General features: G+C 47.6%; 1 protein-coding gene, 1 long non-coding RNA gene and 1 pseudogene across 2 annotated transcripts; 2 read left to right on the top strand and 1 right to left on the bottom strand.

Moving 5' to 3' along the window:
• The first annotated feature begins 37,365 nt into the window (after positions 1-37,365).
• LOC118544656 (uncharacterized) lies at positions 37,366-56,024 on the top strand. Its single transcript, XR_013448610.1, has 3 exons — positions 37,366-37,427; positions 48,524-48,656; positions 55,889-56,024. It is a non-coding gene; the product is annotated as an uncharacterized LOC118544656 (long non-coding RNA).
• Positions 56,025-60,121: 4,097 nt separating this feature from the next.
• Positions 60,122-60,672, bottom strand: LOC118544652 (histone deacetylase complex subunit SAP18 pseudogene; annotated as a pseudogene).
• A 5,834-nt stretch (positions 60,673-66,506) lies between these two features.
• NUAK1 (NUAK family kinase 1) lies at positions 66,507-138,831 on the top strand. The gene is made up of 7 exons (XM_036106544.2): positions 66,507-67,458; positions 100,099-100,219; positions 117,310-117,461; positions 120,087-120,152; positions 129,104-129,223; positions 131,216-131,348; positions 134,155-138,831. Exons 1-7 carry the CDS (start codon positions 67,195-67,197, stop codon positions 135,306-135,308), a joined length of 2,010 nt encoding a protein of 669 aa, XP_035962437.2. The 5' UTR covers positions 66,507-67,194; the 3' UTR covers positions 135,309-138,831.
• Positions 138,832-143,351: the final 4,520 nt, after the last annotated feature.

The following is a 143,351-nucleotide window of genomic DNA, read 5'->3' as shown; positions in this document are numbered from 1 at the left end:
CGGGGCAGATCCCTTGGGGGGCAGGGACGATTTCTGTCTTAACCAAGGTTGTATTCCTAGCTCCCATCAGTGTCTGGCGCATGCAGGATGCTCAAACCTTTTCTTTCTTATTGGGGTGGGGCAAGCGATTTGTTAGATTTGTTACTGGGGAGAGTTGCCAGGCTGCGCTGACATCTCGTATAACCTCATATGAAAGTTTGCATACTCTTGGGAGATGCCTGGATGCACCAGCAAGGAATCGGAAGTAGTTCTTAAACTCTTGAACTTTCACCGGGGGAGTAGCCCCAAGTCAGTTCTGGCGGGTGTGGGAACCAGACATGCCACTTGAAGCGAGAATTTGGCACCATCTGGTGTCTGAGTTGTGAATCACAGGACCTAGTTTTTTGTTTTGTTTTGTTTTTTTTTTTTTGTAGCTATTGTGTTTCGCATAAACCCAGTTGCGCCTTTGAAATATACCAAGAAAATCCACTATTTTTTTAAGTAGGCTCCATGCCCCATGTGCGGCTCGAACTCACGACCCCGAGATCAAGAGTTTCATCCTCTACCGACTGAGCCAGCCAGGTGCCCTGAAAATCCACTATTTATTTATTTATTTATTTATTTTAAATTTTATTTTATTATGTTATGTTAATCACCATACATTACATCATTAGTTTTTGATGTAGTGTTCCATGATTCATTGTTTGTGCATAACACCCAGTACTTCATGCAGAATGTGCCCTATTTAATACCCATCACCAGGCTAACCCATCCTCCCACCCCCCTCCCCTCTAGAACCCTCAGTTTGTTTCTCAGAGTCCATAGTCTCTCGTGGTTCGTCTTCCCCTCCGATTTCTCCCCCTTCATTCTTCCCTTCCTACTATCTTCTTCTTCTTCTTCTTCTTTTTTTAACATATGTTATTTGTTTCAGAGGTACAGGTCTGTGATTCATCAATCTTAACACAATTCAAAGTGCTCACCAAGCACATACCCTCCCCAATGTCTATCACCCAGCCACCCCATCCCTCCCACCCCCTACAACTCCAGCAATCCTCAGTTTGTTTCCTGAGATTAAGAATTCCTCATATCAGTGAGGTCATATGATACGTGTCTTTCTCTGATTGACTTATTTCGCTTAGCATAATACCCTCTAGTTCCAACCACGTCATTGCAAATGGCAAGATTTTGGGGTTTTTTGATGGCTGCATAATATTCCATTGTGTATATATACCACATCTTCTTTATCCATTCATCTGTTGTTGGACATCTTGGCTCTTTCCATAGTTTGGCTATTGTGGACATTGCTGCTATAAACATCAGGGTGCACGTAGCCCTTCAGATCCCTACATTTGTATCTTTGGGGTAAATACCCAGTAGTGCAATTGCTGGGTTGTAGGGTAGCTCTATTTTCAACTTTTTGAGGAACCTCCATACTGTTTTCCAGAGTGGCTGCAGCAGCTTGCATTCCCACCAACAGTGTAGGAGGGTTCCCCTTTCTCTGCATCCTCGCCAACATCTGTCGTTTCCTGACTTGTTAAGAAAATCCACTATTTAAAAGACCAATGAGGGGCGCCTGGGTGGCTCAGTTGTTAAGCGTCTGCCTTTGGGTCAGGCCCTGATCCCAGGGTCCTGAGATTGAGCCCCGCATCGGGCTCTGAGCCTGCTTCTCCCTCTCCCACTCCCCCTGCTTATGGTCCCTCTCTGGCTGTGTCTCTCTCTGTCAAATAAATAATTAAAATCTTTTTTAAAAAAATAAAAGACCAGTGGGTATATTATTAGGTGACATAAACACCTTTGTAATATGAATCCTCTCCCTCTGATTAGCTCCCCCTGAAAACTTAGACAATGATAAAAGGTTTTGTTAAATGGAATCTTTTGTTACTAGAAGCTTAGAGAGTCCTAAGGCCCTTTATCCTTCCCATGTTCAGCTGGTTTGAGAGGCAGGCACTGACCCTGGGAGCTCAGTCCAGTGCGGCATGCTCAGTGGTGCCCATGAGCTGCAACCACCCATAACTGTGTATCTGTGTTTTATATCATGAGGCAGGGTAGACACATATTATCTCACTTTACCCTGGCAATTATTTTAGGGAGTAAGAATGGCCATCTCTGATTTGCAGGTCAGTCACTGCAGCTAAGAAAGCCTCATTAACTTGCCCTGGGGTCACACAGGCAGTAGGACCAGGATTCAGACTCACATTTGTTTATCTCGAATGGCTGTTCTCTGTCCGCTAGAAGTCACGCTCCCTTTCCTATAGAGATAAAATCAGCACCCCATAATATCCAAGGAGACAACTCTGTATACTTCTACTGTGCATATAATACTGGAGGTGAAGAAATTGGGTTCTGGAGCCAGACTGAGTCCAAATCCCAGCCATCCCACGTTCGATCTGACATAGGGAAAGCTACTGAAGCGCCCGTGACTCAGTTTCCCTTTATAAATGGGGATGATGCTAATGATAATACCTACCTCCTAGAGTTGGCAGAGGCCCGACTAGTTACTACACACAAGGTGCTTAGAACAGTGCCTGCCACATAAGAAGGTGCTCGGTAAATAGGACTTCAACACTGACCACAAGGCAGGCAGTTGAATGTAGGAGGCTGATGAAGTGAGCCTGCCTATCGCTGGCCAGCAAAATGCACGGTTAGGATTTGAGTCTGAGCACCCTCGGGCGGACCTGCGTCCTCTGGAGTCTCACAGTTCCCGCCGTGCACGTACTGCTGCTTCTGCCTCCATTCAGGACAGCTGTCTGGCTCTCAAAGGCATTTGGAGTTTTGACCCTGGCAGTGAATGAGATGAGTTAATAGGAATCGTGACCCTGAGAAATGGACATTGTGGGCTCTTTGTGAGTCTCTTTTAAGGCCTGCCACGTCACAGTTTCTTATCAGAGGAGATCTTTGGGTTCTGTCATGGTGCAGTATGGTTTCTCCTGCCAAGAACGGGAGCTCTTCCAGCCAAGAACCAAGGCCCAGGGTAGCCCGTCTCATCAGCCCAGCTCCAGCTCCACGGAGCTTCGTGGTGCTTCCTTACCTCCTTGCATGGATGTCTACCTTCCTCCCATCCTTCCCTGGGGAGAACTGGGCTCCCTGAGGTAAGGAGGGCTTGCAAGGGAGAGTGAGCGAGATTTGCAAAGAGAGGCACAACCTAGAGCCTCAGGCTCTGGAGTCACTCTGCAGAGAAAACCTGCCCTGAGGAGGTGGGTCAGAGCCTCAGGACAGCCTGGAAAATGAGACACAGACCAAAGGCAATTTCCCTCTACTGCCAGAAGAGGGCAGTGTAGTGCAGAGGACAGAGGAGGGACTGGCCCCGGGAGCTGGGGGTTCTAGTCTAGACTCTGCTTGGAAGTAGCTGTGATCTGCGGAGTAAGGTTGGCCCGGTTTTTCCTGACGGCCTCTTCTAGCTCCAAGGTTCTGCGATCTTGTCAGGAGAGAATTGGAGTGAATTAGCCAAGAACTCAAATAGGTTTATGTAAGGAAGAAGCCAGAAGTGGGAGAGGGAGGTTGGGGAGGGGGGGAAGAGAAGGGAATGAGGGGATGGGAGGGTGGTGTGTGCAGCTGGGGATTTTCTTTCGTAGGGGCTCAAATCTCTCTTAGTGAATCCAGCAGGGTGTTGGCGGGGGGTGGCGAGCCTTTAAGCATCTCTCTTAGGGTCACGAGCTCCGGATGGGCAATATGTCAAACCATCCCAAGTAGTTCGGAATCCAGCATTATAATCTGCTCCTGCCCTTGTGGGGGCGAATGCCTAATCCCAAAGGAGCAACTGAAGTCACAAACACCACACACTGGTGGTTTGCCCGTCTCTGCATTTTGTAATAGGAGAGTCTATTTGTTTCTTGATGGAAATTCCTTCCAGAAACGGCTTGCTGCAGAGCCTGTGGTGGCTTCAGGGCACTCCTTGGCAGAGATACAAGGTGAAGTCTGCAGGCAAAACCCTTTCTGGCTCAGCCCAGCTCCGCTGAACCTGCCTTAGAAACCCCATCAGAGTCCTGGCATCCCCACTAGCTTTGGGCAGGGTCTTTCTCTATTGGAGCCATTTGCGTGGGTGTCCTGGAAGTCAGGGACAGTGAGATGAAGGGAACACTAGGGGTCTAGCTTGTCAGTAAGAGATGAATGGGTATTTTGGGTGCTTGGGCCTTTATCTAGCTCCAGTGGCCTCTAATGCTGCCAACCTCACCCAAAGCCAGCCATGAGAAGTACAAATCTGGCTAGGGGAGCCTTGTTCAGGAGCCTCCTACCATGCCTCCAATTTTTCCAGCCTATTCCTGCATCTGTTGGCTGTGGATGTCTCACCCCACTCTCTGTTACTACCCTGGGACTTCCTGGAGCTAGTGGGGGAAGGAGCTGGGCAGTGGCTAGGCGCATGGGCTCCGGAGCGCTCGACTGTCTGGGCATGTGACTTGGGGCAAGTTACCTCTTGTGGCCTCGGTTCCTCACCTGTAAAACGGGGGTGATTATAATAGGACCTACCTCACAGAGCATTTGGGAGGATTAAAGTGCTTAGCACATTATAAGTAGGCACCTGATAAAGATTTGTTAAAAATATGCATTTGTGCCTATGTTACGGAGACTGATGTATCCAGAAGGGGGAAAAAAAATCCCAGAAGGAAAGTACCCCCTTCCTTGGTATCCACGTTTCTCCACACTTCTGGCCACTGCCTCTTGGGCTCTATGCTGTCTTCTCTTCCTTGACCAGACCCAAGGGTTTGGTCATGAGCAGTCCTCTCCCCTTGCTCTATCCTCTCTCCCGGGGTGATGCCATCTATCGCCAAGGGTTTGTCTCCAGCCCAGACTTCTCTCCTGAGTTCTGGACCAACTCTGGTTAAAGGTGTACTTGACATTTCTACCTGTTGTCCAGATACCTCACAGCTGACTCCCCATCATTGGAATACCCGTTCTATTTGGGGGAAGGGGCATAGGTAGTCTCTCTTCTATTCTCAGCCAGTCGTAAACTTTGTGTTTAGTGCTGTGAGTCTTGAGGTGCAGAGATAATCAGAGGTTATTTACAATGATGCTGAAGAAAATTGAGTGTCCAGGGTTGAGGTGATGAGTGTCCCACGGTGGTGATGCCCTGGCAGCATCCACCACTGGATGTTTTCACATGAATTTTGCTTCTCTCTTGTCGGAATATTTTCAGTGACTGGGTCTCGGGTCTTTCTGATGAACTGGTAAGCCACCTGATATCCTCCCAAGCCAGGGTTTTGTGTTGATTGCAGCCAAGACCCACGGGAAGGTACAAGCTTATTAAATTCATTGTGCCTCAAATAAGCTCATTATTTACTCCTGTGAAACCTTCTCCTCCAGTGTACCGTATCAGAGTGTGTGGCTTCTCCATCCATGCAGTTTCTCACGTCGGAAACATGAATTCTCACACCATTTCCCCCCTTACGGTCCACATCCAGTCACCAAGTCTGATTGATGCATCTTACTTAATATTTCTCAAGAACTCTTCCTGCGTTCCACTGCCATGGCTAGGGTCCAAACCGCCATCTTCTCGCTCCAGACCCTTGGAATTGCCTCCTGACTGGTGTCTTTGCTTCTCCCAGTCCGTCCTGCACCTGGAAGCCACAGTGATGTCTTAACAAGACACATCTAATCACTCCTTTGCTTAAAACTTACAGTGCCTTGTGTTGTTCTGAGGGTCAAGTCCAAAATCCCACTGGAGTCCCTAAATTCACACTAGAAGCACATTGGCCTTTCACTTCCCTACCGGTGTTTTTCTTTTTGAGTGGTACGTAAAATAATGGTGCCACTTACGAGCAACGCCATCTTAGATCTGAGGAACCGTGGTCATTACGTAATTATCTGTTGCTCTGGTGTATCTCCTAGAATGTCAGCCATGTCTGTCTGGGTGAGCACCGTATCCTCAACGCTCGTGCAGTGCGTGGCACCTGCTATGCCCCGGGTAGAGATTTATTGAATATATACATACACGCCTATATTACAAAGGCTAAGGTATGTAAAGAAAAAAAAATCCCACCTGGGAGACTGTGGGAAGTTAAAGATGTATGTTAAGAACCCTAGAGCATCTGAGAATATGGCGACACAAAGAGTTATATTATAGCTAATAAGCCCGAAGAGAAGATACAATGTGAAGGGATGGAAGGGGGTGGGGGTTGGGACAGGGTAGGACAAAACTTTGTGGGGTGACAAATATGATCATTGCATGATTGTGGTGGTGGTTTCATGGGTGTAGATGTCCGGAATCTACTAAATAGTACATTTTATTTTTTAAAAAAGATTTTATTTATTTTAGAGAGAGAGAGCATGCGTGAGCAGGGGGATGGGGGCAGAGGGAGAGGGGAAGAATCTCAAGCAGCCTCTGTGCCCAGCATGGAGACTGACACGGGGCTCAATCTCATGACCCTGAGGTCATGACCTGAGCCAAAACCAAGAGTCAGATGCTTACCTGACTGAGCCACCCAGGTGCCCTGCAAATACTGCATTTTAAGCATGCCCTTTATGTGTGTCAATTATACTCAGTAAAGTTGTTTTAAAAGATAGCTCTTGATGGCAGGATTATGGATCACTTTTATCTTGTTCATTATCCTGTTCTGTGTTTTCCAGAATGAAAATGGGATCGATAAAGCTGAGAGATCTGTTTTTATAATGGCTCTATATCTAGCCCTTCCTTTGGTCATCCCTTTCTTCTCCTTATGGAACATCACAAAATTCTCCTGTTCTCCACACTTTCCTTTTTGCCTTTTCTGTAATCCACCCAGCTAAGAATCACCAGTTTCATTACTTTCAAATGTTTCTTTCAAGCCTCTCTCCCCAGCGACTCCCCAGCTACCAACTAGCTGAGTCCCAAATCCTCCACCGGCCATTTAACACCTTCAACCGACCTAGCAGCTTGCTCTGTGGGGTCTCGTCAGCCTATTCCAGAAGGTAGGCATATTTTAGTAGTGAGAGGCAGAGGGCTGGGGAGCAGCTTCAAGGGGTCTCCCACCCGAGCTTGGCGTCTGCAATAAAGGGTGAGCTTGGAAGGGGACTGATTGCCCCTGCCCCAGTATCCTAGGGAAGAGAAGACCTTAAGCTACACAGATCTCTGAATCTCTCAGAATATGTCAGAGTTTGGGGGTGGGGGTGAGTCTTTTTCCCAGCCATAAATTCTGAAAAATAATATGTATCATCCCTACATTAATGGTTTCTCTCTCCCCCCTCCCTCCCTTCCTCCCTTCCTTCTGCTGTCTCTCTCTCCCATTCCTCTTTTCCCTTTTTCACCCACTTCCACCAACCCGCCCTCCCTTGTCCTCACACTAGACTCTTCTCTTTTTTATTAGCACTTTCTTGGTCCGTGTTTCTAAAGCACCTGGTCTTCCAGAAGTGTCCGGCTGACTGGAGGGCTCCCTCGCAAGGCTATTGCCAACAGGTGTCCCCTTAAGCCTGGTGGGGGGGGGCCAGCCCCAGCCCCCAGCTCTCATTTCCGCCCTGCCCACCTGCCAGGGCCCACCCCGCTTCCCTCGCCATGCAAGCTTCTGCTGAGCACTAGAGGGGGCTGCCTTCAGCAGGGGTGCCCCCGGCCACCCGTCCAGCGGCCAAAGACAACGCTCCCTGTGCCAGGTGAGAGCCCTCTACGTGGCAGAATGTCGATGGAATGTTTCCGCAGAAAAACCTGGAGCCCAGCAATGTTAAACCATGAGGAGACATCCCAAAAAACAACCTTTTTTTTTTTTGCCCTTTCTCCAAGGGACTTTCTCAAAATTACACTGTTTATGGAGAAAAAAAAGAAAAACACAGGAACCCAACAATAACACAGGATAATTGCAGAGGATGAGAACAACTCTGTCAGTGATGGTTGAAAGGAAGCTGGTTGTTTGTTTGTTTTTTTCTTAGCACTTTCTCACGTTCGATGGGAAATAGCCAGGGCTGTGCTAAATTCCTGCAGATGGTCTCGTTCTCCGTGGGGCTCGGACACAATCTTTTGGTTCTGAGTAAGAGTGGAAAGCATAATGCTTGGTTGTTGGAGAGATCCTAAGTTCCTTGACCTTCTTCGGGCACCGGGCATCCTGGGGAGCTGCAATCCTGAAGCTCCCGGTTCCATTTCGGTGACGTGTGGCTCTGGTCTCCTGAAGGTTCGGTGACCCTTGGCCCCCGGTACAAAAGCCCTGTGTTTATACTTCTCCGCTCTGCTAGAGCTGGGACTACCTGCTGACCTGCCAGGTCACTCGCCTTCAGGGCTAGAGGTAGGAGTGTGAGAGCCGGCAGGCAGAGAAAGGCTTTTAAAGCACCTGCTCAGAGGGGATTTGCATCGGTTTCCTCCGGGGCCTTGGTAACAGATGACCATGACCTTAGCACCCGAGGACAACGCCAACTTACTCTGTTAGGGTTCTGGCAGTCGGATTCTGAAATTGGTGTCACTGGGCAGAAATCATGGTATCGGCAGAGCTGTGCTCCTTCTGGAGGCTCTGGAGGGGAACTGCTTGCTGGGCTTTTCTAGCTTCTAGAGGCCGCTCACATTCCTTGGCTCATGGACCCTTCTTCCCCTTTCAGAGTCAGCAGTGACGCTTCTGCGAACCCACAGAGCATCACGCTGGGACTCTGCTTTCTTCTTTACATCTCTTTTCTCTAACTCTTTTAAGGACCTGTAATCACACTGGACTCAACATAGATAATCTAGAATAATCTCCCCATCGCAGGTCTTTAATGTAATCACATTTGCCAAATCCTTTTTACTGTGGAAGGTGACCTATTCACAGGCTTCAGGGATGAGGATGGGGACATCTTCGGGGGATCACACCTACCACCTGCGGGACCGTGTCCTCCACAGGCCCTTTTGAAAAGCAGTTGCCTTCAGTCACAGGCGAGACCCAAAGGACAGAGGGAACTTGCTGTTAAGTGGGAGAGCTGGTCACTGAGATGGGACTCCGTTCCTAGTTCTGGGCCCCCCTCCGTCTTTCCACTGCACCAGAATTTGTGGGTGGCTGGGGATCCTTGTGGTGCAAACTTTAGCCTCGTTACAGGGGAAGCAGTGAGATGGGCCAAGCCCCCACAGGGTCAGGAGGATTGGTTAAAAAAAACTATAGAAACTATAGGTGGAGCTTCACTTTGTGCAAAAGCTATGGTAAGTGATTAAAGACTTCACAAACTCATTCCCCAAACACTATGTGGTAGGGCCAAATATGAGCTGCATTCTACAGCAAAGAAGACCAAGGCTCACAGAGATTAAATAAATTGCTCAAGAAAGCAGTGAATCCAGATGCAACATCAGTTCTGTCTGACTTTCAAAACTCAGATTCTTAATGACTGTGGTACAAAGGAAGGACTCAAAAAACACTTTTCTGGAGAAAAATCTTTTTCTGGAGAAAATTTTTCTGGAGAAAAATTTACTGTTCTTCCTAATTAACCTGCAAAGTTGAGTTAATTCAGTACCACTCAGAGGAGAGAACAGAAATTTATGGAGACATTCTAGGCGTGGAGAGGTTGAATCACTTGTCTAAAGTCACACAGCCAGGTAGAGGTAAGGGCTCGACTGAGCACCTAAAGCAATCGAACCGTTGGGACCTCTGTACCAAGGATTATTTGTACTATGAAAGGGGTGCTAGGAGAAGGGGCCCCTCCTTCCCTCACCTTCTCCAGAGGATAGGGAGGGATGCACAGGGGGGTGTCACCTGAACTGAAGATGGTAGGGAAAAGTCCAGCACCATCCCTAGGGTCCATAATGACGGGGCCCCTGCCTTCCAAACACATCTCTTACCTCTCTCCCTTGGCTTCTGTGCTTCACCACAATGGCCTTCTTTCAGTTATGCCAACACTCCAAATTCCTGCCTACCTCAGGGCCTTTGCACTTGTTACCTTTCCGCCTAGAACACACTGCCCTTGTTCTTACATGGTTGACAACCTCTTGTAGTTCAGACCAGCCACGTCAAATGCCACCTCCTCAAGAGGCCTCCCTGATCACTAAATCAAAATTGTCACAACACTTCCCACTTGGGATCATCACTCTGTGTCGTCTTCTTCTTCTTCTTCTTCTTCTTTTTTGCTTCACTGCATTTACTATTATTTGATTTTCTTATTCATATACTTCTTTTTTTATTATTGGTCTCTACCCCACTTACCCACATAAACTTCATTGTGTATAGGAGGACCCATCTGATTATTTATAGCTTGCTTGGTGCATTGTATGATGTAAATAAAGCATTTGTTGAATGAATAAGAGTTGACCAGGTGAACAGAGTTGGAGGGGAGCTGCGTTAGAACTCTAGGCAGAGGGAACAGCATTTGCAAAGGCATCGGGCTTTGAGGGAACCAGGGCAGTGGGGGATGCTCAGCTGTCTGGTGTGGCTGTGGTACCAAGGTTGAGATGGAGAGTGGAGGAGAGATGAGCTTTCGAGATGGGCAGGGCCAGCTCACACAGGGCCTTGTCTGCCTCCCCAGTGAGCTCCGGGCTTATCCTGACAGAGATGGAAAACCACTGAGGGATTTTGGGCAGGGACGTGGCATTGTCAGCTTCTTGTGTTTTATAGGCCATTTTGGTTGAGTTTGCAGGATGGATTCGACCAGGGTGAGGCTGGAGGCAGGGATAACAGGTAGGAAGGGGTTGCGTCATCCTGATAAGCGAGGAAGAGCCTGGAGAATTTGTTTGGTCTGGGGATGTTGCCTGTGGTTTTGGGGTGGTTCCTATAATCTATCCTTGTGTACATGCATACGCTGGTTCTCCAGCCACACTGGTCTCCTCACTCTTTGTCACATATACTGTTTGTGTCCTGCCCATTGCTCCTGTCACGTCTCATCCCACTTCATGCCTGAGGCACCCCACAGGATGAGCGCCTACGGCTCTGCCTGCTGGCTTGCCCGGGGATTGATGTTTGGGGACCAGCCTCTGCCATTGGCCAATGTTGACAAATAAGCATCTCAGCCTCCACATACCCCAGGGGAATGGCTCTGGGGCGTATTCTGCTCCATCTCTCAGAGGTTCCCAGTGGCACTGAGCCCCAGGGGCAACCTACTCGTGAAAGACCCCTCCCTATAATGGCTTCCTCTCCTTCTCCATCTCACTTCCTCTCTCCTTTCTCGGTGTTTCTGGGATCAACCACCAAATAAATCCCTTACATCCAAATTCTTGTCTCAAAGTTTTGCTTCCAGGGTGATTCCCTCCTGAGACACTGTTCCTCACTCCTCATACACACCCTGGTTTTAGCTTCTTTGAATTTGCTGTCCCCAGCTTGCTCATCCCCCTGCTTCCTGAAGCCTGGCTCCTTTATCTCCTAAGATTCCCTCTGAGAGGTCACCTTCATTATCAGTCAGGATGGGTTCGTTAGGCTGAGGTAACAAACAGGCCCCTGATCGCAGTGGTTTACCCGTTTGCCCAACAAAGATTTATTTGTCCTCACGCTGCCTGCCCACTGGGGGATAGCAAGGTTAGCTCAGGAGTCCCTGGGAGCCCAGGCTGATGGAGGCTCCATGGCAACTCAGACTCCTGGACCCCCACAAGGGCCGTGAGAAGCAACACTCGTCACTTGCACTCCCATCACAGAGGCCAGAGCAAAGCCATGGCTGCATCTGACAGGGGGCAGAGAAGAATAATCTGACCTCATGTCCAGAAGGCAGAGAGCTGGAAATACTTGGTCCACGTCCCCACCGACTCCCACATCTCAGGGAAGTTGGCTCTGATGGCCGGGAGCCCATAGGTGCTGGTTGTGTTCTGTGTCTCGACCTGGATCCTTTTCTATCTATATTCACACCTCATCTTTCCCCGTCACATGTGACACCTAGAAGGTTTTACACCGAAGTTGCCTGGCTGGCCCCGGGTCTCATAAATAAAGGTCTAGAAGCAGTTATTCTTTCAACTCATTATTATTATCGTTTTATTGAAGTAGTGGCTCGAGAATGCTAAGTCTGCTTTTTATGGGTTTGGCTTGCCTCAAGACCAGACCACTGCGTCTGGTTTGGAAAATGGTTGTAGCATGAAGGCCACAGATGACATGTTCAGTTCCTCCTTGGTTTGCTCACTGGACTCCCCAGGATATCAGGGGGTCAGTCTAAGAACTTGGCAGTGTTTGGGTTTGGTTAGGCTTTTCAAAATGATTTTTGGTGGTGATGACCCCAGAAAAGAACAGAGACTTCAGAATCAAGAGTTGTGACAAATCTTGTCTAGGAGAATGATTTCGTTTCTGTAGTCCTGCCCCTCACCCCCTCACCCCCCATCACCGGGCACAGAGCTGAAAAAGAACTTATTCAGTTGGTGAATCAACCAACAAATATTAGTGGTCATGTTCCCATGCTCTAGGGACCAGACCCAGAGCTGAGTACAGCATTACACAAGCAGAGATGATGTGTTTATGCCATCATTCATCCAGTGATTATTTATTGAGTCTACACTGAGGACCAGATCCTGTGTTGGGTGCAGAGAAAACAGAGAATGACATGTCATGATCTCTGCCTTATAACCTAGGGGTGAAGAATGTAAACTGGGGAGTCAGGTGGACATGGGTTCAAATCCCCGATCTGCCCTCCAGTACCTGGTATCCTTGGGCAAGTTGGTCCAGCTCTATGTGTTTTAGTTTCCGTGTCTGGAAAATAGGGATAATGGTACTGCCTTTCTTATAGGGGTGTTATTAAGTGACTTAAACATGAGGTCTTTGGAATAGAATCTAGTAAGTGTTCAGTGAATGGTAACTATTATTATTAATAATTCTATCATGAATCTAGTCAGGGAGACAAAGAGGCCAAATCTCACAATGTGATAAAAATCCATAATGCATGGAGGGTTATGGAAACATAAAGAGGAGAACAATAAACGCTTCTGATGGAATGAGGAAAAGCTTCATAGGAAAAGGATTTTCAGGGGCGTGAGGGGAAGGGGAAGAGGAACTGGGGGAGAACAATCAGCAAAAAGAATACCATGAGCAGCATCACAGGTGTTTGGGAACTCAAGATGTGTTAAGAAAATCCAGAAACCTTGAGAAGGAGCAATAGGATGGGAGACTGGACCAACTTTGCAGAAATAGCATGGACTCTGGAGCCGGGCAGACCTGAGTCTGAATCCTGGTTCTGCCACTTACACTTCAATTTCTTAAGTCATGGACTCTCTTTGAGTCCCTGCCAGATGGTGATCATTTTGCCTATGTCATACAACCCATGTTTTCAAACCATTTTGGGGCACCTGGGTGGCTCAGTTTGTTGAGCGACCAACTCTCGGTTTCAGCTCAGGTCATGATCTCAGGGTCCTAGCACTGAGCCCCATGTCAGGCTCTGCACTCAGTGTGGTCTGCTGGAGATTATCTCCTTCTCCCTCTCCCTCTGCTCCTCCCCTCCTCACTCTCTCTCTCTCGCTCACTCTCAAATAAAAATAAATAGAATATTTTTTAAAAAGCGCCATTTCACCATGGGAGAAAAATGATGTCACCAAATAGTCCCCCCAAAATATCTCTACTCTTTCCCCCTTGTATTTTGTGACACTATAGACTAGTTCACGATTATCCCCAACTATTTCAGAGTAGCCCCATGAAAAATCAAGCCTGTGTTCACAGAATGCTTTCAGGGGTCTGGAGACGTTGACCACATGCTCCTCTTTTCTCTGGCTCTTGTTGACTTGTCTGCTTCTGCTCGAGCTGCCGTACAGTGCCACTTTGGACTGGGTCTCCCTGTTATCTCATTGAAGTAGCTCTTTCGTCCACTTTCAATGCAGCCTCCCTGTTTCTGGGGCTCAGGCTGGAGTCAGAGACAGTTTGGGAATAGAGTCTTATGCCCCGACACATCCTTCTTAATGTAACACTGGCCCATTGCCCTGGGTCCTCGCTTGTGTGTTTCCAATCTTTCGTCCAGCATTCTCACACTGTGTGTGTGTGCGTGTGTACACATTCATGAGCCAGTCATGAACCCGCTTGGCAGTGGGAAAAGCTTATAAATCCCTTCTCAGTGTCTGAGTCATAGAGGCAGCGAATGCTACTATAGTTTGCTGCCTACATTCTAAATAAAAAACGATGCTATATTTGAGGTAGAGGTTGTGTAAGTAAAGATACAAATTTTTTCTTCTCCAAATTTATGGACTCCCTGAATTCTATCCATAGGCACTTTGGGATAAGTGGACCCCAGATGTCCCACATATATCTTACGTTGCGTAAAAAACTACCTCAAAATTTAGTGGCTTAAAACAATGATATTTGATTATATCTCATAAATTTGTGCCCAGGAATTTGGCCAGGGCTCTGCTGGGCGATTCTGCGGCTCATGTGGTATTAACTAGAATCACTAGGTGGCATTTGTCTGAAGGCTGGTCTGATCTGGAGGCTCCAAGAGACCAAAGAGGAAGCGGTGAGTCCTCTTCAAAGGCTAGATCTGGAGTTGGCACAGTCCCTTCCACCACACTCTATTTGTCAAAGCAGCCACAGGCCAATCCAGTTTCAGGGGGAGTGAAATAGATCCCACCTCTCAATGGGTAGAGTATCAAAGGATTTATGGTCGTCTTTACTCGGCTAAACCAGGTTAAGGATTTCTGCTCCCTTAAGGAGGCATAGTTCCTCGGTGTTCCCTGGTCCCTCATGCATGTGGACTTCTGGCAGGCTAGCCCCATCTGTCTGCTGGACAAGCCACACATGGCAAAATTCTAGGTTGAACATGCCTCCCACGCCTAGGTTGCAAGTCCTTTACACCCAGGACTGGGCAAAGATCAGCTGGGATAATGCATGTCAAGTCCCCAGGATAGAGATTCGTGCTCAGATAACAGAAACTCCAACCCCATTCCCTTTCTGTTTTTTTAAAAACAATAATGAATACTCTCAGCATTCAGAGAAAGTAGGGCTCATTTTATATGGGACTTCAGGAAAGCTTTTGAGGAGTTTAACAATCATAACTAATACTTATTTATTCCTTACGCCAGTCCGTGTGCTGACTGCCTTATGGGCACCTTTAATTTAATCTTCTCGAAAGTCTATGAAGCAAGCATCATTGTTTCCTCACTTTTCAGATGAGGAAACTGAGGCTCAGTGACATTGAATTATTTGTTCAAAATCACACAGTCATGATTAATACAGGTGAGATTTGAATGCCACACTGTAAATGCAGGCCCAGGCTTTTTTTTTTTTTTTTTTTTTTAGATTTTATTTATTTAATGGGGCGGGAGGGGAGGGGAAGAGCAGAGGCAGAGGGAGAGGGACGCAAAGACTCCCTGTTGAAGGTGGAGACTGACACGGGGCTCAATATCATGACCCTAAGATCATGACCTGAGCCGAAACCAAGAGTTGGACGCTTAATCAACTGAGCCACCCAGGCGCCCCAGGCCCAGGCTTTTAACCATCATAATATGTTGGTTATCTATTGCTGTGCCACAAATTTCCCTAAAACCTATCAGCTTAAAACAACAACTAGCATTTATTATTTCACACAGTATCTCTGAGTAAGGACTTGAGGAATTGCTTAACTTGGGCACTAAAGGTCTCTCCTTCTGGCCCAGGACCTCTCATGAGGTTATAGTCCAGGTGTCAGCAGGGACCACAGTCCTGTGAAGGCTTCACTGAAGCTGGAGGATCCAGTTCTCAGACGGCTCACACACATGGCTGGGGACCAGTGTGGCTGTGGCAAGAGGCCTCAGTTCTTCACCACATGGACTCCTCCGGAAGGCTGCCTGAGTGCCCTCACAACATGGCGGCTGGCTGTCTAGTGAATGAGTGTTCAAAGAGATAGCTAGTTGGAAATTGCAGGTTTGGTTTTTCTTTTTTAAATGACCCAGCCTCAGATGTCACACACAATCACTTCCACAATATTCTTTTGGTAACATAGGTCAGCCCTATTCAGGAAGGAAAGGGACCACACAAAGATGTGAATACCAGAGGTGAAGATCACTGGGGACTATCTTGGAGTCTGGCTACTACAATATGTTCCTTAACACACAGAAAGTATTTGATAAAATATTTCACATCTTTGGAATGGTATTGATGGAAGTTGGACCTAGAAGGCTGGACAGTATATTTATAGTTAGAAAAGATAGGACATATGAGCCAATCATTTCTCTTTGCTCCCTCACCCCTAATCATTATCATTATTGTTAACTGACATCATCACTGTCATTGGCAACATCATTGTTATCATCATCCTCATCATTCTAGAGATGTCCTAGACTACCTTCGTGGGAGTTTACAATCTATGATTTTTTAATAAATTAAAATTTTTTTTGCTTTTAAGAATTTTCTACTGAAATTCTTTTTTTTTATTTTAAATTCAATTAGCCAACTTATAATAGTACATCATTAGTTTCAGATGTAGAGTTCAATAATTCATCATTTGTGTATAGCACCCACTGCTCATCACATCATGTACCCTCCTTAATGCCCGTCACCCATTTACCCCATCCCCCCACCCACCTCCCCTCCAGCAACCGTCAGCTTGTTTCCTATAGTTAGAGTCTCTCATGGTTTGTCTCTCTCTCTGATGACTTCCTATTCTGTTTTCCCTCCCTTCCCCTACGGTCCTCTGCTCTGTTTCTTATATTCCACGTATGAGTGAAACAATATGATAATTGTCTCTCTCTAATTGACTTATTTTGCTCAACATAATACCCTCCAGTTCCATCCACATCGATGTAAATGGTAAGTAGTCATCATTTCTGATGGTTGAGTAATATTCTATTGTGTATATATATATATAAACCACATCTTCTTTATCCATTCATCTGTTGATGGACATCTCAGCTCTCTCCACAGTTTGGCTGTTGTAGACATTGCAGCTATGAACATTGGGGTACAATCTATGATTTTAAAGATAGGGACAGAAGTACATAGAGTCCACACATGTCTAGTTAAATATATACTGTAGTATGCAAAGCTGCTGCTGTTTGGCTGGGGTGAGATGGGTGAATTGTGAGCTACAGCAAAGAGCTACTCATTTGCTCTCTGGAAAGGCTCTAGAAAAGCAGGGACTTGGTGCTTTACCTTGGGACTGGGTAAAGTGGGCTGGTCCCACATGCCTTTGCTATTATGTTCCCTTTGTACCCTGAATTTGTAATTTCTTGTGTAACAGGTTGTTAAATTTGACTTTTGGTGTTTTGGCAAAGTACCTAAAGGTTGAGACCATCTGTGCAGTTCACGCTAAGAGATTGTGAAATCAGTTTTTCTTGAAAAAAATTCTTAGCTCATCACCCACCTGGAGGATGTACCATAGGGTGGGGTGGGGAGGATTAATTGAGAGATGGAGAGTACACAGAGTGAGGGAAAGGAGGGGTGTGCTTCTCTCCCCTTCCTCCAAGCTAGATGAGGAGGACTTCCAAGAATCATTTGGAAAAAATCCCTGGCATTGAAGTCACCTGACACAGTGACTGGTGCACAACTCATGCCTGGAGGGTCTAGAGAGAAGGGCCGACTAGAGCTGCCTCGCTGAGAAAGATAGGAAGATGGACTACACACTGGTATGAATGGTCCTCCCAATGGCAACGGGGTCCAGGATATGGTCCCAAGAAGGAGACCCAGACTTGAGTGATTTTGAAAGGGGTCCCCATTCAAGAGATCCCTTGTGAGGCACAAGGTGAGCCCCAACAGAGAATGTGTGAATAGGATAGAGAGCTGGTAGCCAGGGCTTGAGAGGTCAGCTGAGGGAGGCATGGTCCACATTAGGGAATTGCAAGAGGCCAATTCCATCATTGGCAGAAGGGAGTGGGGAGGAAGTCCTCGGGGTGAGAAATAACCACTGTTTGGACCTCGGCATTAATGAGGACATTTGACTAGTAGAGATGACCCTGGCTCCAAAAGACCTCGCCTCTTTACCTCTCCCATCTCTGCTTACTGATTCCCAGCCCCTTGCCCCTGCCCTAGAGGTGCCTAAAAGAGCACAGCGAGCTAGGGAGAAAGGCAAGAACCAGCAAAGGAGCATGCACAATCCCCTTCTCCCCTGCAGCTTCTGAGCCTGAGCCAGTCCCAAGTCCACAGTGGGGAGAAATTTTTAACTGGGTGAGAGGTTGGAGTTTTGTCATTAGACCAAATGGGACTTTACAAATTACCTGACATTGAGGCTGTCCTTTAATACCGAAGAGTGACTGGAATAGCTATAGAATCCATCTACGATGACTAAGATTTCCAAGGAATAGGAAGTCAGAGCAGGTTTGAAGGGACAATGATGAGAAAATAAAACTGCTTTTGGCTGATTCCAGTTTATTCAGTAAGTTGTTACATTTTTAAAGATGTTCTTTCTGTAAGCTCTATGAGGGCTTGTTACGAGTCTTGTTCATCATGGGATTCCTAGCACCAATACTGTGTGTAGCTCATTGTAGGTGCTCAGCAAAGCTTTGTTTAATTGCATTGAGTTCAGTTGAAGGGTGTAGGCAAGAGTGGGGTGAAAGCAATGTTAAGTGTAGTGATTTGGTGGGAGAGAAAGAAACTACCTTCTCCCCATGTAGGATTCCAGTGAGGAACATATAATATGTTGGCAAGAGTGCCATATTACAAACTCTGGGTTCTAGGCCTGACTCTCCTGCCAGCTGGCTGCTTATATTGGGCACATCTCTAGAACACCCTGGGCTCCAACTTTCTAGTCTGGAAAACAAAGAAGTCAGTTGGCTTGGTAAGTGGATTCCAGAGCAGGCTGTACGTGAGACTCATTTGGGGTGCTCCGTAAACACAGATTCCTGGACCCACTCCTATCCGCATGCTGACTGGGGTGGTGGTGTCTAGAATAGGTCCCCAGATGCTCTAGGGTTTCCTAGGTCATTCCGATGCACAAGTCAGCTTAGCAACCGCTGGTTAAGATCATTGCTAAGATCTGCTCAAGCTTTAAAGGGTGTGAATCAATTTCCTTATCTAAAAAATGGGAATAATCTGAGTGTCTGCTCCCACAGAGTTGGTGTGAGGATGAGATGGAATGATACATGCACAAGGCTGACAGCAGTTCCTGGCACATGCTAGCTACTCAGTAAATACTATCTCATAAAACATAGAAGCAGATATTTGCCAGTAGAGTAGAACTGTCAACTTTGAAATTGGTTTTAAACCCACAAATATAATGCCAAATCTTTTCTTGTTTTCATTTTCCTTTCCTGCACATTTCCAGCCTGGGCCATGCCCTTTCTCCCTCTCATGTGTTTGTAATTATTTTCTCCTTAAAATGTTTTCTTATCCCATCCCACCCACATCCCACACTTGAAGTTGTGTTTCCCCTTATACTGAAATCATGGACATTTCTCACTTATTTTCTAGTTCTCAGGGCAAACTTCCACAAGTACCTCTGCCCCAGTGTCCCTGAAATGAAATGTTTTAGAAAGTCCCTGGCGTTGCAAGGCAAGTTTTCTGTAAGTTGCAGAGCAAGCTGAACAAGGACTTAGGGCAGTGGGTAACTTAGCATCATGGTCAAGGCCTGATGGACAGAGGGATTGCTGTTGTCCTGGTGAATGTTGATCTTGGTCATGCTCAGCTTCCCGGCGGGTTTTCATTGCATCCTGATTTGGCCAAAGCCAAACGTTTTGTGCTGGGCCAGCAGTTGTGAAATCTACAGCAGATCCAGTGGTATTGTGTGTCTATTTTTAGATGCCGTGTCCTGGGGACCATAGAGAATGGGGGTTCTGTGGTATTTCGCTGCTTCTCCCGGGCCTCGCTGTCAGGGGCTGACCTCATTTTTCACTCACCATCAGTAACTGACTGCAGAGCCAGCTCTGGACTGCTCCAGAACCATCTCAGGCTTTCTCCCGGCACCCTCTCATTACTGAGCTGCAAGTCTACAGCCTGGCTTCTTGCACAGAAATTGACTCTGGCTTAAGGCACTGCTCCAATACATTTCTTTCCAGCTGTGAAGAATAGGCCAAAGGCCAGTATATCCTAAATGCCTGCAGGTCCCTGCTTTTGATGAGCTATTAAGTAAGGAGATAATTAGATTCAGTGAGAGTGGGGTTGGGTAGGCTTATTCCAAGGTTTGTCAAACCCAGTACAAGACAAGTAGTAGAAACTGTGTCTCTCACTCATTCTCTGTTCTCCCCTACCCCTTATTCACCAGTCCTGTAGCACTTAGCAAATCACGCTGTTAGTTGCATGTGAATTTTTCTGCATTTACTAGTAGATTATATAAACTACTACGGCCCAGGCGCATGGCGGGGGTTCTGACAATATTTGTTGAGTGAGTTTTGAATAAGCTACATGAGGGTTTGGTCTTATCCACCACTTATTTCCAGTCTCATATAGGACCTGGACATGGTAGGTGCCCTATTGTATCTGGGAATGAATGAATTGCAGCATCTGTGGCTTTGGAGTCTGGCAGATGTGGTTCAAATGCTGGCTCGGACGAGATCGGGCGCGTTCAGGGTGGTATGGCCCTAGACTATGGACTCAGAAACAAACAGGGTGTTAGAGGGGTGGGGGGAAGGGGGATGGGTTAGCCCGGTGATGGGTATTAAGGAGGGCACGTACTGCATGGAGCACTGGGTGTTATATGAAAACAATGGATCGTGGATCACCACATCAAAAACTAATGATGTATTGTATGGTGACTAACATAACATAATAAAATTAAACAAACAAACAAAACAAAACAAAAACAAACAAATGCTGGCTTGGCAACCATATGGCTGAAATGGATCATTTTCCTTTCTGAGAGTCACTTTCCTCATCTGCATAATGAAGATAATAACATCTGTCACACAGAGTTTATCTTGAGGGTTGGATAAGCTAATGCGCTAGTTAATGAGGAAATTGGGTGAAGAGAGGCCCTCGAAGAATCAATGGAGTGTCTGGGAGAAAGGAATACAGAGACAGTAAAGTCACGGGGGCAAGGGCAGGAAGAGGAAGGTAGGGGAGAGGGTTTGGTGAGGGCCAGTAAAGGGTATAGAATTCATCCATTTCCTCAGTGGTAATAGTAACTATTCCTGGCAACCTAGTCCACCCTCTCTTTCTGGATCAGAGACTTAGAGGTCCAGCTAGGGAGCCTGGAGAAGCCGAGCACAAACCCAAATGCCCTGCCCAGATCTGGAAGCTCAGTCCCGGTTGCACTGAGGTGAATGGGTTTTCCAGACTGCGACTTCTCCAAAATTTTTGGCATCTGTAATCAGTTTATACACTTAGTGTTTGAAAAATATTTTATAGAATATTTGGCTGATCAAATATTGGTAGTGGTAACAGGGCTTCTTTCATATTTTGTGTATTCTCAGGAGTGTTATAAAAAGGGGATAGAAAGGGAAGAGAAGCATGTCACTTGAGAAATATTTTTTAAAAATTCCAAGTGACCAGAGAGATTATAATGTAAGAAAGGTTACATGTATATCAGATCTATCAGCGTCTGATACCTTCTAGATATTCAGTTCACCATTATTTTTTCTTTTCTGTGGGATCAGAAGCTGCTAAACATCAGAATAAAAGGAAGGAACCCCAAATCCCCAATTCCAAATCTAAATCCATAAGTCCTTAAATGTTGCAGAATCATAATTTCTTGAATTTGCTTCCACGGTTCTGTTTGATCACCCTGAACCAGCTTTCTGTTCTTGCTGGATGCCAGGGAGAAACAAACTCAAATTAAGATTCTGGAGAATTTTCCCTTTTGCCCTGCCTGTCATCCAGCTCCCTGTGCTGGGAAACGTAGCGTGTGAGGGAATGGAGGCAGACAAACAGTGGACTGTGGACAATCTCTCCTCACTTGCCAAAGTGGAACTTCAGGGGAGCAGCTGGGGCCCAGGGGACAGCTCTAGTCTGGGAGCCAGGTCCTCATCCCTGCTTGGCCACTGGCAAACCAAGTGACTGTGAACGAGTTACTTAACTAACCCAGGCCTCAGTGTCCTCTCTGCGAAATGAGGTGCTTGAACCAAATCACCCCAAAGTCTTGGCAGTGGATCCTACTATTATTGTTCCAATTAGTCACTGCCTTTCTCGTAAGAGGATTATACATCCCCGCCCATTGCCACCCAGATTCCAGCTCTTCTTCCACTGATGTTGGAATTGGCCATAAACTCGCTTTGGCCAGTGGAGTCTGGGCAGACTTGACAGACATGACACACTGGGCAGCCGTGTTAAGAGCCCCTGTGTGGTTCAGTTACTGTTCTGTCCCTTTCTGCCATGAAACGACATTAGGAGCTGCTCCCCGGCCTGGATCCTGGAATGGGGAAGACCTCTGGAGTGCAGCCACAGAGCCAGAGTCAGCCTGCAGCCAACGAACAATGTGAGTGAGAAGTAAGTTGTTGTTGTAGGCCACTGGAGGTGGGGCTACCTGTTAGTGCAGCCTTCCCCAGGGAAAGTGGAGTCGTAGTCTCCCACTGTGAAGTTCTGCGTCCTCTGGCCTCCAAGGCAGGGTCACCTTGATCACTACTCTCCCAGCCGATGGCATGCCCATTCTAAAATCAGATCTGCTTGGATCTGTTCGGGCTCTTTTTGGTTGCAGTGTCCAGAAAACCCAACTCCACAGGCATAAGACCAAAACAAAGAAAAAAACAAACAAACAAACAAAAAAGGAGCCTATCAGTTTATTGAACTGAAAAGTCCAGAAAGGATGTGGCCTGGCTTTATCCAGAGGTGCAGTGTTATCATCAGCATCCTACCTCTCTCCATCTCCGACTCTGCTCTTCCACCTTTGGCTTCGTTCTCAGGCTTTATATGGCAATAAGATAACTACTCTAGGCTTAAACCTTCCTAGGCCAAATGCAGCCAAATAAAGACACTCTTTTACCAGTGGTGCTTATACAAATCCCAAGATTTACTCCAATTGGACCATCTTGGGTAAGTATCCATCCCTGAAACAATCCCTATAAGGTCAGAGGGATGAAATTATTGTGATAGGCTTACATCTAAATCAATCACTGTGGCTTGGGGGATTCTGTGACCTGATTGGCCTGTTCTGGGTCACATGCACTGCTCCCTACCTCTAAGAGTCATAGAGGGGTGGTTCTCCAAAAGAAATCTGAGCTACCATTGCAAGGCGAAAGGGGATGGGCGTTGGCAGGGAAGTCAGCAAATGAGCAGTATACTGGTTATGTCACTCGAATGACATTAACAAGACAAAAATAAACAGAAACTTCAAAAAAAAAATATCCGTAATTTTCAGGCTCAAATCCCAACTCTTTGATCCGGCCCTTGCTCACCTTGCTGACCTCATCTTCTTACCCACCTCCAGTAAATCCTTCCCTCTTGGCCAACTTCATTCCCTCAGAGGTTAAGAGAGGTGCCTCGAAGAAAAATGAAGACATGTCAAAATAAGATTAGGAAAATTGTGGTATATTTTAGATGTTTTTGGTTAATTAACACTTTCAACACATGCATGAAAAGTTCAATAGTCATACAATCTCATTGGATGATTAGGTTCAGGAGCCTGAATTGGGGGCCCTCTGTGATGTTGAGGCCCAAGCCAAAGGGCCTTCTGGTCACACTGTCAACCTCCTGATCCCGCAACTCTCCCCGCCAAACAGATACAGTGTCTGAACAGCATGTGCTTTTCTGAATGCTATTCCCTAGCCCCAGATGCCTTTCCCCGCCCCCGTCCTTTGCCTGCCCTTAAAATTCATGCCCTTTCAATTCAAAGTAGCCGGGACTTCACAAGACACACCTGCATCCTCTAGTTGAGGGCTATTAATCTTTTTATGCCTTGGAACCTATTGAAGAAAATGAATTAGTGATATAGTCATATATACGTGCTTCTTTATTAATGCATTGCATAACAAGATCCTGCAGCAACTTTTGATGGAATGATGCACATAGATGTCTTCCAAGGTTTCTGCCGCAAATGAAATGTGATATGAGAATATCTGTGATTACAATTTGGGGCAAGGGCACGGGTACTGCTAATACCGCTGTGGTTTGTTGCCTACACGCAAATAGAAAGGCATGCTTCATTTCAGTTAGAGGTTAGTGAAAATCAAGGTAAGTTTTTTTTTCTCGTCCAAGTTCAAGGAGCCCCTTAATTTGATCTATAGACCACAGGTTAGTCACTCTGCCCTAATCTGATTTAGATGCCCCTCTCCTCATATCTGGACCCTTTCTCCTCTTCTGTTCTCAAAGCTGGACTGGGACATACGGGTCCTATAAGGCAGCCCATCACCGGCCCTTCCGGCATCTACAGGATTCGTGGTGGCAAAGGGGGAGATGGGAAGGAGGCTGGCAGCCCTCAGCCTCAGCTCCAATCTCCAGCTTGATTCAGTGCCAGCCCAAACAGGCATACTTCACCCTATAAAATTCCCACCCTTCGTAAATAGCAACCCAGTGTTTCTACGTTGTTTCCCTGGCTTGACCCTTGGAGGAAGTGCTAGAAGCTTCTTTCTTCAGAGACAGTTTCTACTTTCCCGGTGTTCATGAAGTGTTCCCTGAGGAACCTAATGCCCATCTTTCTTTCCTCACTGAGGGATTGCACGGGGAGGGAGGGACTTAATTCGAAGCTAAAGACATTCAAATTTTTCTTTATTCTCTTTGTTTTTACCATTTAGTATACGTGCTTAGCTGGGTCTCTCCCTTTATCTGGAAGAATGGAATCACCAACTGGTTGACTGGAAGGTATCCGAGCACAAGGCCAGGGCTGTGTATCCCACTTCCTAGTATACATTAGATATTCAATATTTTTGGAGGAAAAACTTCCACTGAAAAGCAATGGTTAAGGAGGGTTAAGATCTCCAGAATGAGAACCTAAAATACCCGATTCTTGCTCAGGCCTAAGGCTTTCATTCGAATTTTTATTCATCCCACCAGTCTTTCCTCTCTTTCTCCCACCCAACGCCATGTCCTGATTAAGTGGTTTGGTTTTATAACCAGGCACCAGGAAATGACAGGAACTGCAGACCTCCCAAATGAACACCTGCTCCCTATATTTTTTGAATGGAAGGGCGAATGACCTCAATGCAGAGGCTGATCATATATTAATTGGACAACCTCAGCGAGAAGAGAATATTGGCTTTCATATATTTTCTTTCTTTTTTTTTAACCACCAAAAGTTTAAAAAATAAAATAAAAAGTCTGTGCAGCTTGTGCACATTTTTATTGCTGGGCCCTTTTATCCAGGCCCTGAAGGCCTCTAGCCCCATCATGTAGCAATATGGTTCAGATTTCATTTGGCGACTCTTTTGATGTGCCACTCTTGTTCTAGGCAATCACTGATTTCTTTCTGGAGCCAGCTGGCTTGCCAGGTGATGTGGCTTTCATTAGAGACTTTGGCTTATTGAGGTTTGGGGACTTGCGGATTGTGGGTAGACCAGAGGTCCTAGCAGGTGGTTGGTTTGCCCCTCAAGACATTTAAAAATTTGGGAGTAAGGGACCTACTTTTAAAAAAGTTAGGAAATTTTACCTACAAAAATCTGGATTTCCAGCCTCTTTTGGAAAATTGCCAGGCCCGGCAATATCGTCCTGCATTCCCATGCCTGGCTGGTGTTAAGATTCAGATGGGCTGTGATTCTTCACTGCCCACAGTTACCTTCTGCCCTCACTGTTTAAAACCTTTCAGGCTTCCCCTTACTTTTAGGTTACAGACCAACGTTCTTCCCTTGGCCCACTAGGCCTGCACAGCCTGGGTCCTGCCTACCTCTTCCAGCTCATCTTGTGCTGGGAATAATAATGGCACACACACACACACACACACACACACACACACGGTGCTATGCCCGGCTCTTTCAATCCTCAGGACAACCCTTGGGAAGGAGGCACTATTATTTTTCTTGCTTTACAGGTGAGGAAAGTAAGGCACAGAGAAGTCAAGTAACTTGTCCCACGGCACCGAGCTAGGAAGACCTGGGGCTGGCATTCAAACCCAGGCAGCCAGCCCCTTGGAGACTCTGTTCTGAACCATTGCACTCCCTCTCTTTTCATTCTAGTCTCATTGTTCCCCACCCCCCGCTCCCCAGCGTAGGTTTTGGACAGATGCTGTCCCTTTCACCTAGCATGCTTTCCCGCCCTTCCCCCACCTTCTTCAGCAGTGGATTTCCCCTCTTCCTTCTGTTCCAGCTCCGATTCCACTTCCTCGGGGAAGCCTCTCTGTGTCTGAACCCCCAGAGCTCCCAGCGTTGGTCCCTTTCCTCTCACGCAATGCTCTCTGTTAGAGGATCCCATGAGGATGAAAAGCCTCTCTATTTGTCCTGACCAGGATGGTAGCCACTGGCTGTGTTGGTTGTTGGGCACTTGACTCATGTGACTGAAGAACTGAGTTCTTCATTTTGTTTCATCTTAATTAGTTCCAAGTTGAATTTCAGTAGCCACGTGGGGCAAGAAATTCACCTCGGCTGGCTCAGCTTTGGAGCGTTCGTCTCACGTTGGAATTCTACTCCCTCGCTCCTGTTGGTTCGATCTGTTTCCGTTTCAGTCACAGACCCTGTGCTCCACCAGGGTAGACATGATGTCGGTCCCTTCCCACTGTGTCCCTGACCCTGCGGTCAGTGCCCCACGCATAGCAGATCCTGGCTGCACTGGCAGACTTCGCAGCTTGTGTGTGCACCGGAGAGGGATGTGCACGGAGGGACAGTCTGACACCCCAGTGCGGGAGGGATATTGCAACATCACGGACTTTGGGGGAAGAGCTGCATTTGAACCCAGCCTCCAAAGCTTATGAGCTCTGTGAACCTTGGTTTTCTCATTGGGAAGATGGAAATAGTAATTTTATCTAAGAGGATTGTTGTGAGGAATAAATGAGTGTTGATAATAAGTTAAGATTTATTGCCAGCTTACCATTCTTCTAAGAGTTTTCCATGTATCATTTCATTTTATCCTCTCAGTGAATAGAGGCACAGAAGGGCCAGGTGACACGGGGACACGTAGGTGGCACAGGGGTGTGGCTGTGTTTGAGCTCACCTGTTTCTCTCCCCAGTGCTTACGCTTAATCAATTGTGAAGAGTCTGCTCATGGCAGAAATCCTAGCATGTTTAACTGTTGCTTGCCCCCCACCTTTGCCCCTCCTCCCTCTGCCGGCTCCTCCCTGGTCCAGAGGCAGCAAGGAACCCCCCTGTTGCTGTGAGCCCCTCCTGGGGGCAGCTCTGGGCAGCCAGGTGCTGTGGAGTCCTGGTGGCTAAGCCCAGCAGGAAGACTCTGCCCTTGCAATGGGCCCTGAGACCCCAAGGCTTGTAGACAGGCAGGAGCCAGGTGTCCATGAATGGGCTGGTGACCTGTTCAATCTCTCTGGTGACCCTGCTGCTGTCTCTGACCTTGTGTGGCTCAACTGGTTGCTGTGAGCCTGGTCCAACTGTGGGAGGTTGGCCTCTCCATCCTCAGGCAGAGCAGCTTCCATTTAGGCTCCTCTGAGATCCCTCTTGGAGGGATTCAGACTCAGAGTGGGGAGCTGGGGGTGGGGAAGAATGGAGAGGAGGAGGGGGGAGAGAAGGGGAGGAGGGAATGAAACTTTTGGGCAAAAGGTCAGCTCCATCCAGGAACCGGGGCATTTGGGGATTTGTAACCTCTTGGGCATCACTTTGCAACAAGGCTAAAGCTAATAATGATAACATTAATCAAGCACTTCCTTGTGCCAGGCATTGTTCTAATTGTTTCATCCTTCAAATCAGGTTCTATGATCTTAACCCCGTTTGACAGATGAGGAAACTGAGGAACAGAGAGGTTAAGTAGCCTGTCCAAGATCACACAGTAAGGGGTTGAGCCTGAATTCCAATCCAGGCAGTTAGACTTTAGAACCTAAATTTCTATGAAATAAACTTGGATTATCTCATTGCCTAAGTGCTTGTTGGGAATGCCAAAGATGAGCTATCTAGAATACCCTGTTTATTTCATAGCTGGCACATCAGAAGTCTCAAGAGGAGGAGTTTTGAGGATTTGCTCAAGGATGTACAGTACTGGTGACCAGAACTGTTTAAGAACCTGGTCCCTGACTTCGATTTCACTCACACAGTAAAGAAAAATCAAGACTCCACTCCGCTAAAACAACCAGAATTCCACCTCCCCTGTGACTTCCGATGGAAATGCCAATGAAGCATTTCCAGAAGCGTGTCCTATGAGATGCTTTGTGAAAGAAGGGTCTAGAGGCAGATGCGGTCTGGACGGTGTCTTAGAGAGCTCACAGTGTGTATTTGCTCACTAAAGAACTTTCTACATCAGCTTGATCGTGGAGTTTTGGTAAAATGTTTGAGTCAGTGGAATATGCGGAGAGAGAAGAACTAGCTGCAACTCAGTTTGGGGAGAAAAGGGTAGAAATTAGATAAAAATTGGGAGGGCATGTGGTTCTGGGGAAAGGTCATGGGCTGCAGGGTTGGGCAGACTTGGGGACAGGCTGCCTTACTGCCTGTGGATGGTGGGCAACTCCTTAGAGACCACCACCTCATTCGGACAACAACGGCTCTCGAGTATGTGTGAGTGGAGACAACTCTACTCGTAGGCGTCAACTTAACCAGTGATAGCTATTAATACTCTTAAAATAATGAGCACCAGTTCCAAATGTGTGTTAAGAAAATGCAGGCTCTTTGGGAATTATTAGGGATTACTTGTCAAAAGTAAGTTTAGAACATGCTTAGTTAAGCAAGGGATATCGATTTCTTTCTGCAGGACTTCTCAGTGCTTTTAGCTGGACTCTTATCCAACTGCATTTCTGTTCGCATTTCTTAGGATTACTAATTCTGCTTTCTTTTTAAGGGGAAACTTTACTTTTCCATTTATTTTTTGGTAACGATTTCCCCTTTGTGTCCTTAAAGAACCTGGAATCTCTTGTGGTACTTTGAGTGTTAACCAGGAAGTTTTCCCGAGCTAAAGGGGTGATTGATATGTGTGTCACGCAAGCTGTCATGTGGGAGAACACTCGCATTTATTGAATGAGCGCTTACTATGTGTTAGTTATTTTACATGCATAATTTTATTTCTTTCTCACAAAAGTCATGTATAATTTAATTATCCCCATTTTATAGACTGAGAAACAGAGGCTCAGAGAGCTCAAATTTCAGGGCTATCCAGGTAGTTTATGGCCCTGCTGGGTTTAAAACCCAAGTTCAGGCTGACTCTGGAGTTTCTGCCCTTGGGTTGGGGGGTAGAAGTTGGACTTTAAGGATGTCAGAAAACGAAAAGTAAGCAAATAAAGAAATGAGCGGCTCCTTGGCAGAGATGTAAACGGAGGAGCCCCAGGGGGAGCAAGTGAGTTAGCCTGGCCACCTGCTTTCCTCTGGCTGGAGAGCTGGGGATGGGGAGGTAACTGGATAAATGAACAGGGTCAAGTTTCCTAAAGGCTGGCAAGCCAATAAAATGACAGTCTTCATTTAAATTAGGGGATGGAAAATGGGGGTAATTCGAAGAAATTGGCTATTTCGGCCTCCCTTTGGCGGGGCCCTCAACCTTACATGTGTTTAGTTTGGATCGATTGTGTTATTCCTGCCCTCTTCTAGTCTTCGTTTTGTTTTGTTTTTGTTTTTTTTCTAATTTCTGAAAAATGACTTTGGAGCCAGTTTCTGAGAAGTGGCTTTTTCATTTTACTTGGGGTTGCTTTAATAACTTAATATTATTGTCGTTTGCAACAATCCCTTGAATATTGGAAATGAAATCTTTATGGAACAAAGAAAGCTTGCTTTCTCTGCCATGTGGGACTACTGCTTCTCCTTGGGAGAATGAAATGGAACTGGGGAGAATTTGGTGTAGAGAGGGAAAAACAGAAAGTGGGCTTGAAGCCGGGGCATTCAGGTTCTAGTTCTAGCAGAGCTAACACAGACTTGGGCTCATCTGTGTGACCTGGGGCAAGTCCCTTTACTTCCCTGGGTGTCAGTATCTTCGTTCATCAAAGAGAGGGTTGAACTAAGTCATCTCTAAGATGTCTTCTGATTCTAATATTCCACAACCATGAGGTTATCGTGTGTGCACAGGATACATAAACACACGATAAAAACTCAGGACTGCTGGCGAGATCGGGCTTGGGGTGCTGGATCTGGGGATTATTGGGGCTGGGGGTCTCCATGATGGCAACCTCAGAGGATCTGTGCTCCCGGCGGCTCTGGGTCCTCTGCCATACCTTGCAAAGACCATGTGGCACAGTGGTTACAAGAAGGTTTGCATCTCAGCCTGGCCACTTTGCTAAGCTGGGGCTCCCCTGGGGCCTGCCTGTTGGGCTGGCCATTTGGCGGGGCCAATGTTCCAGTTTTCCCAGCAGGCTCCAGTTCCATGTCCTCATTGTCTGAGATGGGAATTCTGGAAGGCAGGTTTTCTTTGAGATAAGACAGTGTTTCTTCTTTATTATAAAAGTGATCCATACTTATAATTGAAACTCTGGAAAATAGGGAAAGAAGAAAAAAAAATGAAATCTTCATTAGTCTGAAACTAAGAAGCCAAGTACAGAGACTGAAGCCCTATGTCATATTTTCCTGCATCCTTTTTGTCTACACAAAATGTGTTTGAATATAATTGGGATCCTAGAATACAAGTACTGTGTATCCTGATTTTTCCTATAACAAGCACTTAAGATATTGTCACAAACTCTTTAAGATTTTATTTATTTATTTATTTATTTATTTATTTATTTATTTATTTATTTATAGAGTGTGCGTGAGCAGGGGAAGGGGCAGAGGGAGAGGGAGAGAGAGAATTCCAAGCAGACTCTGGGGTGATAAGCACGGAGCCGAACGTGGGGCTTGCCATGGGGCTCGAGAACTCTGACATCATGACCTGAACTGAAACCAAGAGTTGGACGCTTAATCGATTGAGCCACCCAGGTGCCCCTATCACAAACTCTTCTTAAGTGCACTTAGTAAAGGGCATTTAATACTCCATCAAGACTGGCAACTCATGATTTAACTATTTTCTTTTTGTTCATCTGAAAGATGGTTGTCGAGGGCCCAGGGTGGGCCAGGCACAATATGAACTGTTAGACACTTAGGTTGTGTCCATTTTTGTAAGTTTACATAGCCCCGGGGTGAACTTTTTTATACGTAATAGAGTTTTTTCCAAGTTTGAGATTATCTTCTTAGGCTAGGTTCCCAGAAGTTAGAGGCAGCTGCTTATGGTTGGTGGGAAAATCATAGGCTTCTTTTTTTTTTTTTTAATTTTTTTATTGTTATGTTAATCCCCATACATTACATCATTAGTTTTAGATATAGTGTTCCATGATTCATTGTTTGTGCATAACACCCAGTGCTCCATGCAGAACGTGCCCTCCTCAATACCCATCACCAGGCTAACCCATCCTCCCAACCCCCTCCCCTCTAGAACCCTCAGTTTGTTTTTCAGGGTCCATCGTCTCTCATGGTTCTTCTCCCCCTCCGATTTCCCCCCCTTCGTTCTTCCCCTCCTGCTACATTCTTCTTCTTCTTCTTTTCTTTCTTAACATATATTGCATTATTTGTTTCAGAAATCATAGGCTTCTGAGTCAGACAGCCAGGGCCTTATCAGCCTGTATCCCAGCTCCATCTGTCAGTCGCTGGGTGACCCTGGGTAAGTCACATACCCTCTCAGAGTTTTGGTTTCTCATCTCTAAAAAATGGGTAAAAAGCGTCCCTGCTAAGAGAATGTAAGGATCCAGTAGTAAGTGCTGAAATGAGGCCTGGTGCCTAGTGTTGAACCACCACCACCACCACAATATATATCCTATTATTGAGTTTGAGTCTATGAACATTTCATACATTCTATAGCTTTTTATCAATAATAGGTCAAGGCCTCCTCTCGATTACTCTTCTCAGCTGTCACTCTTTTCAGCTCACTCTGGGCCTGGGAATGTCTTAATTAGACTCTTCGCTCTCCTCATTTATCCAGGCACACCCCTCTATGAGGCCATAGGGAAGGAAGTGGGCCATGGGGTATAGTCTAAAGAGAACCAGCTTATCTGTCCCCCCGAGCTATCTCCCCGACTGGCCTCTCTTGGTGCCCAGTATCTTCTCCGTTAGGGAGATTCCTCTGGTCTACAGAAGGGCTCTGGCTGGAGGCCTGGGGGCGAGGGCCCTGGACTTATGATCAGGAAGTGCAGTTTGAATTCTGTCTCTGCCCTGACAGATCCTAGAATGCAGCCTCTCTGAATCAAGTCTCCTCTCCCTGGAGGAGCCAAGGTGCCCTTTCTCTCAAAGTTGTGAGAATCCAAAGGGGCATGTGAAGGCCCCAGTGCAGACAGTGTCTACCTGCCTGACTTTCACACCTGTCCCTGAGTTATTGGAGGGGGGGCCACCTGGCCCGACTCATTTTCCTGGAGCCCAGCAGGGGGCCCGGGGCGCAGAGGTGCACGACAGACATCTGGAATGAATTGATGGGTCAGTGAGTGATGATGAGCTCGAACAGGAAGGCGGTATGTTATGATGCAGCACTCACAAATTTAAGGACCAGGCTAGTAAAAACAACATCAAAACTCCTTGAGACTGCCTGCCCTTGAGACCATAGAACAATCACGCGCCAGAACAGTCAGGTTCTCAGGTGTAATGTGAACAATAAGGTTTGTGCCCTTTTATGTGTGTTAAGCAAACTGCCCAACGAAACACGCCCCTGGGGCAGCATGCTACTTTGCCATCCTTGCAGACCCCTAAGTGGAAATGGGTTCTATACTGTGCTCTGTAAAATGTCTATGCCCATGCGTAAAGACAAGACAAGAAAAAACAGCACCAGGATATAAATGACATCAATTGTTAGGGTAGCCAGGATGCTGGTGAAGTTCTCTCTACACTAGAAATTTATTATGGTTATAATGGATAATTTGGCTAGCTGGAAGTGATTTTGATAGTGGAAAATACAGAAAGGTACAAAAAATATTATAACAAACATCTGTGTACCCACCGCCTTGAATTACTACTGTTAACATTTTATCTTATTTGTTTTAAATATTTTTATATGAATGAAATTTTAAAAATTACAGATGAAGTTGAGATTCTCTTTTCCCTTTTTTCTCAGTCCACTTCCCCTTCCTCCTTCTCCCCACCTTTCCCGCCTCATGTGTTACAGTGGAAAATGTGTTACAATGGAAAAACACATGCTATTCAGTTGTGTTTTTAATAGCTACTTTCAGAAACAACACACAGACACTCACATAAATTATTTCTTCTTTGTTAATCATCCCAAATGCCAGTATCGTGTGGGTTAGTGGGTTTCCTCCTCATCTTCCTTTTATATGTGGCAATGTTTTGTTTTTTTTTTTTTAAGATTTTATTTGTTTATTTGAGAGAGAGTGAATGAGAGGGAGAAAGAATCTGAAGCAGACTCTGCTCTGAGCACAGAGCCCGACGCGGGGCTTGATCCCACAACCTTGAGGAGATCATGATCTGAACTGAAACCAAGAGTCTGGACGCTTAACCGACTGAGCCATCCAGGAGCCCCAGTGTTGTTTTGAACAATAAAAACGAGAAAACGAATTTACCTTTCTATACCCAATCCCTGTTCTGTTAGAGACTAGGATGAGAGACCTAAAATCTCAGTTTCGAGGACTAGAATATTCTAGTAAGCGCCACTAGGAAGAGCGTGGTCGTTATACCTAGGAGGTGCTTTGCAGGCCAGTGTTCTTTGTTCACTGGGATTATACACCTTGGGAACCCCTACAGAAATAGCGAAATATTCAGAGTTTACAACATGGTGGGTACTTTAAATATGTAACCTCATTTAATCGTTCCAGAAGCCTGTGAAGAAAGTACTTCATGCCCATTTTACAGACGAGGACACCAAGGCTTCGAGAGGTGATGAGATATACCGGGCAGCAAGCACAGCTGGATTTGAACCCAGGTCTGTCTGACTTCAACGCTCCTGCTGATGAGAGACAGCTGATTGAACCAGGCTGCGAACGGACTCAGACCTGCTAAGCAAGGCTCTTGTTCTCAGTAAACAGGGCTTCTATTTGGTGCTGTTCTCTTTTACTCAGAATTTTTCTGAAAAGCTCTCTCCTTAGGGCAACATTTTCCATCACAAAAGGTGATTTGCTTTGGAGAAGTTTGAGTAAAAACAGCTCTATATTTCTTGCTTTCCAGAGAATGGAAAAACACATGCTATTCAGTTGTGTTTTTAATAGCTACTTTAAGAAACAACACACAGACACTCACATAAATTATTTCTTCTTTGTTAATCACCCCAAATGCCATCCACAGTGTTTCCAAAGAACAGCTGGGAACGTGAGTTAAGACATTGAGTAATTTCTTTTTTTTTTTTTTTTTTTTTTTTTTTTTTTTTTTTTTTTTAGATGTTACTCTTTTTTTTTTTTTTTTAAAGATTTTATTTATTTGACAGAGAGCACAAGCAGAGGGAGAGAGAGGGAGAAGCAGGCTCCCTGCTGAGCAAGGAGCCCGATGTGGGACTCGATCCCAGGACCCTGGGATCATGACCTGGGCCGAAGGCAGCCGCTTAACCGACTGAGCCACCCAGGCGTCCCAAGACATTGAGTAATTTCTTAACATATTTATTTTCCTTATGAAATCTGTATCTTCTGCATTAGGAAAATAAATATGTTTGTTATTTCTCAACTTGGAGTTATTTAACATTTTCCAAGGGCCAGCAGGCTTCCAAGTACTTTGGGGGGGGGCATTCAAGTAGACAAGACTCCTATCTCAAATCTAGTCTAATTAGGCAGGCAAAGATATAGAAAGATCTATGAGTGAATAATGGCTAGGATGTGTACAGTTCTTTGTTGTTTAAAAGTGAATTCACATATGGAATTGCATCTGTAACCCTAGAGGGCAGGGGAGGACACATCGTGATTTCCATTTCGCAAAACAGGCAGGCAGGAGGCTCAGCGACCGGCTGACCGGATTGGGTCAGGTGGCTGGTGAGTGGCAGCACCACTCCTCCATCCAGTCTTCTGACTCCTGGATCCATGCTCATTTCTCAGGGAGACAGACTGATGAAGGTTTGAGTCCTGACTCGGATGCTTACCAGACACGTGCCTTTGACAAGACACTGGAGCTCTCTACATCTCACGTTTTCATCTGCAGAAGGAGGAACCAGGATGCCCATAACCAGAAGGATGGGAGAGGAATCAGTGAGCTGAGGGGAGACAGGAAGGAATGGATGTCTTAGATTGGGCTCAGCAAGTCACTCAAGCACAAAGGGGATTCAGTGGGAGGATCCTAGCGCATCTTGTGAAAAGCAAATATGTGCTCCCTCTCTCCTCCTCCTTTAATTCTCCCCAACTCGCACTCCCCCGGCAATAGCTTCTCGTCTCTGCTTCTCATTCTGCCTCTCTGTTTTCTTCTTTCCCTCCTCCCACAGGCTTTCAGTGCTTCTCTGGACCCAGGACACAGAATGACCTCCTCAGCTCTTACCTGTCATCTTGGTTCAGGCACCGACAGAGAAGAACCAGAATTTCTTGTACGAGTTATACATTTGAGATGGACAAAACCCAATTGGCCCAGCGTGGGTCAGGGTTCTGAGAGAGGGGCCATGGGGGTATGGGCTGAGGGGCCAAAAAGCGTTTAATAGGACTTTAGGTACCAGGCAGTGTGCTTATTGCCAAGACCTGGTTAGTCCAGTGTTTCTGTAAGTGAGGCACTATGCCTTGATCCATGATTTCATTTCGTCCTTACAGCAACCCTTTGAGGGAGGCATTACTACCCCCATTTTTTTTTTTTTAAAGATTTTTATTTATTTATTTGACAGAGAGAGACACAGCGAGAGAGGGAACACAAGCAGGGGAAGTGGGAGAGGGAGAAGCAGGCTCTCCAGAGCAGGGAGCCTGATGCGGGGCTCGATTCCAGGACCCTGGAATCATGACCTGAGCCGAAGGCAGACGCTTAACGACTGAGCCACCCAGGCGCCCCCCCCCCATTTTTTTTTTAACATATGAAGAAACCGAGGCTCAGAAGATTATACCATTTGCCCAAGACACATCGGTAATAAGAGCCAGAGCCAGTGTTCCGACTCAGGTCTATCTGAGTCCAGAGAGGGCACAATGTTACCACTGGGCAGCATTGCCGTGAGGCAGCTGTGGCTCCTCGGGATGTGAAGAAATGAGTGACTCCATCACCATTATTTGAAAGATGCATGAGAACAGGGGAAGGTCATGTTTCCTTCCCAAGCTTCCGTGGAGGCTCCTATGTTCTGACACACAGGTCCTCCCCTGGTCCTAGCTTAAAGTATGTTTTGAGCCTGTCATGGTACTTTGTTGGCTCCCCAACTCCCTCCTACTTCAATCCTGGCCCCAACTCAAGTGACAGCCTGACCCCCTCCCAAAGGTACCCTGACCTCCAGCCTGTGCTGAATTTCCAACTGGTTTCTTTGCACCCCTCAACACAAGGTAACTGACAAAAGAGGACTTTATGCAAACAGAGCTGTGCCTTTGTCAGATCCTTGTAGGATGGGAAGTCTTGGAGGTGAGGAGAGATGTGTGTTTACTGACCACAGTGCAATCTAAATTGACCGTGATGTTCATGGTTTCCATTGAACTATTTCCAGATCCCTTTAATAGAACTTTGCTTGAGGCAGTGGAGGCTACCTGGGTGAAGCAGTAAGTAAAACCCTGGAGAAAAGTGAGAGCTGATATAGGAATTCCATGTAGGGAGAGAACCATTGTGAAAACTTTGATGAAACTGACTGGGGTGGACCCCTTGGAGCGCACACCAAGAGTATTAGGAACTCACCAAAATCCAGGGTGCTTTCCTTATCTAGGCTGGGTACAACTCTGGAATCGTTTAGAATAAACAACAAAGCAGAAGCTTCTGGACACTGGGAGATGTACCAACCACTCAAAGATCATTCTCCTGCCCTTTCATATCACCTTGGACCAACATCTGGCTATTGCCACACCACTGTTGGTCCTCCGCTTGGGACATGAATTCCTTTTTGATCTGACTGAAGAGAACTCCCAGCTTGGGTGGGGACAGACCACACATGGATACCTGCTTTGAAGGAGGAGGTGATATTTTTATAAAGTGCCCTGGGCAAACTATTATTAGAGGGATGATATTAGATCATAACTCCAAAATTTCAATTGAGGTGGCTTTAATGGGTCCCTCTTGGCAATTTAAAATTAATATTAAACAACAAGAATGGCCCAGTTATTGAATGACTATTATTTGTAGTAATTTTCCAAGTACTATATGTTCCAGTTGTGTCAATAACCCAAAATATATTTCTGAGAACATGCACACAGATCTTAGTGTGACTCACTGGAGGCATAGGGAAATAGTCGAATATAATCTTCATTTTCCCCTAAAAATAGAAGCAAAAAAAGTCTTAACATGTATGTTGAGTTTGAAGACACTGGGTCGAGAAATAAAATACACACTAGGTATTTCTAACAGAGGGAATTTAATTCAGGGTATTGTTATAAAGATGTTAGAAGGGCTGGAAAAACAAAAACGAGGAGGAGGAGGGCAGGAAGAACAAACGGGAAGCCGCTCAGGCACCAGAGCTTAGTGCGCCGGACAGGAGCCGCATCCTGTTGGGGGTGTTGTCGCAGTGAGGTCTGGGTCAGTTGAAGGGAGGCCTCTTCAGCCCCCGCTGATGAAGCTGCTTCTGTCAGGGCGGCTGGCATCCAGCATCACCCAACTGCTGTTGTCACTATGGCGAGTCCTTGCAGTTACACCCCCCCCATTCCCCAGGGCCAGAGGTGGAAACTCCTCACTTCCTCCCACCTGCCCGCCCATCTCCCACCAACACCTCCCATTGGTGGAACCAACCAGGAAGCTCCTGGCAAGGGACCCTGGGAAATGTAGTTTGCAGACACCTAGCCCCGGTTGTACAGAACAGAGCACAGAAAGGCAGCTGCAGGGCTGAGCATCCGTAAGTAAATTATGGGCCAGGACTATCAATGGGGGATTTGAACAAGGGGTTCCTGGATCACCAGAGCTTCAAAGAAAGTGGTGGAACTTGAAAGAAAGCTGGGTGAGGAGGGTATTGGGGAGGGACACAGGGAGCTGGGGGTCAGAGTCAGGAAGTGGTCATGCAGGAGAACTGTGACCCTTCCCCACTACTTCTGCCAGCTAAACATTTTACTTACTTATTTAGGAAACAGGTGAAGGGTTTAAATCCAGTGTGATGCCAGAATGGGCCAAGACAGCTTATGAAGGCCCAGGACTCTGGAGGCAGAGATAGGAGACCATGGGTGAATGAGTCCCCGGGAATGTGCCCACAGATCGGACAGGATTCGTGTCCTTGTCTGTGTGTGTGCTTCCTGACAGCAGTCCTATATAGATCTCAAGGATGGGGGCCTCCAATTCACATCTGATTACAAACAGAACCTCTGTTTGGGATTAGAAGACCTAATTTGTGCCTTTGCCCTGCCTCTTACTAGTCCTGTGACCCTTGACAAGAAACCTGTCAAGGTAACTGAATCTCTCTACTTAGCTCAAATTCCTCCTCTGTGGGAGATGGAGATTAGAATGGCTACTTTGCCGGGTTGTCCTGAACACGAAACGAGATCATGGATGTACAGCTCCTTGTGCACTGCCCACTGAATATGCTTTGGGAATGTCTTCTCTGTCCCACAGGGACCAGCTCCAGTGTCACCTCCTCCTGGAAGCTTCCCCAGCTCTCAGGCAGAATGAGACTGAATTTCTTTTCTGCTCTCACTATCCCTATGCTTTCCTGCTTGGAGACGTCTTGGCAGAATACTAAGTGAAGTGTTTTTTTTTTTTAAAGATTTTATTTATTTATTCATGAGAGAGCGAGAGAGAGAGGCAGAGGGAGAAGCAGGCTCCCAAGGAGCAGGGAGCCTGATGTGGGACTCCATCCCAGGACCCCGGGATCATGACCTGAGGCGAAGGCAGACGCTTAACCATCTGAGCCACCCAGGCACCCAGGGTTTTTTTTTTTTTTTTTTTAAAGATTTTATTTATTTATTTGACAGAGAGAGACACAGTGAGAGAGGGAACACAAGCAGGGGGAGTGGGAGAGGGAGAAGCAGGCTTCCCGCCTAGCAGGGAGCCCGATGTGGGGCTCGATCCCAGGACCCTGGGATCATGACCTGAGCCGAAGGCAGACACTTAATGACTGAGCCACCCAGGCGCCCCAGTGAAATGTTTGTTTTTATGTCTATGCCCCCAGTTCACTTGAGCTCCTTGAAGGGATTCACTTCATTTTATTCATGGTCTCATTCCTCTTTAGTAATAGAATTTCTACCTGGTCGCATTGTTGTCCAGAATAAAGACTCCACTTCCCAGCCGCCCTGGCAGCAAATGTGGCCATGTGATCAGGTTGTGTGACCAATGGGACGTGACTGTAGGTGAGGGAGGAGGTCTGTCTGCTTTCCCCTGTTTCTTTCTCCTTTCCCCTGGCTGGAATGCAGACATGGCGGTGAGCCATTTTGGACCACGTGGATGAAAGCCACATCTCCGTGTTAGTTTTCCAGAGGCTGCCATAACGAAGTACCATAGACTTAGTGGCCTGAACAACAGAATTTATTGTCTCACAGTCTGAAGGCCAGAAACCCAGGATCAAGGCGTGGGACAGAAGCTATTCTGTGCCTCCTCCCTAGCTGCTGATAGTTTGCTGGCAATCTCTGTCATTCCTTGGCTTGTGGAAGCATCACCCCAATCTTTGTTCTGCATGGAGTTCTCCCTGTGTGCACTTATGTGTCTAAATTTCCCCTTTGGCACTATGACACCTGTCATATTGGATTAGGGGCCCACCCTATTCCAGTATTACCTCATCTAAACTTAACTAATTACATCTGCAATGACCCTATTTCCAAATAAGTTTACATTCTGAGGTATTGGGGCTTAGGACTTCAACATATGGATTTTTTGGGGGGGCACAGCTCAACACATTACAGCCTCATAGTGGATGCTATGTTGTGCTGCTCAGATTACCTTTCAGGACCGAAGGGCTCGTTCCCACAGCTGCCCGCCTTCGGCCATCAGCCCATGCTGAGAATTGCTGTCAGCTGAAGAGAGTCTTCTGGCCCAAGGTCACACACCTTCCCAAGGGCAGCCAGTATCCAATGACTAGTCTCTGTGTGTGTTTAAAGGCCTGGCTCCCTCAACTCAGTTTGGACAACCCCGCAAGGACATCACAGCCCAACTCCTCCCTCCACTCAGTCCAGCCCCTTTTCCACAAGTGTGGATCCTGCACGCCAACCTCCAGCATGGAGACTGCTTCCCGGGGGGCCCAAACTGCAATACGCCCTAAAAATTCAAGCAGAGGAGTCCTGTGTCCCCAACCCTAAGGAGTGGCCCTATCAGCCCCGGAGTGTTACGTGAGGAAGAAGCTCCTCCTTCATCCAAGCTGTGATTTCAGCTGGTCTCTGTCTCTGTGTCGGAACCTGTGTCCCCAACCCTAAGGAGTGGCCCTATCAGCCCCGGAGTGTTAGGTGAGGAAGAAGCTCCTCCTTCATCCAAGCTGTGATTTCAGCTGGTCTCTGTCTCTGTGTCGGAACCTGTGTCCTCAGCAGTTGTGGACGCTGCAGAGGGAGGATCTGCCCTGAGCAGGTGGTTGCACTCAGTGAGCTTGGCTGGTCCTTCTAGCCTCGCGTTTCCAGGATTCCCAGATTCTGTGCACACGGCATAGTGGGCAGTGGTCCCCAAAGCTGTCTGTGCATCACTAGGAACACTAAAGAATACAGGTTTGGGGTAACATCCAAGACCATCTAACATCATTGCTGGGCAGCCATCTGCAGACTGGGGAGGTACTGGTGTGGGGAAACTCATTGAACATTGCTTAGGGGACTCCGTTCCTGCTCTGAATATCTCTCTTTTCACCTCTGTTACTTCTTGGGCTCCAGTTTCCTCATTTCTAACACAGGACTAAGTTACTTGAAAGTCCCTTGCTTTGCCTACTTCGGAAAGTTTGTATGAGGCCAAATTGAGCCCAGATGAAGGGCTTTGAAGGGCCAGTACCACTGTCTAAATACACAAGATACGATGATCATGATTGGTATTGACACCGAAAGGCTGTTCTGGTCACAGGTTGTGCGAGTGATGCTTGACAGATGGTGTTCCCAGAATGCTCCCGGGGGCCTTGTTACTGGGGGATTTTCCACTGAATGCAGTTCTCTTTCAAAGTTTTGTTTTGAAATTGGAGTCAGTGAGGAGCCTTGGTTAATCCTGGGCACGGGCTGAGCAACTCAACTAGCTGAGCGTGGGGCAGGCCTTTTATCTAGGCCTGGACCTTTGGTTGACCTGGAAAGAGAAGCTCTTTCAGTCCCTAAGACAGTTGGCCACAGTTGGCCAAATGTGGGCTGCAGGCTTATTGCAGTTCCCAGAAGCCTCTGGACTGAGTTGACCCAAACTCTACCTTTGTCTTGGGATGTGTTCTTTGGGACTGGGGTGTGTGTGTGTGTGTGTGTGTGTGTGTGTGTGTGAGGGAGCAGGAGGGGGAGGAAGAGGGAAGGGCAGGGGACATCATAGCATATTGGAGCTGGAGGAGACCCTGGAGCCCCCTAATCCAACTGCTTCGTATTGCTAGCCGTGATACAAGGCTCAGAGAGGTTTAGTATTTTGCCTAAGATCACACAGCAGATTGGGAGCCGGTTAGGTGCAGAACACAGGATGCTTAAACATCTGGGCTTGGGTCTGTTTACCACCCACAGAGGTTGTTGACTACCATCAGGTAGGTTCCGCAGGGCCAAGGAGTAGGGCAGAAGGGCTTAGTATAACCCAATTTCACATCTCAATAACTGGTTCCTCCCTCTGGTGCTGCCAGATCCTTGTTAGATTAGCTTCTCCTCCGAGGCAGCCGTGGGCAGTGACCTGGCTGACCTGTGTTGGTCCTACTTTGAAATGCAGCGCAAAGTTGGTTATGATCTGGTGCAAGGGCAGCGTGACCCCCTCTGTTTCTCAGCAGACTGCCCCAACCACTGCCTGAAATGCCTCCATGAAAGGCCTTCTTGAGGCTTGCCTTCTAGAATTCTTCTATTTAAAATGTTTGTAACCCTGGGAGCGGCAACACGTGTCCATCTGACTTGCTGTTGTTGCCTGAGAGTGTCTTGGATCTCACAGCAGGTCCTGAGAGAGGACTGAACGAAGCCCCCTCCGGGGCATGGGTGGGGTGATGGGGAGACTAAGGGAGTGAGGACCTGGTTCCTGGGACACACATTTTTCTCACTGCACGACTCCCATGAGGGCTTGTGGGCGTTGCAGGCTTGGCCTCTGCCTACATAAGGGCTATTTGCCCTTCTCGTCCTGACTTGTAACTTCATCTGCCTGGGAAGTCCAGGGTCTCTTCCCACAGATGGAAAGCAGGGGGCCGGGGAGGCTCCTGGGGAACAAGGGCCCAGGCAGAGGGCTAGCTGACACTTCTGGTCATCTTGGAGGCATGGAAGGGCTCTTAAGGGCCTTTCCAAAGCTCATGGCCTCAAGGTAGCCTTGGTGAGAAAGCAGAAGTAGTCTCAGAGCTCCGTGATGGCCACAGGAGGGCTTGAGGAGGGGTCTTTGCAAAGGCAGGGGAGGCCCCCCTCCCCAGTGTGATTTCAGGGGAAATAAGAACTCTGCCCCCTAAATATATTCATAACTGCCTGCCCCACTTTTGGCTCTGCTTTCTCACCCATGGACCAGCATTTCTTTGAAAACAGAAAAACACTAAAAAAATTTTGAAGTCATGATTATCATAGAAAATCTCTAATGCATAGAAATGCATTAATAAAAAATCACCTATAATCCTGTTGCCCAGAGAAAACCAGTGTGAGAATTTTGGCTGGCCCAGTATTTAAGGGTGTGTGTGTATGCACACATGTGTATATGTATGTACATGTGCATATGTGTGTGGACGTGTGTTTACGTGTGCACGTGTATGTGTGCACATGTATGTATGCGTGCGTGTGCGCATGCGTGTATATATGTATATATCTGTGCACATGTATGTATGTGTGCATGCGTGTGTGCATGTGTATATGTATATACCCGTGCACATGTATGTATGCGTGTGCGCACGTGTGTATATATGTATATATCTGTGCACATGTATGTATGCGTGTGGGTGTGTGCGCGTGTGTATATATGTATATATCTGTGCACATGTATGTATGCGTGCATGCGTGTGTGCGCATGTGTGTATATATATCTGTGCACGTGTATGTATGCGTGTGTGTGTGCGCATGTGTGTATATATATATCTGTGCACATGTATGTATGCGTGCAGGTGTGTGTGCGCGCATGTGTGTATATATGTATATATCTGTGCACATGTATGTATGCGTGCGTGCGCGTTTGTGTGTGTGCGCATGTGTGTATATATGTATATATCTGTGCACATGTATGTATGCGTGTGCGCATGTGTATATATGTATATACGCGCACATGTATGTATGCGTGTGTGCATATATGTATACATCTGTGCACATGTATGTATGCGTGTGTGCGCGTGCGCACATGTATGTATATATGTATATATCTGTGCACATGTTTGTAGGGGCCAACAAATACAGCAGAGGGATTTGATTTGGAAAAGCTATAGCCTTGGAGGGGGCTATAGAGCAGGATCCATGGCCATAGAAGGATGTAGAAACTGCCAGCAGTAGGGCACCCTCTGGCCCTTGCTGGTCCTTCCATTGCCTGTGCGTTCTGAGAGCCAGAGGTCAAGGGCACCCTGGTGGTATACCCCACAGGGGTCAGCCCCGGGGCTCCCTTTCCCTGAGAAAGAGCACAATGGATTGGTGATGGGAGGTGCAAACAAACAGACAACAGAAACTTCCTTTCCGGGGGAGGGGCTGGCGAGGAGCTGGAGGAGGCTGATTTTGATGGTGTAGCTATCTAGGAGTAAGTAAGAGTCAGGAATGGAGAAAAAGCCTCTCTCCTGCCCTCCCGAACTCCCCTTCTTTCTGTCTGTCTATCTACCTATCTATCATCTATCTATCTGTCTATCTATCTATCTCTCATCTATCCATCCATGTATCTATCATGTATATCTGTCTCTAAATTCTTGTAAGAGAGAACAGTAGGCGAGGTGAAGCTGCTAAGTGCAGGATTGGAGCCAGAGCACGTGAGCTGGAGTGCTGGCTGGACCACTTCACGGTGCCGGGAGGCTGAGCTGGTTATTTCCACCTCTCTGAGGCTCAGTTTCCCTGTCTCTCGATGGGCCCAGTGGTGGTTGGGAGGCTTAGATGAGTGAATCTGTGTAAGGTGTTTAGACAGTGCCAGGCACATCGTAGGTGCTCAGTTTGTAGCTATGCCAACAAGTCATTGTATTAAGAACTAGGGAGTAGTTGGGTCATATCTTCTTGTGGGAAAAGAAAAGAAACCAGTCACAGGGTTATGGGGTGGGGGCTGGAGTCAGCTTGCCCCCCCTTCTCTGGCCGACTCACCCCAGGTTAGATTCCACTTTCCTAGTCAGGTCTCCAGGGGTGACTCTCCAGAGGGTCTTACGGGGCATTTTTCTTCCACTTTATGCCTTTGAAAATGGAAATCCTCCTGGGAAGGGAGCTATTCTCACCGAGGTGCTAAGAATTTATCAGATCTTAGCTGGCAGGCAGGAGACATTTAAGGGCTCCAAATCGGAGAAGAGAGACAGGAGGAAGGAAGGAAGGAAGTGGAGGAGGGAAGTGTGACAAAGAAGCACGTGGAGTGTGTGAGACACAAAGACCAGTGCTCCCAGGGCCAGGTGGGCACTAGCCCCCCTCCCCCCCCCAACCCTCCCACAGGTCTCTCCGCTGCCGGAAGTGCGGAAATACAGCTGTGGCTCAGTGAGGTCAGCCAGGCCTCCTCACAGTGCTCTCTGCCACTTTGTGGGTGGTAGGTCTTAAAGAGAGCCTGTTTCCTCACTTGGAAAATGGGACTAATATTTCCAAATTTGCTTGTGTGAGGTTAAATGCAATACAATAATGCACCTGTGGAGCTTGCTAGACTGCCTGGCACAAAAACATGGTCATGAAAGTAGCATAGAGTCATGAAAAATAAAACCAAGGGCCTCGAATAGACATTTCTCCAAAGAAGATATACAAATGGCCAGTAAGCTCAACATCAATCATCATTGGGAAAATGCAAACCAAAACCACAATGAGCTATCACCTCACACCCAGTTATTAAAAAAAACACCAAACAAACCAAAAAATCAGTGTTGGTGAGGATGTGGAGAAAAGAGAACCCTCGTGCAGTGCTGATGGGAATGTACAATGATGCATTCGCTGTGGCTTCTCAAAAAATTCAACATAGAATTACCATGTGATCCAGCCATTCCATTTCTGGGTACGTGCCCCAAAGAAATGAAAGCAGAAACACATCGAGATGCAGTAGCATTACTCAGTCACCCAAAGTGGGAGCAACAAAGTGTCCACTGATGGATGAATGGATGAACAAGATGTGGTCGATACATACACTGGAATTTTATTCAGCCTTAGAGAGGAATGGAATTCTGACGGGAGCTAGAACATGGATGAAGCGTGAAGACATTCTGCTAAGTGAAATAAGCCAGTCACAAAGGGACAAACTGTTTGGTTCCCCTTATATGAGGTACCTAGAAGAGTCAAATTCACAGAGACAGAAAGCAAAATGGTGGCTGCCAGAGGCTGAGGGGGAGACTGGAACGGGGAATTCGTGTTTGATGGGAACAGAGTTTCAGGTGGCGAAGATGAAAAAGTTCTGGAGAGGGATGGTGGTGATGATTGCATAGCAGTGTGAATGTACTTCATGCCACTGAACAGTACACTTAAAAATCATTAAAATGAGGGGCGCCTGGGTGGCTCAGTTGGTTAAGCATCCGACTTTTGGTTTCATCTCAGGTCATGATCTCAGGGTCCTGGGATGGAGCCCTGGGTTGGCTCTGCGCTCAGTGGGGAGCCTGCTTGGGATCCTCTCTCCCTCTGCCCTTCCCCCTGCTTGTGTGCACTCTCTCTCTCTCAAATAAATAAATAAACAAATCTTCAAAAAATGGTAAAAATGGTAAGTTTTATATTATGTATATTTTGTTATAAAAAAGTAACAAAACAAGACCAAGGAAATTTTAATAATTATTAACAGCAATCACTATGAATTTTTTTTAAGATGGTTCTATTTTATTTATTTATTTGTTTGTTTGCTTATTGGTAACAGCTTTATTGAGATAGAGTTCACATATAAAGTTTGCCTGTTTAAAGTGTTTAATTCAATGGCTTTTAGTATATTTACAGAGTTGTGCAACCATCACTATACTCTAAATTTATGACATTTCATAACTATTAATTTTATTTTATGTCCTCAACACTCTTGTCTTCCTTAGCCAGCACAATGCTGGGCTCTGGATACATGAAAAACTCAAACAAAATAAACCAAAACACTCACTGAAGAGACAAAATCCATGGAAGTTATAAGATCTTCTCTCCCTTTCTGTCTTCCTTCTCCATTTCCTTCTTTTTCTGGAAGGCAGGTCCTACGTCTTTTCATTGGTTTACTCCCAGGGCCTCCCCCCAGTGCCAGCATAAGAGGATTTTTTTTTTTTTTTAAATGAACAAATGACAAAGGCTATTCCTAGGAAAGGCTTGTCTCTGTCCTACTACTTACGCTCCTAGAAATGCATCTTCAGATGACTGGCAGGTTACATAAATGCAGTGGAGCAATGAAGAAGCTAATAAAGAAGACAGCTCCTTTTTCCCTGCGGGGTCAGAGCTATCTGAGTTTATTGAGATAGAGCCCAGTAGGTGAAAAATCAAAAAGCTTTGGGGCAGAGGAGCCAGGACTTTATGAGAGAACAGCAAAGTTCTCATCCTTTTCTACAGACGCCGAGTCCTTCATCACTAACCAGAAAAACAGATAAGTGTCCTCTCCAAGATCCAAGTCACTTCCAGAGGGACTGGCTTCATTCCCTTTGAATTACATAAGAGGCTTTCCTGGCACTTTGGTTTATTCATTGAACATTCCTTTGAGATGTTCTAATTCTGGGGTACACAATAATCGCTTCTTGGTAGAACAGGATTTATCATAGGGTTTGAGAGCTAGTGTGTTAAAATCCTGGGAGCCTGGAATGAAAGACCTGTTGGGCTGTTGGGCTTCTTTTCGCAGAGCATTTGGAACCCCTGTGGTCCTTTCTCATCTTGCAGACCATGTGACTATCTTTGGAGTGAGAGAAAAAGGGAGGAGGCAGAACTGGGGTCTTGGGCCTCATTGACAATGGGTCATTCCCCATTTTATCCTTAATAGGGTCTGTGTGCAGTTACTGCACCTTTCACTACCCATCTTGTGCACACCAGGATTGCCAACTGTCTTAGTGTAACAATGACTCTAAAACTTAGTGGCTAAGAACAACAGCCATTTATTTAGCTCATGAGACTGTATGTGACTGATGGTTTTGCTTCTCTGGGCAGGTGGGACTTAGAGCTGTTGGCTCACGCCTCTGTGGTCAGCTTCAAGATGGCCTGGGGGCTGACTGGTCTAAAATGGCGTCACTTGGGTTGGCTCGTGTCTGCTCCATGTGGCCTCCCATCCTCTAGCAGGCTGGCCCAGCCCAGGCTTGTCCCTGTGGCAGTGGCCCAAGGCCTCAAGAGAATAAAAGTGGACAAGGCCCCTAGAACAAGGTCCAAGCTTGGAACTAGCTGCCAATTGCATTTTATTGGCCAAAGCAAGTCTTAAGGCCAGCCCAGACTCAAGGAAGGGAATGATTGAGGTCTTTTTTTTTTTCCCCCAAACAACTGCCATTCTAACTGTACAAGTTTGCTATCATCTGGGCTATCATGTGAATGGGAGAAATAATGAGATAGCACTCAGCACGGTGCTTGCCATTAGTCATGCTCAGAAAATGTTGAATAAATACATAGAAGCATCTTTAACAGAGAATATAGTAGTAAGAATAAGATATCGTTCTTGCCCTGGAGAATCTCAGAGCCAAGAGGGAAGACAGACTCATAAACAGGTCATTCTAATACAGTGTGGTCAGTGTGGTGATAACAGTTTGTGGAGGGTGTTGCAAACACCAATAAGACAAAGGCTCCCCTCATCCAGCCTGGGAGCGGGGTGGGGTGTAGTGGAGGTGGAGGCAGTAAAGTGGAGTGGTTAAGGTTATGTTTCCAGCCATTTTGCCCAAGTTGAAATCCAGCACTGATCTAGCTGTGTGACCTTGGGTAAGTCACTTGACCACTCTATGCCTCGGTTTCTTCATCTTTAACATGTGGATGTTAGAAGTAGTGCCTACCTCATAGTGTTTGCATGAGTTTTAAATGAACTGATGTTTGAAAAGCACTTATAATGGTGACTAGCACATAATAGACATTATATGAGTGTAAGCTATGATTATTAATTATTTTTTATAATTAGTAGCTGTTAGTCAGATGGGGGCCTGGGAGAAGTCAGAGCATTCTTGGTGTTGGAGGCTTAGTGAGACCCTACCCAATTCTCCCCTTCACATCGTGCACCAACTGAGAAATGAATACAGCAATCAGATAGAGGTGAGATCAGTTTCATACCAGGAAAGCCAAGCTGGAAATCTCAGCTTGGGCTTGAGGCTGGTGTGGTGGTCCTGCTCCTTTGCTTCACTAATAGACTGGCTTCCTCACCCTTTTGCACGGGTTAAGTCCTACTCTGGTGAGTTTATCACAGGGTGGGAGGAGAGGAGAAAATCACCTTGGGTAGTATGCAAGCTAACAGGTTCCCTGGGAGGGACTCCACATGGGCCGGTCCCAATTTTCCTACCTCCCCACTCAGAGAGCTAGGGACTGTGGAGGGAGGAAGTGATGTTTCAATGCTCTTCTTTCCCAGAGGATGAGGGAAAGCCCTCTTGATCACATGAGACATGAGGTGTGGTACTGATTGTATCTTGATCGATCAGATATTCACGGTCCCCCTACTTTTCCAGGGGAGGAGTGCATACCCTCGCCTCATGGATGTTTGCTCCCCAGCGTGACTTGCACCGGCCAACAGAAGGGACCAGAATGATGTGTATCACATCTGGTCCAAGACTTGCAATGTGCTCCTGTTTGGCCTGGCCTCCTGAGCATCTGCCTCTGTCTTGAGGTTAACATACCCCTCGTACTTCTGTTTTAGCCTGGGGCCTGCGATGAAGAGACATGTGGGACAGACTTGCACCTGGCCCGCGGCCTGGGGCTGAGCCCAGCTGGGCCCAGCAGAGCCACAGAAGACAGAGAAGCCCAGACACGAGAAATAAACATGTCTTGTTGTAAGTCCCTGAGATTCTGGGGGGCTGTTTGTGACTGCAGGAAAAGCTGACTAGTAAAAGCGTGTAATTGGCCAACGTCCCTGGATCACGAAATGGGAGGAAGAGCATGAGTAAAGACAAGAAGCCACAAGCAGCTCAGGGATGCTGGAGCCACATGATGGGATTCACGGCTGCAGAGCAGGCAAGGGACAGTCTAAGGAGGACAGGCCTCAGCGGTCAAGGTCTTTGGGGTTAAACTGCAGGAAATGGGAGTTATCGAAGGGTTAGTTAGGACAGTGATGTGAGTAAAATTTGAAATTTCACTCATCTGTCTGAATAATTACAAAAGGTCCTAAAATGCATTGGAGCCTCTGAAAACAAGTAAGAAAGCTGAGACCTAGCTCCTACTTTAAGTAGTGGGGGAACTTAGGGGGGCCAGGTCCAGATTGGAATTTAGGTCCTGAACCCTGTCCTACCTGGATGTGTCCATTGGAAAGGAAAAGGGAGAAGTGAGAGCAGGTTTGCAAGTCAAGCTATGAAATAGGTTTGCTGTGGGAAGACCAGTGGACACGGAATTAGAGAAGGTGAGTCTCTGTTCTGCCACTTGCATAATGTTACTGGTCTCATGGCATTCTTTTTTTTTTTAAGATTTATTTATTTATTAAAAATTTTATTTATTTATTTGATAGAGAGAGGCACAGCGAGAGAGGGAACACAAGCAGGGGGAGTGGGAGAGGGAGAAGCAGGCTTCCCGCCGAGCAGGGAGCCCGAGGTGGGGCTCGATCCCAGGACCCTGGGATCATGACCTGAGCCGAAGGCAGACACTTAACGACTGAGCCACCCAGGTGTCCTATTTATTTATTTTTTAAAAAAGATTTTATTTATTTATTTGACAGAGAGACACAGTGAGAGAGGGAACACAAGCAGGGGGAGTGGGAGAGGGAGAAGCAGGCTTCCCGCTGAGCAGGGAGCCTGATGTGGGGCTTGATCCCAGGACCCTGAGCCGAAGGCAGATGCTTAATGACTGAGCCACCCAGGCGCCCCAGATTTCTTTCTTTCTTTATTTGAGAGAGAGTGCTGGGGGAGGGGCAGAGGGAGAGGGAGAGAAAGAATCCTCAAGCAGACTCCCTGCTGAGTGTAGAGCCCGAGCCGGGGCTCGATCCCAGGGCCCTGAGATCATGACTTGAGCCAAAATCAAGAGTCAGACGTGCTTGACTGCGCCACCCAGGCACCCCAGGTCTCATGGCATTCTTTAGAATAATGTTGGCAAATAATAAAAACCCATTTGAACTATGGAAGCAAAAGGAGGAATTATTGTAAGGATCCAGAGATGCTTTACAGAACTTGAGCAAGTGGTACAGCTGGGCCTTAGGAAGAGACTAGAACCAGGAGTGTGGAATTCATCTAGGACCATACAGCTTGTCTCTGCCCATCTGCTTCATTCTTTTTCTACAGATTGACTTTCTGTGCTTTGGTCCTTATAACTTGCGGAAGATGGATACCCCATAGCTCTTGAGTTTACTTCTTCTCTGTTCAAGTAATCAGTCCAGACTGATCTGGAATCACTTAACATTCATTTCAGATAACTAGAAGAGAGATTTTGATTGGCCCATCTGGGTTTATTGTCCACTCCCATGGCCATGAAGTCAGGGTCATTGAGCATAAATTAAGGAGAGATCATATTTCTGGGTGAAGTGGGAGGTCAAGAACATTGCTATAAGCAGGATAGTTATACCAAAATTCATCTAGGGACTATTTCAGAACACAGATTCACTTGTCTAAGAGACCTCAAATAGCAGTGGCTTAAATAATATAGAAATAGATAAGAAATAGGGCAGAGAGACCACAGCTGCTGTATTAGTTGGCTGGGCTGCTCTTACTTGGTGTCTCCTTTCTGTAGAGTTTTACCCTCCATGTGGTTCATTATGGCTTATCATCAGATTCACTTCCAAGATGATGGAAGGGTTAAGATTCCCTTCCCTCTAAAAGCATGATCCCAAAGCTACCCATATGGCTTTTACTCACATCCCATTCTCAGAACCTACATGGTCCACTGGGCTGCAGAGAAGCCTGGAAAATACAGTCTGTATTCTAGAGTGCCATGTATCCAGTTAAAGGCCATGAGTCCTACCACCACAAATGAAAAGAGTAGAATGGTGTGGAACAACTAAACATCCTCCTACAGCATGATATTTCTTACCTTGACAAATTATTCTGAGGATCAAATGACCTGGGATGTAGGAAAGGTTTGTAAACTGTAAAGCATTATGTAACAGTATGAACCATGATAGGAAAACCTCCTTATGAGTTATCTGTATTCCAGTGTTGAGATGAAAAGGCTTTACTTTTGAGTCAGGAGTTCATCATTTATTATTTGTGTGACTTGGGGTGAGTAATTTAAACTTCCTGGGCCTCTGTTTCGTCGAAGATAAAATGGGTCTAACACTAGTGGCCTCAAGGTCACTCAAGGGTGTTAAGAAGATTAGACAATGTACGCCAAGTACTTAATACTAAGCTGCTCTATAGTGTTCAACAGGTTATTAGTATTTATAGTCCCTCCTTCAAGTTAACCATTTGGTTCCCTGGGTTGAATTTTTTGATGTCTAATGGAAATCAGGTCTCTGAGAACCTTTGTTGGTTGCCTCCCTAGCAGCCATCCCCAACCTCCTTTCTCCTTCTCTGCCTCCTAATATGGAGCCTGAATATGCCAGGTATTTGCTTCCCTAGCCTGCTTTGCAGCTAAGTGTAACTATGGGACCAAGTGTTGGTTGATGTGGCGTGCTGGGAAGTATTTTCATCGCTCATAAAGGGACAGAAAGACATATGAAGGGAGCTTCCCCTTTGCCCTGGCTGACCCCCTCACCCCACCCTTTCTTACTTCCTTTGAAAGCAGTAGTATGAGTATGTGATGTCTGGAACCATGGCAGCCATCTGTGTCCATGAGGTAGGTAATAACCCAAAGAATTTTTAAAAAGCCAATAAGCTAAAAATGGTAGAGAAGAATAGAAATACCCTCTGTTCTTATTTTTTATTTTTAAGTTTTTATTTTAATTCCAGTTAGTTAAAATACAGTGTTATATTAGTTTCAGGTATACAGTGTAGTGATTCAACACTTCCATACATCACCCTGTAAGAGCCTATGTGTGGGGAGGATGGGCTAGATGGGTGATGGGTATTAAGGAAGACACTTGTTGTGATGAGCACTGGGTGTTTTATGTCAGTGATGAACCACTGAATTCTACTCCTGAAACCAATATTGCACTGTATGTTAACTAACTAGAATTTAAATAAAATTTTGAAAAAAGCAAATGAAAGAAAGAAAAGGAGACCCAGATCCTGCCTTCAAAGAGCTCACAGTCTAGGGAGAAGAACAAATTGATAGATAATTCCACAAAATGGGAAGGGCAGTGATGGTATGGAATTACAAAGGAGGGAAGCCAGACACATGGTTGGGGGTAGAGAGAAGGGAGCAAATCAAACCAGGAAAGAGAATACTTATTGAACCCCTACTATGGGGTGTGTAGAGTGTATGAGTATATATGCTTTTAATTGGAAGTCCCAGTTCTGGATTCAACATCAGCACATGAGGGCTGCTTCCTCCCAGCACGGACCAGCATCTTTCCAGCATCAGCATATTAATGTAGCCTAATTTATACATTCATATAAGACAGAGAGATGGGTGGGGAAAGAAGAGCCAGCCTGAGCACTGCTAATCAACATATCTAGGATCAACATATTAGAGTTTGCTTATTTGCATACAGCCAATCAGAATGAGTGTGTGAATAACAACACCCCAGGGAAACCAATCCTCACTACCAGGAACTGAGCTTTCACAGTTAGATGGCATTTGGTGGCCCTGCAGGGGCTGTCTCTGGGCACCTCTGCACCCCTTCCCCACTGTCCTAAGTAACTCTGAAGGTCTGTGGCTAGACGTTCTGGATCATGCCCTGACGAGAACTCTTGTACCAGATCCAACCCACAGTGATGGCTGAGACAGCTGCTGAGGTGTGAGAGAGGACATCCATTCCTACAGGTGAGCAGTTCTGACAGGTACTGTCCTGGATGTTAAGGCACTGATTAGGTCCTTTATCCCAAAGGAACATATGTATGCACCTTCATAGGAAGGTTTAGTCTAGGCAGTTTAGATAACTTTATATTGGAAGATCTTTTAATGTTAAGTAATCCTAATTGTGTGTGTGTGTGTGTGTGTGTGTGTGATCTGAAAAGCAGCCTCTGATGGGTTTCTACTTATGACAAGGCCAGTGACATGAACAAACACAGCTCACTATAGCCTTAGACCCCTGTGGCTCTGACAGGGTGCTTGTAAATGGGGACTATGCTGGATGATTCGGTTAGAGGAATGAGCGTGGATTTTGTGGAGACCACTGTCTCTGCAATTCTGTCATCTGTGGGTTTCACTCAAGAGGCCACAGTCAAGCCTGGACTCTATGAATCCAGGAAAACACCCTCAGAGGACTAGGTCACCCTTGTCCTGGCCATCATTGCCATAGACCACTTATTTGCACAAATAATGGGCAGTTCTCCTTTACCGGCGTGGACACGTCTCAAGCTTATCTAATTCTATAATTAGAGTTTTATCCTTTTGGCTAAGTTGTGTCTTATTAAAGTACATTCCTTGGAGAGTGAACCTTTACGCTTAATAACCACAAAAAGGAAGTTTTCACATTGCCTCCTCTCATTGGATGCCCTTGACAATCCAGTAAGATAGGCTTGACAATTGCACCTGTTTAACTGATGAGGAAACCGAGGCCCCAACAGAAGCCAGCATTTAAAACTGTGGCTTGGATTACAAATGTCTATGGATGATGTAGGCTCTTGGGCCCCACATTTACATCTGTAAATTGGACACAATAATGAGATAGCACAACTCTCCTGGATGTTATCAAGAGAACAGGATAAAGCATACTACTTTTTCCTTGTTAGTCATTCATTCACATTTAGCAAGTGGTTTACTGCATCCTGATCTGAGGGACAAAGGGTTCCCAAGATGCCTGAGGAGAACTTGGGGCCATAACAGTAAAAAATGACAATACTCCCCTTTATTTGAGCCCTTGTTATGTGCCAGACATACTTTAATATAATCCTCTTTAAATTATATTTGTTAGGTATTATTCCAATTTTGTAGATACAGAGGAGACTGAGGCTCAGAGAAGTTAAGCAATTTGCCCAAGGTCACATAGTTAGCAATGGAGGGGCCTGGGACATGACCCATATCTGACTCGGGAGCTTTCATTCTCAATATACATAGCTGCTCCTGCATTGGACTTTCTTTGTGCTTTATTCCCTTTGGCTTTGGCTGGGCCTATTTTGGATAAATGCAGCTGGATGCTAAGGAGCCACACAGTCCAATGGAGACCTGAGCCAGAAGGTGGGCCCATGACCCAAGCAACTTGGTGAGAGCTGCTGGGACGTTTTAGGTAAAGGTCTTGGGGCCCAAACTCTGGACAGTTGCTGTATTCTTGCCCGGGGCCAGGTGTGGACTTAGTGGGCTGGTCACCATCTCCTGCCTCAGCAGCAGATCCTTGCTTCCCTTTCCCAACTCTTCAGGTGGCTGCCATGGTCCTCTCTATCTGTGTCGGGATCTGGTCCCTTGGGCCGGAGTCTCCTCATCCCCCGCATCAGCCTGCTCTGAGCGGCTGGTACTGCAGCTGATGAGAAAGCCTGCTGGTAGTCTGAGGAAGTCCAGGGGTCAGAAGCAGATGCAAGGCTGGATAGGACTGCGGAGTGGAAATACCCCAAGGCCACATTAATCTCCCTCAATGCCCTCCTGGCATAATGAAGGTGCTGAGAACCCAATCAGCTCCTCTTTCAAATGAACACTGAGGTGGCTGCTCTTTTGGAAAGGGCAGGAGGCCAAGCTGAAGCCAGGCTGGGTGTTCTCGTCCTGTCCTTTTCTCCGCTCTTCATTTTGGCTCCCAGTACTCTGATCTAGACGCTGAAAACTCATGGCATTCCATTTCATTATAGACAGGAGGTAGGAGACCCTGCAGCTAACCATATACAAAGTATTTTATGAGTGGCTTTCACAAACATGCTCTTTTTTTTCATTTTGACTCTGTCTATATGACGAAAGGTATCATTATGCCCATTTAATAGATGGGGAAACCAAGGCCCAGAGAGACTATGTGATATGGTGGAAAGTGTACAGGACAAGGAGTTGGAAGGTCGGGACCCTAAACTGGCTCTAATCTCATAAACAACAGTGGACACAAATGTGGAGCATTTTGCAATGCAGAAAGTTTTTGCATCTAGCTTTTTAGCTCATGCATGTAACAAACCCCACAGGGAGTTTTATTATTAACCCCCCTTTTGCAGATCACATAGTCAGTGACAGATCTGGTCCTCTAACTTCATATTCCATATTTTTCGCCCATCATATCACTTCTTTTTTTTTTTTTTAAGATTTTATTTATTTATTTGAGAGAGAGGGAGAGCAAAAGCAAGAGAGAGAGAGAGAGAAAGCGAGCACAAGCGGGGGTGGGGAGGCAGGTAGAGAGAGAAGCAGGCTCCCCACTGAGCAGGAAGCCTGATGCGGGGCTCGATCCCAGGACCCTGGGATCATGACCTGAGCTGAAGGCAGACGCTTAACTGACTGAGCCACCCAGGCACCTCTCCCAGGGTTCCTCAAGTTCTTTGAGTCTCTATCCCAGGAGCTGGTAATTTTTTTATTAAGTGCTGGGTAATAAATATTTTAGGTTTTGACAGTCAGACAGTCTCTGTCAGAACACTCACTTCTGTTCTTATAGCTCGAAAGCAGGCATAGATATACGTAGATACATGGGTGGGGCTGTGTTCCAATAACCCTTTATTTATGGATTGAAATCTGAATTTCACATAATCTTCAGATATCATAAATACTGTTCTTATTTGATTTTTTTCCTGCTCTATCTTTATCCGTAAAACTGGGGAGCAATAATACCTCTGTCTTAGACTTGCAGGGATGAAATAAGACCATACAGGTAATGAGCTTTGCACAGAGTACATCATCGCCCTCATGTCACCCCGTAAGAGCATGAACTTCCCTGGGCCTTAGTTTTCCCATCTATAAAAAGGGAAGGGTTGGCTACTTGCAGCCATAATTTCTGAATTTCTGCCAAATTGCTTCTTGAAGAAGAGCTTTGACTGCTTGCCTTCTTCCTGTTATGAGGGCATCCACGTCTCCTGGATCTCCGCTGAATTTTTCCACCCCTCCTCGGTTTTGCCAACTTCTTTTTCTCGCTCCTGGTTGTTAGATATTTTGTGCCTTGGCTCATCGGAGCAAGCCTCTGTTGGATGGAGTTTTTAATGGGCAGAGACTCAGCTGTGGGAAGATGTGTTTTGCTCGTAAAGCCACCTGGATGTTTCTCCCAGAAGACTCCAGGAATAAAGGTAGGGGCACCAGAAATGGTGCTTCAGGGGGAAGGAGGTGTGGGTCATACCTGTGCATGTGTTTCCAGCATTTGTTCATACCATGTTAATTTGGGCAGTCGGGGTTCTGTGGTCAGAGGTTTCAGGAATCCCGGGCTGGGTGCTTGCCTTGGAGGAGCAAGGGACAGACAGATCTGGTGAGGCTCCTGATCCATCCAAATTCCTGATGTCCCCTTCTATTGTGCTGAGGGAAGGAGCCAGTCTCCCTCGGCCCCTGTATAACATGCAATTTCTCTTTGGAGCTCTTAAAAATACAATTAAATGGCCTTTATCTTTTAGTGAGCTGACTCTTTGTGACTTTTTTTGACAGAGAGAGCGAGAGAGAGAGAGAGAGAGTGTGTGAGCATGAGTAGGGGGAACAGCTGAGGGAGGGGGAGAGGGAGAATCAGACTCTCCGATGAGCAGGGAGCCCAATGTGTGGCTGGATCCCAGGACCCCGGGATCACGACCGGAGCTGAAGGCAGATGCTTCACCGACTGAGCCACCCACATACCCCTTTTTTTGACTTTTATAGAACTGCTGTTTGTGAGATGCGATGTCACTTGGGTACTCCCTGTGCTGTCAGCACAAGACCTGAGTGTGAGTCCTGGCTCCTCCTTTGTGGACTGTGAGACCTTAGGTAATGCGCTCCATCTCTTAGGACATCCAGTGAAATGTGTGTGTTGCCTGGGGAGGAGGGGGATAAAAGCATCTAATCCCAATAAAAAATCAATTTGAGATTTAAGAGAGACCACTCGTGTGAGAGTGTCTTGTATACTGTAAAGCACCACATCAGTGCGAGGTATTAGACGCTTTCCGAGGCAGAGGACCGTCTGATAGTACCCTTTATCCCCAGCCCAGACTCAATGACTGCGTCGTCAGGGACGCTCAAATACCATGTGCTGGCTGGATGAATGAACAGGTGGACGCAGAGCGTCATGAAGGGCGGGGCAGATTGGGGATGTGCCTGTTAAATTAAGGATTTCAGAGGATGAGGCTGGAGAGGGAGCAGGAGAAGCAGGCCGTTGAGAGGAATCTGGGGTTTCTGGCTCCTCTGCCTGGAAGGCGGTTAATGCATCCCTCACCAGCTGGCCGCCTGGGCAGCCTGGCTGCCAGGCCCCGGGCCATCTAAGGCCTGGGTGACTGCCCCAGAGCAGGTGGGCCAAGAGCTTCTGCCGTCATAGGCAGGCTGATGACTTGCGTGGAATGCCCTGCCTCTCGTGCCTGCTTTTCAAGCCTAAGTCCCTGGTGACAGTAAACAGAGTGGCCTGACCTGGAGCTGCCCTGGCTCTTGGCAGGGCAGGGCTGAGGGACCTGTATCCCAGGGTTAGAAATACAAATACAAATACAAACAGGACAGGTAAATATAGGCAATCGTGTAGGAAATCTAGATCCTGAGACTATTTTTTCCTGACCTAGTTTTTTTGTTTGGGACAGAATTACTTGGGGAATTGTGATTGCTTTACACGGTTGGTATAGACCTGAGAGAATGAATCTAATATTATTATTTAAACAGACTAAGAACAGCTACATTTTGCCAGTGCCAATGTAGGTACTATATTAAACGCTTCAGAGCCATCATCTTAGTCCTATAGGATAAGCATTAATCCCTGGAGGATCCCTATCAGACAACTCTGTAAGGTAAATATTACTATACATCCGTTTTACAGATGAAGGAACTGAGGTTTAATCTTTAATTACTTACTGGGATTATAGAACTAGCAGGTGAAACAGCTGGAACTCAAATTATTCATCTATCCGTTTATTCATTCCAGGCATAATTATCGAGCACCTGTTACACGCCAGGTACTCGGGATTTATGAGAGAATCATATAGATGAACATCCCTGCTTTGTCCAGACAAACACAACAAAGAAACAGATTGTGTAATATATTACATGCTGGTGAATGCAATGGTGAAGAAGAAAACAGGTAAAGGTGGGTAAGGAGCCCCAGTGTTGGGATGGAGGAGGAGCGGATGGGCTGCAATTTTAAACAGGATGGTCAGTAAAGACCCCACTTTGCTTTGACATCTAAGCAGAGAGTTGAATATGCTGGGTTGCTGAGCTGCATGGATCAGAGAGTAGAACTTTGATGCCTTTGAACTTTGTCCCATGGCACAAAATGAAAAATTGGAGTCCAAGGAAGATTTCTATGGATTCACCTTTCCCTTAATTTCATTCTCTCTTTCCTGTGCTCTGCATTTCCAGAGTAAGAAATAGGAAGATAAACTAGGGAGGGTGTATAATTAGTAAAATCCATCCATCCATCCATCCATCCATCCATCCATCCATCCTTTCAGTATTTATATATTACAAGCCACATCTGTACTTCTATTAGAATAAAGAATAAGATCTAGATCTACACTGTTGGAAACAGTAGCCACTAGTCACATATGGCTATTGGGTGCTTGAAATGAGGTTCTTTAACTAGGGAGCTAAACATTTAATTTTATACAATTAACCGAAATTTAAGTTAAAAAACTCTGGAGCTGTGTAAAATATTTTTCTGTGAAATACAACTTTATCTTTTCACTAAGGTATATTTCAGTTGAAAATTTAGCTCTGAATTGAGGTTTCCTATAAGTGTAAAATGTGACAATGGATTTCAAAGATTTCGTACAGAAGGAAGAATGTAAACTACCTTATCAATGGGTTTTTATATTGATTTCATTTTGAAATGATTATATTTGGGGCATATTCGGTTAAATAAAATACATTAATAGGATTAATTGCTCTCTCTCTCTTTTTTTTTAAACTTGTTTTTAATGTGGCTGCTAGAAAAGTTAAAATGCCATACGGGGCTCATATTATATTTCTGTTGGACAGTGCTGTTCTCGTGCTGACCATCCTGGAGTTCCCAGGCAACTGGGCAGAGCTGGACACATAGCTGAATAATTGTAATGCCATGAGGTAAGTGCTGTAAGAGACCCAGGGACTGAGTGCCCTGGGGACAGAGAACTGAGCCTTTAGTTCTGTCTAGCACAGTGTCAGAGGGGAGGTGACGTCTTAAGCTAGGTCTCCAAGATGAGTAGCAGTTTGTTATCTGGAGGACAGGAAAGGGGCCATCCCAGGCATTGGGCACAGCATGTGCAAAGGTGGAGCAGCATGAAACAGAGGTGTCCCCAGAAAATATGGTGCTTGGTGGGAGGAGGTGGTGTGGGTAAGGATCAGGAGGGTACCGTTAGGGTTCGACCACTAAAGGGAAGAGGGCAATGAGCATGAGTCAGCAAGAGAAGGGCACAATGGCTGGGCACTAGCCACTCTGCAGATGCTCTCTCCTACGTTATTAGCTCATTCGCTGACTCCACCCATATTTGTTGAGTGCCTACCTACTAGGTGCTAGGCATTGTTCTGGGTGTTGAATATATAGCAAGGAACAAGACAAACGAGAGTCCTAACCCTCATGGAGCTGACACGCAGGTGATAACATCCAGGACAAGGAGGAAAGAGAACAAACTGAGGTCAGAGACCTCTAGCAACTTGGGCACGTCACACAGCTGGTGAGCGCTAAGATCAGGACTCTAATCCGGGTCTTTTTGATGCCAAGGCCAGTGCTCTTGTTACCCTGTGATGCTTTCCCCAGCCAGCGGCAGGCTAAGAGTTTGGACTTGGACCTCAAGGCCACAGGAGATCAGCAGAATCTTAGGGAGACGCAAGAGTCAGATAGATATGTGTTTTAGGAATGACCCACGGTGAGCACAAGGAGGAAGGCACTGAGGAAGGTGAGGTGTTGTATGTAGTTCTTGTAGGCGAGAACTTTCCAGAGCCCCTTAGCCTTTTTCAGAGCCCTGTGCCCCCATCACTTCCCTCCTTCCCCAAGTCCATTTTTAATACAATGGCTGGGGGGAGACTTTTCAAATCCGAGTCTGAGGATGTCACTGTTTTTTTTTTTTTTTTGATTGCACACATGTATTTAACAATACAATTTTACAAAGGATGCTAAGAGCACTTTTCTTCGTATTTTAAAGAAGGACCAGAAACATGGACTTTCTATTAATATCCATACTGTAACACAGACAAATCTAATTCCACAGACACATTACAATTTGTTTAGACTTTGAAGGCTTAATGGAAATGATGAGAGGAAGAAAAAGAATTTATTTTACATAACTGAATGAAAAATAATTCAAGAAATAGTAAATAAAATTTAATATGGTCTCATGCACCCTGAAGGAGGTGGTGCCCGATTTGGAGGTGTGATTGCTATGTCCAGATAGTCTCCTATTTGGAACTTCTGCCACCTTCAGTCCCCTTCCTCCCAGACATGGTGCTGCCAATCTCCTTTACTCGATAGCCAGGCCTTTTAGGATCTGTAAAAACAATTGCAAAATTGAAGTGTGTGCCCTTCTTTCTAGCTTCTCGGTAGACTTCTTTTACTAAACTAGTCAACTCTTTCAAAGTTGCATCCATCCAAGTGTAGATCTGCAGCTCACTGGATGGTACGTGTCCGCGGGAAAACTCGTCCATTCGGTGGTGGCGGCTGTTATTGGTGGTGAAAACACGCAGCAGCAGCGGGCACATTTTCTCCCGATCGATCGGTTTCTCTGGCTCCTTCTTAATTTCCTCCTGGGTAACGCGCGACCCCACCGCTGTCTTCCTCCTACGGCCCGCGAGACGCTCGCTCTGAGGATGTCACTGTTTTAATCAGAATCGACCAATGGCTTCCTGCCTGCCTCAGTATAAAACCCAGAGTTCTTTCATCATTCCACAGAGCTGACAGGATCTGGTCTTCTGGTAACTCTCTGGCTTCAACGCCTACTACTCTCCCCTATTTCACTCTACTTGCTGTTTCATGAACATGCCAAGCATATTCCTGCCTCAGGGCCTTTGCACTTATGAGTCTCTATGCCGGGGAGGCTTTTCCCCCAGATGTGCATATTATCCCTCAGATATCCAGGCTGTACACACACTCGCTTCCTTAGGGCCTTTGCTCACACGTCACCTTGTCATAAAGTCTTCTCCTTATCACTCTCAACATGTTCTGCCTCTTTAACTTGATCTATTCTCACCAGCCCTTACCATTACCTGACAGGTAATAGATTTATTTGTCCGTGGCTCACTGTTTATCTGTAAACCTGATGAAGGCGGGGACTTTGTTTTTGTTCACTTCTGTATCCCAGTACCTAGAATTGTGATGGGCCCATGGTAAGCACTTAGCTAATATGGTTGAGTGCATTCACCCATCCAGGGAGCAACATGAGGAAATGAGCTCTTTACGTCCCCCCACCCCACCTGGAACCCCCCCCCCCCCAATTTAACCTCCACACTCTTCCATTGTAGCCAATTAGAGTTATTCTCTCACATGACCCCAGTGTGTCCCTGCATGGGACATGTTTACTCTCGATTTTCTGGCGGTCACCCTTTCCAGGGGTGGGAAGGTGTCGTTTCCCGCTCTGGAGTCCTGCCGGTGCTTCTCCTGCGGATGGGGAATTGATCACATTTCGGTTTCTTTTCTCCATAAAAGAACCTTCCAATGCCTCCCCACTGTTTTATTCCCTCAGGGAGAAGCTATCTTATTTTTTCAGTATGATGTTTAGGACAGAGAAAACAAAACAAATGGAACTGCTGGAAGTCATCTGCTTGCCCATGCGGGAAAAGAAGGGAGAAGAAGACACGTGCAAGGAGTGTGAAACTGCCATCTCCAAAAGGAATCAGGAATTGTCAGCCCCAAGGGTCATCAGACAGCATCTCGCCTGGTGATGTCATTCCACAGAGAGGTGAAGGCACCTGCCCTGGGTGGCATCCCCTGGGGACAGCAGAGGCTGGAAACCCTGTCTTGTCTTGTTGGTTGTCCCCATACTATGGTGGATGCCCAGACTGATGCTCTTCCTTCCCAGCGGGGTCCTCTGCCCTCTCAGTCATCAAATAGATGAGACCTGTTGCAAATGAAGGCTCAGTTTGGATTATTTTGGTTGAACTCTTGTAAGAGCAACTGATTCTGTTCATGATTCTGTGCCTGGCTTTCCCTTGTACCCTTGCATGCACAAAATAGAATGTAATGTAGAATAGGGAAGGTGGCAAATCATAATAACAGCTGACATTTATGGGGTGTCACCACTACCTCGTGCTGACCTTAGTGCTTTTTATTGCATAAACTCAATCAATCCTTAACAAAAGCCCTTTGAGTGGGGCATTATTAATGTCCCCATCTGCAAGGTGAGACAACAGAGAAACAAAGACCGAGTCACCCAAGATCGCACACCTTGAATGTGGTAGAGCCAGGATTTGAACTGAGCTGGTTTTGATTCTGGAAACTAGGCTCTTAACCACCCTTCTAACTGTTTCTCTAGCTGCTCAGCTGGGGAAGAAACACAGCTTTCTGTTTTGATCTCTGATACATGTAATCCAGGAAAAACTAAAAGAAAAATTCTGGCCCGAAATAATTTGCTTTCTCCTTAAGTCAGCAAGTAGACAGAAAACATACACGTGGCATTTTTGGTTCTAACTCTTCAGATGGTTGTGATCATCTTCCATTTTGCTTTTCCTACGTAAATACAGACTTAGTGTAAGCTGTATGTATTAGGGCAGTATTAGCTGTTGTAACAAATAAACCCTCTAATTTCAGGGACTTCATAGAAGGTTATTTCTCACTCATGGACCAGTCCAATGTCCTGCCCCAAGGGTGGCTTTATTCCTCAATGAGATTCAGGGACACGAGCTTCTTTTATCTAGTGACTCCACCATCCTCTGGTGCCTTGGAGTCCTCGGTTTCCTGCTAGGCAATTTTTAAACACCCCGGCCTAGGAAGAAGTGAACATCATTTGGCTCATATTTCACTGGAGAGAAGTAGTCACGTGGCCAGGCTTGGAGGCAAGGGAGGCTGGGAGATACATCCCCAGCTGAGCAGCTGTCTGTCAGCTCCCCCGTGGAAAGACAAACATGACTATTTGGTGGTTCGCTAGCAGTCTTCTGCCACAGTGAAGAATATGTACCTTCTCAGGTGGTTCTTCAGTGTAAGGTGTCTAGCAAACAATATACTTACGTTAGAAATGACACAATCTGGGGCGTCTCGGTGACTCAGTCAGTTAAGCGTCTCTTAGTTTCGTTCTGCTCAGGTCATGATCTCAGGGTCGTGGGATCGAGCCCCGAATTGGGCTCTGTGCTGGGTGTGGAGCCTGCCTAAGATTCTCTCTCGCTCTCCCTCTGCCCCTCCCCCACCACTCACACGCATGCGTGCATGCTCGCTCTCTCTTAAAAAAAAGTCACGATCTGAGGTAGCTTTCCAAAACCTCATCTAGAAAAATGGAAAATGTCAACCAAAGCACAGGCATTCATTGATATGAACTGGAATGTCGGGCGGCTTAAAATAGGGGTTGGAGCAAAACCTGAGTCAGAGACTTGAGTTCCAATTCTGACTCGGCCAGTTACTTCCTGGTCATAGGCACCTTAACCTCTTTGAGCTCCCTGTTCTTAACAGCCAGATGGGGCTCATAACGTCCACCTTACGGTTTTATGATGGTGATTAGAGGCAATACATATAAAGGTCCTGGCAGACAGTAGATGGTGGATAAAGGACACTGGTATTACTATGTTTTCTGAACAAATGTTTCTTAAGAAAGCAAGCATACTTTCTTTTAAATTGCTTTGAAAATAGAAAAGTGTAATAAAGAACAAGTAATGAGCCTTATGTAAATATGAGCTGTAGGGCAGTGTGGATGTCATGTTTCTAACTTCAGATGTTAGTACCTCTGTCCCGTAATGAGAATGAAGCCAGAAATCAGAGTCTAATCAAGTAAGTAATATGATTAAATGGCTTATAATTGCCTCAATGCCAGTAGGAGTCACGCAAGATAAAGAATAAGTATAATAAAAACAAGTATGATATTAATAGCCATGATTTATTGAGTGCATATATTATATCCCTTAATCCTCACAAGAGCCCTCACGCCTATTATTGTTAGCACCCCTAATACCACCTGCCATTTTGAAGATGAGAGAAGGGGGGCATAGAGAGGGAAAAGAATTGTCCAAGATGGTCAATTACTAGTGGCAGAATAGGGATTTGAACTCAGGCAGTCTGACGCCAGATCTCAAGCTCTTAATCAAGCAGCCTGGGATCTTGTCGGAGGAAATGCTTTATCTATGTGAAAACACTTGAGCACAATGCATGATAATATTGTGCTGAAGTGTGGCTCCAATTATAAATGCTATAGGAATTCAGTCTGGAGAGGAACTCCCAGTGCTTGAGGAGGACTGTGTGCCAGGCATTGTACTGGGTGTTTCCATCCTTCCCATTTAAGGAGATGTGGCATGGCAAGTGTAGAAGAGGAAGAGCATGAGGTTTGGAACTGCACAGGTAGGGTTTAAACCCTGGCCTTGCTATTTATGACTTGTGCGATTTCAGGCAAATTACTTAATTTTTCTGAGATGGTGTCCTTAATTGAAAATAGGGACTATCACAGCCACCTTACAGCAGAGGGTTTATTATTATCATATAGTATCAGATACTATCATAAAATAGTATCAGAATAATATCAGAATAGTATCAGAATGCTATCCATTCAACAAATACTGATTAAGTCCCAAGCATTTAGGAGCAACACTGTTAGCTAGAATAAGCAACATTACGCTGTTGTAACAAACAACCCCCAGATCTCACTGGTTTAACACAACACAAGTCTAAAATCTGCTCACACTACTTTTCTAATGCATGCTAGCTGGGCTTGCTCAGTCATCTTTACAGAGCCCTGCGCTGGCTGGGGGAGGCTCTGTTGCTGCACTTCCATGGTTGACAACATAAGATTGCCAAGATTGAACTTTTGGGATTGCCCATTGGCCCTTAGAAGTTTCTCCCTGAAAGCAATGCATATCCCTTCTGCTCTCATTCCATTGGCCTAAGTGAGTCATATAGGGTAGTGGATTCCTACCACATCCCTCGGGAGGGAAAGAACAAGGAAATATTTGGTGAACAGTTTCAATTCCCACTACAGACACAGTCTTTTCACCTGTAAAACAGATCTGCTATTCCCTATTTTAAGGAGAAGAAACAGGCGCTGAGAGGTTAAGTCATTTGACCAAGGTCACACAGCCTATCCACCTGGGAGCCAGAATCAACCCACACTTTGCTCACCCCGACTCTTCAGTTTACATGCACAATGTCTACAGACTTTATAAACAAAACAAAACAAAACAAAAAAGAATTCACTTTCAGGATGGGGGCAGGGAGGCCCTGCAATTGTGGACAGCATAGGAATTGAATAGACATGGCCTTTGTCTTTGTATTATGCAATAACCAGTGTGCTCTTGGAGAAGGCAGGAAGGGGCAGAGAGAGGTTTATGTCAGCATCCGGAGGAGAGAAGTTAGGACAGATAAGGACAAGAGTGTGGCAGAGGCACAGGTATGGGGGATATGATGATGGCAGCATTTTAGGCCATTTCTCTAGCAGCAGGGAGGGGGCTGACGGGCAGGACAGGCTGTTGCAGGAGTCCAGGATAAGGTGATAAGGGGGAGACAAGAGTGAAGACAGCAGGAATGCAGAAGGGATGGACCTGAGAGCTGCAGAGGAAGGTCGAGAGGGGCGCCCTGGTGAAAAAGTAAAGACCAACCAGGCACCAGACATTCTTCATACCTCACTCTTCCTATCCCAGTCTACTGCACCATTACAAAAAAAAAATTCCCTAAGGCCTCTTTTTCTCTTGCCTTGAAGCTGCCGAGGAGAAGGTGTGTGTGTGGTGGTGGTCGGGGCGGGGGGGGCTGCTTCACCGCTGTCGGACGCCCTTCCTGCCTGACCCTCAACTTGTGGGGTACAGCGCCCTTACCAACTTCGGGATCCGGGCCTTTCAGTTCGAGGAAAACTCCCAAGGCCCAAGGGGGCCAAGAGGCCTGCAAGTCGCCTCTTGCTCAGAAGGCTCCGGGCCCTGCTCCCTCTGAGGTCCCCGGTTCGCCCACCTCCGAAGGCAGCCGTCGCCGGACAGGGTGGGCGCCCCACGTCTTCCACGCCCCCAACTGTTCTCCCTTCCCTGGCGGCCAGAGTCCTGGCTGGTGTCGGAGGGCCGGCAGTCCGGCGGCGGACCCCAGGTTCAGCCTCTGGGCCTCTCTTCCTCCCCGCCTCCGCCTTTCCTCGGCGAGGGCGCGGGGCCGGGGTCGAGGCGCCCCTCTTGGGGTCCTCCGCGGAGCGCAGCCGCCCCAGCCGGAGGAGGGGGCCTCGGAGGCGGGGTGCCAGCCCCGGCTGGGCGGGAGGGGTGCGCACTGCGGCGGAGGGGCCGTGACTCACCGCCTGTAACCCAACACCCGCCCTGCTCCCCTCCCCCAGCCTCTCCTCCGTCTCCGGCCTGGCGGCCGCGGCGACACCTAAAACAAAATGAAGGGGTGCCCAGGCCCGTGGCGCCCCCGGCCGGATCGCGAGCGGGTCCCGGCGGCCTCCGGCTCGGAGCGCTCCTGCTTCTCCCGCCCCGGGGCTCGGCGAGCCGCCGCCGCCGCCGCCGCCGCCCGGGCGCCAGCAGGCGGGGAGGCCGAGCGGCCGGAGCAGGAGACGGCGGCGACGGCGGGCCCGCGGTAGCTGCGGCGGGCGAGCCCGGGGAGGGGGCGCCCCGGCTTGGAAGCCTCCGGTCCGGGTCGCGGCCGAGCGAGGACAAAGCCCCCCCCGCCCCCGGCCGCCGCTGCGGCCTACCCCGCGCGGCACAAAGGGCGAGTCGCGACACGCACCCATCCCCCTCCCAGCTCGGGTGGCCCCGGGCCCCGGGTAGCGGCGGGGAGGTGGGGAAGCCCCGGCCACGCCGCCCCTCGCTCCCCTCCCCCGGGGGCCGGCCGAGCTCGGCGCCCCCGCCCCCGCCCCGTCTGTGCGTCCTCCCGGGGAGGGGTCGGGGGGCGCGGCGCCCCACATAACACTCCCCGCCTGCGCTCGGAGCCACCCCTCTCCCCTCCCTCCTGCAAACACCGCCGCCTCCCCTGCCACCGCCGCCACCTCGCCCGACGCTCCGCAGCTCGCTGCGGCCGGGGGGCGGTGCGCGGACCGTGCGCGCCGGGGGCGCCAGATGTGCAGTCCGCGCCGCCGCCAGTGACCGAGCCGCAGCCCGAGCGGGATCGGGCCGCCTCCCCAATGCTGCGGGGGCGACCTTGAGCGCGCCCCGGCTTCCTCGGCGGGGACCCCGACACCGCGAACGCTGTGCCCAGTCCTGCCCTCTCCAGCCCGGCTCGCCCTGCGTTCCGACATGGAGGGGGCCGCTGCTCCCGCGGCCGGGGACGGCCCCGACTTGCCGCCGGGGGCTCCGGGCTCTCCCCCGGAGGTGGTGGCGGGGGCCACCGCAGCCCCCGCGGCGGCGGCGGCGGCGGCCCCGGAGCCCAGGAAGCCGCACGGGGTGAAGCGGCATCACCACAAGCACAACTTGAAGCACCGCTACGAGCTGCAGGAGACCCTGGGCAAAGGCACCTACGGCAAAGTCAAGAGGGCCACCGAGAGGTTTTCGGGTCGAGTGGTGAGTGGGGGAACCCCTCCCCCCCCCCCGGGGCGAGGGCCAGACGGGGCTGCGGACCGAGGGCGCGCCGGCCGGGGGGCTGGGGCTCTGAGACTCTCTTGTCCGAGAGGGGCTTCCCGGGAACCCCCAGACAGACTCCTCACTCTCTCCCCAGCTCCCCGTGACTCAGGCGTGTCTCTCTCTCGAAACACTTGTTACATCCTGTCTGCGCATATTTTGGGGGTTTTTCTCCCAGCAGCAAAGTAGTGTTTATGATTTGCAAACACTTTGCAACGTTGGGACCGTGGAGGTCTCCCTCGCGGGCACGCATTCAGACCAAGCCCTGGAATGCTTTATTGCTCTAACTCCGAACAGACCCACATCCTCAGCAGGGAGCTGGTCCCCGGAGTCCCGTGTCCTGTACGTGAAGGCGACCCCCACCCTCCCACTCCTACTCCCCATCACCCCGGTGCTGCTGTAGTTGCAAGGGAGGGTGGACTCCTGCCTGTTTTTTAAGAGAGAAGGTTAGGGCGCAAAAGTAAAGACTACTGCATGCCTGAGGGTTGTGACAGTTCACCTCCGCTTCGGGGAGGACTGAAATGCCCAGGGCACGGGTAGCCACACAGATGCTGAATTGCAGCCGACCCCACTGCCTTTCAGGTCCTGGTTGCAGGGCTGCTGAATTGCTTTAGGGGACTGGGCCAGCTGCCCCACTCTTTGTGACAGCTGAAACCCTGCCAGGGTCCCAGCCCCATTTGGAAGCGGTTGGAGTACCTTGGGGTCTCTGCGTGTCCCCAACTTGGCTTGTTGTCCTTTTCCTTTCTGGGGAACAGGCCCTTGAAATCCACACTGCTTGTGGCCAGAGGGTTGGGTTCAAAGTGACTGACTGTTGCAGAAAGATTTTGTGTGGTGTGTGGCAGAAAATTAACATGGTTCTTTGATTTGAAGCGTATCAGATGTATTTTAATCAATTTAGGGCCAAAGTCAGGAACTAATTATGGTATGCCTCGTGTGCACTTTTGGGGTGTTTCGGGGCCCAGGGTTGCTTATAAACTTAACGAATGACCACAGGGTAAAAGCAAAATGAACTGTTGAATGAAGTGGTAGGTAGGTTGATGTTGGTAATTTTCTTTTCAATGTGTACAGGGACCGTTCTATGGAGAAAATGGGGCCCCAATCAGAAGGTTTAGCCCCGAATTATCAAATATTTGGATACCTGGATAACTCCCTCATCCTAAGCTTCACTGTTTGGGTTGATCCAACTGTATTCTATAGCTTAAAAAAGAAGTCTTTCATAGATTAATTGGAAATTTGAGACATTGTACATTGTATTTTTAAAGCTGTCTCCGATAAACAAATCTGATAGCCAGCAAGTAGTTAAGAATTCACTCTGGGCAGGTGCCATTTTTTCGTAGGTTGAGCATTTTAAAGAGGAGATGGTTGTAGAGATGTCCTTTGAGGAACAGACTTTCAGGTCTGCGGAAGAAGAGGCTGAGAAACGTGCACTTCATTCATGCTTTTCTTCTGAGGTGATATTCCCCAGGCTGGATGTTGAAAAAGCAAGAACTAAGCCTAGCTCCTTGCTTGTGTTGTCTTAATAGCTGTTGAAGAATCGCGCTGGGAAGTTGGAAAGCGGAATAATGAAAAACAGACACGGTCGGAGCTGCAGGTTGAGGATGTGAGCTTGAGAGGGGTTGAGTGGCAAGGGTGTGTCTGGGATCTGCCAGGGGACACAGAAGCCTGAATGCTGGGGAGCTGCCGCCAACTGTTTGAAAGAATGAAATCTTGTCTATGGCAGACACCTTTTTGAGTTTCACTGGGGCTTCCTGTCAGGCATTCGTCTCGCTGTCTGATCCACAGACGAGGTTAGAGTGAAAGGGATTGCATCAGTAGACGGGAGCCTGCCTTTCTCTTTTGGTGGGTATCTTTCCCTTTATTTGCAGAAACTCTGAACATTCCGTCGGGATTTAGTCGAACGACCACGAGGGGGCGCCCTGAGAACGGGAGAGGCTCATTTCTCCGCCGGCAAACTCCAGTCCTGCTCTGTTATTGTCCAGCCCTGGTCGTTGCCCATTGTGCTATTAATTTCAGCCAAATCTCTTGTTTTACTAAAAAATTATGTAAAGATTTTGAATCTGGTAGCAGATCCAGGCTCAGAAGCTGGCAATCCTCAAACTGCTTTCTATTCCATAGATAAGCTGAGAACCTTAGCAGAATCATCTGGTGAAAGGCTTGCATTAACCAGATGGGAAAACTGAGGTTTGGTGATGGGAAGCCCTCCTTGGCCTTGAGTCCTCCCCCTGCTGAGCACAGTGCTCACAGATGGTGTAAGAACTTAAGTGAGAAACAGGAATTGTCAGGTGGAAAATTCCCTGTGCCTGGCTGAACAGAAAATAAAACAAACACCCAAAAAAATTGGTCAGCAAGTCGTTCTCGCCTGTACAGCACTTGGTGACTCAGAATCTGTCAAGAGCAGCAAGACGTTATCATCTGAAGTATGAACTTGGGAGTTTTCTTCTGGTTCTAAGGATGCAGTGAATAGCTATCACTTGCTTTCGGGGTGCGGTGGAGGAGAATCGAGAGAGCGCTCTCTCAGGTCTGACTTTTCGGGCTTTGGGTAGAATTCCGAAGTGACGTTTTCATGTCATTTGTCTTCTTCATTGCCATGTCTTTTATGGCACCTCTCAAGAGGAGCAGGGGTTTTAAGCCGCTTTGCCAGCGCTGGTGGCTGGCGTCCCGGGCATGAGATGCTGTGGGATCAGCACTCCCGTTGAAAGCAGCTCAGAGGCAGAGAAGTGTTTAAAAATGAAAATGTTGTGGCTTTTAATTGTACATCTGGAAGGGCCTTCTGAATCAGAGCACCATGCAGCATCATCTTCTGTGTTCTGTGAAAGCCACTTCCGAAGAGAGTTGCAGGATCAGGAGTTGGAGTGGCCCTCGGCCTGGCCTAGTCCAGGCACACTCCTCTCTGAATTCCCAAATGTGGTTTGTGGCCACTGCCGGAGGGTGTCCATGACACAAGGACTCCAAGTGGCTTGTTCCAGAGATTAACACACCCCACAAGGAAGCACTCTTGCAGAAGGGCTAAGAGCCCTGGCGGACATTCAAATCCCAACTTTTCACTAGCTTCGTGAGCTGGTGCTCGCTCTGTAACTTTTTGAAACCTCAGCTTCCTCATCTGTAAAATGGGCTACCGATAGTACCAGTTTCGTGGACTTGTGTAATAATTAAATAAAATAATCGATGGAAAGCCTCAAGAGGTGAAATTAGCTGGTTTAGTTCCTTCTTTTAGCAGAATTTTTTTTCTCACCTCACGTAGACTTTCCCTTAGATTTTTAAGACCATCAGAGAGACATGGTGCATTGGAAAATCAGCATGCTATCACTCAGAGAATGGTGGGGGAAAGAACCCACTTTTTAGGTTAATTAAGGAATGCGAGGTTCGCAGAAAAGTGCACCCATAAGAAGCCAAGACCATCAGCCAGATTCTGATAGGATCTGCATGCATTTCTAAAGCCTTGAATTTGGGCTTTGTTTCTTGCACAACTTTTGTTTTAATACAGTTTTGGGCAGGGCCGTTGTTGAGCGGAGCCCCTGTGGCATAACACGGCATGCATTTTCTTTGAGCCAAACTGCCCGGACCTTCAGGCTGTGCAAACTATTGCCAAAAAACCCAAACCCAAAAACAAACAACATCTTGAGGAGCGGTGTCATGTGATCACCTCCCCGCCAAGGGCCAAGTTCAACTTTCCCTCTGCACCAGGTTATCTCTTGTGAGCAGTGTGCTGTGTGGTATGAGCAGGAGGCGAGGTCTCTGGGCGGGTCTGGCATGGGAGGTGCAGGACCAGTGGGCACAGTGTGCCCCCAGTTTACCATTGGTGTGCCTGGGGGTACCAGAGCTCTAGCTTGGGTGATGGGGCGTCCTCACTCCGCAAAGGAACTGATTTGACCAAAAATGGGTGTTTTAAGCACTGGCCCAAAGTTACTCCTTGCCTGGTGCTGGAAAACTGCAAATGAGGGGTGCTATCATATCGTAAGCTGGCCTCCTAAGCCAGATGGCTGTCATCTGCAGGGCCATGTTGCACTGAAGACCCAAACCCAGTTTCAGGGAGTAAGACGCATTGGCCAACACATGGTACAAACTTCTCATCCCGGAGATGGGAAAAATAAAGCATAGACGCGTTAAGGGACTTCTCTGGGGTTGCCTGAAATGCCCCATATTTCAGTCTTCTGAAACGCAAATCAAGGATCATCTTCAACATCATCTGCCCTCCCTAATCCTCCAGAATGACCCAGTGACTGAGCTGGGTCTAAGCAACCTGATTCTCGGTTTGGTATTTTTTGCATCACTCATTTAATAAATCTTTACTAAAGCAAGACGTGATGCTCACGCTTAAGGAGCTTGTAGTCTAGTAGCCAAGATAAAATGTACTTACAGATATTGAACTAGTTCTGTGTGGCTGCAAGATTTATTACCATCTCCTGTATGCTGCTCTCCACGTTAAAATGCTGGGACACAGGAGTGACCGAGGCCCACGGATCTCCCCATCTGGTGGAAGACGCAGTAAGCAGTTACCTGGTCTGAGTGCCTGGTACAGGACTGACTGGATGATATCAGGTGATTGTCCAGTTGGAATGTAGCTTACTGAAGCTTAGTTTGTTCGATTGCGTTCGATTCTGGACAGGGACACCCCCTCCCCGTATGGCCACAGCTACTATGATTACTACCAGCTGACACTTTTGAAAGCTTGGTGTGTGTCCCGCTGCGCTAACTGCTTTCCAGACATCTCTCATTTAACACTCACAACAACCCCGAGAGGTGTGCACTCGAGTTAGAACCATTGAACAGATGGGCAAAATGATGCATAGGGAAGTTAAGTAACTTGCCCAGGGTCATACAGCTGGAAGGTCACGTGGTCTGTTTCGAAACCCACTGCTGCTAGAGAAATGGAGAACCTTCCTTATGTTGCACAACCGGTGACCTCTGGATTTGGGCATGATACTTTGCTCGTGGTGTCGGAAGACCAGCCATGGGGTGATTCTTTTCCTGGGGGGCGGTTTTCTCTGCACTGTTCAGGAAAGGAATAGAGAGAAAGGGCTGTGGCATTCTGGAAGATTAGGGAGGGCTGATGATGTTGAAGATGATCTTTGATTTGGGTTTCGGAAGACTGAAATATGGGGCATTTCAGGCAAAGGGGATTCTAGGGTGAGCAGGCCAGATCACTTAGAATGCAGGGTTTATGCTGGGATGCAGTGGGAAGCAAGATTGGCAAGATAGGATGGGGTAGTAATAATAATATTTAATAGTAGTAATAGCAGCTAATACTTTCTGAGTGCTTATAACATGGGCCAGGTACACCGCCAGGTACATATTAACTGATTTAATTGTCATAATGTGCCTGTTATTATCCCGTTTCCTGGATGAAGAAACTGAGTTGCAGACCGTGAAGGTCACACGCAGCAGCAGGGCCCGGGTTTGGACGCCGGCAGTGTGAATGCGGAGACCTTGACCGTATCTCTTCCTCTAGATGGGCTGGGCTGGGTTCTGGTATCAGCGGGGCTCTGAGCCCAGCAGTCTGGTGGGCTGGCTTGGAGCAGGGAGGCTAGCCTGGAGGTTTTCGCAAGAGTTGAGGTATGAGAAGATAAGGATCGGAACCGCATTAATGTGTCTGCTTCTGGCGAGCTGTCTGCTTGTTGGGCCATGAGTCTGTTTTAATGAATCAAGTCAGGGAGCTCTCCACCTGGACACACACTGAGTTCTTTGTTCCTCGAGTAGCCTCAGATTCTGGAAGCCCTAGCAGGCCTGGAGGGGTCAGCTGGTTCACTTCCCTGCCTGCAGATAGAAATGCACCCACAGCACGCAGGACATCTCACTTCCTCCTGGGAAGCAGCAGTAGAGGAGGGCTGGGGCCGGGTGCCTTGTCTGCTGGTAAACCCGGCCTTACTGTCTTCAACCTCCCGTCGTGCCTAGCATCGTGCCTAGCACATAGTAGGTCCTCAACAAAGGCTTGTGGGATGGACACTGATGTGAATACACTGGGCAAAAGGGACTATCTTAGGACATGGAAAGGCCGTAGGCCGTCTTCTGTGACCTCAAGGAGCTCTCTGATTTGCTGGGGTTGAAAAACAATTGCTGGGAATGAATGCGGCTTAACGCGGGCAAACACTGCGGAGCCGGGCGGATCGTTCCGTGCACGGATTCCCTGTCTGCTGCATGCGCGTCTGCACTGTGAGGGGGAGAGACGGCCGTCCCGGGCCTGTCGGCTTCCTGTCCTCAGTGGCTCTGGAGTCAGACGGCCTAAGTCTCGTTTGTGTTTCCCACATGAAAGTCCCGGAGCATCTGTAAGTTATGATTTGTGAAGTATCTGTTTTAGAGCAGAATGCATTTATCATTGTGCTGGCCCAGACGACACCGTACAGGGCGGGAATGAGAAGATCCCAGGCCCCGGAATAGGAGGGGCTTGGCCAGATGACCCACCCGTGAGGGGAGTCTGGCCATATTGATAAAATTCTCTGGAAACGGCCCAGGAGCAGCCAGATGTTGACTTCACGGTGGGGCTGTTCGGTGAACTTGTAATTGCCTTTTAAGATGGGGATGGGCAATTCCCCTTCCAGACCTGCCCAGGAGAAATGCAGACACACGTCCACATGGAAATGTGAACACAGTTGTTCCTAGTGGTGTTATTTCTAAGAGCCCTCAGGAGGAGCAACCCAAATGTCCATCAGCTGATGAACGGATAAATAAAATGTGGTATGTTCAGCTTATTTGTGGACTATTGTATGTGATCCTTTCCATAATTTTATTTATGGAATATTTAGGGATTATTGTTCCGCAGTAAAAAGGAACGAAGTACTACGAACGCACTACAACACGGATGAATCTTGAAAACATGATGCGAAGGGAATGAAGCCAGTCACAACAGATCATATGTTGTATGATCCCATTTCTGTGAAATGTCCAAATTCGGCAAAGCCAGAGAGACAGACTGTAGACGAGTGGTTGCCTAGGGCTTGAGTGGGTTGGAAGGAAATGGGGAGTAGCTGCTAATGGGGGTGGGGTTTCTTTTTGGAGGGATGGAAATGTTCTAAAATTGATTGTGGTGATGGTTGCACAACTCTGTGAATATACTGGAAGTCCCTGAATTGTACATTTTTAAATGGGTGAATTTTGTGATGTGTAAATTAGATCTCAATAAAGTTATTATTTAAAAAAAAACACAACAAAACAAGGCGGGGCTCAGGGTAGTGGGTGGGGAGTGGGGATGGGAGTGGAAGCCCCATATCTCTCAGGCCCTCAAGATTCCAATCTGTGGGTCCCCAGAACGCTCATGCTCATTTTGTGTTGGAAGTGGAAAGCAGTGTCCTGTGTGCCATGGTCAACCAGATGCCCACATCCACATTCCATCCCACAGCTTGACAATGGTGTGACCTTGGCCTCGTTCTTAGTTTCCTTGAAACCTCTGTTCTCTCATCTGGGGCTTATACTAGTTCTTACTTTTCAGACTGTTGAGAAGGTTCAATAAGATGATGTGATGTAGCTGAGCCTTTAGCCCAGTGCCTGACACACAGTAGATGTGTATTAAGTGCATCTGGGGCTGTGGTTAGTCTAAAAGGTACATCTGTCTGAAATAGAAAACGGCTTCCCTCGAGGTGGATGAATTTGAAAAGGTTCCCTTCCTGGCCCAAAGCAGCCCCCAGATGGGTGGCTCTGGGAGAACGGGTTGCCATTCACTTGTTTTTCCATGGGGCGCCCTGTGTGCATATGATCCCCACATCCCTACCTGGCAGCACTTGCTGGTGGTCTTCCTCATTCTTCTTATTATCCACCACTCCTCCCTGCTCTGTGACTGAGTAGTAACATTCAGACACAACATACTAAAAACACGTAATAAAGACTCAACGTATATAGGGGGTTGGCATGCCTCCTTTTCCTTTTAATCTAGCGGTAAACCAGATGTACTGAATGAGTGCTTCCTAAGTGCTCAGGACTGTTGGCCATTTTGGAGAACATGACAAGTCCTGCACTGAGATGCTGAGACTTTAGTTGGGGCATGTGAGTCATACATCTGGAATAATCTGGGAACAGTGCAAGGTAGTATCTAAATGAGGTGTAGGGGAAGAAATCATGGCTGTAGGACAAGCGGACTTGGGTTCAAATTCATCCCTGCTACTTGGCAGCTGGATGACCCTGGGCAAGCTACGTGTTTTCTCCGAGCTTCTGTTTTCTCACCTAGAAAGGGCAGCTTTCAGCATCCTACCAAGTGGGATTGCCGTGAGAAGTAGAACTGGAAGCTTCCAACACAGAGCCTAGCAGGCTTTAGGAAACCAGGACTGGTATTATTATTTATTCTGGTGAGAAGTACCAGCATAGAGTATAGAGTAGCTGGTGGTCTTTTTATCCTAGATCGTGGCTCTCCCTGCTTAAAACCCTGCCATGGGTTGTGTGGGGACTAAATTAGGAATTTGCCACATCCTTCAAGGCTCCTACCAGTGTCCAAACTCCCACTTCTTCATTCCTCTGTCTTGGCCCTTTGTTCATTTCCTTCAGAACATGTAAACTATGCAGCTTCGATGATTTGTCTGTGTATACCTTCCCCTTCCTCCCCCATTAGAAGGAAACAGGGGTGCTGTCTTACTCCTCACTGCTTTCTGGCCTGTGGCCTGGTGCTCTGCCTACAGTAGGTGCTCAGTAAGAATGAATGAATGAAGGAATGAAGGAATGAATGAATGAGAAGTGCAGCAGCAATGCTGAGGGGGGAGCTCTGTGACCATGGGAGGCAGCAGGAAAGGCCCCTTGGGTCCCCACCCTCTTCCCTTTCTGAGTCACCCCCCTCCTCACCACTGTGTGGACAGGTGTGGAGAGCCCACTTTTTTTTAAAATTTTTTTTTTAAAGATTTTATCTATTTATTTGAGAGAAAGCATGAGCAGGAGGGAGAGGGGGAGAGAGAATCTGAAGCAGACTCCGTGCTGAGCACAGAGCCCAACGCAGGGCTCAATTCCACGATCTCGAGATCATGACCTGAGCCGAACCAAGACAAGAGTCGGACGCTTAACCGACTGAACCACTCAGGCGCCCCAAGAGCCCAGCATTGTTAGCTGCAGCTCCGCACCCCTACCAGAGAGGAGGAGGGGGAGGAGGAGGGAGCCCATTTCCCACCCTGGGCGGCTGCTCCCACACTCTCACCTCTTCCCAGGAGACCCCAGCCCCTCATCTGAGAAGCCTGGTGATCAGCTCTGTAGAGTAGGCAAGCTTTAGATGCAAAGTACGTTTGCAAGGTTTTCAAAACATTTTCTCCCTGGGTTGTAAATCAAGTACTTTAAGAATTGTAAACCGGCTGGAGTGCAGAGTTAATGTATGTCTGGAAAAAACACCATCATGATTTGCCTTTTAAACTCAAGAAAAGAATTCCACGTCGCTTGCTTTCATGAGAGATACTGAGACAGCATGAGGTTTCTGGGCGAAGGGGCTGGGAGGTAGCTGTGGCAGGTTCCCCCTTCGCTGGGAGGGGAAGGGAATGGCAGTCAAGTGGCTCAGGGCCTGAGGGCAATTTCCCAGGGAAATAGAAGGAGTTGCTTCTTTGTCTTGGTATGTCCTAAAGACCCCATCCCCTCCCATCCCCTCTGCTTGTGTCAAGCTCTCCTATTTCTGTAGCTCCAAAGCCATAAGGACAGCTGATTGCTGCAGCTTTGGGAGTCCTTGCTGGCTCTTGCCGTTTCATTAAGAACTGGGCTCCGCTCAGGTATGATTCGCAGGGATGCTCTTGTGTTTTCTCCAGGATGGTGGAAGGAAAGTGGATGATCCCATCTGTGGCTCTGGAAGGGAGCGTGAGGGTGGGTTCTGAGCATGGTCTCTGAGCCAGGCTCCCTGGGTTTGAGAGCCCGCTTGAACCTCCTGTGCAACCTTGAGATGGTCAGCCCGACTCAGTTTCTTCATCTGTGAAATGGGAGTGGCCGTGAGGATAAATGCGCTGTGTGTCACTTAGAAACGTGTGTGGTCCACAGCAAATGCTCCTTACGTGTTGTTCTTGGAAGAAACCCTCCTGGGAAAGGCCGGACAGCCCGTCGGCTGTGCCCGCGCCTTGGGCAGCCTGGGTGCTGCGCATCATGTGCAGTAGGGACCCCAGTGTTGAACCCCCTTTCCTCACCTGTAAATCGAGGGGCTGAGACAGACTGGTCTCCAGGCTCACAGAAAGAGAATCCTGGGATTCACTGAAATTGGTGAAATGTAGATTTCATTTCCTGTTGCTTGGTTTTTGGCAGAAGGAGGCTTGTTGCGGGGGAAGGGAAGTATCTTTATTTCTCAAAACTCTTTTCAGATGGTCTGGTGCAGGCTTTGACAAGTGTGAGGAGAGTCTCCCCATGTGGAGTGTGAGCCTGCAGTGGGGAGGCCTTCTTACTTCCCAGCTCCTGGTCTCATCGGATGCACACGCACCCCCTTCAGCCCAAGGCAGGCGGTGCTTTGTTAAGCACGTCTGTGAGGTGGGTTCTGCGCTAGATTCTGCATGAGATAGAAAATTCTCACTTTCCAAGGATGTATCGTTTTCTCATGTGTAAAATGGGACGGTAATAGTAGGACGTGCCTCCTAGGTGGGCCTGTGGATCCAGGAATGGTGCTGAGAGCAGGGTCTGACATGTAGCCAGTCCTCGATAAATGTGAGCTGTGATTCTTCGGGGTTTGGAGGAGGGCAAGTTCATGTTCTGTGGGTTTGCTTAGAGGGATCTTTGCTTATCCCTAAGATACCTAGCGCTTAGTAGAGCTTTCCGTGGGGCCCTGGTGAAGCCAGAGCCCAGGCTGGCTCTGCTCTTGGTCCTGCCTGTGGCTCTCCCTGAAGACCACATTTTTTTCTCCCCGTGGCTTTAGCAGTGGTGGGGGCATTTGGCATCCCGGGAGGGCTCAGCTCCTTCAGCCTGGCGACAGGTGGGGTGGTGGCAAGACTCGAGGGTTGAGGAAAAGACTAAGGAGGCAAGAGATATCTTCCCAGGGCAAGAGATATTTTTGGCAGCTTCACTTAAAAGGGAGACTTGACTCATGCATTTACTACTATTTTATCCTTAAAGAGGGAATCAATTGATCAATCGATCAAACTCCTTTTTAGGGAGCACTTTATTTTTGCCAGGCCTCGGGGTAAGTGCGTCACCTACATCACCTGATGATGTCCTTGTCGTGCTTAGACCCGTTCTAAGGGAGAGATGCTACAGCTATTCCCACCTCCCTGCAGAGGGGACTGAGGCCCAGGGCCACTCTCTTTGTCACTTGGGGAAGATGGCAGGAATGAAACTCAAGTCTGTCTCAGCTCTCAGCTATGAGTCTAGACAGCTTCCCAAGAAGGAGTAGAAATATCTGCTGTCATTTTTTTTTTTTCTTGCGGCAAGTGTTCCTTCTGCCTCTCCCACGTAGCATTTAAAAATATTTATTCAGATAGTTGGTGAGCTCCTCCTGTGTGCCCGGCACTGTGCTGGGCACAGGGGAGAAAATAAAGAGCAAGATACAACCTCTGCCCCAAGGCAACTCAACCACCTCTTGGTTCTAGAACTTGCGGCTACCTCTGGTCATTTCAGATCCCGATTTTTGTGGCCCACACTTACCTGTCTTAGCTGGTCCATTTAAGGAGACTGATTCCCTGGTGTGTGTCTGTGAGTCTGTGTGTGTGTGTGTGTGTGTGTGTTGCTTTAATCTCTCAGAATTTCATGCCTTGGCCTCAAGTACATCCCTCATGCAGCCAGCCTTGACTTTCTCAGTCAATTAAAAAAGATGCGGACAAACTTTGAGAAACTCTCAGTGGTCCCAGATGCCATGTAATTACCTTGTAATGGTTCTTAGTAGATTTCAAAGTGAACTTTTCCTTCAACTAGCAGAGGGAGTGGGAGGGAAGAGGCTAAGCCTCCATTGATGGGGTGAGCTCCGGGCCCAGCATGTGAATGTGTTTGGATGGAAAGGCAGGGCAGGGATGTGCTCACTCTAGGGAGAGAACCCTACCTTGCATCTTCCTTATGGTCAAATGATAGGTTTTCCAGGCAGAATCAAATGTGACGTTCAGGGAGGGAACTGGTGTGTGAATGGGCGTGCATGGAGCTGGTAGCAGAAATCCTGGAGAGGAGAGGAATTAAGTGGAAATCTCCCCTGAGTCCTGTGCACCTGCTTGAGTGTGTAGGAGGCTCCAGAGCAGATGGAGGGTCCTTTCCCTAACAGTGTTAATAGCAGGAAACATTTATTGAGTGACCGGTGTATGCCAGGTGCTGTTCTGAGTACTTGACATGCCTTCTCTCCCATTCTTCTGTATCATTAGGATGTTCATTTTGCAGATGAGGAAGAGGAGTCTTAGAAAGGTCAATGACTTTGCTCAAAGTCTCAGAGCTGGGATTTAGGACTGGGCTGTCTGACATCAGGGTCATGGTCATAACCACTGGGTTCGCTAGCCTTTCATGGGTCTGGGACCTTGGAAGCTTCTGCAGCCCTCCTGCTTTGACTTTTTATCTGCATGCTGGATGGTAGACACCCGTTGAACCCAGACTTAAAGCTCAGAGAAGTTGTCTCCAAGCTTGTGAAAATGGTAATTGGAGGAACTCTGTACCATAATCTCAGTTATTCTGTGTCTTACTCATCTTTGTCCTCCCAGTGCCTAGTTCAGGGCCTGGCCCACAATAAGAATGCCATCAATACTTGCCGAATGGCTGTGGGGCATCATGAGTCTGGGGCTGGTGTCAGGAGACTTGGGGTCAGTCCCCTCATTGCCACAACTTGAGCTGCACGAGCTGGGGCAAGATCCATCCCTTCGATAGCTTTGCGTAACTCATCTGTAAGATGAGAGCTCTGGGACCGATTTTGGTGTCAGGCTTCATTATTCACTCAACAAGTGTTTGTTGAGGGCCGGCTCTGTGTCAGACACTGCTCTGCTCTGGGTGAAAGGGGAGAGTGACAGTCAGACGACGGGGTTCCTGCTCTCCCAGAGCCCCCTTTCCCGCCTCTTCCAGAGTCTGCCCTTGGCGGGTCTTCACGCCCTGTCCCCACATACCTCTGAAGTGGCAGTCACCGAATCCTCCCTTGTTCGTCTTCTTTCACTAGAATGCACGCTCCCACCCCCCGGGCAGGGATTTTCATCACTTTGGCTTACTGATGTAGCCCAAGTGCCTAGTCCAGTGCCTGGTGAATCAATGTTGGCGACACGCATGCACGCATGCCCGAATGAATGATTCGGCTATCCCCCTTGCTCATGAAATCTCTGGATGTGAACGTTCTGGGGCTAAAGCCCAAGAAGAAAATGAAGGAGCAAAAGTCCCCTTTTTCCAGGAAAAACACCGTCTTTACAAAAGCGAGCTGCAGCCGGGATTGGGAAGGAAGGTTTATTATCTCCGCTAGCTGCGGGATGAGGGAGTCAGGCAGGATTCCTCTGATTTGTCATCTGGTGATGCTTTTTTGCAAACCACAGAGAAAACAAAACAAGAGCAAAAACTCTCCCCTTCCTCCCACTGCCCTCCTCCCCCACCCGCCCCCCACCCGCCCCACGTGCCTTCTTTATTTCAAGCAGAAAAAGCACTTGCTTCTTAAAACAGCTCATGAAGGAAAAAATTATAACAAATATCTTCCATTTCTCTGGTGGCGGCACAGCCTGAATTCCTTTCAGCCCCACAATGAGTTCTAATTTTATGAAATGTTTGGATTAGCCACCAATTTTCCGGTGGAATTTAGGAGGCTTGTATTTGTACTTAGGCTTGAAGCGGGGAAATCTCATAAAATCCGTGCAGTGTCTTGGGCCCAGTGGGACGTTCTAGCCGAGGACAGAATGACTGACCATCCACAGAGTGGTGGGGCCGAAAGAGATCTCTCTGGCAGCTGTGGGCAGGCTTTGCGGGTGGCAGTGTGTTCCCGAACCACAGTCTCTGGGGCTTGGCCGGGCTGCATACCTCTTCCAACTGATCATGGGCTATAAAAATTCCAGCCCAAGTACAATGCCTTGTACCTGACCTTGTTCTTTCAATTCTCGGAGCCAGAGAACATTAGGGCATCTGGTAATTGGGTGAGAGGCATTTGATAACACATGGTGCTCTAAGCACTCCCCACTCCCTCCCAACCCCTGTAGTACATAATGCCTGTGTTATCATTTCCCGTTTCCATTCCTTCTTCTGCCTCTAGACCTGCACCGTCTAATAAGGACACGGGTGGCTGTTAAAATTAATTACAATTAAAATGAAAACTTCAGTTCCTTGGTTGCACTAGCCACATTTTAAGTGCCTGATAACTCTTTGTAGCTAGCGCCTCCCTACCATTGGACGGTGCTGAAAAGGTCTTTTCCATCATCACAGAAATTCTGAAGGGCAGAGTTGCTCTAGATGCTGAGTTTAATGAGAGTAGCGTGCCGCCCTTTACTTTGCTTTATTAGCTCCGTACTCGGCACTTGTCACTATCTGTAAACGGCAACCCCATTCATCATCTTTTCTGTATCTTGTGTCTAGAACACTGCCTGGCATGTTGTAAGCACCCAGTAAAGATGCTTAGGTGAATGAATGAAGTCTGATTCAGCATTGCTTTGTATGGGCCTTACACATAGTGGGCCTTCCAAAAACTGAACGAACACTTCGAGAGTTAGAACCATTGCGTGGATCCACCTGGTGTTTGTTGAGCACCTGCTCTGTGTCAGGCATCGTGTGAGGCTCCGGGGGATACAGACCTGGATCCTCTAGCCAATCCAGTGGTTCTTACATTTGAGGGGACTTGCGACTCTGCTGGGTGTGCCTGTCAAAATGCACCATCTTTGGCATCTACCCCAGAGATTCTGATCCAGCTGGGCTGGGGTGGGACTTAGGGAGATTTGGGAATCTGCAGCATTTTAACCAAGCAACTCAAGCGAATGTGATGGGGTTGGTCCATGGTCTGCACTTTGGAAAACGCAGCTCTGGGGCGCCTGGGTGGCGCAGTAGGTTAAGCTGACTCAGGTCGTGATCTGAGGGTCGTGAGATCGAGTCCTGCGTTGGGCTCTGCACTTGGCGGGGAGTCTGCTTAAGATTCTCTCTTCCTCTCCCTCTGTCCTTCCCTCCCCCCCGCCAAATAAATCTTAAAAAAAAAAAAAAAAGAAAAACTCAGCTGGACAATGGGAAGCTAGTTGCTGTATTCACACGGGAATACAGCACCCCACTTTCTTTAGTCCATACATTCTCTTGTGATAACCAGAAGGCTCTCAGATCTTGGGGTTCTCTTAGTGGGCCTGAAACGTGAGATCTCTTTGCCCGATATCCTCCCATGGAGTAGTAATAATAGCAAACAGTTGCATAGCAGTGATTATACCTGGCTATAGCCCATGCGTGTTAAATCACTGACCTAAATCCATCCTCATGGTAACCTTAACAAGTGCACACCATGATTATCCCCATTTTACAGTGGATAGACTGAGGCACAGAAAATTAAGTCACTTGCCCACATCTGCAGGTGGAGGTGGGATTCAAACCCTGAAATGTGGTGACGCTGCTGTTCATGGTCACTGGGCTTTGAGCAGCTGCTTCCTGTGCGTGTTGGATGGACCTTCCTATCCTTTTCTGCCAGTTGCTTGGAATCAAAGTTCAGGTGCGTTTATGCAAATGCCTGTTTAGGGGATTAACACGGGTGGGCATTATGAGCTCTGTTGATCTACACGTGTCCATCCCTGGCCTTAAGGAGCGGAATTAACTCATTCATTTGGCAGACATTCCCTTGGGCCCACTATGTGCCAGCCCTGTACAGGGCCGCCAGGTGGAAGAGACTTGCCCTTGGCCTAATGGGGGAGATGGGGGTGAGGCAGGGGCTTTCTGAGAAAGCGTCTCACCCTGGATAGGTTTTCTTCTGGACAGGAAAAGCAATGCCGATCTTAGAAACTAGGCTTTCCCTCAGTTTGCTGCTTGTGACTCTCGATTTTTTTTACATAGCTTCACTATAGAATATGCCCATTTCACCTAGTAGGGGGTGCATGCATGCGTGTGTGTGTGCGTGTGTGTGAATTTTTTATGTGTGGTGGGGATCCAGCATAAGGAAAGATGTGCCTTTCTCCCCCACCTTTTTTTAAACCACTTAGCAATTCAGGAAGCCCCTTAGGATTGGGAGCGGCCCGGAATTCCCGACCCACTTGCAAGAGCCTTGAAAGGAGAGAAAGGTTGACACTTACAGGGTGCACGTGTGTGCCTTCTGCAAGGCACACCGAAGGAGGCCGCTGACACGTATCCTCTCATTTCACAGCAGCTTTGTGATGGGGTGACTGTTAACTACCACTTTGCAGTTAAATAACTTGATGCTGGGAAAGAGTAGCTGATCTGCCCAAGGGATCAAGGCCGCACCTGCGCTGGCTCTGGTCCGTCCGACCCCGCTGAGGGCAATTCCTGCTACACCACTGGTTCTCCGTCCTGGCTGAGCATTAGAATAGCCTTTTAAAAGCTCTCTGGGGATGGCGCCCGGGCACCAACATTTTTAAACAGTCCCCTAGGTCACTGGCTGGCGCACGCTGACTGCAGAGGTCCGAGGTCTGCACTCCCGAAGATGTCTCCTTCAATGCCTGGCCGAGTGGGACCTTACCCACAGGAAGGCAAGTCCTCCCCCAGCTCCCAGCCTTGCCCCCTGGTATGCTTTCTTTCTCTGGGGAGGACTGGTGTGTCCAAAGCCATCCCCCTGGACCTGGGCCGGGACCTTTTGCTCCTATTGCATCAGAAGCTGCCCGTAAATGCGGCAGCTGGCTTGTTTTCTTTCTAGGCCCCAGTTGTAGTGACCTTTGTGTGTCTGTTTATTTCAGCAAAATAATCCCATCCTGCAAAATCAATTCCCTGGGGGCTACAGAAGTATATTTGGAGGGACTTCTTTTAGTGGGGTGACCTGAAATGTCCTCTCGAAAGTGGCCCCAGCTGCTCCCCTTCTCCCAGCCCCTTCTCACTGTGCCCTCTGACACTGTCCTCTTGACCTCTCAAGATTTTGAAGGTCTCATTGGAGTCCCCTTCTTACTTACATATATTGCATAAGGGCTCTTTGTTAACTATAATCGTAAAAGCATTTTGGAGCACTTAGTGTTGTTGGGACCCCTCCGGGGTATTTTCTGTGTGTTATCTTATTGCATTTTGCATTTTCTTGGCAGTAAGAGAGTAAAGAAAAGTCTGAAATCTGGGGCTTTTTATCCTTAGGGTGGAAGGGCTTACAATCGTGTCACGATTTGCTGGCCTTGTTGGAAGATGAGGAGTTCCATGGACTGTAGAGGCCGCCATATTGGGGCAGTTGACTTGCCTGGGATGATGGTGGGTAATTGGCTGATTGAACAAGAAGGCTGTAGGGAAAGCAGAGAGTAGCAGGTGCAACCCCTAGTCTTCAACCTGCCATGAGCCTCAGTCAAAGAAATGGAGAGTACTGGTTAATCTGATGTGCCTGGTAAGTGGACATACTAAGTTATCACAGAGAGCTCCAAGTGTATTTTTCCAGGTAATTGGAGCTTACCCATTTAAGAGCCAATTTTTTTAAAAAAATTATAGCCATTTATTATGGAAATCTTTTTCAAGTGTATGTACACTTTCTTTCCTTCTTAAAACAAAGTACTTGAACGTTAGACCTCTTCTTGATGTCTTTGGGGGAACTTCTCCCAACTGGTCCTCAGAAGTTTATTTTGGGGTTCTCGTGTCTGTTATTTATAGTTTGTCGGCCTTCTCCCTCATCAACTTTCATTCCTGTCTGTGACCTTTTTAGAGGATAGCGCCTGCCCAATACTGAAAACTCACAAGACACGGAAGTTAAAGATGGCAGGTAAAAATTAGTTGTCCTGTCTTGCTTCTGTCCTGTCTTGGCTCCCTCTGACGGCTTTCTCCTTCCATTTTTCCACTTCCCCGAAGATTTGCTGTGACCAAGCTTATTATAAATATTAGTAGGAAAATTGTGGGTTGCTCTCTGCGGGGGCTCAGTGCATGGATTCAATGACATTTCTTGGGTGGCTTTCCTAAGGGTTCATTTCCTTTCCTCTTATAATCTTCACAGCTGAACGGGCCCTGACCGTGAATCTCATGAACTTCTGTTTTTCATGTGACAGGATGAGCCATTGTGGGGGGAGCAAGGCTGGCCAAGGTCACTCAGGGAGAACATTTTCCATTTCACCGTCTCTTACCTGTGTTTCGGAGTGTGGGTTAGGGGGTCAGTGGCATTGGAACTAAAGGAGATACTGCCATATTTGAATAACTAAAACCGGGAAAACCCTACCTTTACCTCAAGGTTGCTCAAATGACTGATTTTTTTAAACTTCTTTCCTGCGGGAGTAAGAAGCAGAATGTGGCCTCTTGTTCAGCATGCCAGACCCACTCTCTGTTGGAACATCAGTCTTAGATTAATTCGGAGATGGACTGAGAAACACACTTGAAAGCAACTTGCATTATTAGCCATACATAGCTTACATTTTATGACCTGCTTAAAGATGCAGGGAGCATAAATCTTGGGGAAAGACTGTCTTATTTACTTGTTCGTCTTTTCTGCAGATGGGATGCTTGCATCAGAGCCGGGCTGGCTTCAGATGTCTGATCCAGGACATTTTAGCTGAACTGTATGAGTCCATTAAACAAATGTAAGGGTTTTTGGGAAAGAAGGGCTGTGTCTCAAACCAAATGTTTTACATAGAGAACATCTGGGGAATATCGGTATTTGTGTGTACAGTACATCAGAAAGCAGCTTGGTGGGGCTCAGCTCGGATGTTTCTGGCCTGCGGTTGCTGGGATTGACAGTTTCGTTGTAAGGGAACGGTTCTTATGAAATGTTGCCATCAAGGCAGTGCTCGATCCAGGAAGGGGTGTCCTTGTTTAGCCGCACACCCAAATTGTTCTGATTAGCTCCCTGGCCGGATCGTCCACGAAATTTGAACAGTCTGATATCTGAGCTAGTTTCCCCCCAGGCCTAACCTCCCGAGAAAGGAAGCATCCCAGTGCCAGGACGCAGGGTGTTTCTTCCTTACCCTGCGCTTCTGTGGATTTGATGAAATTGTGGGAACAGGTGTGGCCCAGCGGAGGCAGCATTGGCCACAAAATCTAAGTACCCGGTTGACACTTGGGTGTGGCCTTCATGAACTGTGACTTGGGGAGTCCCTTTTTCTTCAGTCTCTGTTTTCCTCTACTGCAAAATGAGGAGCCTGTCTCGGGCTGGTGGGGAGAGTACAGTGAAGCGGGATGGCATTGTATGCATAGTGCGTGGGGGTCATTTACGCACCGTGGTCTTGCATCCCTGGGCTTGTGATCTTCCCCACCAGGACAGAAGTGACATGGACTGGAGTGGAATCCGGGATATCATCTGGGTAGGTTGTCTGGCTTTAGCAACTTGTAGGTACTGGGCCAGGTTGGTGGCAGTGAGTGGATGGGTATTCTCATTCTTAGAAAAGTTAAGACAATATTCATCATGTCTGATTACATTCAACTCAACAACTATTTATTGAATGTCTGCTGTGGTGCCAGACTCTTTCCTAGATATTGAGGACACAGGGATAAACAAGACAGTTAGGGTTCCTGTCCTGTAGGCTCTGCTTGCTATGCTTGGTATTGACCGTGAATGACCCTCCCTTTGGTTGGATTATATGTTGACTGTGATTTAGGTCAATTGGACAAGGACCAGGGTATTAGTGTGCTCAGGCCGGATACCAGAATACCACACACCGAGTGGTTTAAATAACAGAAATTACTTTTCTCCCAGGTCTGGAGGCTAGAAGTTCAAGATCAGGGTGCCGGCAGGGTTGGTTTCTGGTGAGGCCTGTCTTCCTAGCCTGTAGACCACCACCTTCTCACTGTGTCCTCACATGCCCTATCATGGGTGTGTGCATGCTCCTGGTGTCTTTTCATCTTCTTACAAGGACACCGGTCCTGTTGGATCAGGCCCCCACCCTTATGGCCTCATTTACCTTTAATTACCTCCTTAAAGGCTCTGCCTTCAAATATAGTCACATTGGGGGTTAGGGCCTCAACATATGAATTTGGGGGGACACACAATTCAGTCTACAACAACTGGTAAATACAGATGTGAACACTATTTGGCAGAGAATATGGTTAGACTTTCTCCACTTTTCTGCAAGATAGGTCAAAATAATCCTTATTGAACCCCCAACCAGCCAGAAAAAAAAAAAAGGCAAAACTCCACAATAATTTAATATGGCTTTATTGTGGTGCGAGAGGAAATTATTGTAAAAATTACATCTGGATGGTCCCTGAAGATTGGCATTTTGACGTGTACCAGTCAAGTGAGACATGGCCCAATTCATGAAGGAGGTGACTGAGTGTAGGTGTGCAGTATGTGTGAGCAAGGGGGACAGTGGAGATGTGTCCTTTTTAGGGATGGAAAAATGAATGAGCAAAGTGAGACTCAATTTTGGTCTTATTTAGGAGTGTGAGTGAGACACAGAGGTAGAAATGGTGGGGGTGATGCATGGAAGGACTTCTCAGGAGGCCCCATCTCTGCATACCTACATCAGTTCGCCTGTGATCTCACAAAAAGACACTTTGCTGGGAAGGGTCTTACAGTCCTAGAAAAAGCATCATCTTGGCCAATCTCTAGGCCCATGTGTTTGCCTATTGGCTTGAGGAGGGTGAAATATCTTGATTGGTAGTGTCCTTGTCTGTGCCAAAGCCCGTGTATCTTCTGGTCCAGTCCCCCATCCCACCTGCTCCCAGGAGCCTGCTCTGACTTCTATAGCCCCAAGCACAGCAGGCTCTCTCTTCCCACGCTGACGCATTGATGTCTCCCGGTAGAAGTTAGGGGTCTTGGTTGCTAGCGACAGAAATGGACTCTGTGACTCATTAAGGAGAAGATGAATTTGGAAGGTCTGGTGTATCCCAGAGGCCCAGGCTGGGGAAGAGACAAAACCCAAGGAAGCCCCACGGAACTAGTTCTTTTCAGAGATTGTTGTTGGGATGAATGGCCTAGCTATTTTCAGACCACTCAAAACTCAATTCTGGGGGGAGAGAATCTTCTTAGCCAGATCCTAGGATCATGGGTCCACTTGTTGGCATTGAGAGGGTGCTTTATCTTGACTGACTGTCTCTTTAAAACTGCACATACTGGGATCCCCAGAGCAAAGTCAGGGTGTTTCTATCAGTAGAAGGGTGAATAGTTGCAGGGCAGGGAGGAGCCCCCGTGTCCCCTGCCCTTTCCAGTAGGATTGTAAGCCACTTGAAGGGAATGTCTGGATCATGTTCGGCAGGGCCTAGATCAGTGCCTTATCCAGAGCAGATTTGCCCAAATTGCTTGCTGGAGAATTGACTCATGATTGCATCATTTTTAAGGACACACCTCTCAGAACCCCCTCTCCAATTCTGCCTTTTGTCCGACTGTGTTGGGTGGCCTCACAGAGAAAAGCAAGGAACACCAATGGATGTGCTTTTGAAGATGGAAGCAGTTTAAAAATTAGCTTAAAACAAGACTTAGGGTGGAGACAAGGCTGTATCTTCAGAGACTCGGATTCAGCTCATATTTATCAGATCCCCGCTAGGAGCTAGGTGCTGTGGGGCTTGCTTCGTGGGTGTGGTCCAGAGGTTGAGAGTACGGTTATTGGGCTTTGTGAGACCCAGCTTCCCGATTTATTAGTTGTGTGCCCTAAGGCAAGTTACATCACCTGTCTCAGACTCAGTTTATATTCATTGAGAAGCAGAAATAATAATCTTTCTGCAAGAATTTAACGAGTGAAAGGTGGAGCAACATGGTGATGCCCAGTGCCTGGCACATAGTCAGGGCTTGATAGTCTGTAATTATTAGGATTACTGTTAGCTGTTGTTGTGAATTATCTCCCAGCCCTTCTGGAGTGGATCCTGTTATTATCTCCATTTTATTTATTTATTAGCCTATAAATAATGGAAACTTATTTTTTACAGTTTCAAAGGGTGGAAGTCCAAGATCAGGCGCCCAGAGGTTCTGTGTCTGGAGACGGCCCCCTTCCTGGTTCATAGATGACCACCTTCTCTCATGTCCTCACTTGGCGGAAGGCGCAAGGGAACTCTCTGGGGTCTCTTTCCTAGGGGCACTAATCCCATTCATGAGGGCTCCACCCTCAGGACCTGATCAACCCCTCAAGGTCCCATTTCTAAACAACATCATATTATCTCCATTTTAGAGATGAGCAAGTTCAGGCTCAGTGATTTCAGGACAAGTAGGGATTCAACACTTGAGAGATGAGTAAGTAAAAGAAGACTCAGTGGCAGGTGGCTCTGCACTGATAAGATGTCCTGCTTTACTTTTTTTTTTTTAAGGGTCCTTCCCCCCCCCCAGCTTTATTGAGATATGATTGGCATATAACGTATGTAAGTTTAAGGTGTATGGTTCGATGATCTGATACACAGATATATTGCAAAATGATTACCACTGTTAGGTTAGTTAACACCTTCATCCGCTCACCTAATCATCAGTGTGTGTGTGTGTGTGTGTGTCTCTGTGTGTGTGTGTGTGTGTGCGCGCGCACGCATGCGTGGTGATAACATTTAAGATCTACTCTCTTAACAACCTTCAAGTACCTAAGACAGTGTTGTTAACTGTAGTCACTGTGCTGCACGTGAGATCCCCAGACCTTATCCGGCTTAAAGCTGGAAGATTGTGCCCTCTGACCAACATGTCCTATTTCCCCCACCCCGTGGCCCTGGCACCCACCAGTGTACTCTCTACCTCTATGAGGTTGTCTGTGTTAGATTCCACGTGTAAGTGAGATCACACAGGATTTGCCTTTCCCTGTCTGATTTATTTCACTTAGCAAAATGTTAAGGGTCCTATTTAATACTTGGAGTCCCTTTGAGCCACAGCTTTTTGGCGTCGAATATGCCAGGCACCTGCGAGGCGCTGGAGAACGGTGAATACAACAGAAACGGTCTCTGTGTGAATGGCGACCGAGGTTGGGAAGCGGACCTGTATGTGCATTATGGGGGCCCCATCGCGGGGGATGGATACGGAGGAGCTCGTCAGCTGAAGACATTAGTGGCAGATGATTGGGTGTGGAGGGGTCCCGGCGGAGAAAATGACAAGCACGAATGTCCAGGAGCGCCTCATTCTCTGCCCAGGCTGTTCTTTGGGGTCCCTGTAAGAGCCACAGACCCCTACCCCGGTCTCCCTGAGGGTACGAACTGAGTGGTGGGTGTTGGATGAAGCTCACACAGCTAACCTGCTGGGGACTGAGCATATGCTCCTTGGGGGTCCAGCGGACATCACCTGGGGCTGTGCTTGCATAGCTGGAGGCCCTGCTGTGACAGCTTCTCCAGCAGGTTTGTAGGGGGTAATTAGTGGGCTGATAAGCATGGGTGGGGGGGAGGTTTGCAGCGGGGCTCTGGAGCAGGGCCCAGCCTGCTAACTCTCTGGGTAATGGACAGTGAGAGCTTCCAGGGGACAGATTACAGCCTGACAGTTGTTCCTTACCTGTCCGGTGTGTCTTCTCACACTCTCATTGCGACGAATCAGCTCTCCGAACAAGAGTTTTGTCGGGATAAAAATAACATCTGAAGAATCTTCCCTTTCACTTATTTATAAAATCATCCATGGTTAAAATACGCAATATAGGGCGCCTGGGTGGCTCAGTTGGTTAAGCGACTGCCTTCGGCTCAGGTCATGATCCTGGAGTCCCTGGATCGAGTCCCGCATCGGGCTCCCTGCTCGGCAGGGAGCCTGCTTCTCCCTCTGACCCTCCCCCCTCTCATGTGCTCTCTCTCTCTCTCTCTCATTCTCTCTGTCTCAAATAAATAAATAAATAAAATCTTTAAAAAAAATAAAATAAAATAAAATACGCAATATAATTTAAAGCCATGCTTTTTTTTTTTTTTTTTTTCTTTGCATGTTCTGTATATTTTACCATCTTAAGAAATTAAAAACCTTTTTTTTCTTTGTTCTGTTCACCTGGATCAGCTAAATTCAGTCGACTAATTTTTTCCCCCTTTGGAAAACTAATTTTGGTTCTTAGGTCTTTTGCATCCCTTGTTCATCGTTCCCAAGGTCAGTGATTTCGATAGCAGCCCGGTTAATATTTAAAAGCAGTGTTTTCAGCGGATTAAGAAATAATGGGATAAAAACCTCCCAAGTATGCCTACTCGTGTGTGATATCAAATCAGCCTTCAGAAATTGGAACAATTTCTGGACTGAATTGGACTGAAGACCGTGTCTCGGGCATGTCTGTGGGAAGGCAGCCCCCTGGCATGAGAGGGAGGTGCCGTGCTGTGAAAAGGGTCATAATTTGCCGGCACGCTTAGGAGTTATCTGTCACTCCCCATCTCAGCTTGTTCGTAATTCGGCAGTCCGGGGCCTGGCGGCGCTGGGGCCTGCCTCCCAGGTGCATGGTAAATCTTTGGGTGGCAGTTTTAGTCCTGGTGTTAGCTGTGGCTTGGAAGTTGGCGAGCACTCCTTGCCCTGAGTATTAATCCCAGACTGGGGCTCCAATGCTGCTCTTAACTCCGTGAACCCGGGCCTGTGCTTTAACCTCCCTGGGATTCAGTTTCCTCACCTGTAAAATGAGGCGGTTGGCATGGAACATCCTGAGGTCCTTGCAGCTGTAACATCTGCTGATTATTACACCTGGTGCCATATGCCTCCGTGCCTTCTCCGCCCTCCGTGCTGTACACAATCTGCTAAGACCCCCCCACCCGTCAACCTCATGGGGTTGGCACTGTTGGCATCCTCATCTGCAGAGGAGGGAACTGAGCTTCTGGCGTGCTGGTCTGAGTACCTCTGTGCAGGGGCGCCTGGCCAAGTAGCTGTGACTGAGGACAAGGCCAAGGTGCTGATGTGGTTTCCCAGCCGTTCTGGCCTGGGCTCTGCTGGGCTTGGAGGTTGATAAATAAAAGTTGCACAACCCTCTGCTTATCCAAGCCGGGTTATGAACAGCGTCAGAGCGATCAGATGCTACCAGGCGAAGCTGTCCAGCATCGGCCCTCTGGCCCGGCCCTTCCTCTCCCTCCCCGGGACAGTTGGAACCTGGAAGAAAAGCAGCTTGCACTTTAGAATTCTGAGTTGGGGTTGCATTTGGCTTTCGGAAATGTGGAAGTCCAAAAATAAACAGCTGCTTGGCCACTCGGGTTCCAGCTAAACAGCCTTGTGAATTCAGTCCCTCTGTGGCCCTGCTGTTGCCTGGGTCCCATCTCTTGTGCTTCCAGCGGCCTTTGCTTGCAGCGGGCCCTGGGGTCATTCATTAGGGCAGAGCCTGGAAAGACTTCTGGAGGATCCTGGTGAGAGGAGGCTCCTCGCAGCCCCAGCCAGATCCTCTGTCACAGAGCAGGCCGAACAGGAGGCTCCAGGGCTCACTTCCTCTCTCTTCCTTTGGAGACATTTACGTTTCCAGGTGTGGGAGCCCCAGGTTGTGTGCAGAGCATGTGTGTACCCCATTACCAGCCAGCTTCTGGGGCCTTCGAGCATCCACAGGTCCACGCTGAGCAAACTGTCCCCAGGGAGCAGACCTCCCATTTGCCAGGGTTAAATTAATTCGGGTCACAGAGTCCCCTCAGGAAAGCAGCTTGTTTTTATGTCGCCTCTATATGGATGGGCAGTTCATTAATTTTCATTAATCATCTCATGTTTAATATGACTGTGCAGCCTTTAAGTTTGGAATAAGAAGTGCCATCATGGCCGCGTTTACCCTGACGGTTCTCAAACGTCAGAGTGCAGCAGAGTCACGTGGGAAGCTTGTAAAAAATGCTGCTGCGGGAATTCAGTAGGTGGGGTGGGGGGGCGGAAGCCGCATTTTGACAGGCGGCCCCCCCAACCCCCGGATCTGATGCGGGCGGTGTGCTCAGCACTCTTTGAGGGAGGAGCTGCTCTCCCAGAGAATCAGATCCCATGCTCTCATCCGGCTCGTTGCTTGCTGGCATTGCTACTGTTGTGAACTTTCCACGGGCTTTTTTTTTCTTTTTTCCTTTTTCTGCCGCTCCTTTGATTCCTCTCTGGTCAGCTGTGGCCACTATCTGGTGTTTGCAAACCCCTGGTGGTACGGGGAGTGTAAGTGTGCCCACAGTTTCTGAGCCGTGACTTCCACTTCCCTGGTGGCATCACCCCATGCAATAATGACATGCTTAGCCCAGGCCTTAACGAGGAGGTGTGGGGAGGAAGGGAAGCCTATGGCTGTAGATAAAGACGTCCCGGCCTTTCTGAGGTCCTCTTGAGCAGGCCCCTCAGATAAAAATCTAATTCGCTATTCAAATTCTGGAAATAGAACACATTTAAAAAAAAAAGATTTATTTATTTATTTTAGAGAGAGAGGGAGAGAGAGAGAGTACAGGCAGGGGAGAAGGGCAGGGGTGGGGGAGAGGGGGAGAGAGACTCTCAAGCAGACTTCCCGCGGGTTCCGAGCCTGACGCAGGGCTTGATCTCATGACTCTGAGATCATGACCTGAGTTGGAACCAAGAGTCGGACGCTTAACCGACTGAGCCACCCAGGCGCCCCTGGAAATAGAACACATTTTTCACGGCGGGGGAAGAATCAGCCTCATCTGAGGCCACATCATCTCTGATGGGGAGCTTTGGGAAATCGAGGCTGGAGAACCAACGTAAGAGGATTCTATTTTCAGAACCTTTTGTAAGGTTCAAGGGCTGCTGGTGGTGCACGGTGGATGCTGTTCTTTGAAGAAAAAGCTCTTTCTTCCACATGCCGCACTTCCTGGCGTCGGGGTGCATCTCCTCAGCGCCTGCTGATACAACTCTTGGCTCCTGATCTGCTTCTGTCTGAAAAAACATCCATGTAATGACATGAATCAACAGGCCGGAGAGGAAGAGGCCCATGGGCCCCGTGGAGGAGTTGGCTTGGGTCCCTGTGGGGTCGGTTGCATCATGGCAACTTGCTCGAGTGTTGTCCTGAGTTGGCCAGGCTCCTCACAAAGAGCTGGAGGTCATTTAATTAATTAGGGGCTTTGGCTGCAGGATGGCCTCCTGGGTCGCACCACCGCAGTGATGGCCGTGCACAGCCTTTCTGTGTGGCCGGTGTGAAACCGTGCCTTGCCCCGAACTCTGACCATCAACCAGACACGAGCAGGGACCCCTACACTGGCCTCCAACTTGATTTGGCTGCTCACCTCCGCTGCAAGTGGCCTCCGGGCCCCTGGGTGAGAAAAGATCCCCGAGCCGCTCTGACTCAGTGCCGGGCAGCTCCCGGGGAACGTGGCCGGGGGTGAGATCACACCTTGTGAATGGCAGGGAAGCTGCCAGCTCCCATTGCCCGGATTAGAATGCAAACTTGTTCCTACTAAGTGATGCTAATGCGGTGTTTATGGCCGTGTTTCTTCCCTGCTACTCAGACCCCAAATGCTGCCTCCTGGCTGCCTCACAGATGACCCTATAAAACCTCATCTGCTTGGAGGGGGCCCATCACACCGAGTTTTGGAGACTCTCTGAGATCCGGGGAGAGAGTCTGTCACCTGCCATGTTTGCCGTCCACGCCGGCTTTACCCAGAGCCTCTAGAATCAGCAGCCTCAGTGGAAGCCTTAGCTCTCTCTTTCACAAGCTGTGTGAGTTTGGGCAGTATTTGTCTCTTCTGTACCTCAGTTTCCTCCCCTGTGAAATGGGCTCGTAGTTAGGATTAAATGAGATAAGGCCCCCTGACACACAGTTGACACTTAAATGCTAGTTACTGCCACTGATAAGAATACTGCCACTGATTTTAAAATGCGGATATGTCGGGGCCAAAGACAGAGCACTGAGATCTTGCCACTCATAAGCGTGGTCCCTGGACCTGCATCACTGTCATCACCTGGGAGCTTGCTAGAAGTGCAGAATCCCAGGCTCCCTGTTAGACCTTTGGACTCAGAATCTGCATTTTAACAAGGTGTCCATGACCCCTGTTTGAGAGACACAGTTCTGGGACACTCCCGGCAGGCTGACACGTGGCAGTGAGTGAGCATCCATGGGAGGTGGCTCTGGAGGGAAGGGGGCTGTGATGCTCTTGGTTAGAGGCTGGCAAACATACCACCTGTCCAGAACTTCCCCCACTCCCCAGAGCAGGCCAGGAGGACAGCTGGCTGCCCTACTCTCTGCAGGCAGGCAGGCTAGGTACGAATTTTAACCTGCTCTTGCCTCAGTACAAATGTGGGGATGGGGAGGATGGGTGTGGGGCATGGGGAGGGGAGAGGCCTATAAGATGATTTGCTGGGGCTCATCACCCCTAAAACATGGTCCAGGACCCCGTTACTGCCAGGCCTCATCTATTGTCACCACCATTCAGTAAACACCTACTGTGTGCCAGGTACTTTCCTCGCATTAGTCCCACTCCTTACAACAGCCCCAAGGAAGGGGGGCTTCCTAGGCCCCCTTTACAGGTGAGGAAACAGATCTGCGATGCTCTGATGACCTCACCTGAGGTCAGCTAGCCAGCAAAAGCCTGAGCTTTCGCAGTACCCTGCTGCCTCCCAGAACCTGCCCGGCCACCCAGCTCTTAACATTGGTGGCAGCCACTGTGGCCAAGGACGCCCAGCAGGCTGCAGAACAGGTGGTTTGTGGTGATTATTCCAAAAAGGAAAAAGCGTGTGGAGGGAAGAGGAGGCGGGGCCGCTCAGGTTCCCGAGGGCTGGGGGCTGGCTGGGCTGGTGCGCCTCTTAAAGAGGCAGGCACCGCAGGGCAGAATTCACAGGTCCCCGGCCAGACCTGCTGCTGCAGACGGTTTAGACATTAAACCATAGGGTGGCCTTATACAAAGGCAGACCCTTTTATAAGGCACACGGTGCTGTCTAGACTTGGGAACATTTATGAAGGGGGCTGTACTGCGCGTGAGTTCCCGTCACTTTGCAGGCGGAGTGACATCTCTTTGGCTCCTGCAGCAACAAATTGGATATATATATATATTTTTTTGGAGGGTGTATGATTTCAGACATTTGGTAATCTCTTCCTGCTGGGCCCTTCTTTCCTTACCTCTGTCTTTCTTTGTCGATGTGGGTGAGGACTGAGGAAAACTGGAGAGGAGGTTTTCTCCAGAATGCCCACACCTCTGTGTGCCTCTTCGGTAGCCTTTGGCCGTGAGGAAAATTTCGTAATTATCTGTGCAATTTTTGCCACTCCCCGCCCTCCCCCCAGCCTTGAGGGCTGGGACAGAATCTTGTTGGTTCCCTTTTGGGTCGTGCCAGCGCTGTGCTTGGTACCTGGAAGGTGCTCCAAAGAAAGAAGTGAATGAACAGTCCAAATCCAGAGGCTGAAGTGGGTATCTTGAGACAGACTTTTGATTCGAGTGGGAATATCTTATTCCCCTGTTCACCTAAATCCTCACAGGGTACCTCCTTGATGGATGAGGAAACTGGAGCACAGAAAGGTTATGCAACCTGCCCAAGGTCACACAGCAGCTAGTGAGTGGTTTCAGCCGGGACTCAGCCATGCCCCTGACCTTTAGGCAACCCTGCTTCCCTGGGTGCTGGCCCAGTTCCTCCCCTGGACTTCATGAAGCAGGCACTACCTTACGTTACAGGAGCTATGTTTATAGATCTCTGTCTTCTTTTATAAACGACTCTTTTTAAAAAATTTTTTATTGACATATAATGTATTATTTGTTTTAGGGGTACAGGTCTGTGATTCATCAGTCTTACACAATTCACAGCGCTCACCATAGCACATACCCTCCCCAGTGTCCATCACCCAGCCACCCCATCCCTCCCACCCCCCTCCACTGCAGCAACCCTGTTTGTTTCCTGAGATTAAGAGTCTCTTATGGTTTGTCTCCCTCTCTGGTTTCATCTTGTTTCATTTTTCCCTCCCTTCCCCGATGGTGGCTCCGTAGCACAATGGATAGCGCATTGGACTTCTATAAATGACTCTTTAAAAACATGACAACCATTCTTAGCTTTCTGGGTCCTACAGAAGCAGGCCACAACCTGGATTTGGTCACGGGCTGAATATGCAGCAAACAGAGAAGCAAGAGAATTTCAGATGGTGCGATAGGTCCCAAAGAAGATAAAGTGGGGGCAGGTGTGGCGAGAGGGGTCAGGGAGGGCTGTCCTAGGGCATCCTGGAGCTGACGCCTGAATGAGGAGGTAAAGATGGGCGGTGTGAAGAGCACTTCGCACCAGGTCTGCACCGTATGTGAAGTGCTCCATGCCCAGCTGCTGTTACTACTGTGGGGTTACTGTGTCCGTGGTTTGCCATTAACGGGCTCTGCAACCTTGGGTGAGGCAGCTCCCTGCTCTTGGGAGTTGAACTGAGAGTCTCCCCCTGGCCTTGACAGTTGCATGGTTCTAAGTGATTTCTAGCATTTGTCTCCGACTGACTTCCCTCTAACCCTTTGAGAGAGGGGGCAGAATGAGCCCTCTTTTACATTTTCAATAGAAGATTCATTGCAGGAAGAGGGAAGCTTTTGTGGAGGGGCAACCACCATGGTTATTAACATTTATGGAGCCCCTTCAGTTTCCTCAGTGCCGAGTGGGGTTTTATTAGAATGTGAGCACTTTCCTTTTCATACTGGGCTGAAAGCATCCCCCTGGCAAACGTACTCCACTGCTGGGGGGAACTGACAACTGGGCTTATTTTCTTACCCCCCAGAATGTCACCACCCTCCCCTGACCCTGGAAGGGGAAAGAATTTATGCCTCTTGTCATTTGACAATAGGGCCTCCTTGAGGCCAAGTTCAGCCTGCTGCATAATCAAAGGGGTGGTTTCTCCCCGGGCCCATCTTTAGTTCCTGGAGGAATGCAGGAGTTGGTCCAACAGCCACCCACATCCTCCACGGCCTGTGTGTGTTCACTGTCTGCTTCCTCCCAGAGCAAGCTCTCAAGATCACAGTCCCAGCTCAGACAAAATAAAGCCTTCCAGTTATATCTTTACATTTGACGTAAGCACGGGGAGACTTTTCTTGCTGCATACGGAATGGGGCTGTGGGGAGGGCCCGGGGTGGCTCTGAGCCTGGCACCCTGGTGAAAAGGGGCCTTGAAGCTGGAAGCTCATTCATCTCTGGGCAGCCTCCTTTTATGCAGCCTCGGGGTCTGCCCCCAGTCTAAGGGAGGATGGTGCCGGCCCCTGGGTTTGCAGCCCAGCGTCCCGTGTTTCCGGTCTACTTTGTCCATTCCTCGGTTCCCCTTGCAGGTAGGATGCCAAAGAAGAACGAACCAGCTTCCCAGCGTGCCTGTCTCGGTGGTGGTGTCTGTCTAGGGTGTCCTTCCTTTTTTGCTCCGGTTCCACCATCACATCTCTGGTCTGGGCTCTCATAACCTAACGGCAGACATCACCCCTGCCCCCCGCCCCTTCCCTTTCTGTCTACCTAGCACCTGCCCACCTGCCCACACTAAGGCTTTTCTCTGGCCTGCCACATGCCAACACGGAGTTAAGCACTGGAGATAAAGCAGTGAATTAGATCCCCACTAGTGACGACACAAGTACTGATTTCATTACAGCTGGGGAGGGTTCTGCAGAGGAGAAAAATGGGGACCTGCCTGTCCATTTCCCCCATTTGCTGGGAGGTCAGCAAGTAGCAAAACAATAATAATAATAATAATAATAATAATAATAATAGCTGCCCAATTCTTACTGAGTTATAGATGGACCAATTGTATTTTAGAAATGTTTCCATGTATTGTGCTTGGTGGGGACCTGGTGTAAGCCAGAAGCATTGCTAATGCTCACAGGTGGGAGTGCATTCCTGCTGAGGCTGACAGGGCTTCACCCTGTCTTAATCCAGGTGTGGGGATGGCCTGCTGGGAACAAGGAGCACTTCATGCCTTTGCGATCCAGAGGGATGGGCTAAGTGCCTTTCATCTAGGAGAGGGTGGTCCAGGTGAGAGCTGACATCACAGGAGGACCACTTTGGAGGGGACTAAGCAGGCTTTTGGAGATGGCAGCACATTGGTTGGCGGGCTTCCTTGTTACCCATGGACACCTTCCCCCTCCAAAGTACTTTTTGCCTCCCTTAGAGCCAGGGTGGATTAAATTACGAAGCAACTTGTTTATGAGCAAAGATGAGTCCATTGGCAAACACGTTTTTCCTTATTAGATTCCCATTGTCATTTAATGCTTTTTTATTTATGTGTTTCTTTTGAGGAACTGCTCTGTGCGTTGGCCCTGGCAGCTCACTACAGTTTGCATTTACAGACATTGGCACGGGAATCGACTGGGGCTGGGCAGGGAGTCTGGCTGTCACTCCCTTTGTTTTGTCCTGATTTTTCTATAGCAGAGCCTTTTTGTCTTGTCACGTGTATCAAAGGTCCTTGGGCAAGAGGAAGGCTGAAGGAAGGATTTGGCCGCTGAGCAATTGCACAAACACAGCACAGGCTGGAGTCTTGAAAACCGTACGTTTGAGCAGAACTGGCCTCGAGAAGCCCCATGCAGTAAAGCTTTTTCTAGTCTTTGCTGCGGCAGCTGCCCGGTGGAGCTGAGTGATACTGATTTCACCCATCCATATTTAATCATCCAGACCCTGTAAACCGAGCTCTCCTTTTTCCTTTTTTCAAAGGATCAGGATTCCTGGAGTAAATGGATCTGGCCACATGAAGCAGCCTCTGCTTTATGGAAAACAAAAACAAAAACAAAAAACCCTCTAATAAACAAAAAAAAACCAACCCAGCATCCCAAACCCTAGGCTGTTGGAACCTGATGTTTTCTGTTGTTAGGAGAAGGGTGTTTTTGCTATAAATGAAAGACGTGACAGGGGGTATTTCGAAGCTTTGTTTTGGTTATTGTCGGTTCTGCCAACAAGTAACATCTGTATTTATTTTCCAAACTCCCCCAATGGCTGATTTGCATCTGTTTAGTTCTCTGGGTAACATTTCATTTCCTGACTTTATAGGTTGCTATAAAATCCATTCGTAAGGACAAAATTAAGGATGAACAAGACATGGTTCACATCAGACGAGAGATTGAGATCATGTCATCCCTCAACCATCCTCATATCATCAGTATTTATGAAGGTCAGTGATTTTTTTTTTTTTCACCCGTGTATCAGTTACCATTTCTCATACCATGAATGGGGCCTGCCAAGATTTTTAGGTAATTGCCCTTCTGGTCAGGAGCCAGGTATTTTTCCTCATGATGCAAAAATAGCTAGGTGTTATCTCTTACTTGTTTACCTTGAATGCAACCAGACACACGTAGCACAGCTCACTTTGGTCGTAAAATAGCTCTGGCTGGTGCTGCCTTCTGCCTTCTTGCCAGTTCTTGGCGGTTGCTAAGCAACCCGCCTTATTAAAAGCCGGGAGGGGAGACAGCCACGGTTTCCAAAAAATGGCAGTTTGCTGGGTGATCAGGGTCACGGTGGATCCATTGTCAATGTCGTTCCCCAACGCAGATGCCCCAGTGGTGGAGTCATGAGTTATTCCAAGTGGAGGCTCTTTGAGTTGGGAATTATCTTTGAGCAGGTCCCGGAAGTACCAAGAAAGAAGAGGGATCTCTCGGTGGGGCAGATGCTTCACCGATGGAATCCAAGTTGTAGTCGGTGTTCGTAGGAGAGTGGGGCTGGGAGAAAGTTACAAAAATGCTTGTGCTTCAACTTGTTACTCCTTCCTGGGAAGAAATGGCGAGTATAAACTTCCTATAGCCTATCTCTCTTTTTTTTTTAAATCTGTAAAAAAAATTACTCAAGCAATATGTATTTGTTGCAGAAATGATTGAAATACACAATTTAAAATTTCAAAATAATTTCAGTTCTAACCCCCCATTTGATAAATAGCACTCTAGCTATATTTATATTTTTATCTATCTCTCTATATCTGTATATGATTTTTATCCAAAGTTAGAGCGTACTGTTTACACTGTTTTTTGACTTAATTTTTTTTTCATGTTTTATATCCTGTACCTTTTCCTAGGTCAATAGATATTCCCTGTAAGGACATTTTAAAAGGCTTTATAGAGTATTCCATTTATGGACGTACCATAATTTATTGGATCTAATTTCTTTTGTTAAACATTTAAGTTGTTTCAAATTTCTGGTGGTTATAAGCAGGGCTTTTGTGACCCTCCTTGTAATCATTTTTATATTCATTTCTGATAATTATTATTTTTTGTCTTATGAAAATTTTTCTAGGCTTGGACTTACTGAATCAGAGTGTTTCTCCAGAATATTTTTAAATAAATGGTTGAGTCAGAAAACTGAACCTATTTTTAATTTGGTCTCATCATAGTATTTTTAATTATGGTCTGATCATAATACGTTTACACAGTAATGGCTAAGAGGAAACCAGATGGTAACCTGAAAGTTTTTCTGATATCTATCTTAAATTTTCCTTCTTCTGGTTCCCTGCTGTTTTTGGCCATTTTTTCTCCCTGTTGCTTCTATTTTTGCTCCTCATCCAGAAGTAAATGTTGGTAACAATTTTTATCTTGATTTTTCTAAAGCTCATTTTTGGAGCCCTTGGGGAGAGGATGCTTAAGAGAAATTTTCATTCACTCAATCATGTATTCATTCCACAAACATCTCTTGCAGGGATTCTCAAAGTGCAGTCTCTGAACCGGTAACATCCATATAAATTGGGATGTTAGAAATGCAGATTCCAGGGCCTCACTGAAGACCTGCTGAATTAGCAGCTCTGGGGGTGGGGCCCGGCAGTCCATGTTTTAACAAGTGTGGGAACCACTGGTCTACTGAGTGACTGTGTTAAGCACCATGTTCAATGTGGTTAGAAACTGAAAGAGACAACAGGTTATGGATCTCCTATTCAAGGCACCCTACAAGGCATGACAGAAGAATGTTACGTAGATATGCAAGCAACATATTCTGGGACCATAGAGTCCTGGAGCTTAGAAGCTTTTGTGGCATATAGGCTGGGCCTTGAAGGAGTTATTTTGAGGAAGAATTGGGGAAAGGAGAATTCCAGGTTGAGAAAACAAATCTGAGTATGTCTGCAAATGAGAGGAACTTCTAGAGGTTAGAAGTGAGTGGGGATACACAACGCAGGAGGAGAGTGAGTTTTATACAATTCTGAGTGTTTTTGCTCCCTGTGGCCTGGTTACCATGGGAACCTGAAGGTACTTGTGAAGGATGACCTCCACAGTGTGGATCAGTGTGCTGTGTTTGGGATTTCTTGGCGTAGAGAAGGACCCTTGCTTATAACTTTGAAGATAGGTACCACATAATTTAAAGTTCTTTGGGTGACTAGAAATAATTTCCATCGAGGCCTCAGGTGGGAGCTTGGGCCTCAATTCATAAAACCCTATCACCAGGTTTTGGGGACTCAGGAAAGAGCTTGAGTTTTCACATCAGGCTCTTGGGTTTTAGTCCCAAATCCTTCACTGTGGCCTTGACATGAGACTTTGGGCAAGTTGGGGGGCCTCTCAGGGCCTCAATATCTACACCTGTAAGATGCGGATAACAGTTCTACCTCTTTCTTTGGGTTGTTGGTAGGATTAAATTAGATGATACAGGTTCTGGTAAGCTCAAAAAAGATAATTATTGTGAAGACAGTATAATCATTACAAGTGGTTCCTAACTTGGTCCATTGGCAGGGGTCAGTGGAACTTCAGGCTGTTTGTAAGTCCTCTGGAATATTGGATAACTGCCTTGTCCAATATAGAAGCCACTAGCTATAGATGGATATTTAAATTAAAATTAATAAAATAAAATAATTAAAAATTCAGTTCTTCAGTCCCACTAACCACATTTCAAGGGCTCCATAGCCACACGTGGCTAGTGGCTGCCATATTGGACAGTATGGATACAGAACTTTTTCATCATTGCAGGATAGGACCATGCTGGTGTATAATGTTTTAGATGTTGAGTGCACGGGTTAATTTTTTTCTGAAGAGAGGGTGCATAGCTTTCATCAGATTATCAGAGGGATTCTTGACCTCAGATAGGTTAAAGAAAAATCTTTACTGCTATCAAGTATTTTGTGACCTGCAGAGTACCATACAAATAAAATGTATTGTTTTTATCCAGAAAATTCCCAGGGACATAAATGTGGCTTTTTTTTTTTTTCTTTTCATTTCTTAGAAATCTCTGATTTCTGTTCTGTTCTCTTTTCCTTCTCCCACGCATGTTCTGTTTCTCCCACATCCACTAAATAACTGTGGAGGAGGGCAACTCCAGTCTCTTCCCTGGAGGTTTGGAGCAGGGGATTGCCAAGGCCCTGGTCTAGCTCCTTCATCTCTAACTGCGACCCCACAGTCCCCAGGGGCTTCTGACTTTATCTGCTTTACTGCCCGGGACCCCAGGACCAGGGCCCTGAGAGTGAAATTAGACCTCCCGAGGTCATCCGTGGAATTCTGTATGGTTGACAAAGCTCCCCCACCTCGAGCCTCAGTCGATCCCTGCAGCACACCTGTGGGAGGGGCAGGCCAGGTGTCCCATTTTGCAGCTGCGGAGATGGAGGCCCTGGAACGTTAAGACACGCTGGGTGTATTAGTTCGCCAGGGCTGCCACAACAGAATACCATGGGCTGGGTGGCTTGCACAATAGAAATGTGTTGTTTCTCAGTTCTGGAGACTAGAAGTCCGAGATCCAGGTATCAGAGGGTAGCTTTCTTCCAAGCCTCTCTCCTTGGCTTATAGATGGCTGTCTTCTCCCCATGTCTTCATGTGCTGTCCCCTCTGTGTCCGTGTCCAAATTTCCCCTTTTTATAAGGACACCAGTCACACTGGATTAAGGGCCCACCCTGATGTCCTCATTTAACCTTAATTATCTTTTTAAAGGCCCTGTCTCTGAGTAGGGTCACATTCTGAGGCATGGGGCGTTGGGACTTCGACATATGAATTTGGAGGACCCCATTCAGTTCATGACCCCATTCAGTACCATGGCTCGCTGGTGGCCCTGGCACACAGGCCTCCTGACCTCATTTGGTTTCTCCACCACCGGGCATCCGCCCTATGTCTCTGCTTTTGTGTCTTGTTCTGCTGGCTCCGCAGCCCACCTGTGCGCCCCAGGCATCCCCTTTTCTCTCCTTCTAGGCCCCCTGGTGTGGTAGGGGCAGTGCGGTGGCAGCAGTGGTGGGGGGCCGAGTCTGAGGTCTCTCGGCCAATCGCTGTGTGAAAGGGAAACCTTCTCCCTGGAAGCTGATTGGTTGTCTGACCAGCCAATCAGGAGCCTTCGCTGGGTTCAGCAATGCGCAGATTTTGCTGAATGAACTGGCTGTTTGGACATTAGCCAAGTGAATGGAACTGTGGAAGAACCTTACGAGTTCTTCTTCAGCCAGGACTTTTGTGATTTAAAATACAGGCACGCATGCACACACACACACACACACACACACACACACACACACACACACACAGCAGTAGCAGCTGCAAAAGCAACAACATGGCAAAGCAAGGATGCGTCTGACCCCGTGTGTTCAGGAACAATGCTCAAAGGAGGGAAGGAGCTTGTGTCGGCAGAAGTGACAGAGGGTCTGTGAGGCTGAGGGAGCGAGTGAGTAGGAGAGTGGTGGAGAGAGGAGGTCAGGGAGGGCCAGATTTTGACCAGATTGGCTAAGGAGAGCTGTGGGTTTTGTACCAAGAATAAGGCAAAGCCACTGATTTTGAGGAAGAAAGTAGCTTTTATTTACACTTTAAAATAGTACTAATAATAGCTAGGAGTTACTGAGTTTTACCCTGTGCTAGGATGTGTGCTTGTATTATCTCAGTTGATCCTTACATCCATGAAATGCAACTGTTAACATCCGTATTTTATGGTAAGGAAATTTTGTCTGAGAGGCGTTAAGTACATTTCCCAAAGTCACACCGACTAAGAAGTGGGAGATCTGAGCGCTGAACCTAGTCACTCTGAAGCTGGTGCACCTAAGACAAGCCAGGTCATTCGGTGGTCTGCCGTGACCCCTAACTGGGGGCAAGCATTATTCTGGGCCCCGTGATACAGAGAATTCTTGGTGTTCACGGGAGTTGTTGTCTGAAATACATGAGAGCATTAAATGTCAGCTTTGTGGGTATTTTAGAAAATACTTCTACATACATCTCAGGAAGAAGCTTGAGGCCCAAATCTGGTCAACTCAAAGATCAAGTGTTTTCTACACTGCAGTCCATGGAAATGTAAGTTATTTGTACATTATTCAGAGTACCCACAGGCTCACGACATCTGCGACTTCACTGAATTAACGCTGCTCTTCACCAAATCTCAAAAATAATTCCTTTCAAATGTTTCTTTCTCAAACCAGACCCTGGGGTTACTCTCCTATTGACCTGTGGGTGAAGGTGATTAACCCTCAAATTTGTCGACTCCATGTAAACACAAACCATAACTGGTTTCTAATGCTAAGTAAATAAAAGAGGATAGACACACACCTTCTAGTGTGTGATACTAAGGGTAATAACGTAAGGGAGAGAGAAAAGGAAGAAAGGAATCTCTGGCACCATCTCTGAGATGGACCCCTGTTTCCAGTCAAAGGAATTCCATTCTCTCAGCAGGGTGGGAATTGACAATATGGAAAGAACAGCTGAAAAGGAAGTGCCCACCAGAGCTTTCAACTTGGCTGCCTAGGATGGAAGAGATAAAAACAGTTTTTGCCTGAGGTTCTGATTTCAGGACCGAGTGCAAACATCAAAGGCACATTGTCTCGCCCTGGCTTCCCCTTTGAAAGCCTAGGAGACACAAACTGCAAAACCTCGAGAATGAACGTCTTGCCACACAACACTTTAGGGAAACTTAGCACCCCATCTGGTAACAGTCCCGCTGGGGAGGGGGGAGGGGAATGAAAAGGCGGGGGAGTGAGTGGGGGAGATTCTGCTGGTGCCTTTACTTGTATGCCCTTGGTTTTTGTTCCTGGAAATCTCTCTTCCTGGCCCTGCAAGATTTCATCCCTTCATTGACCCTTTGCATTGCAGTATGCTAGAACGGGCCAACCCTTTCATCACGTGCCGTGTTCTTAGGTAAGGGTGATTCTGGCTTTCTGGAACAAAGTGGGAAGCCTATTGGACATTGGTCAGCTGTGATCTCTCACCTTTGGAAGAGTTTCTGAAACTTAAAAAAGCCAAATGAAACAAACAAACATGCCTCCCTTGATAAGCATGTGTGTCTTGTGAGCTTTAAACCTGCTGCCTAGGAGAAGACGTAAAGGAGTCTGTATTCTAGAAACTTCTCTGAATTCCTGCCATAAAGGCATTTTGGATGAGTTGTTCTTTTTTTTTTTTTTAGATCAGTGAAAAGTTCCTTCCATCTTCCTAGAAGTATACATTACAATATGCTTTTTCGAGCTACCTGTGTCACCTGAGAATTTGATAGATTTTTCTGGAAGGGCATATAGTTCTTGCCTGGTGGTGAAAATCACTGCTCTAATAATCTAGCCAGAGATGCAGAGGAGACACCAAGAGGCAGGGCCTGTGGAAGAGCCCAGAGGCTGTATTGTGAGCTGTAAGCTTGGATGACAGGGCATTCCACCTCCCGCCTTCTCCTGCCCCTCAACTTTTGGCCAGGGGCAGTGGGGCTGGTGCAAGACACATCCAAAAAGTCTAGCAGAGGTCCCAGAGTCACAAAGTGTGGCTGCCCCTGCAAAGTAACCCCTTGAGAATGGCAGGACCCTGATCAACTGCCCAGCAATGCATGTGAGCCACGGTTCTCAGAGGGACCCTGGAGCTGCAGCGTCCGTGTTCCTTGGGCCCACCCTAGATCCACGTGTGGAATAACCAGCCTTCTGGGTGACTCGAATGCACTCTCAAGTTTGAGAACCACCGTGTTAGAGAACAGCTGCTCCGTGGAGCAGAAACCAAGGCAGGGCTCATTTCTAGCATCAGTTATTTGGAAATCCTACAGTCGAACCAGTTCACGTTTTTCTTCTCAGGTCAAGTGCCCTAACCCAGCCTTCTCAGCCAGCAAGCAGATCCTGATTGAGGCCTTTTCGAAGGCAGGGGATGGCCGAATTGATCTGACAAGGGCTGTTAGTCATTAATTCTACCCCGTGTTCTCATTCATTCATGGGATCACTCATTGCTTTTACAAAAATATATTGAGTACTTACGTCCCAGGCAGGTATTGTTCTAGTAGGATGAGTATATGTTTTCTTGTCCCAAGCAGGCTTTGATTTGAGTGAGCCAACTGCTCTTCCGGTTGCTATTATGTGACCTTGGGCCAGTGACTTAACCTGTCTGAGGGTCAGTTCTCTTACCTATAAAATGGGGCCAATAGCTCGCTACTTTCTAGATAAACTTGTGAGGATTAAATCAGATAAGGAAAAGATCACTAAGCACAGTGGCAGGTACATGCTCCATAAATAACACTGATTATTCCTGCTGTGATGTTTAGGGCTCTGAGAGGTCCTTAATGGCTGGAGTATCACCCTCTTTTGGGAGGAGTTAGAAGAGAAGGTCGCGGCCAGATTGCCTACACCAGTGATACTGAGCGCTGGATACACATTAAAATCTCATGGGACATCTGTAAAAAATGCTGATGCCCGAGCCTCCCCCCCTGGGGATTCAGATTTAATTGGCCAGACTGAGAAATACGGACTTAATCCTGCAACGAAGAGGAAATGAGCCCTGCTCTCGAAACTTGTCTTGGTCTGATCATTTGTCATCAGTGAATTCCAGAGAAGAAAGTGTGTCTGGCAGCGATCACCAGTGAGCAGTGAGTGATACCTTTGGGCTTGGGTTTCCTTACTTAGCCATTTGGTTGCTGCCCTCATCAGGGACTCAGAGCCCCATGAAACAGTTTGTTGAACTTGGCAAAGTGGTATATTATGCTTGTGTTTACTCTTTTGAACCCATGGCAAATCGCTGAGCATTTTAACACACTCCCCTTGCTGCCAGGTCCACAAATTCCACATGAAGTCTCTGCAGGCTGGATCCAAAAGGAAGGACTCGCCCTGGTTAATAACACAGCACCAGAGTTTCCTTCACTTTTAGTCACGGGCACGAGCTCTTCAGCTGTGAATCTGTCCAGCCACGTTTCTAATGAGTTTCCTATTAAGTTAGCTGTTTGACCTTCAAGTGTATTATTTTCATTGTTTTCATTTGATTACACCCAAGTCATTTTTCTAGAGGCTGGAGATTAGAAATAAAACAACTAAAAACGAATGCTACTCCCTGGTTGTCCTGCCTCGCCCTCTCGGGTTTCCTGGAATTCAATATTTTCTAGTGCCTCAAATAATACCACTTGTATTTGAAGTTAATTTCTAAAGAAAAAAAAATGGAACCGTGTTGTCTGGTAATATAAGATCTTTTGAACTTAAGCGTGATGGCTCTGTTAATTTGCCTCGGTGGTTAACAGCATGCATTGAAGAAGGCTTGTGGGGCATGGAAGAGGCCCACTCCCCAGATGATTTCTGACAGTGGGTTCATCTGGCAGGGGTGGCTCTGAGGTTGAGATCCAGGCTTTGGAACACCACTGGTGTCTGAAGAACGGACCCTAATTAGGAGAGCTAAGCTTGCCTCCACCTCAGGCTTGGCTGCAAGTCCTTTGACGTCCCTGAGTCTTAGTCTATTTCTCTGTTCTCCCACCTCCCTCTCATCCCTCAAGGGAACACATGTGATCTCAGGTGTAGATTTTGCCAATACATATATCCTTAATAATCCTGGATTTGATTCAGGCATGACTAAGACTTGCTGCCTACTAATAACAGCCTAACACACAGACGCATGTTGTGATAACCTTCACAATGAGGATCGGTGGTGTTCACCTTAACAGATGAAGAAACTGAGGCTCAGAAAGTTTAGGTAACTTGCCAAGGTCACTCAGCTGGTAAGTGGCAGAGCCTGGATTTGAACCCAGGTAGCCTGGCTCCGGGAGTCAGGCTCTTAACAACAAGACTGTGTTTGCACGATCAGGTGGACCAGAATTTAGAGTTGACAGGATTCGTCCTGAGCCATACACGGTGGGGTGAGCAATGGCTAGAAGCATAGGTGTGATAACCACAGGGCTGACTTTTCCACCCTGGCTGCTGGTAAGGGTGGGATGCGCCCATGTAGCAAAGCGTCCTGTGGGGAGGGGAACGGTAAGGCTGTCTTTTTTTTTTTTTTAAAGATTTTATTTATTTATTTACTTGAGAGAGAGACAGAGAGAGAAACAGCATGAGAGGGGAGAGGTTCAGAGGGAGAAGCAGGCTCCCTGCTGAGCCGGGAGCCCGATGTGGGACTCGATCCCAGGACTCCGGGATCATGACCTGAGCCGAAGGCAGTTGCTTAACTAACTGAGCCACCCAGGCGCCCCCTGTCTTTACAGGGGATGGATTTCTACCACATTCATTGCCTGAATTGGAGGAGCCTGCTTTTTCTCAGAGTTCACCATGTCAAGTACAAGAGCGTTAACGTTAGCCTGGGGTGGTTCTGAGGTGTTCCGACCAATTGTCTAGATTCAGGATGGCGTGAGTGTGTGTGTGAGACAAAAAAGCCCAGACAGAGCAATAACGAAAATGATCAAGGAGACTGTGGGGTGTGGCTGATGAGTGTGTGGTGATGGTTGATGGGGCGCATCACCTCACAATCCTACTTGTTTCCACGGAAATACCCCAGGGATGGTTGTGGAAGGAGAATGGAATCCAATGGCTGGACCAACACGGTGCCATTGATTCTCTCTCCCATGTAGCTCCTTCCTTTATCCTGGCCACATCCCCTGCCCTCCTAGGATTTGTTATTGGGCCCCCAAATAACACTGATGGTCTTGGCAGGAATGAATGGTTCTTGGAAAGACATCTGCATCCCCTCTTCCGCAGGGAGCTTATATGCTTTCTTACCGTTTCTTCTACCTTCTGTGGAGTCCACTGCTGGTAGTGGGTGGCCTGGTTGGCTATGGTTCTCCTTGCATATGCCAGCCAACATCCAGAGAGAGTTTTGGTTTAAGAAAAGACAATTAGTGAACGAAAGAGCCTTTCATTGTCCAAACCAGGAAACACATTGATTCAACTCGGACCAACTCATTGGCTGTGGGAGAACTGCCAGCCCAATATAACTTTCTCACTCTCACTGCCATGGGCTTTCAGACTTGAGGGATCAGAAGACCATTTTGTGAAGCCCTGAGCCTGTGAGGTGCTTGAAATTTAGTTCTGGGGAGGAAACTCTTGAAAAATGGATCTTGCATTGACTAAAGGACCTAATTAGGTTGCAGACAGTTCTTGCAAAGGAAAGACCATTCCATTTCTGAAATGAAAAATAAGCTACTTTCCACGAGGATCGTACGACCTTTAACAGAAGCACGCCCCTGAGGAGTGGAATGGTCCATTTGTCTGAGGTTTCGGGAAGGCAGTAAAAATGCTGTCATGTGGGGAGGCAACCCTATGGAAAGAATGAACTAATTTGACTGAAGGCAAAGGCATGAGGAGAATCTTGACTGGTCCACTCTAGGCCATTGGCTTTTTTGCTTAAAACCAACAAACGAATCTTCCTCTTCTGAGGTTACATGTAAACCAGAAAGACATCCTCCTTTTTTTGTAACCTGCTGTCCATGGAGCATCCTGTAAAGGGATTCCCACCCTCTCCCTTCCCAAGCTCATTTCCTTCCAAATGGCATTGTGAGTTTGGTTCTAGAATGGCTGGCGGACGGTTAAAATATCCCAAGATCTCGTCACTCATCAGCCTTTCTCCCAGGCCAGAGCATTATTTTGTAATCCGCATTTGCTCAAGTTATACAAGTTGTGTTATTTGCCCTGGGGGCAACAGGAGGGAGTCGTTAGGAGTTGGGTAATTAGCGTGGTTGGGAAAGCGAGACAATCAGAAGGCAGAGCTGGACCGTCAAACTGAACATCTGATGAAATTCATAATTAATTTGGAGAAGTAGCCGTTTCTATAGGAACCAATCCCCACTCTCCCTTGAAATGGAAAATAAACAGAAAACAAGAGAAATCATTCAAGTTGGTGTCTGGGAAGAAGGCCTTTCTGTGGGACAGTAGAAGAAAGCAGAGTCTGGATATCGGTCTATGCAAAAACAATGGTAAAACCATCTCAGTCGAGCAAAACCCAAGGCATTTTGGGTGGTTCAGTTGCATGCTTGTTTCTCTAGGAACTTTCTTAGGCCATGTGCGTTATCTCCCTGATTCTGATCATCTGGGTCCTTAAAGTCTGTATCATACAGGTTAACACTTGATCTATTTCATAAACACTATTGGTGGTATCCAGCTACATTACAACTCTTCCAGGACAAAGACTGTGCCTTCTGTTGCATTTGTATCCCCTTCAACACAAAGCAGAAAATGCTCCATATTGATAAAAAACAAAACAAAACAAAACAAAACAAAACATTTTCAGAAAAAAACAGTGATGCTGGTCTCTTTAACGAAGGAGACTCTTTATCGAGTATTACATAAGGAAAGTAAAGGGATGATGGAGGATGGTGGTGGGGAGTCGTGGGAAGAACAGAAGCTTTTGGGTCACATACATTTGGGATCAAATCCTTATTGGTTATCTGCCCAACAGAAATGCATACAGATGAACATTGAAAGAATGTTTACAGCAGCACTATTCGTAATGACCCCCACCTGGAAACAACCCAAATACCCATCAACAGTAGAATGGATACAGCCTTGCTGCATTCACACGGAGGGGTACTCTACAGCAATGAGAGCGAACAGTCTTCCATCACACGGAACAAACATGGGATTATTCTTACAGCATTGAGCTAACGAAGCCTGACACAAAAGAATATATTCAGCATGATTCCATTTTTAGACAATTGGCAAAATTTATCTATGGTACTGACTTATAGTCGTCCTATTCATGGTATTGGCTTATATATATCCTTGGGGAGATGGTTAGTGAGAGAAAGAGGGCACGGAGAAGGTAGGCCTTGCCCGGTGCTGGCCGTGTTGTTTCTCCATCTGAGTGCTGGTTCCCTATTTATGAAATAGGGGATTGTTAGGATTAAATGTGACAATCCATGGCATGCAGTAATTGTTCAGTACGTGTTATCTATTGTTACCACAAATAAGCCTTCTGAGGAAGGAGAGATCACTCTCCAGCATGGAAGGCTCTCGGGAAGAAGGGTGCTCTGGGCTATTTCATAGGCCCAGGATCCTGGGGGCTGCCCTGTGCCTTGTCCCATCTATTTATTGTTCTTGGCAACATTTGGGCCCATCTGACTCCTCCCCCACTGTGCTCCTTGTGGGCATTCAAGGCCTCGGTGGCTCATTCATAGCCTGCCTCTCCTTTCGAGTCCCTCAGTCCCCAGCACCTGCCAGCTGCTGGTGGTTCTGCTCCTGTTTCTGCCCTTGCCCGTGCTGCTCCCCCTGCCTGGCCTGCCTTTCCCACTCTTCCCCTAGTAAAGTCTTCTCTCAGTATCCCCAGTGCCAGTCCCATAGCAGGTACTTTATACAAGTATATTGTTAGAACTCAAACCTGGGTCTGCAGTGCATGGACATGGCCCCTGTGCTGCGGTCTGACTCAAGCTGAGCTAAGTTTCTATTCAGGGTTTTGATTTTCCTGGTAGGCCTGGCATGTCAAGGGCCATAGTTTTCCTTACCATTCTGGAGCCACCGGGCTTCTGGGTAAAGCTGTCTGGCCAAGAGACACAGGCTTTCATTTTTCAGAAAGGAAACCCTTCCCAACTGGTGGAAAATAAGCTTTTGCTTAGTGACTAATAACATAAACACAGACAAGATTTCTGGGCTTATAAATAACCAGTTGTAAAAGTGCCCAAGGGAAGCGGCCCCTTTTGCCAGAAGAATGGCCAAGAGGGTTCCTATCACCTCGCTGATAGTGACCTTAGCATGGGCAAGGAGCCTTGGGCCAGGAGTGCGGAAGCTGGTCATTCTTCAGGAGAAATTCCCAAGGCCTTGCTCTTATACATTAGAAATCCTTGGCTATTCTGGAAAAATAATAGTTGGTCTCTAAGGCCCTTCCTGCTCGAAAATTTTGTGATTCTGAGGAAGCCACACCATATTTTATTTTTTTAAATTTATTTTTATTTTTTTTAATATGCAAGTGTTTCTCAGAAGTAGGCATTCTTTTTTTTTTGTGATTTATTTATTTATTAGAGAGAGAGCACGTGCATGTGGGGCAGGGAGGAGGGGCACAAGGAGATGGAGAGAGAGAGAAACCCAAGCAGACTCCGTGCTGAGCACAGAGCCAGGCTCAATGCCACCACCCTGAGATCACCACCTGAGCTGAAACCAAGAGTCAGACACTTTTAACTGACTGAGCCACCCAAGTGTTCCAGCCACAACACGTTTTAAAGAGTGATGGCAGCAGGGAGACAAAAGTCTTACGGTTTTGTTTTGCAGAAGCTGGCTAGGAGGCAGATGAGAAATTCTGAGGATAGCTGCCCTTTATTGAGCACTGGCAAAGGCACCATCTGGAAGGAGCAGGACCCTTGAGCTCACCGAGGGCCCTGCATCTGACTGATGAGGAGACCGAGGTTCAGGGGGGTTACCTATATGTAAAATGGTGTAGTGGCTAGGAGCATGGCATGTGTGGTCAGACTGCGGGCCTAGGCCTGGCTCCGCCCTGGACTCGCTCTGTGGCCATGGTGGTTACTAACCTGGTTGTACTTAGAATTTCTCATGTGTACAGCGAGGATACTCATAGGACCAAAGCCATAAGACATAATTCAAGCAAAGTGCTTATTAGCTCAGAGTCTGCACATAGTAGGCCTTCAGTAAGTGCCGCTGTTATCAGGAAGGACTGGAAGCTTCATACTTAACATCACGGGGCCTCCTTGATGAATCACTGATGTACCAAGTCTAGAACTGCTATTTGCATTTAGTTAATTGAGGGTTACAATGAGGGCCTTGACCGTGAGGCTTGGCTGTGCTGCTTCCTGTGGGAAGGGTGGAGCCCCACGTGGCCACTTGGACAGGTCTCTCACCTGGCTGCCCATGAGCCCCGCCTATCATCTCCACCCATTGTTTTTTTTTTTTTTTTTTTAAAGATTTTATTTATTTATTTGAGAGAGAGAGAATGAGAGAGAACACATGAGAGGGGATAGGGTCAGAGGGCAAAGCAGACTCCCCGCCGAGCAGGGAGCCCGATGCGGGACTCGATCCAGGACTCCAGGATCATGACCTGAGCCGAAGGCAGTCGCTTAACCAACTGAGCCACCCAGGCGCCCTCTCCACCCATTGTTTACCAGATTGGCTCCCCATTAGTTCCTCTGGATGTCAGGAGGAATGTTGAAATGGCCAAATCAACCTGCAAAACTCAGAGTCAAAGAAACCAGACCCTCCAAGGGCAATCAGGTATTAGCATTGTCCAAAAAACATTTTGCCGATGCTCGATCACAGGCACATTTTCTTCCAGAATATCTTGCTGGACCCGTGCTCCACGGCACGCGCATCTGGAAATGTTCCCCAGCCCCCTCTGAATACAGAAAATCAGCTGAGGGGCAAGAGAGAAAAGGCAGGAAACCAGCGAGGATGGAGATTTAGAGCAAGGGGTGAGCGGGGACATCAGACACGAGGACAGAATCAGGATGTATTTTAGAGGTGGGCCTAGCAGGACTCGCTGATGGAGGTTCCTCACGTAGTAAAATATTTGGTGTTGAAATGAATCGTGTTTATCTCTGCTTGATACCAGGCGGGCCAGTTGGAAAGGGAGGAATCCTGTCACCGAAACAGTCCTTTTGTCTGCCTGAGACCAGCGACCCATACTTTCTGATAATCACTGAAGGGACTGGTGACTTTGGCCTCCTTTAGGGACACATCAGACTTTTTGGGGGTGTGAACCTCCCTCGTTTATTTCTCTGTCAAAGTACTTTCCCTCTCTGTCAAAGTACTTTTTAAAATTAGAAAGCCCGCTGCCCTCTCCCGGGCCAACTCTCCATCATTTTCAGAGCCTGAGCCATGCACCCCGAGGCAGTTTTGCAGTTTCCGGAGTTTATTGTTAATGAAAAGGGCACAACAGGCTGAAATCCCTGGCAAGAGCCAAAGCTGCAGGGTACGCCGAAGTTAGCAGACACGGGAGCAGCCAATTTTATCTGGCCGTTCTCTTGCCTCCTCATCCTCCCTTCCCTCCTCCTTCCCCCTTCCTTTTATCAGAGAGGTTTGGCTGGACTTGAAGGAGCCAAGGAGGAACTGGAGGGGCTTGAGCTTCTAACAGCCAGTGACAAGGTGTGGGAGGACAGAGGACCCAGGCCTGGGCATGTTCCAGTTCAATTCCATTCTCACTGAGTGTGTCTAGGAGTCTGGCTCAGTGCTAAGGCCCTGGGGTCCAATAATATCAATAGTACAATAATAGCTAATGTCACTGGGTGCATGCTATAAGTGTAGGCCTTGTTCTAAGCATTTAACACACCCAATATCAATAAACACTCCCAACAGTTCTAAGAAGTACTTACTAGTATTATTTACATTTTACAGTTGACGAAACTGAGGCACAGAGAGGGCAAGCAACTCCCTCAGAGTCACACAGCAAGTAAGAGGCAGATCCAGGAATCCTACTTAGGAGGGTCTGATTTTAAACTTTCTACATCTAAAAGTCCAGACTCACAGTCCAGGCAGAGGAATGGATATGTAAACCAGCAAATAAATCCATGCAGTTTGAAAGGGCTATCATACAAGTATTGAGTAGCACAGTGAGAGGCAGAGGGAGGCAAAATAGAAGCCATATTTGAGTTCAGTCTTGACAGATAGGTTGGAATTTCCCCCACAGGTAAGGCAGGTAGTAAAGGCAGAGGGGAGGAGGTGGGAAACAGCAGTGTGTGTGTGTGAGAGAGAGAGAGACAGAGACAGAGACAGGGAGACAGAGACAGAGACTGTGAGAAACAGCAAATGGTTCAGCATTAGTGGACATCGGGGGCCTGATGGGGAACAGTGGAAGCTGATGAGACAGAGGGATATAGGCAGGGATTCTTTAGGAAGGATCTTGGATACCCTACAAAGGTTTTTATGCCATGTCCCTTGGGAGGGATGGGTTTCAAAACAATTATTTATTTTTTCTTTGCTCAAAGAACATCTATGTGAAAGCCCAAAGTAGGAAACAGATAGCAATGGGGTGGCTTTGGTGGAGGGGATGCTGAGGACCTAGCTAGCATCTGTGCTCCGTGGTCTCCCCGAACCCGCTCCTATGGGCATCTTCCTGGCTCTTCCTCCCACGGACTTAGTCCAGCTGAGTGTGAGCATCACGGCTAGAGTGTCAGAGTTGGTGAGAGGGAAGTGGGAGAGAGAAGCATTTGGGAAAACAATTTCCATGGTGGTGTGGGGGTTGCGTGGGAAGGGGCCGAGGCAGGGAACCCAGCTTGGGGTGATTGCAGTGGTCCTGGCATGCCATCAGCCGGTGGCATCACGGGTCCCCATCCACACTGGAAGCCAGAGATGAGCCCCGTCCAGTCTGGAGGGCTCAGCCACACTGTGCAAGTCTCTTAACTTCTCCAGGCCTCAGTGTCCCCATTTTACTAGTGGTAAAATTAGTGGTATTTCCCTGAAAGTTTGTTGCAAGATCTAAATGAGTCAGTACATGTCAGGTACTCAAAACCTTACAGGAGCCTGGCACATAGTAATTATTTCCTGTAATTGTCCGAATGCACTTAGGAAGTTTTGAGTTCGCTCATTTGATAATTGTGACTTGAGCCCCTCTGTCAGCGTTCTGAGTGCTGGGGAGACATCTGTGAATGAAATAGACCAACCCTCATTTACACTCTAGTAGGCGAGAAGAGCTAAATAAATACGCAGAATACACAGAATCGGGCTAGGATGGATCCACGGGATCACACAGGACCTGCTGGGCCAATTTGGAACACTGGGTTTTATTTTGAGTGAGATGGAAAGTCTAGAAGTCTAGAAGGTTTTGAGCAAAGAGGTGACAAGTCCAACTACCCATTTTTGGGTTCAGAGTAGCTTGTGAGGTCCTTATCGAACAGTTCATAGAAGGTAGGTGTTATCCTGCACTGTCCTGTAGCTGGGGGGGCGTTCTGGTGGGCGAGGCTTTGGAGAACAAGCCTGGTGAAGGGTGGGGGGCCCTCAGAAAAGAGAGGCACCTTTCCCGTCAGGTTGCAGAGGTGTGTCTGGTCACAAGAGCGGTGATGTCATTGTCCACCTGGCTGGAACACTCTCGCCCAGCTCCTGGGCGGGAACGGCCCGTGGAACGGCCTGACTTGTGTCCTGACCGGTCGCTCTTGGCCCCTGCTCAGTGACATCTCCGTTGTCCTCCCTCGCACCCTCTGGAGTCATAAGTGAGCTTGTTGGATAAACAGGGTGTTTGTGTGTTGCTGTCCCCCCCACAGTGTTTGAGAACAAAGATAAGATTGTGATCATCATGGAGTACGCAAGCAAGGGCGAGCTGTACGATTACATCAGCGAGCGGAGACGCCTCAGCGAGAGGGAGACCAGACACTTCTTCCGGCAGATTGTCTCTGCTGTGCACTATTGTCACAAGGTATGGTCGAGCCCTGCCAGAGCCTGGGTTGCCGACGGTTTTGATGCTCATGTGACTGTTTTCACGGTTTGCAGGTGATACCTGTTTATTGTCGTCTGCGTGGAGAATTTATGAAATAGAAGAAAATCACCATCACCCAGAATTCCAGAATCCAGGCATAACCCATGATTGACATTTTCATTTGTTTCTTTCCCATCTTCTTCCTCCTACTCCTAACATTAGTTTTTTTTATTTGAACTTCTTATTTTGAATAATTTTAGATGTACAGTGATGTTTCCAGGCTAGTACAGAGAGCTCCCGTATGCCCCCCACTCACTTGATCCTAATGGGAACAGCTTACGTTACTATAGTACATTTGTGGAAACCAAGACACCAACATTTGGGCGCTGTTATTAACAAAACTCCAGATTTTATTTAGATTTCCCCAGTTTCTCCGCCAATGACCTTCTTCCTCCTTTTCAGGATTCTGAATTCTGAAATTCTGGCGCATTTCTTTCATCTGGAGTACCACAGTGCATGTATTTGTACATTTGCGTCTTGCCTTGTCACTTAGTATTTTAATCAGAACACGTTCCTATGTTACTAAAAATTCTGTGTAATTATTGTGATTGTTGGACATTTAAGGCTGGTTCCAATTTCCGGTTAATATATATAGTGATCCACATCTTTATATATTAACCTTTTCCTCTCATTTGAATGATTCACCTGAGGGAAAATCCAGAAGTGAAGTTACTGGTTGTGACCTTTCCTGTGCTCTCGGTATCTTTCCTTGCATAGGTCATATCCACTTAGGTTACGTACCTACACATACATTTTATTGCAACACACCTAATGGGTTGTGCTCATAATACAGTCAGGTAAGCCACCCTTTGTCTTTGGAGAAGGAAATGAAGTACATAGCTACTTCCAAGACGTATTTCAGCCTTCATCATTATTAATCATGTTAGTCATGATTCCCATCGTATTCGCACTTTCCCCCAGAATGGTCACACCTGGAACAGTCTTTCACTTTGAGGACAATAGTGACTTGAGTCCAACATGGCATCCAAAATAGAGTCAGCTTCTTCGTTCAAATGATTGCAACATGGGGCCTTGTGGTATGTTAAATATTCCAGTTAATTGAGAGCGGCTCCGTAAGTAACTAGAAGATATTATTCAAATCTAAAACCTTTAACCCATGCGAACACTGTTGGACTTCTCTTTGCTGACTCGAAAAGCACTGATGACCCAGATCATACAGTATTGTACTTTATCATCAGGCATCATCATAAAGGACTGCAGATCATATTTTCATTATTTGAGGTGTGTGAGTACTTGAGATTTTGTATGAATGGCGCTTTGTCAGACTCATTCCATCTTACTCTGAAAATTAGGAATGCAATAATATAAACCAAAACTGCTCCCAGTCTTTAAAATTAGAAAAAAATCGGGGACCTTAGATTCTGTATCTTTCCTCCAGGAGCCTTGGTTTGTGCCTTTCTGAAGTCAAAACACATCCTGGAAGGTTTGCGTTAGAAAAAGAGGAGTAGAAATACAGCTTTCACCTCCTCAGCCCGTGCTTTTGGAGGTGGTAGGGACTGTCAAATGCAAAGGAAAATAAACAATTAAAGCACCAACTGTAATAAACATGCCGATTCTGAACTAAAGAAGTCTCGATCGAAAGACAGAGATGTTCTGGCCAGTTGGTTTGCTTAAAAGAGGAGCTTCAATCGCAAATGTCCTTTATGCTGAACGATATGAAAAACTTACTCCTTGCTATTGTCCGCCCAGCCCAAAGTAGCTGGTTCTTTCTGTTCCACCTCTGCCCATGCCCTCCCCCCATCCCATTAAAAGATCACTGGGCTTTACAAAGAATTGTGCGCACCAGGTGTTACCGCAGGATAGACCAGCAGCCTATTGGTTAATGACTCCTTTTCAGCCTCAGCGGGGCTGTCTGCCTGTCAGTGCAGGCCAGCTTCCAGCCTTGCCAGAGTTTGCTTGAACAGAAAGGTCACATGGTAGGGCAGCGACCTGCTTGGGTCAGCCCAGTGACTAGGGTCTCCTGGGCCCCTCCCATCTTCACCCTTCGCCCTTGAGTCTAGCTGAGCCCAGAGGGTCTTGCAGAACTTCCCTCCCAGCCGCTCAGGAAATGCCCGTGGGGGGACTTCTGCTATCCTCGGGGGTGCGGGGGGGGAGGGGGCAGGCAGGCAGACAGACAGACAGACAAGAGAGGCCCGTGAGCCCCACATTCTGAGTCTCCAGCAGGGAAATCTGCTTCTTCCCTGAGAAGCCCAGCACAGACAGACATTGTTCGCCGCCGCCCGTGACTCTATTGCTTTCACACAGTGGAATTACATTCCGACCAAGAATCCCCCTGCTGTTTTACAGGCTCTGGGGGAGAATGGATTCCAGTCATTTTTCCCTTCACCGCACAGCAAGTGACTAATGCTCTCCTGTCTCTGGTCGCTGGCTGGCGGGGAGCCTTATGACAGTAAGAGAAGCCCTGAAGGATGGAGGCAAAGACCACCGGGGCTGGCGCATTTCTTTCATCTGTCAAATGTCTCCCCTTGCTCACCCTCGCGCTCCCTCTTTCTGTCTCTCGTGCCGGCTGCCCCATTCACGTCCGCGCCTGTCTTCTCATTGCAGAACGGCGTGGTCCACCGGGACTTGAAGCTGGAAAACATCCTGCTGGATGACAACTGCAATATTAAGGTAAAGCTCTTGCCTGGTGGATTGATACGCAGGGCGGGGGAGCGGGGTGCTCAAGGTGCCCCAGGCTGCAGCCTCGGAGCCAGGTGGCTGCGTCCTGCCCTGGCCGGTGGATGCGGGGAGTCATCTCAGTTCGACCAGCATTTATCGATCTCCAACTACATGCCAGGCCTCGATCTTCATGCTGGGAGAAAAAGATGACAAAATACAGTCCCTGTCCTCAGGAAGCTTGTAGTCCGCAATCGTCACCGTAAAAACACCTATGGCCGTAACATATTGCGTGTGTATGTCCTGTCATGTTCACCTGCTATTGCTTACCTTTAATCTTCACAACCCTATGAGGTGGGCGCCGTTATTGACATCATTTCGCAGATGGGGAAAGCGAGGCACAGAGAAGTTAAGTAACCAACCCGAGGTAACACAGCAGTAAGTAAGTGGAGTTGGGTTTGAGCCCGTGTGTGTCTGACTCCTGAGGGCTTGAGTTGCCAGTGGGTCCCCAGGTTATGTAACAGTTGGAACTCTCTCCCTGCCAGCCTTCTGTCCCTGCCGCGCCGTGCCTTCTCCTTCTCTCTCCCGACCCTCCCAGCCCCCGAACCAGCCGTGGAACTGGGCAGCTGGCTGTGGTGGTATGTGCTGCTGGGAAAGGAGCAGACCGTCCGGTGAGGGGGTTTACTGCCACGGAGAGTGTTTTTGCTGGCTGCCGCTGCAGTTGAAGCAAGCTCTCCTGGCCCACGGGGTTCAAGCACCTCCTGCGGAGCACTCTCAGCATCCTTTTGATCACGGCTGCAAAATAAGCAAATACGGTTTCAAAATAAATGGAGCTCGCTGCATGGGTTTCATTATGAAATGGCCTCAGTACTCCTGACACCAGGGGATCCCTCTAATTGGCCACCAGTGACGTTAGTGTCTCATCCCTGGGCCCCGGACAAAGCATGGGAACGACCTTGCATCGCCCCCTTTCCGGGTTGCTCTTGCGCTCAGTGGAGGGGGTGGGGTGCATCACAGGGAGACTGTTGCCTTGCTCCGAGTTTGGATTAACACTGTTTGCAGATCATGGCGGCCACCATTAGTTACCATTGTCCTTTGAGAGGATCCTCGAAGTCACGTCAGGATGACCTCTTGTTTTTGCGAGTCGTTGACCTCTTTCTGTGTTAGTCCATAGAATACGGAGGAAGCAGTTGGTCAAAGCAGTTTTTCCTAGGATCGGGAAGTGAGGTGTCAAGGTCTCTCCCTTTCTGGATTATTCTAGTAGGAGCACTGGCTGTCCAGTCAGAAAATTCCCTCCTGTGTGGCTTCCTAGCTGCTTGCCATGGGGAAACCCACTTCATCCTGTTTCTGCGACTATAAAACGGGGTAACAGTGATGCTCACAGGCTTGCGTTCAGGACTAAACAAGATACCCCGTGTTTAGCTTCATACACTGCTGAGCACCGTGCGTGAGTCAAGATCAAGAGCGGTGGCTTTGGAGTTGGGTAGCCTGCGATTTGAATTTGAATCACGACTCTGTCCCTGACTAATGGCAGTGTTTTGGAGAGATGAATCCCCTGTCTCAGTTTTCTGGTGTGTCCAGTAGGGATGCCAGTCCTGACTCTGGGGGTGGTTGTCTATTCGTTCATTTTCTCAGTGAGTATTTCCCGAGCAGTTATGTGCGTGCCCTGTGCCCGGGGTGCCTGGGGAGTCAAGGGCAAATGTGAGGATTTTAGTGCACAGAGCACTTAGCACTCAACTCTCAGTATCCAAGGCACCTGCGCCAATTGTTGGTCACCAGAGAGGACTTTGAACGGGGAGTCAGCTGCCGTGAAGGTGCCTGGGTCCTCGGGAGTGGTGGCCAGGCCACGGCTAGAGAACTGGGTGCTGGTCTGAGGGGCACATTTCTAAGGGTTTGTGTCATCCACCCTGGTAACTTTCTCTGCAGATTCTTTCTGCCACCTGCCTCCGGAGCTCTCCAAACAAAATGTAGTCTTTACAAGGCCTGGAATGTGAGCCTCTGGCTTGGGGATTGGGTTCTGTGGGACAGTGTGACCTCTTGGTCCCATGATGTAGTCCCAGAAGTGATAAGGCACATAGCTTCCTATGGAGTCATAGAATTTCCCAATGGAGGAGAAGAATAGTTAGAATTCTGAAAGCAATTGTGCTGGGAACAATGCCGCAGGAGCCCTGGGGAATGGCACATTTGAATGAGCAATGGGGTAGTGGTGTTGGGCCTCGCAGCTCCCAGGACCACGTCCTTCCATCTGCGCTCCCTGTCCATTGTATAGGTTAAGAGCAGACACACAGAACATTATAAAAATTGAACTTTCACTCATGGTTTTTTTTTTTTTTCCTCCTTGTCTTTTCCTTAAGAATCTCTTCTCCTGGCATCTCCCAAGGTAAAACGCACACATGCGTGCACACACACGCACAGAAATCAAACCTTCCCATTCCCCAACACGGGTTCTTCCTTTTGCTTGTTCAAGGGATGCTGCTAGGATCTGAGAATCCTAGAGCCTGATGAACATTGAGGGTCATTTTCCAGCCCCCTCGCTCAAATGATGGAGGCCCTGTAGGTCTAGGTGACAGGCCCAAGGTCACGCGCAGGGAATCAGTGGGGGCTTATTGTGTCTCTGTTTCCTTGGAGTGTGGCCCGGTGCTTGCCACACAGTAGGTACCCTTAGGTTGTTTGGGTTTGGGGTGAAGGGATGACAGCCAGGAGGAGAACTCCCATGTTTGACTTCTGGGCAAATTCTCTTTCATCATCTCACATGCATTTCCAAGATTTTTTTAAAAATGCATTTCAGCTGGTGTTGATTTGTCTTCCGGCTGTGTCTGCCCGGCTCTTCCTGACTCAGCATTTTGCTGGAAACATATTTAGAAAGGGCACCGGTGGCAAAGGCAGCAGACACATGGCCAGACGCCGGCCTCCATGTTCAAGTGAGCCTCTGGCATCAGCATCTGGCTCCAGGGCGGGCAGAGAAAGCAACGGGATGTGAGTAGCCAGGTCCCTCTTGGAGCCCCCTCTGGTGCCTCTCTAGCTGCGCTTCCATCTTCCGTATTCCAAGGGTGGGAGGCCTGTAAAAATGCTACTGGTTTAAACTTGTCACATGTCACTGTAGTTTGGTGTGAGCTGTGTAGCTTGTTCCTCCCCTCTTCTCAGCCTGATGTTGATTTGCAAAGAGCACATCTGGCATTGGAAATTATTTATCTGGCCAGGGCGAGAGGGCGTGGCTTCTAAAAATATTCACATAGTCTGTTGGCAGAAAGAATGAGAGCAATGTGCTTCTTTGGGTTGCATTCCGTACTCCGGAGAAGCCTGCTAAAGCCTCTGCGGAGTAAGCCTATGTCTACGAAAATAGATACCCAGCATTGCATTAATTTGCAATTAATAAAAATGGGCCAGATTCACATCCCACTCTCTGGGAGAATGGAATGCCGACAATTCCCATAGAAGGGTCCTGTAAAAATGTCTTACAATAAGAAGAGGTCCAAGCACTGGGGTCAGCTCGCCTCCTCAAAGAGGGCTGGGAATTTGGTGAGCTCCCAGGGCTCAGAGTAGAGCGGCAGAGGGGAAATGGCCTGTTGCCCCTGATGACAATGGAATCGCCGCTGCTGCGGACAAGAAAAGCAGCTTTGAATGGCCAGGGCTAAGATGAGCTAGAAATCTCAGAGGCTGAACAAGGCCAAACGGGGCAGCTCGGGATATGGCCCCTGGGCTTTGATTATATGCGTGTGAGAACTCTGCATTCGTGCATTAATTAACCCATCGGTTTGTCTGTTCATTCATCCATTTATGTATGTGTTTGTGTACACGTGTGTATCCACGCATGCCCACATTCTCTCCTCTATTCCTGCACTTACGCAGTCAGCAAACTGGGTATCTCCTGGGGGCAGGATATACTCGACCACAGATATTTACTAAGTTCCTACTATGCACCTGGCCCTGTGCTGGATGCTGGCATTCCAGGTCCTTATCATGGAGCTCGGAATCTCGAAGCTGTTCAGCCAGCAATAACAAGGGGCCAGGAGAAGGATACGGAGATGAGTGAGGAAGATAAGGTACCTGCCTTAGTGGACTTAGAATTCCACTTGCGGACACAAGCAGCAGACAAATAAATACAGAATGTAATTGTCTGGTGGCGAAGAGAATCTGTGCAGAGTGAGGGCGGAGGCTCGCAGGTGCTTTTAGCTAGGGTGGTCAGAGAAAGCAACTTGCGTAGGACTCACACTCTTCAAATCCACTGAGCTCTCTCTGGCTCCCTGGCTTTTGCACACATGGATCCCTGTGCTTGGTATGCTCTTCCCACTGCTCTTTGCCTGCCCCTCCTTTCAGTCTCAGCTTGAATGCCTCTTCTTCCAGGAAGCCTTCCCTGATCCTCCTTTCTCGGCAGGGCCAGATGGCCCTGCTATGTGCCTCATAGTGCCCTGTCTAGTGTTCTGGAAGCGTTAAGCAGGAAGTGGGGGGTCTGTTAACTATAACCGGACCAAAAAGCCTTTCCTGAGGCAGTGGTGATGGAACTTGGTTTTGAAGGATGGGTAGGAGTTTGACAGAAAGAAATGTGCTGACGGCCTTCTACAGGGAAGGAGCAGCAAGCACAGGAATAGGGCATGGAGGCTGGAAAATGGAAGTAACCTTTCCTGAGCCTCTGCTAGAAGCCAGAGTCCTGTGCCAGACCTTCCATGTGCTTTATCTCACTTGGATCTCAGAATGTCTCCACCGGGGTGGGTCGGATTATCCCCCATTTTATGGATGAGGAGGTTCCTGCAGCTAATATTAGCAATGGGGCTGGCTGCAAACTTAAGGCCACTCGACTCTAAGGGCCAGGCACCTGATAAATTCTACCTCTACCACTACTACCCAAATTTGCCCCAAATCTAGGAGAGCATCACACGAGGGCACGGTTTTGGTCCTTGATTCAGCCTGCCTTACCTTGTCTGTAGGCAGCTTGCAGACAGCTGTTCCCAGGAGGGACTCTCCAAGTGCTGATGGTGGCTGATGGTGGCCGATGGCCAGGCTGCCTGTGTCGTGGTGGCCAGAGCACCCACGTAGGGATGCCCGAGTTGAATGCGTGGTGAGTCATGACAGGTTGCTCACTGGGGTCCCCTGAGAGGCTGCATCCTGGAGGTGCCCTCAGTGAAGAGCTTCCCCAGATCGCTTGGGGTCAATCATTTCCCAGCTGGTACCGGAGCTGGAGCAGGGAAGGATTAATTAACTGCCTAAGTTCAGTGCTGATAAGAGGTAGGGCTGGGATTTGAACCCAAACCCTCAAACCCCGCATCCTTTACTTCTCCCATCGTGCAGTGCAGCCTCTCACTCTGAGCATGCCTATTCCAGAAGTGGGTGACGATAATTCCTCTGGGCTCTGGGGTGGGCACTGGGTCTTAGCAAACAATTGTTAAGCAGACCAAACCACCAGCAGTGACTTGCTGTCATCTAGAATCAGCTGATACGGGGACTGTTCCAAGGTCTTTTCATCCCTGTTTTTCAGTCCCCACACAGCTTTCTGAGGTGGGTTCTGTGATTATTCCCACTTTGCAGATGAGGAGACTGAGTGACTTGGCAGGGCCCGCCCATCACCCAGGAGGGCCAAGTCCAAGGCTAGCGCCAGGTTCTTCTGATTTGTCCAGCCCACTGCACTTCCTCTCAGACACTGCGAAAGACCATCAGCCCTTCACTTATATTATTGACCTCCTGAGTGTTTTCCCCCAGCGTTTACCCACCAGCAACTGGATACTTCCTTTTTCATCCAGTGAGCTCACAGCAATTATTCACAGAGATCTGAGGTTAACCCCCCTTTAGGTACTGCGGAGAAGTGGACCCACGGAATATTTATCCTTTCGCGTCCGGCTTACTTCACTTAGCTCAGCGTCTTCATGGTGCATCCGTGTTGTAGTGAGGCTAATTGTTTGGAGATGTGAAGAATCACTTCCTACTTTGTCTTTCTAACTCTGATTTTTATCCAGCAGCGCACACCTCTAGAACGGCTTGGTAATAACAAAAACTCCAGAAATTAAGGACCTGAGTGTTGGCTTCTCAGATTCCTTTCCAGAGCCCAGGCTGAATGGGGTATCAGCCCAGTGTGGGGACATGATTGGGAGCCCATAGCAGGCAGGGGACAATCCCATCATTAGCAAAAATGCAGAGTAGTTACCTTTCTCCAGAGGTTACTGGTATGTCAGCAAAGTATGACTTTCATTCAGTTATTTTGTTTTATTATGTTTAAAATCACTGTTTCCCCAATTTCAGCTTTTTCAAATTTCCTAAATTTCTCTTCTTTCGCTCTTTGGCTTTCGCCTTTCCCTCGAACCTTCTGTGTTATTTTACTTAATATTCATATTTAGTGCAGTTCCCTTCTAAAAAGTATATTTATTTGAGGAAGAAGCTTTAAAATAATTACCTGAAATGGAAAAACCAGTGTTGTTTTGAGTATCGTGAGGTTGATAAAGCTACTATTATGGATTTAAGGGTGGGAAGCAAAGATTTCTTGAGGCCCATTTTTCTGTGCCAATGACTATTCCAAGCATTTTACATACTTTCCATCATTTAATTTTCACTACAACACTGTGGCAGGCAGTGCTCTTCCTGCTTCCACTTTACAGATGAGAAATTGAGGCTTTGAGAGGTTTTATACCCAGTGGCCATTCCTGCTCTTCTGGTCGATAGAGGCTCCATAGGGCGTGAAATCTTAGAGCTGCCGCCCGAGTTTAGGTGGTTCAAGGTTTGGGAACTCTGTGTGTGTGTGTGTGTGTGTGTGTGTGTGTGTGTGTGTGTTGATTAATATTTCTTTTCCACTGAAGTGCCAAGAACACAGGCTAATCTACATTTCTATGAATCTTCTGTCAGCGGCAAATGACAGTTTTACTGGGAGAGGCTGATAAACATCAGTCTGTGGAGATGGGAGTGGGCCCTAACATAAACACGCTTCTCAGGACGGCTGCAGAGAGAGCAAGCGTGCCCGGACTGGGAGCGCTCCCGCGTGAGTGTGTGCGTGCAGGGATTTGCACGCCGCGGTGGTGGGTGCCTCTCACGGGTGTGTGTATTTGGAAGCCGCGGACATCGCACATCGCGGGGTGGCAAGGGGATGTCTCCCCCCGCCCCCGGGCCCCGCACAGTGTTGGGGCCTCGCCTTGGCTGCGCTCACCGAGGACAAAGCCCTGGGACGTGCTCCCGGGCTGTGGCCATTCCATTCCTTTTCTGATGGACAGGGCACACTTCATAAGCTTCCAACCAACTTCCTGCAAGTGAATCAGAGGCCTTGCTAAGAAAGTGGAATTCCGGGCAATTAAATGCAATCTGAGCCTGGAGAATGCATTTTCTGAGGCTGGTTATACACCAGCTGCTTTCAATGCCATTCCATTCATTCATTCAGGGGCGACTTTTAGAATAGGCTTATTCTGGGGCTGCATTCAAAAGAAAGCCTCAGCGCCATCGGGGCTGGGCTGCTTGCTGGGCATGTGAATTGCTCAGCCTATTTATAAGCCTCCAGTGGAAATCCGCGCGGAGAATGGCAGAAGTCCACGGTGGCTCGTCTCAGGAGGCTGGAGTGAAGGCTTGGAGGCACGGCTTTACATTGCTGCCTGCTAGTCAGCTCTCCTGAGATGCCTCATCACATCTCCCTAAACCCCACTTTCCTGATCTGCTTAAAGAATGGAGGCAAAATAGCCAGAACATGAAATTTGCCATTTTAACCATGTTTAGCTGTACAGGTCAGGGGCATGAAGTATATGCACGTTGTTGTGTAAATGGGCTTAGATCAGAGAGGGTCAAGCACTCAGAACAGGGCCTGATCATTGGAGGTTGTTCAGGAAGCGGTGACTAAGTTTCTTCTTCTTCTGCATATTCTGTTCGTTGTCTTGTGCTTTTCAAAGTGTTTTGCCTGTTCGAGTGACAAGTATTTCTTGGTGGGGGCAGGTGCTAAACAGTGGATGACACAAAGATGAGGGAAAATGTGGAACATGCTACCTGCTTCAGGGGACTCAGAGTCTAATGGGCAAGGAGAATTTATTATTTATATATATGTGTGTGTGTGTGTATGTTTATATATGCTACATATGTGTATACGTACATACATATGTATATATGTGACGTGTGTGTATGTGATTATATGTACTTATGCACACAAGCGCGCCCACATACACTCACACAGGGAAGGGTACTGCCATAAAGGATAATGAATAAAACGCTTCAAGAAACCAGGAGAGAAGAGAGTGATTCCAAGGGGTGTGCAGTACGAAAGAAGCAGGGTTAGGTAGAGCATTTGTATGGAATTTGAAGACTTAAAGGTTTATGTTCATGGTCTCATCTTGAGTGATTGATATTTTTTTTCCCCATTTTCTGGTGGCTAAACTGAGGCTCAGATTAGCTAAGGGGACCTGTTTCCATGTCACACGGATGGCTAATGGCAGAGTTTGGGCTGATATATGGTGACTCAAAATCTAGGACTCTGGGGTCCTAGATTTCATCTGGGCTCCCGAGGTTGGCAAAATAGACTTCTGGGGAGAGTGGGGGTGCATGAGAAGGGGTTGGTATCAGTGATATCAGTCACGGTTTTCCAAAGTGTGACTTTTCGAAAGTCGCTGTGGGTGCAATGTGATTTTAGGGGGGCTACAGATGGGCACTTCCCAGATTAATAGCTGTGTACTGTCTTGTGCGTCGGAAATGTCAGGGCTGTGATTCTGTGGCTGTTTCTCAGAGTGGGTCTAAACTGAAGTGAAGGTCAAGTCCATGTAGGGAGCAGTTTTGAGTAAGTAAGAGAACATGTGTGCAGATCCAGCAGAATCTGTTGTGGACACCAAAGATTGTGGCTGGGAGTCACTGGCCCAGTCCTGTGGGTGGACTGGTTCTTTTATGGAGACTAAGGACTGGAGAAAAAATGGTGACCCAGCTGGCAGACCCACCCAGGTGCCCTAGTGCTCAGATGATTCAAGGTAGGTACCCCTGGAATGCTAACCGGCCTCTCTGGGTCTTGGTTCTCTTTGCAGATTGCTGACTTTGGGCTTTCCAACCTGTACCAGAAGGACAAGTTCTTGCAAACCTTTTGTGGGAGTCCGCTCTACGCTTCTCCTGAGATTGTCAATGGGAGACCTTACCGGGGGCCAGAGGTGAGCAAGTTGCTGGGGTGTATGGGGGTGGGGGTGGGGGAGCAAAGGGAGGAGGGAGGGCAGGAACTGGATATAAGAAATACTTCAAACAAACAAAAAGGCAAGCAAGTGGAGAAAGCTTTTCTTTATATGATTATAAAAGCCACAATATAGACACCTGGGAGAAAATTTGAAAAATCTAGAAAATGAAGTTACCTGCAATTTCCCCCACAAGAGATAACCACTTAATATTTTTGCCACTTTTCTTTTAGACTTTTTTCCAGTGTCGATCTCTGCATTTCAAAAAATAATGGCAATCATTATATACACGTGTATACATATGTGCATGTGGCCTTTTATTGACTTAAAATTATATTGTGACATATTTTGAATTTGTTATTACTAAAAAATGTGGTTTCTGAGGATGATATAATTTTTATTTTATGAATATACCATAATTTAATCAATTCCCTAGATTTAGACAGATTGTTTTCAGTTTTTCCCTGTTAGAACAAACCAAAAAAAACAAGCAAAAAACCCCTAACTCTGCAATGAATATCTTTTTGCATATATCTTTGACAGCATGTATCTTTGATTAAGGAAATATAGGTTTTTTTTTTTTTAAGATTTATTCATTTATTTTAGAGAGAAAGAGCATGAGTGGGGGGGGCAGAGGGAAATGGAGAGAGAGAATACCAAGCAGACTCTGCAGGACCTGATCCCATGACCCATGAGATCATGACCTGAGCCAAAACCAAGAGGCAGATGCTCAACCGACTGCACCACCCAGGCTCCGCTAAGGAAATAACAGTTTTAATCGAACCTTCTAATGCATGAGAAATGCATTTCTTTATATGCTTAAAGCTCTCAGGACCACTGTAAGAGATGTGTATGTGGAAATGCTATTTTGAAAATGGGTGAGTTGCGAGCGATTATGCTCTTTAAAAGGATGGTTCTCTTTACAGAGAGATCCATCCACTCCTTATCCTTTAAAGAGCAGCTGCTCAGTGGGTTGAAATGTTTCCCTCCAAATATTTATCTGTTGGAGAGTGTTTGAAGGCAGGGCTGGAGGGTGAAGAGAAGTATGCCAAGGGCCTCTACCAATTGCAGTGAAGAGAAAGTCTTTCTAAAATAAGAATGTAAGGGAGGAACATTGGATTCCATTTACAAAACTCTAGAAACCTGACACTGTCCATTTATCATAGGTAATGAATGTTTCTTTGATCTTTGATGATCTCTTTCTGGGGTTCTAAGCTGGCGGCCTGTGATCTGGCTAGCAAACATGCTTTATCTGGCCACATTAGTCTTTCTAAAAGAAAATGGACCAAACATTCAATAATTGGGAGATTTTGCATTAAAGTCTGGTTTCTGACTTCCCGAAAGGATCTGGCAGTGCCGGGCCTACGTTACTGTGTGGCAGCAGTTAGCCAAGGGGAGGCTGCCTCCATCAGGTGGATCCATGCACTCCCACGTTGTACCCCACATTCTCTCTTGCTTTGTTCATCTTGGTTGCATGCCTGGCTCTTGTAAGCATTTGAGTTGGCAGCCCCTGATCCATTTGAAGAAGGTGCAGGAGGGCACTGGTGCCTGGATTTAGAGTGAACAGCCCCGTGTCCCAGTCCGGCACCCATCCTGGAGGCAGAGAGGGGCTCTGGAGAAATCAGTTAGCTTTCCTGTGCCTCAGTCTTCCCATCTGTCAGATGGGGTTGAAAATAATCCAGGCCCTCCCTGTTTCACAACATCATACTGAGGATCCAAGGAGATAATCTTTTTAAGAAAGTCCTTACACAGATTGGGACTCTTGGTCTCTGAGATGGAAAGGTCGGGCTCTGCAGCAGCTGACGGCCGCACCGCGTATCAGTTGTCAGGCTGCAGTGGGAACCCATCCGCCGAGTGCTAAATTCAGTTCCTGGGGTCGTTGGGGGTGGCTGCTCACAGTCTGTGATCTAATGGATCGGAAGGCATCCCGGAACCTGCTTCTGAGCTCCTGTATGTCCCGTCTCTCTGCTCCAGGTGGACAGCTGGGCCCTGGGCGTGTTGCTTTACACTCTAGTTTACGGAACAATGCCCTTCGATGGTTTCGATCACAAAAACCTCATTCGGCAGATCAGCAGCGGAGAGTACCGGGAGCCTACGCAGCCGTCAGGTGCGTGCCCTCGGAGGCTCAGGGATTGAGCGGGAGTGGTTGGCTTATTACCCTTTTTTGAGTGTGTAGCTCACACTTTTTTGCTTTTGTTTTAACATCTGCAAGGAATCTCCTGCTTTTCCTCTTCTTTTTCTCTCCAGATTTTTGCCTTCTGGCAAAGCTGGCTTGCTAGGCTGCTTTGCCCAAACCTTCCCAAATGGAATTTCTAGAACAAATGTCCTCTGCACCAGGCAACCTAGGAGTCCTGTGTGCTTGCTGTGTGAACTTGGGCAAGTCCCTTACCATGTGGATTCAGTTTCTCCACTATAAATTCACATTTTGGAAGAGATACCACATGAAGTCCTTTCTAGTCTACGTGGTTATATAAACCACCTTCATTAGACTCAGTGCCATGAGGGTGGCAACTGCTCCTTTTCACCACTGTGCCCCCAGCCAGGGGCATGGCCCATGGGCGCTGTTTCATTATTCAGTATTTATTGCTATAACAACTCTATCCCCGACCTCCCCCACCGCCCTGAGTCAACTTGATGGTTTAAAGAACAACTAGGAACCCTGTCTCTCCATTCCCTGGGTTGGCTAGAGCTCTTCTGGCCATGCTTGGGTTGCTCCTACCGTGACATTTGGATGGCAGCTGGGCTGGGTCTGACTGGGGGACAGCTGCTCAGTGCTCCTCCACGTGGGCTCCCTCTCCATGAGATGCCTCTCCAGGCCCCTCTCTCCAGGAGGAATCCTCGACTTCTTCCACAGCAGCTCAGGGCTCTAAGGTGGAGGAAGAAGAAGCTTCCAAGCCTTCTGTGCTGGGCAGGCAGATAATGTCACTTCTGCCACGCTCTATGGGTCAAAGCAACCAAGATCATAAGCTCCATCTCTTGCTAGGATGGTGTGATGTGTGGATGGAAAGTGTGTGTCCACATGGTCATCTTTGGAAAGTAGTTAACGCAGACCTTCCTATGTAGACATGCTGCCCACGCATGCACACGCACAGCTGATTTCTCATTCTTTGCAGTAGTTACATTTCACAAAGTTGCTATGAGCACGGAGTGAGTGAATACTGAGACCGCGCTGCTCCTGGGGCAAATACAGGGCTCGAGCTCTGGTCACAGTACTGGTGTCAACTGATTAATATATAACCTTGTGTTATGTATATTTCTGTCCAGAGACACCTCATTTAAAACATCCCGTTGACTCATTCACATCAGACTCACAGCCAACAGTGCTGTGACTCATGCCTGAACGAAGCCTATCTAACACACGCACTTTCTCCGTAAGGCACATCACAGCCTTCTCGAACTCGGGAACCATAGTTAGCACGTTGGGCCATTTTACACAGTGAAATCACCAACAAAAAGGTCAAAAGTGTGAAAAACATGGACGATGCAGGCCGTGAGAAGTACACCTGTTTACAGCATGAGAGTGGAAACAAGAAGGCAGGGAGGCGGCACCCCCTTCGACCTCAGGTGGGAACGTACGTGCTACGCTGGGGGTGACTCAAATTTTTTGCCACTTTGCAAATGGACACAAATGACAAGGAGAGTGAGTGCCCGGGTATTGATTTTGGGGCTACAAATACATTTTAGTGAGCAGGAGAATTTATAATACAGAATCTGTGAATAATGAATACATACACATATATATATATATATGTATGCATACGCATTCTTTTTTTTTCAGTAGACCAGCCTGGGTTTTTGTTTGTTTGTTTTCTTTTGTTTTTGTTTTTTGTTGTTGTTGTTGTTGTTGTTTGAGAAATTTCAGGTGACCCAACCGGTACCAACACAGCTCCTGGCACATTGCAGGAATTTAGAAAATATTTACTGAATGACTGAAGGAACATCCTGTTACTTTTCAGGGGTGCAGCTCACCCCGATCTCATTGCCTGACCCCTGCCAGCTACTCATTAGCCCACATAAGTGGCTGAGGGGGAGGTGGCGCCTTCCCAGGATATAATTCACCTCCCTTTGGGGGAGCACAGTTTAATCTTATAAGTCAATTTATAAGCTGTGAGAGTCAGTTGGTTCCTGTGGCCTCCTCAACATCCCTTCGGGGCTTTCCCCTAATTCTCTGGCAGCCGAAATGTGCACATGGAATGTCTCAGCCAGGCCGTAAGCGGATAGCAGATCTAGATGAGCTCTCTGAGCTGACGGCTCGGTAGGCTACAGCTTACGTCAGAGAGGGAGAGGAGGTGAGCTCGCTGGGCGTGGGTCTCAGCACCTGGCAAAAGCCTGGGGTAAGGCCAGCCTTGGGGATGGCACCTCTCACTGCCCACGTGTGCCATCCTTCTCTCTTTCCCTCTTTGATAAGGAGCCTCTTTCTCACCGTCTCAGCCTTAGATGTCGTTTTCATGCCGACACACTTTCCCCATGACCTTAAGCACTGCGTGTTTATACAAGCCCACCTTGGAGGACTACAGAAAAGCCAGGGTCACCTCCCCCTGGTTTCCCTTTTGGTAAAATAATATCCACCGAAGGAATGGTGGGGCCCTGCTTGGGGTCGGGTCTGAAATCTGTTCCAGTTCCCTAGCCTTCCCCATTTAATGAAGATCTGAGTTGATGGAGAGCTCGGTAGTTCTAGAACATTCCTTCGCTTCTGTGGAAAAACATGCCAGGGTGTGACCGTGCCCTGGCCTGTGGTTGTGTCCCGATGACGCTTTCTGTGTACCGTCTGGAAGGCTTTGGCTCCTGCTCCCTGGTGCGGCAGGACCAGGTCTCCTGCCGGAGTGCACGTGTCCCCTCACCCCTGCAGCGTCAGCCCCGTCAAGGCCAAAGGCTTCCATGTGACGCATCCTTCTTCTTCTCTTGTGCCACAGACGCCCGAGGACTCATTCGGTGGATGCTGATGGTGAACCCCGATCGCCGGGCCACCATCGAGGACATCGCCAACCACTGGTGGGTGAACTGGGGCTACAAGAGCAGCGTTTGTGACTGTGATGCGCTCCACAACTCCGAGTCGCCGCTCTTGGCTCGCATCATCGACTGGCACCACCGTTCCACAGGGCTGCAGGCTGAGGCCGAAGCCAAAATCAAGGGCCTGGCCAAGCCTGGGACCTCCGAGGTCATGCTGGAGCGGCAGCGGTCCCTGAAAAAGTCCAAGAAAGAGAACGATTTTGCCCAGTCCGGCCAGGACTCGGTGCCCGAGAGCCCATCCAAGCTGAGTTCCAAGAGGCCCAAAGGGATCCTGAAGAAGCGAAGCAACAGTGAACATCGCTCCCACAGCACCGGCTTCATCGAAGGCGTCGTGAGCCCTGCCTTACCCTCTGCTTTCAAGATGGAGCCCGACTTGGGCCGGACCGCCGTGCCCCTCCCAAGCCCCCCTGAGGCGGAGGTGCCGGGCAAGCTCAGCCCCAAGCAGTCGGCCACGATGCCCAAGAAGGGCATCTTGAAGAAGACCCAGCAGAGAGAGTCAGGTTACTACTCGTCCCCGGAGCGCAGTGAGTCTTCGGAGCTGTTGGACAGTAACGACGGGCTGGGCAGTGGCCTCCCTTCCCCCAGCCCCCCGGACCCCACCAGGGGGACGTCCCACGGCCTCTCGTGCCGCAGGAAGGGCATCTTGAAACACAGCAGCAAGTACTCAGCGGGGACCACGGACCCGGCCCTCGTCAGCCCTGAAATGCCCACACTGGAATCCTTGCTGGAGCCCGGCGCCCCCGCCGAGGGCCTCTCCCGGAGCTACAGCCGGCCCTCCAGCGTCATCAGTGACGACAGCGTCCTGTCCAGCGACTCCTTCGACTTGCTGGATTTGCAGGAGAATCGCCCTGCCCGCCAGCGCATCCGCAGCTGCGTCTCTGCTGAAAACTTTCTCCAGATCCAGGACTTTGAGGGGCTCCAGAACCGGCCCCGACCCCAGTACCTGAAGCGGTACCGGAACCGGCTGGGAGACAGCAGCTTCTCCCTCCTCATGGACATGGACGATGTGACTCAGGTCTACAAGAAAGCGCTGGAGATCTGCAACAAGCTTAACTAGCTCCCCGGGGGTGGTGGGGCTGGGTTGTGGGTGGGTTCGGGGGAGGCGTGGGAGCAATGACTTGTGCTAGTGAGCTGGTTACCTCTTTGCTGGCCTGTGACAATAGGCTGAGAAAGGATTGGTGCCATCTTAGTTGGCCCAGTTTGCAGCCTTGAGCCAACACCTGAAAGGGAGAAGTGGGCTCTCTGCCAGTCCTGCCAGCTGCCAGTCAGAATTTGGGTCCTAATTGGCATTTACTTTGTGGCACCTCCTAGAGGACCAGCTGTCCAGGGGAGGTGGTCTTGGCCAGCACGAAGAGGGTGGGGAGGAAGCATATGGGAGAGGGAACATATCCCTAAAAGTCATCCAAATGCTTCTGGAGGAAGGGCAAGAGAGACTGGGGCCATCTGCCTTGGATGAGCTCAGAACTTGCTGCTTCCCTCCTCACATGAGCTGGCTTGGTCTGACTGCATGGGGTTGGCAAGTCGATTTCAGCCACCTGAACTTGCATCGGTGATCGGTTGGTAGTGGCTGCTGGGTGTGCTGCTGTGAGTAGCCTAGGCGCATGGGAAGGAGTGCTGTGATTGAATAGCAATGGCTGCCTTGGGAAAGGGAAGGGGGGCAGTAGCACTCATGCCATGCGGTGGCCATCCTTGACATGGCTAAGCCTTGAAAGTGTTGGGTTGAGGCATCCTGTGGGATCTATGCTTGTCTTTCATGCCACTCATGTGGCCTTTGTTAATTTGCTACTCTACCTGGAATGGAAGACAGGGTCTCGGGCAGAGTGAGAATGCTCTGAACACCGCTAAGGACTTAAGAGTCAGCCTGTGGTGACTTTTGGGCTTCTTGCTGTCTCCCACTTCTTTCCTGATGTCTGCCTTGCTCTTCAGCACAATCTCCTGAGGATGGACAGGGAAAAGAATGGTGGTGTCAGAGGTCAAAACTCTGGTGTGTAACAGAGCTTGGGACCCTCGTGGTTTTTGTGCAGATGAATGGAAATTGATCCACACCAGCAAGAGGGCAACTTGTCAATTTCTTTAACATCTCACTGTTAACTGGAATGCTGCCTCTTGGGTTCTCACCTGCATGAATCAGATGTGACGCTGTCCACAGTCTCCAAGGAGTAACTGGCTCAACCATTTACTCTGTTTACTAATAGCAAACGGTTTCCCCATCCACCAAGTGTAGAATCCACAGAGGCGGGCGAGTTTGCTTCTAGGGAGTTAGTGTGTAGGTGGGATATTTGGATGAGGAAAGGAAGGTAGGCATAAGGTGCTCCCCCCATATCTAGGGATTCTGTCATGGGTTTGAAGTCCTAGACTCTGGGGGAAAAGAAAGTTCCACCCATTCAAATGAATAAGGTGTTGAAAGAGCACAGTGGGTTGGGAGGAAGCATACAGAAGAGGGAATATTTCCCAAGAAGCCATCTAGATGGTTCTGGAGGAGGCAGGAAAGAGGTATAGCAGGACTCTTATCATAAAAAGTAATATAACTAGGTATTCAACTTCTAGACACCCAGATTACAGGTGATAAGATGTCAGTCCCACAATGGGACATCTTCAGATACTGGGTTTGGAATTCATGGTCTCATTGGGGAATCTGGGATGACTTCAGATCCTACTGGCCTGGGCAAATTGAAAGCCTTGTTTCAAGATGGTCGACCTCTGCTAGCCACAAAAATATATAAGGAGGACTAGTCTTGGGGGGCGGGTGGGTATTTTTGGGAAAACCAGCAGACAACAAACAGTTATAGGGAGATGCGAAAGAATTCACCGTAAGGCACTGAGAACATTCATTGGAGTGAAACTGTCCTTTTCCTAAGGAGATGGTTCCATTTCTCCCCTTGTCACTAGCTCTGGGGTTGTGGCTTTGTGCACGCCTTCAGGTCGAGCTGAGTGGTGTGTTATGGGAAGCTCCTCCGTTTTCTTTCTTTCAATTGCACCTCCTTCCTGAGCTCCAATATAGGTTCAAAGGGAAAAAAACTCTGTAGATAGCAAATTGTGTGTGTGGGAAGTGTGGGTGTGTGGAGGGCATCTTGCAGCCTCCAAGCTCCCCATTCCTTGTCTCATTTTATGTGATCTGTTCCGGACAGCACGTATTGCCCCACCGCTGGTCCTGCATGCATGGCAGCTGGCCAAGTTCGTAGCTGTCAATACGCCTAAGGTATAACACCTACCTACTGGGTGATGTGTTTTTTCCTTTCGCCAAGTGATTGTGTCTGTTTAGTATTTTCCATCCTTCTAAAATGACACTATTAAGGAAAATCATTCTATTTCTCCCCTTCCCCCCGAAAAACCCCACACATGCATGTTCTCTTTTGTCCGCCAACCCAGACAGTGGATTGTGGCAAAGACCGTCCTCCACTCAGAGGCCGAGGGTCTGAGTTGAGTCCTGCTGTGCTGCTAACTAGATGGTGGCCTGAGGCACCTGCAGTGTTTGGGAAGCTAAGTTTTCCCTTTAATGAGAGCTGGAGGGGGGGGCGACTAGCCCATCTCTCAGGCCCCCTGCCTGCTTCTGACATTCTGCTAACATCCTCTGATTCTACATACTGTGTTGACTCTGTCCTTTCAAGGAAAAACCTGGACTAGAGACAAAAGCCCTGACGCGTAGCTCCCTGCTTCCTGATTAAGTGCTATCATCCCTACCAGCCAGTCCCCAACCAAGGAAGTCATGCTTGATTCATTTCCATGGAATTACAAGTGAGAGACACTTTTATGACCTGTTGGACCAAGCAGGAGATTCCATGTCAGCTCTCCTGGTCCTTTCCTGGCCTCTGTGGGCCTTTCTGTGTCTTAGTTTACACATCTGCCAAAGGAGTAGAATTATACTTCTTTTTACAGGTAAATTTTAAGGCATGATCAGTTTTCAGGAAGTGCTTCAAGACCCTAGGTGAAATGAAAATGCTAAGTGCTCCCTGACTTTCCATCCCTGTTATAAGGTGCTGCTTCTTCAGATGATGGGGAGCACTTTCCAGGGGAAATTCAGGGGAGTGTCGCCCTGGCCTGCTGTCTTGAGTACAAATGTGAATGATCAACTGACTGCTTATTGCCAAACTGGAGATGTTCTGTAGGGATTTACTGGCATGGTATCATTCCTAGAAGAAAAAAAAAGAGAGAGAGAGAGAAAAAAACTTGACTGCACATTTTTTTTTTTTAATCCGTGTTGTGACTTTTATTTAATTTCTATTTTTTTTTTGTTTTGGTAATAAAAAGTTGACTTTTTTATTTGAATTTGTCTTTTTTTTATTTATTGGTCTGAAAGACATTTCAAAGGTATTATAATAATATATTGGTGTAATTTAATTGGTGCAACATGCTTTATGGCTCCAGTCAAAATTGGTTTTTGTTCATTTGATTGGTTTGAGCCCAGAACAGCCTACAGGGGGGAAAAAGCTGGATAACCACCCAAAGTGTTTGTATTTTCATTGGAAACTGACTTTTGTTCTGTTTTTCGTTTCGTTTCGTTTCGTTTTTTTTTTTTTTTTTTTTGGTTTTGTTTTGTTTCCGTTTTTATTTTTAAATTAAATAAATTGCAATGAACTGAACTGAACTGGGACCTTGCTTCTTTATTTGGTTGTTTTCCTCTTAGTTAAGGAAGTAAGTGACAGAGTGGGTATAAGTAACAGAAACCCACCCTAGCTAGCTCAGGCACAGAGGGGGAATTTATTTGAAGTTTTTGGAAAAGGAAATGCAGCTAGCAGGGCAGCAGGAACGAGAACTGGAGGAGGAGGAGCCGAGAGAATGACAGGCCCCTTTTTCTGCTCCTCCTTGCACACTGGCTTTCTCCTCCTCCTCCTTTTGTAGCCTAGCTTTCTCCCTGATTTTATGACCCACCTTGGTTTACCTCACAGCTTCCAAATTTACATGTTCTCAGTTCTGAGTTCCAGAAGAGACGACTGACTGGGTTCCTTCAAACTGGACTAGAGACAGTATTGAAAGTTAATAGCCAGTCATGCTCTCTCGTTCTGGTTCAGCTCCCTCTGCCTGTCCCTTCTTCGGCAGCCCCCTCTGTTCCCAGGGCAGCCAGGCTGCTAATCTGATTGCTCAGAGTCCAAGATCAATGGGTATTATTTCCCAATGGGAAAAGCCACTGCCCTGCCTCTGATAAAATGGCACCCTGAGTCCCATTTTACCACTATTCCTTGCATGAACAGACCCTCCAGGAAGCTCTTAGAAAGAGGGATGAATAATAGGGTAAGACTGGATCCCAGTTACAATAGCAAATGACATCAAACCCTACCCTAGTATCAAACATTAGAGTCACGCTCTGTGCTGAATAGCAGTGTTTGGGGATCCGTGTAAGAAAAGTCTGACTTTGCAAAGAAATTGCAACTTACACCCCTTATCTGGTCTACTGGGAGAACATCTGATACAGCTTGTCACATTTAGCAATAAAACCACAGGACATCCAGTTAAGCAATGGATGATTTTTTAGTATAAGTATGTCCCATGCACTATTTGGGTCATGCTTATACTAAAAAAAAAAATTATTTATCTGAAATTCAAATTTAAATGGGCCTCCTGTATTTTATCTGGGAACCCAATCTGATGGAGCTTATTTGGCTAAAATGACCAGACACCTGATAAGGTTGAGGGTTGGGGAATGGATGTTTATGATGTGGCCTGCCAAATTAGGACCCGTCTGTCTGTGCCTCTCCAGCTGGGCTGCAGTGGGAAGAATCTCAATTCCGATTTGGACTTGCTGATTGTTAATGAGGCAAACTGCTTCGTGTCTCTGTGCCTCTGTTTTCTCATCTGTCTGATGGGTACATAGATTGCTACCTTTACCCAACTTTAATGGGTCCATGAAGAAGGAAAGAGCTAATTTCTACAAAGTTGCCTTGAGTGTAAAACTCATTATGAATGGGAATCCGTAATCCTTTCATTACAGAGCAATAGTCACTGAATATAAGGGATAGGGAGGAAATAGGAGCAGCTGGAGGGGCATGGCTTACATGCCAACTGATAGGTTGGTGAGGTTAACGAGAAGTGGTCACTTTAAGGAGGAAGATTGAGAGAACTAATATTTATGGAGCTTCTTCAGGGTGCGCACTTCATCCTTATTCAGTGGCGAGTAGAAGAAACCCAGCTCAGACCATGTGAAGTAACAAGACAAATTTACTGCTTCATGTAACTGAGAAGTCTAAGGAGTATGTCTCAGGCACAGCTAGATCCAGGGGTTCACGAGATGCCATTGGCCTCTTTTTCACTCACTCTCCCTGGATGTGGGTTTCATTCCTAGGCAGGCTCTCTCCACATGGTGGTAAGATAGCTTCTGGTAGTAGTGGTGTTATAAGGTCCTTTAAGTGTGTGATCCTGAAGTCAGAGAGAGATGCTTACTATCCCAGCATTTATGTGCCAAGGAAGGAGTGTGATTGGCTTTGCTGGGGGTCACGTGTCTCTCTCTTGCCTACTCGTAGGGTCCAGATGGAGAGATGCTCTAATTGGCCCACCTGGATCATGTGCCTACCCTTGTGGTATACTTGAATGATCGCTCCTTCAGTATCACATGAAGTCAGGGGAGGGCGGCTCTGCCAAAAGAAGGGATGCAGAGCTAATGAAACAAAGTTAGACCTTTTGGGCCTCGATTTCGTCATCTATAAAATAGCATTACATAATCCCTGGCTTTCAGAGTTCTTTCTTTCTTTCTTTTCTTTTCTTTCTTTCTTCTTTCTTTCTTTCTTTCATCTTTCTTTTTTCTTTTTTTCTTTCTTTCTTTCTCCTTTCTTTCTTTCTTTCTTCTTTCTTTCTTTCTTTCTTCTTTCTTCTTTCTTTCTTTCTTCTTTCTTTCTTTCTTTCTTTCTTTCTTTCTTTCTTTCTTTCTTCTCTTTCTTTCTTTCTTTCTTCTTTCTTTCCTCTCTCTCTCTCTCTCTCTTTCTTTCTTTCTTCTTTCTTTTTTAGTAGGCTCCATGCCCAGTAGTGGAATCCAACATGGGGCTTGAACTCATGATCCTGAGATCAAGACCTGAGTTGAGATCAAGAGTTGGATGTTTAGCCGACTGAGCCACCCAGGTGTTCTGACGTTAGAAGATTTCTAATTTATACCGATAGTGTCAGGAAAGACAACAATATAAAACTATAGAGAGCAGATATATTCGTTAGGAAGATTTTAGTTGTCAAATTAGTTATAATATGAGAAAATCCAGCTGAAACCGGTTTAAGCACAGAAAAGGTTTTATTAGCTCATATACCTTGAATTTTAGAAATAAGGTAGATTTCATGGTTACTTAGATCTAGTGGGAAAATGGACAATAAACAAACAAATAACCCCTCCCTAAAACAACAGATTATAGTAAGTGCTATGAAGGAAATGGACAGGGTGCCGAGATAGAGAATTAAGGGAGGAGGAACCTTTTGCAGAGAGAGTAGTCAGAGAAGCCATCTCTGGAGAGGTGACATTTGGGCAGAGATTTGAAGAACTAGCTATATGAAGAGTGAGTATTCTAGGCAAGGGGAACTGTATATACAAAGGCCCTGGGGTCTTCAAAACAGAGCTTTGTAGGGTTAATTTCTGGTCCATTGGCATAGGACAACCACGGTTCAGGGAGTGTGGTGTTTTGCTAAACATATGTGGCCAAGTTCTCACGTGGACTGGCTATGATCATCTAAGACTTTGTGTAGCCTTAATTACAAATGGCCGTTTCCTGTGACAGGTGGTCCCCAGATGAAATACATGCCATGACGTGCAATTTTAAATAAGAATATGTTTCCACAGCAGAAATTCACTGCCAATTTATTGAAATTTATGGAGAAGATGTTTTTAATCCACACAATCATGCGAAGCTTGGGGCATGCAAGTGGAGCCGCAGTGGTGCTCTATGAAGACCAGAAAGTGCAGACTAAGGTTTTCATGTCACAAAACCTGCCCCAAGCTGTCACAAATGTCTGGCTCCAGTGGGGACTTGTGGGGGAAATGAGCAATCAATTTTTTAAAAATTGTGCCAATCCTTGTCCTAGTGATGAAAAATTTATGGTGCTCATCTCCACCTGACTGGGAAGATGCATTGTGTCTTGACCTGCTAGTTTTCCCATCCGCTCCCTGTGCTAGTTTCCATTTGTGCTTTAGTCTGGATAGGCTCTATTATGCTAAAGTAACAAGCCCTGAGATGGCAGTGGCTCAATATGATAAATGATTATTTCTTACTATCACCAAGTCCAGTACGCGCTGGGCAACTCTCTTCAGCATGTCTTCTCTGCGCAGGCACTCAGGGACCTGAGCTTCATCCATCCCGTGGGTCTGCCATCTTGGGGTCCTCTGTTTCTAGCTGTGCAAATGGGGGATAGAGAGAGCACAAGTGAGCACCTTTCAAGGATCAGGCTTGAATGTGGGAACATCACATGTACCCTTCTCCTCCTGGCTGCAACTCAGTCACCTGACCCCAGCCTGACTTCCTGGGAAGTCTTTGAGTCCGTAGTACTTAAAAAGTGGAAAATATAATGGAGTGAGATGGACACATCACAATGGCTCTGTCACAGCTTCTGTCTGCTTCCCACAGGGAAGGGCAGCATAATATCAACAGATATTAACTGAGTGTTTACTGAGCTGCAGGCAGTGTGCTTACCCTTTACATGAATCATCTCTTCTAATGCTCCTTTTATGTTTTAATATTCCCTGATCTCCATTTTTACAGATGAGGAAACAGTGTTGGAAACGTGCAGTATCTTGCCGAAGTCACCCAACTAGTAAATGTGGAGCTGGAATCAAATACAAGCCTGGCTGACCAGCTTCTGAGCCCAAGCTCTTAACTGCTCTGTTGTGCCCCTGGGATGATCCTTAGGTCAGACTCCTTGATCATAAGCCCCATCTTGTCACCATCCTTGTCCATGTAAATGGCATTTTCCTGCAGGAGTTAAGCGGACATCATCAGGGATGACGACATCGACCCAAGTCAATGCACTCTCCAAACAAAATATGGTGTCAGGTTCTAGAAGATTCAGTCTCAGTAGATAAAATGAATAGAATTGGTTCAGGTTTCTAGAGTGGAATGGGATGAAGGAGTGAGTCTTTCTCCACCCTGAGCACATGCTGTGGGGCAGTGGGCCCGGTGGACTGGGTTTCTTCTGT

Source organism: Halichoerus grypus, chromosome 6, assembly GCF_964656455.1.
Source record: "Halichoerus grypus chromosome 6, mHalGry1.hap1.1, whole genome shotgun sequence".
Lineage (NCBI taxonomy): Eukaryota > Metazoa > Chordata > Mammalia > Carnivora > Phocidae > Halichoerus > Halichoerus grypus.
The sequence above is the reverse complement of the archived record's forward strand: the minus strand, read 5'-3'. Positions and strand labels throughout refer to the sequence as shown.

Coding starts and splice junctions, on each gene's coding strand:
- NUAK1 (XM_036106544.2), top strand. CDS start 67,195: ATGGAGGGGGCCGCTGCTCCCGCGGCCGGGGACGGCCCCGACTTGCCG. Junction 100,220..117,309: donor TATCATCAGTATTTATGAAG/GTCAGTGATTTT, acceptor TCCCCCCCACAG/TGTTTGAGAACAAAGATAAG. Junction 117,462..120,086: donor CTGTGCACTATTGTCACAAG/GTATGGTCGAGC, acceptor TTCTCATTGCAG/AACGGCGTGGTCCACCGGGA.